Source organism: Eptesicus fuscus, chromosome 6, assembly GCF_027574615.1.
Source record: "Eptesicus fuscus isolate TK198812 chromosome 6, DD_ASM_mEF_20220401, whole genome shotgun sequence".
Lineage (NCBI taxonomy): Eukaryota > Metazoa > Chordata > Mammalia > Chiroptera > Vespertilionidae > Eptesicus > Eptesicus fuscus.
In genome coordinates this window covers 76,643,722-76,787,900 of record NC_072478.1, presented here as the reverse complement: position 1 = coordinate 76,787,900, position 144,179 = coordinate 76,643,722, and positions in this window count along the sequence as shown.

The window sequence follows — 144,179 nt, the reverse complement described above, 5'->3', positions numbered from 1 at the left end:
ACACACCTCCAGCCTGTCACCTTCTGTCTCCCTCACACCACCAGCCTCGCCTCCATTTCTCTAGCTTGCCGTGTCCCTGTCCACACTGGGGCCTTGGTGTCTGCTATTAGTACAAGGAATTCTACCCTTGCCTGGCCAAACTGCCCCAGTCCTCAGAGTCCGCTTGACCAGCACTTGCTGGAAGGTGCTCCCTCAGGCCCTTTGTGCAGACGTTCCAGGTCAAGTCCATGTCCTGTCGGCCACGACCCCTCTACATTCCCATCTTAGCACTTACCACAATCAAAATTGTAAGAATATTTGTGTAATTGTTTGTAAACCATCTTTCCTACTGGGTCGTAACCTTTGTTAGTGCAGAGACTTCCATATCTATTTTTACTACAGTGTCGGGTTCATAGCCTAACAGCAGCTGACACTGACTAGGTCCTTCCGTCTCCTTCACGCATTAACTTACTTCATACTCACACTCACGGATGAGATAAACACCACCGCTACACACGCTTTGCAAACAGGAGTTTGGGGAATAGTGAGGAGATTCGGTAACTTGCCCAAGATAACCCAGCCGGTAAGTATCTGAGTAAGAATTTAAAACCAGACAGTAAAGCTCCGAAGTCTGATGTCTTAGCGACCACGCTGCAGTGGCTGGAGAAAGACCTGCGCATGAGGAATGCGGTTCTAAAGGATGTTCATGAGACGCACTGGGCAGGAGCGGCGCATGTGAGAGAGTGTCTTCTCTGCAGGTTACACGTGCTAACATTTGTCCTGTATTTAGCACAAACACGTTCCCATGTTTTGCTGATAAAGATGCTGAGGCTTAGAGAGTTTAGTAACAGGGCTCACAGCTAACAAGTAGCAGAATTTGGGCTCCAAACCCTTTAAAACACTGTATTTTATATACATAAAATTCGGAGTAACATATGCCAGGATAAAATGGAGAAGGACTCACACTTGTGGATTTTAGTCACGTGCACCCAGGACACAGACAAAGTCCTCTCAAGTGAAACAGCTGAGTGGATGGGACTTAGATCCCTTTCTCCCCTTCCTTTATGATTTCAACCCGGGTTGATGTACAGAGAAGGGCCATCGATGAGCACTGGGGTCTTGTCTTTGAAACTCAGTGTGTGTGTGTGTGTGCGCGCGTGTGTGTAAGAAGAGCTCTGAATTAGGAATAGTTTCTAATTAATGACAGAATGTAAATTTAACTCAATACCTGGAAGAGACTTTTAAACTAAAAGTGACTGAAATGCTATAGGATGAACTGAATATAGCGATTAGGCTAAATTTAATTTTCTCTTTGCCAAACAGAGGGCTGAGGGCTTGTCTGAGCCAGTCCTTCTTCTCCTATAAGCCAGAATGTGCCCAAACCAGGGACCAGCCCATCCCTCTCACCAGCCTGGTCTGTGCCACTGTGTGCCCAGTATTGGCCACGTGTGGGCACCACCACTGTAGCAACAAGGGCCAACACTTGGAGTCGTAAAGTCAGCTCAGTCTCTGCCCATGTCACAGGCAGAGACTATGGAAGAAGGAGGCAAACTAAACTCTCAGAAGCAGTTTCCAAGCCTACAAATCCAAAGATGCAGCTTGTGACAGGAATTGTCAACGCTTTCCTGCCATGGCTTCTCCAAAGTGAAATGAGAGCTCTCCGCTTCTTCAGGGAAGCTCATTTTCTGAGTTTCCTGAGGAGACGGATGGAATAAAATTACCCCCTCAGGGTGGGGCAGCGTGCAGTGCCCTCCCAGCAGGTAGAGCACAGCCTGGGAATGATTTACACAAGACCTTTGCTTAGGGATTGCGAAGTTCTCCTGCAACTAAACTTTGTCATAAAAATGACTACAGGCTCCCTGAGCCAATAAAATGCGGAGATGAAAACAAGCCTTCCATGTCCCCTTGTTTCCATGGGTATCAGGGCTGCAAGGAGCAGCTGGACGGGGCGGGGGAGGTGCAGAGAGAAAGGAGAGGTGGGGGAGATGGAATGGAGAGAGGGGAAAGAGGAGAATTGAAGGCAGACATGAGTAGAATGGAGAAAAAGTAATGTAGAATACGAGACTTAATTATAGATTCTGGGTTTCCCATTCAAACTATGATATAACTGGAGGCCCAGTTTGATGCCCATAATGGAATAATACTCATGACAATATTTGTGCTAGAGAAACAAAACCACAAACAGCCTGACTTTTCATCAATAGGAGGTTGGTCTGGGCAATTATGGTAGCAAACATTATGTCTGGTTGTAGAATTAACAGGCTATTTAAGATAACATGTGGCTCTTCAGAAGAACACGTGTATCTAACACTGACTTAGAGGGACATTTGTGGGGGGGAAAAAGAGTAAGTGTGAGGATAGTATGAGCCCATTTTTGTAAAACAAGGAAAACAACACACACATGCACTTAGAGAAAAAGAGTGTTGCATATGTGCTGGCCGGAGTAGAGAGAGGTGTGAGGGATGCCCACAAAGTTTAGCAGTGGATGGTTCTGGGAGGACGGATGAGGTGCTGGAAGGGAAGGAGGGAAAAGCGACCAAGGTTTTCTGTGCACACCTCTGTGCTGTTTGACTTGTCATAATGAGCATATGTTGCTGGGATCTGACATGAAAAGAATAATGAAAAAAGGTTAGCAATATTAAACTACTTAGCATCTAGGATAACAAACTATACTCAATGAAAACAGAAAGCATTGCCTTTGCAGCTTATTATGCGTCTTGCCCACCACTAAGTGTTTCACATACCCTCGCCAAATCTCGCAGTGACCTTTATGCACCCTTGTCCAGGTTTAGAAATGCTTAATAAGTTGCCTATTGGTAAGGGACATGTCCGACTTCTGAATCCAGGTCAGGCCTCTTGCAGAGGCCCAGGGGGAAGGGTGTGTGGCTAGAGGGCTGCCAAGTACCAAGAGGTCAAGCTGGAGGCTACTGAGTAGGGGTATCAGGTGATGGTGAGCAACTCCCTCCAGTGCCCAGTGTGGCAAGGCAGGGACCATAACAGCTGTGAGCTGGACCCAGGGTTAGAATTGCTTCCCTAGCGCATCAAACTTTAATGCCTCAATTGTCATGACTGGGCTCGGCTGAGCAAGCTGCTATAACCCATCAGCTTCCATACAGCATTTCCAAGGGAGCAGGATGTTTGGGACATCCTATGTCTGGAGGCATTTTATCACTCAGGAGGCTTAACCAAGACCATTAAAATGGCCTAACCCAATTTCCTATCCCCATGGGCAGGGCAATTAAGGGCATTCAGGTCCAGCAGGCCTGTGGCGTTAGGCAGTCAGATCTTATTAACTTGGGGTTTTGTGACAATTTCATATAAGCCTGGCTGAAGTTTTGCCTCAGCAACATTTGCAGACAAAAGGTTTGCTAGGATTTTTGATGAAAAAGGAAAACAGACAAGTGAGAATGGGAAATGCTTAACCTACTTGAGCAATTTAAGTGATATTTTTGTTTTATTTGTAAAGAACTTAAGCAAGGTATCTGCCTAAAAATACCAGCTCCTAAGTAGTTGTTATTAATGGCAAAAGCAGACTCAGCAAGGTTTCCAGGTCTTAACTTTTTAGAAGCAGCCAAGTAACTATATCTGCTTTAGGGTAATATTCCAGTTCTCCAACAATATTTCCCAAAATATGTAGACATTGTCCAACCAGAAGGGATGATGTTGCAACCCAGTACCTCTGATGCGAAAAGCCTGAACATAGTCGGTGTCCCAAACTGCCTTGCAGATTACTCATTGCTGCCTTTTAGGAGGGAATTGGTTACTGGTCGCTGTGGGCTGGCCCACTTCCGGTTTCTCTGTGTCTAGAGGAAGTGTCTACAAGCTGCATGCCTCAACACGGAGGAACCGCTGCTCCTCCTTCCACAGGACAAATCTGCTGCTTCCTTCCCTCTTAGTCCCTCTGTGTTTTCAAAACAATGATTTCTCATGCCTTTCCAGTTTTTTTGGACTCCATTTCCTAGTCTCCTCTTAAAGTTTTCCTCCCATCTCATCCCTCTGGGAATTTGCGAATGGGAGAGTAGTCCACAGCTGCAAACTCCATTTCCTCAGACCTCCTCACTGCTTCTTTCTCTATGTCCTGTCCCCATGATCACAGGAACTGCTCTCCCAAAGGTCACCAGTGACATTCTATCAGCAAACGCAGTGACCTTTTTTCATCTTCATGCTGCTTGACCTTTCTGAGTGTCTCACAGAAAGCGCTATCTCCTCTCAGCCTTCCTGGAAAATCAATTGTTTGCTTCCACTCCTGGCTGGTGTGGCTCAGTTGGTTGAGTGTTGTCCCATGCACCAAAAGGTTGCAGGTTCAATTCCTGGTCAGGGCACATGCCCTGGTTGCAGGCTCAATCCCTGGTAGGGGGTATGCAGAAGGCAGCTGATCATTCTCACATGGGTGTTTCTCTTTCTCTCTCTCCCTTCCTCTCTCACATCAATTTTAAAAAATTAAAAAAAAATGTTTTAAATCAATGTTTTGCTTCCATCATCCTACAGTCTCCTTATTCATCCCCTACTTCTGGTTGTGGTTTCTGTTTTCTTTCTTTGCTTCTAACCTGGCTGGCATTGCTCAGTGGTTAAAGCATCAGCCTGCACACAGGAGGGTCACTGATTGGATTCCTGGTGAAGGGCACATACCTGGGTTGCAAGTTTGAACCCTGTCCCCAGTCAGGGTGTGTATGGAAGGCAACCAATCAATGTGTCTCTCTCACATTGATGTCTCTCTTTCTCTCTCTTCCTCCCTCCCTCCTCCCTTTCACTGTCTCTGGAAAAAAAAAAATCAGTGGAAAGAGAACAATAAGAAAAGCCCAGAGTAAGTAGAAGGAAGGAAATAATAAAGATTAGAGCAGAAATAAATGACATAGAGACTAAAAAACAACAACACAAAAGGTTCTTTTATTTTCAAAGAGCTAGTTCTTTGAAAAGAAAAAAAAAAAAGATTGATGAACCCCTAGTCAAACTCATTAAAAAAAAATACAGAGAGAGAGGATTCAAATAAATAAAATTAGAAATGAAAGAGGCGATATAACAACAGACATCATAGAAATACAAAGGATTGTAAGCAAATACTATGAACAACTATATGCCAACAAACTGGACAACCTGGTGAAATGGACAAATTCCTAGAAACATACAATCTTCCAAAACTCAATCAGGAAGAATCAGAAAACCTGAATCCTCATACCAGACCAGAAAAGACTCTATAACTCATCTGCTCCATGCTCCTTGCCCTCTGTCTTATGTTTGAAGAATATACATGGAATTCTTATAGTTTGTTGGCCTAGTGAAGTCTTCAAAATCCTGAAACTAGGCTCATAATCTCTTCTTCCCCTGAGACCTCAACTCCAGAGTAGACTAGAAGTAAAATGTACCATGAAGTCCAACAGGCACCAGGGTGATCCCCAGTACTAGCAGTAGCCACGGTCCCAGGACCAGTAAACTATTGATTCTTTCTCTTAGTTCCCTCATATTAAAAGATGAGTAATTATAGTCCCTATGCTATGAAATCCATTCTTAAGGTAAGACATATATACACTAAATCCAGTACCTTGTCCAGTAAAATGTTAACGGCTATTATTTTCTCCCTTCTACTCACTACTCCCCACCATTTTCCTCACCCACTTTGACTGAAAGCACAGTCTCTATTGATACTTACTTTCCACTTTGTTTTGCCATTTAAGGCCATGACTCAACACATCCACTAGACTGTAACTAAATGCACTATGGGCATGGCCACATCCAGTTCTCCTGGCACCTCCTCCCTGCCTCTTCACCTTGTGCACAATGTGGACTGGAATGATTAAATGAATGACTTAGTAATTACCAATGAATTTCTCTTTCTTCTACTTTTAAAAACTTTAATATTTTATTTAACTCAATAGATCCAAACTATTACCATATTAACATGTGATCAATATAACAATTGAGATAGTTATTTGAAATCTGGTGGGTATTTCACACTTAAAAAACATCTCAGTTCACATTAGCCACATTTCAGATGCTCAGTAGGCACGTGTGACCAGTGGCTGCTGTACTGAGCAGCACTGCAAGACCCTTTCTGCTCAAGGCACTGGCATCACTTGCGAGTTTGTTAGAAATGCAGACTCTCAGGCTTCTTCCCAGACCCACTGACTCAGAACCTACATTTTAACCTACATTTAGATCCCAGAGGATTTAAATGCCCATTAGTCTGAAGAAAATGGGGTCAGGTCTGCCTGAAACTCTTCTGTGACATCCTATTGCCCTCATGATAAATGTCCAGCTATTGACCTTGGAATTCATTCATTCATTCATTCATTCACTCATTCATCACTGTTACTGAGTGCCAGGCTCTGAGTTGGGTAATGCTTGGGACACAGAAGGGATGAAGATAGACCTGATTCCTGCCCTCATGGAACTCCCAGGCAATCTACACTAATAAAAGAGAAACATGCAAATTAACCATCACTCTGCTACACCCACCATCCAATCAGGAGCAAGTATGAAAATTAACCCAACAAAGATGGTGGCAGCCATGGAGCTGGAGCGAGCAGGAGGCTTGGGTTGCCCCCGGCGATGGAGGAAGCCAAGCTTCCCCCCCTTCCCCACCCTGGCCAGCCCTGGCCTCCACTCTAGGCTACAAAGTTTCAATTATAGAAGATAAATAAATCCCAGATACCTGCTTCCAGCTGGTTCTGGCCTCCACTCAAGGAGGCACTGAAAAAAAAAGAAAAGAAAAAAAGGAGGGCCTGGGAGCTTGGGTGGCCGGGGGGCATGGCCATCAACCCATCACCCAGGCTGGCCAGTCATCCCAGCAGGACACCCCCACCCCCGAAGGGGGTGTGGCCAGCCTGAAAACAGCCCTCAGCCCCTCACCCAGGCTGGCCACACCCCCATGGGGTGAGGTTCCCTGCTGGGGGGCTTGGCCAGCCTGCAAACAGCCATCAGCCCCTCACCCAGGCTGGCCAGGCACCCCAGTGGGAACCCCCTCCCTGAAGGGGGTGTGGCCAGCCTGAAAATGGCCCTCAGCCCCTCACCCAGGCTGGCCAGGTACCCCAGCGGGACCCCCACCCTGATCCGGGACACCCTTCAAGGCAAACCAACCGGCCCCCACCCATGCACCAGGCCTCTATCTATACTAATAAAAGGGTAATATGCCAATTAGACTGGGAGACCTTCCAGGAGACCTTCTGGATGTTCTTCTGGACAAAGCCATGGTGGCAGGGCTGAGGTAGAGGTGGTTAGAGGCCAAGAGGGGAGGGCAATTGTGGGTGATCAGGCCAGGATGGGACGGCAGTTGTGGGTGATCAGGCTGGTTGGGGGTGGGGCCATTGGGGTAAGCAGACCAGCAGGGGGGCCAGTTGGGGGTGAGCAGGCCATCAGTGGGGGTCAGTTGGAGGTGATCAGGATAGCAGGCGGGGGCAGTTTGAAGTGAGCAGGCCAGCAGGGGGGTAGTTAGGGGTGAGCAGGCCAGTGGGGAGGGAAAGTGGGGGTGAGCAGGCCAGCAGGGGGGGCATCTGGGGGCAAGCAGGCCGGCGGGGGGGCGGGCAATTGGGGGTGAGCACACTGGTACAGGGGGCAGTTGGGGGTGATCAGGCTGGTGGGGGGTGGCATTTGGGGGTTAGCAGGCCAGCAGCGGGAGGCAGTTGGGGACGAGCAGGCCAGCAGGCAGAGTGGTTAGGGGCAATCAGGCAGGCAGGCAGGCAGGTGAGCGGTTAGGAGCCAGCAGTCCCAGATTGCGAGAGGGATGTCCGACTGCCGGTTTAGGCCCGGTCCCTGTAAACTGGCAGTAGGACATCCTTTGAGGGGTCCCAGATTGGAGAGGGTGCAGGCCGGGCCACTAGTCTATATGTATAAAAGGCTAAGTGACCATCTGACCATCCAGTAGGTATGACCACCAGGGAGCAGAAGCTGCTGAGCTGCGGTGACTTGGCAGCGGCGGTTCATGGGTGACACCCCAGAACCAGAGAGGAAGAAGCCCAATCCCTGCAGGCCAGGCCGAGGGACCCCACCTGCCGGAGGGACCCCGCTCACTCCACAGATACCCATAGAGCCGCACCATTGCCCCAGGTGCGTGCAGGCCAGGGAGGGACTGCAGGAGGTTAGCTCCAGGGTGTGTCTGGCCCATCTCGCCCTGTCCCGCCCTGCCGGCCACCTTCTAATTAATTTCCTTTCAATGTGCACAAATCCGTGCACCCAGCCTCTAGTTAATAGATAAGTACCCAAACTCCTGTTTCATTCAATGATAAACATAATGTGCTTAAAGTGAAGTTACAGTGTGCAAGGAGTGTTACAGGAGGCCTGACCTGGTTTTGAGTAGAAGGGGCATCCCGAAAATAACCCAAATACAGGAAGAAAACATTATCAGGGCAAAAAGCCACAAGCAGATGAAATGTCCCATTACAGGAGAGGGGCTGCCAAGAGGCAGCAGCCTTTCCACTGTCACTAAGAAAGGTCACTTTCAGGCTTCAGATCAATGTGGATAAACACCTGGAGGGGAGGGTTCCAGAAACAGAGCCAGGGACAGAGCCAGGTGATAGGATCATACACACCACACACAGATCTATCTGCTTTTCAAAAGTGAGGGGAGAAGAAACAGAGAAGGTCAGGAAGGTAGCAGAGGCTTTCTTTTTAAAACTGGTGCCGGCTTGAATATATGTTTGGCTCTTGCTTTGTCAAAATTGGCCCTCGATTTGCCCACATCAGAGGTCTTTGTGTTCTGAGGACAAGGACTGTGAGAATAATTGGTTTTGCATCACAGAGTAAAAAAAGACCTAATTGATGACATTTCTGTAGCCATCAAATCTAGAAGTCAGGAAAAAAAAAAATTTTTAGCATCATCTTTATGTTTAAGGAAATGCTAAATCCTTCTCCTTAAGAGTTTTATTTTCTAATTTCCCCAAACTGCGTTTCTAGTTTCTACATGCTGTTTTCTCATGGTGACAGTTGCAGGCATTTCCCCAAATGTTAAAGATACAAAAGATAAATGATAATGTGGTAAATTGCTGTAGAGCCATGCTTTTGAAAAGATAAAAAGAGCACGAAATGGGACTTCTCTAGCTTCTGTTCAATTTCAATGGCACATTTCTTATTAGCTGCTTTTGGTTTGACTCTGTGGGTATTTAAATTTTAGCAAACTGAGTCCTTTCTCCTAGACAGCTTCCAATTGCAGCTGTGGCAAACAGCACTTCTCCCATATGAGTAGATTACAGTATAGCTCCGGAATCACTGGAAGAACTCTTGAATTGTTGCCTTGGTTCCCAAAATGGCTTTTACTTGCAGGGACCATGGAAAAATGGGCCACATTCTTAGTTTTGGATGACATTTCCGGCACTTTATGGGCCTCCTTCAATCACAGTCCCCGTTGCTAACGGAGTGTGTTTGCTAAAAGGCACATCTGCTCACATACTCCCCTCCTGACACTCTGTAACACCCTGTACTTTCACTATAGCAGCCTGATTTCTCCTCTACAGGCTCGGCTCCTATCTGTGCTTTCTTTCCAGCCACACTGAACTAATTACCATTACTGTTCTCAAAGTCTGCTTTCCTCTTCTTGGCCTTCAGAAACTATGTGCTCCCTCTGTCTAGAACTTGGAACAGACTCTCTACGCACCTTCCCAGCCCTCGCCCAGCTCACTTAGAATTCACTGAGCTCCTGTTCATCGTGCAGAATTTGATGTCACTCCTTCCGGGCAGTCTTCCAATACCTCCCCACTAGGCCGGTGGCACCTCTCTGTGATCATACGTTTCAACGTACCTCCCACATGATAACCACACCGTAACCCTGTATTGCCATTACCTTTTTGTCATTACCTAGTTGATAGCTCTCAGAAGACTGCTCAGGGGAAATGGATGATTTATTCACAACTGTGTTCTGCAGGATCTAGCTTAATGAATGGCTCATATATTTGTTGAGTGTGGCTGTGCTGGTGGTATAGTAGGGCGAAAAGTAAGACCTCAGAAATATTAGGGTCCTAGGCTCATTTAGGATCCAGGCATTTAGCTTATACCCATTTGTACTTGATTACGTCATGAGCTGTTTCCCCAATGAGACCATAAGGATCATTGAGTAGCCCCCTAAGGAGCCTTCTGCAGGGGTCTGTGTGCAATAGGTAATCAATATATTCAGTTAGCTATGTGAATCTTACTTCTTATAAATAATCACACTTTCTCAATGGTCTATCACTGATTAATAGAACTTGCACCCCTATTTCCTACTTATTTTTGCAACCAAGGATAAAACAAGATAAAAAAGTTTAAATTATAAAAAAAGATCTTAATCATGAGGATCAGAGGGAGAGTTTCTATAGTGAGATGATCAAATATTGCCTTAGGCTGTTGCATTTTATCCATGGGTCCTGTAGGCAAATGAAGTATCAATCTGCCCTTGGCCTGCAAGATGGATTATTACCCTGCAACAAGTAAAGGCCATCACTATGATCACAACTGGCCGCCTAAGTTAAAGTCGTGCTAATGTCTAGCATAACATTCCATATAAACTTAAGAAACCAATAGGTCCCAATGTATTCTTAATACTTATAGGATTGAACTTTGGTGCTCAAGATTTCTAAAGCAGCAGCTAGACCAGAAGAAGCTGTTATTTGACACTTATCTGAAAACACTAACTCTGTGCAAGGTCATTTAGATTAACTACCATTTATTTCTCAAAAATCTTCCTAAAACTAGCAATAACCATAAAGATAATAATTTATTACAAGCATAATCAATTCAAGAAAGCTAATTAGCATGAAATATTATAGTAAAAAATATTAGCTGTCCATAAAACATATGCCTAAATGTTTCTTGTTCCCTTTGGAAAAGATTTGTTACATGTGGTATATATGGCATACTTCTTCCAGATGTTGATACTTAAAAAAATTGAATGAGCATTATTAATCTTTTTGTGAAGAACAAAAGAATTAATTGAGAGCCTCATTATCATAGATGATTGAGGTTTCAGATGATAATGGCATCTTATTTCAAAAGTTCATCAAACAGAGGATTATAATTGTGAGGCTTAACTAATAATCATGACCATTTTGACTCTTAATAATTAAGTATCAAGATGGAAGTTTTTAATGAGTCTTCTTGAAATTAAGTGTACATTCTGCCTTGTGTATTTGATACAGAAAAAATGCTCCAAATTCTAATGCTTGAAAATGTAAAAAACCTACTTCTAAGCATACTTGTTTTAAAAACACATTCTAAGAATTTAGACTAGAAGCAGATGAGCTGAAAAACAGGATGGCTAGAGTGGTTTTCAGCTGTTAAAGGGAAACAGTCATATGACTAACATAAATGATTCGCTGACAAAATATATCCACAGATACATGTACAGGAATGACCTTCTAACTCTAAGCCAAGGGGTTAAGGTGCATGCCATCCACTGGTTAGAACGGCTAAGAAAACATTCTGCTGCAAGTTATTCTATTCCTCATGCAAAAAAAGTACGACTCATCCATAACAGATGACTTAGAAGAGCAAGTTCATTGTCATTTCAGAATATAAAACAGGTGGCATTAATGGCTCCATTGCTGATATCTAACATTTGTGATGGGAGCATGAAAATGTTCCTGTATGGAAGCTTCTTCTGGGCTTGTGCAACCTTCAGAGCTGATGCTACATGAGGAAGACACTGATTTCCCACTAATTTCCCACAAATTATCTCTTTTGACCCTCCCCCATCTTCAATTTGGTTCAGATATAAATACGATTAGTTGGGAAACTGATGTGCTATTAGAAAAGCTTTATTTTTAGGAGGCATTCCTAAAATAGAACTCAGGAAGTGAAGTACTCTTCTTTTGCACAAAGAAAGAGAAGCTCAAAGAGAGTAGAAAGAATTAGCGAGCTCTAGGCCCTCTCTAAACCTTTCCATAGGGTCCCACCAGCTCCCCCAGTGAAGGCAAACTTGGCTTTATTGCACTTTGCTCTACTACACTTCACAGACTTTGTGTGTGTTTTTTACAAATTGAAGGCAAAACACTCCACAAACAAAAAAGGTATGACTTGCTTTACTGCGGTGGCCCGGAAGTGAACTGACAATATGACCACAATCAGCATTTCAGTAGTGGAATTTAATCCCTGATCAACCACATTGCCAACCACATTGCCAGTCAAACATCAAAAGTTGAGAGCATGCTTAAGGGCCAACTGCATCCTGAGACATATTTCTGTAGAGCACTTTTATTTTCCCATGGAACTTTTTTTAAATCCTCACCTAAGGACATGTTTTTATTGATTTTCTTTAGAGAGAGAAGAAGGGAGAGAAAGAGAAATATCGATCAGGTGCCTCCTGTAAGCACACTGCCCTGACCAGTGACCAAACCTGCAATCTTTTGGTATATGGGATGACATTCCAACCACTGGAGCCACCAGCCAGGGCTCCCATGCAACTTTTATTGGGGCATCCCTAAACGGAAAGCTTTTCTGGAGCCTTGTTTTCCAGAACTAAAGAGAACAATTAGACATCTGCCACACCCTATTTCCTTTAAATAGCAGACATCCCTCTGAGGTAGGACAAAGAACCCAACATACAAAGATCCTAGGCAGGTGAAATAGGCTCTATTAGCTCACATTTGGAGCAAACCCACGTTGAGGGCTGAATCAGGAGAATAACTGATTTCACAAGAGGGAAGAAAATGCAAGGAGTTTCAAACACTCTTGCCTGAGCTATGTTTGCATGGAGTAGATCAAGGCTCTGTTTAACTTGTCCAGGGAAGATGCATTCTTCACTCCATCTGTTTTTAGCCAGAGCTGCCAGAGGGAGCAGAGGTACCAGGATTTGGGTGAAGATTGATAAGCACTTTTATTAGGCAAAGGGTATAAGCCCAAATTGAGTTGGACAATAAAGTAACACTGAGTGGAGACTTCCCTTAACCTAGATCCAATGCTTTTGTGCAAACTGGAAAAGGCACCCATCCAGTGCTGGGGAATCTGTCCTTGAAGAGCTAAGCAAGTGTGTGGGATAGCCTTGCTCAGAAAGTACAGGGTTTAGTAAATTTAGATGACTAGATGACATGGGCTCAGTGCTGAGACCATAATTAAAATCAAGGAAAACAGATACATACTTGCTTGTCTGTGCAGTTACCTATTCTCAGCAAAAGGATAGATGGGCAAAGCCAACAGTTCATATTTGACTCCAGAATGTAGCATTTTATGTTGATTCTTACAAGTCAGTGGTTTGTTTGGTTCCTATAAGTCACAGAGACTCACTCACACATGCAAGGACATTCCTTTCCCCGTGTTCACTCTTCCAATCCTAGCCCTCACCCACTCATATACAGACATTGGTCTTGGCCTGATAACTCTGGGATCCTGTGTCTCCCATTTCTGCTCAGTTCTGCACCTCTGGTAGTGGGACTATCTCTGGAACCTTTGGTTGACTCCCTATGGCCTCTTGGGTTTGTCTTCTGATCCCTTTCTCTCATTTGCCTTAAACTTTCTGCTCTGGCTCTGACCCCACAGAAGCCTTCCTTCCTAAGTATATTTTACTCAGACTGACCATGCTGAGTTGACATCCTCTTAATATCCAACTTTGACAAAGGAGATAGTCCTATCCCTGGCATGCATAAAGTGGACAAACAATAATTATTTGTTGAATTACTGGTAAATAAATTGGGTAACTGATTATTGCCAAATGTCATTTCTGAACTGCTGTTTTATCTCATAGACTTCTGGATATATATCATTTATTGAGCCTCAATTATGGCTTTGTTAATCAATCTATCTCAAAACCGTATTAGCTGCATGGTTAGGCCTATGATGAGGACAATTTATCCATTGTTGAATGAGAACTGATTGAATTAGCAAAAGATGGTTGGACTAATTTAGCTGAATAAAATAAGAGCCTTAGTCATTTAGAGTTAGTCATTTCCTGAACAATTCACTGAGTTTTCTAGGCTAAGACCTTATAGAGCCACCAATGTGATTGAGCACCAAAAGCTATTGTCATCGAACAGACGGTATGCTACACATGCCTGAATAGAGAAAGCTCACCGCTGAAAGATATGCCTTATTTTGCCCAATTTACAGATAAAAAATGGAGGCAAAAGACATGAAATGACTTGTCCAATATAACTAGGTTGGTAGATGCTGGAATCTGAATTCAAACTCAGGTCCAGATATTCCAAAGACCATGTTCTTTTCATATTTCCACTTAGCTTTCCTGTGTGGTCAGGCACAGGGCAGGAACCCGAATTTCAGTATCTAAAAAGTCAGAGCTCTAGGTCCCAAGGAATTCACAGCCATATTTGGAAGAGGCACATGGCCAGAAAGAGGCAGAAAGATAGTCCATAGTCATAAGGTATGAGGTGATCCACCGTGGGGCAGAAACTCAAGGAACGTCACGGCACCCACGCTGGGCTCCTGGTGTTCTTTCTGTTCCACCAGCTGAAGCCTTGGGGTTCTCTTCAAGGCAACTGCCTGAAGACACACCCTTCCCCACTGGTGATTTCCAGGAAGGCCAGGCAGGGCCTCTGGGTTTTAGGAGGAGAAAATGTGAGCCGAGGGAGGGGGGAGGCAGGGGCTGCAGTGAGGAACCAGACCAACCTGCAGCCCTGAATGGCCCTGCCACCCTTTTGCACAGAGGACAAGGGGACCCACATGCCTGCCTATCCAGGGTTGAAGCTGAGGCACAGAAATGATAAAGTGCTTACTATTACACCCAAAGGCAGAGCAAAGAGTAAAATCCTGCTCTAATTTCCATCCACGGGAACCCAGACCTAATCAAACGCCCACCACAGTTTTAAAGAGAAGTTAGTTACAACCCAGAGCTAATTAAAACTTGCCATAAAATGACTCGTTAAAATTTAAGTGGCCTTGAATGCTAACAGACCAGGCTTGTCTCTAACTGCAGAATTATTATTAACACATCAGCACAGCAATAGCAGCCATTGAATTTGCTCTGCAATTTTGAAATAATGATGTTTTCAGTATTTCCAGCTGAAATGATATGTCCCTTTCAATTCTGGCCCAGCAGGTCATCGACTTCCCTTCACCACTTCCCCAGCACTGATGTCCTCCCTCGAAGGCCCTCGCTTTCTCCCAGCTCTGCTTGCCTCTGTCCACGGCTCCTAGGTTTCTCTCTGCCATGATGGCCATCTGCTTAGTGTGGACTTTGCAAGTTTATCTTCCTTAACAGTGGAGACTCTGTCCATGTGGGCGGCAATGCAATTAGGAAAGTACGGAAGTGAGACATGGACATGTTCATCCCAGTTCTAGTGCTGTCACTCACGGCTCTGAGACTATAGAACAAATAATTATGATTATCATTACAACTAATAACAATTAACATTTGTTGAGCACTTACTATGTGCCAAGCACAATTTACATATATTATCTAAATTCCCCTAACAACCCTTATCTTTAACAGAAACTATAAAACACCCACTATAACTCACTATGTGCCAGACACTATTGTATTTTATGTACATTAAATCCTCATAACAACCTCGATGAGGTGGGTATTATTATCATCCCCATTTTACAAATGAGTAAAACTAGACTCAGACTCAGGTCACACAGCTGAAGGTAGAGCCTTACCAGGATTCAAACATATGGGCTCAGGCTCCATAACCCACACTCTTCACCTCCGGGTGCTTCAAGGTCACCCGGATGGCTTGTTAAAACACAAATTGCTGGGCCCAAACTCTGAGGTGGAGCCTGAGAACATGCATTTCTAAAAAGTTCCCAGATGATACCGATGTAAGTGGCCTCAGGCTGCTCTAAGCTGTCTGTCAATGTTCCTATTATCCTCCCCTTTTTACAGATGAGGAGACAAACTCTCAGGCTAATTTTTTCCTTTTCTTTTTTAAAATATATTCTATTTACTTTTTACAGAGAGGAAGAGATTGGGATAGAGAGTTAGAAACATCGATCAGCTGCTTCCTGCACACCTCCTACTGGGGATGTGCCCGCAACCAAGATACATGCCCTTGACCGGAATCGAACCTGGGACCCTTCATTCTGCAGTCTGACGCTCTATCCACTGAGCCAAACTGGTTAGGACTCATAGGCTAACTTAAATCATCCACGATTACACAACTAGTAATTTGTGGGGTTTTTTTTAATATTTTATTGATTTTTTACAGAGAGGAAGGGAGAAGGATAGAGAGTTAGAAACATCGATGAGAGAGAAACATCCATCAGCTGCCTCCTGCACACCCCCCACTGGGGATGTGTCCGCAACCAAGGTACGTGCCCTTGACCGGAATCGAACCTGGGACCCTTCAGTCCGCAGGCCGACGCTCTATCCACTAAGCCAAACCGGTTTCGGCACAACTAGTAATTTGAAAGCAGGTTGCTCTGACATACTAAAAACACCCTCACCTTCCCCATCTATCTAATGAAGGTATTGATATTACCTAACTAAAATAATGAACACTATGGTCTATGGCATAGAGTAGCTACTCTATGACAGAGTGTTTGTTCCTTGTATTCTGCAAAGAACTGTGAGTTGGATGGAGCTGAATCTATCCAATTGCTCCCAAACAGACTTTTATTGTTGTTGCTATCCAAATGCTCCTGACTTCTCCAGTTCTTAGGGATACCTCTCCCTGGAGTGCTCAAATGTCAATCATCTAACAGGCCTCTCCCTCTCCGGAACCCAGGTTTCCAGGGCTATCTCATGTCATTACTCCTGGGGGGACACTCTTCACATTCTATTTCAAATGAATGGCTCCTAATTTATATAGTTTTGCCTTTGAGCCTATGTTAATATTTTACGTGTTAAAACAAAACAATAAAAATAAATTGATAAAGTGGAAATAAAGATAAAATTAAATTTAAAACAGAAATGATCTTATTTTAATATATAGATATCAAAATAACACAAAAGAAAAGAGAATTTGTCAAGTAACTTTTAAATATGTAGATTACTCTAGATTATAAATCTCATTGAGATTTTTTACCTAAAGATGAAAAGCAAAGAAATCTTGAACTATGTTTAGGAGATTTGATGGTGGCAGCGGGGCTGATGTAGAAACTCAAACTACTAATATATGTATTGTATATTTGAGCAAATGAGTAACTATATCAGTGATTTTCAAACTTTTTCATTTCATGGCACACATAAACTAATTACTAAAATTCTGCGGTACACCAAAAAATATATTTTTTGCCAATCTGACAAAAAACAAGGTATAATTTTGATTCATTCACATCAGATGTCTACTGTGTTGGCTGTTGTCATTTTTTAATGTGACAATCTAAAGTAAAAGAGGTCAGTGCCCCTGACTAAATAGTCAGGTATTTTATGTTTTAAAAATTCTTGCAGCACAGCAGTTGAAAATCATTGAACTATATTGATGCTAGGAACCAGAGTTATAATGATGCCTATTCATACAATACTAGTTTTGTCTATGGGAGAAGAGAAATAAAAATATGGAATACAAAGAGAAGAGGAAGAATTCTGTGGTGTTGGAATGAATTAGAGGTATTAGTATAAACTCATAATTTTAAAATATGTTCTAGCTTTGTTCACAGAAAGGGGCTAGGAGCAATAATATCCCAATAGCAATGGGCACACTTAGTGCCTAGATCTTGATTTCCTAATCGCATTTTCCACTAAAAGGAACCTGGGCTTTTGAGAAATGGCTGATTATCAGTCTTCTATAGAGAAATAACAAAGCAAACTTGGGATATCTCATTGTAATGAAAAATAAGAATTTGTTCAAAGAGCACATCAAAAGAATACAAAGAGCCAGCTTTCAGGGATACTTACTGACAAATTTAGAGTATACTTGAGTATAAAAATGAAAAATAACAGGAATAGATTATGAGAGATTTAATTTAAAAGGGCCCATGAATCAAGGAGGATAATGTGCATAACTGTAGGTATCAGGGACTTTAAATTCTTACAATGCCCACTATGTATACACACATACATTCATAAATACATACATACTGGTAATAAAATTATATTTATAGGGGGATAATGAGGCTCTATTTTATAGAAAAATGCCAAATAATAAACATAGAAGAAATGACAGAAAAATCACCACCATTCTACAGCCGAAGAGTAATAATGGATTCCATGGATGTTTATCTATTGAGGTAAAGAATGTTGGGGGATGAATGATTCACAACATCTCAAAATGTTTCCTCACGAATTACTTATTAATTACAAATTTGAAATAATTCATTTATAATGGAAAACAAACTGATCTATACCACCTTAAACAGGTGCTCAAATTTAATGTCACCAATGAAGGGGAAAGCTGAAATCTTGTGTTCCCTGAAGTGATTCCTTAAAAGGATACCACACAGCCAATGTAGTATTCCTGCCTGAAATGTTTAACCTGAAAAGAATAATCAGAAAACAATAAGAAAAGCCCAAATTTAGGAACACTCTGAAAAGAAAAATGTTCTGAATTCTTAAAAAATGTTAATGTCATAAAAGCACCCTCCCTCAAAGAAAAAGACTATGCTAGATTGAAGAAAACTAAAAACAAATGCCAATTAAATGCAAGTCATTATCTTTGATTGACAAAATAAATCAAAACACAAACTGTGGTACATCTACTCAATGGAATACTATATTGCTGTAAAAAAGAAAGAACTCTTACCATTTGCAACAGCATGGATGGATCTGGAGAGCATTATGCTAAGTGAAATAAGCCAGTCAAGAAGGCTTATTTTTCACATGATCTCACTCATTTGTGGAATATAATGAACAATGTAAACTGATGAACAAAAATAGATCCAGAGACACAGAAACTTTGAACAAACCATCAAACCTCAGAGGGAAGGTAGGGTAGGGTGGGGGAGGAGTAAGAGATCAACCAAAGGACTTATATGCATGCATATAAGCATAACCAATGGACACAGACAATAGGAGGGTGAGGGCATATGCTGGGGGTGGGAGCGGTCAGGGAGAGGTCAATGAGGGAATAAAGGAGACATATGTAATGCTTTCAACAATAAAAAATTTAAATTAAAAAAATAAAACCCACAGCAATAAATGATCTTTAAGGACAGTTGTGAAGATTTGAAATATATAGGATACTTGATAATTGTAAAGAACCTCATTTACATTTTCTAAGTGTAATTACTGTATTGTAGTTATTCAGGAAAATTCCTGTTCCTAGAAGATACACACAAAACAAACGAGTTGAAGATAGCTGCAACTAACTTTCAAATGGGTCAGGGGAAAAAAGTGTCTATATATAGAGAAAGTAAAGCAAATGACCAAATACATAAATTTGTTTGCTTTAATAAAACAAACAAACAAACAAGAACAACTAGCAAGCGAGAACATTAGGTTTTCCAGCTTGGGCCATTTGGCAGAGTACCCATAATATGACACAGATATAATAAGCAAGTCACTCTCTCCATGGCACATCTAAGGAAAGCCTATAAAAATCTGTTTCTGTTTCTCTGATTTTTAGTTACCTCAAATTAAGTGAATTGATAGCTAACCACTTCTATGGCTGAACAGCAATATCTTATGCTATATGCTCACAGCCTTCTTTGTTTGATGAAAGAAAAGTAGGGCACAGCTGAAAATTCCTTCTGAGACTAAAAATCAAAATCATGGATCTGCATCCAACTTGTGATTTACTTCCTTGTCTCATTCTCTCAAGGTCTTCCAGTTTCATCTCCATCATGTAAAATGCTTATATGCCAACCCTGCCATCCTTTCCACAACAAGGAAAGCTGAACAAACTGAAAGTCAACAACTTTCCTTGGACTCGCAGAGAACTGAAGTTGCAGGACAATCACCACCCCAAAATCTGGACAGGTGAATACAGAGAATTGCAGCCGGTCTTCTGCTTCCCTAGAGCAGAAGCCCCTGGAGCCACAAACTGATGGAGGCTGAATGTGTACTAACATAAGAGTGAGAACCCCCTGAGGGCTGCACTCTTGGGTGGGTGTTAACTTCAGGTACCCACCAGGTTCTCACTGTGACGAGCCAAAAGAAAAGACTCACCTCATGGTTCTGGCCAGAGGAGGGAAAAGTAAACACTTTGAAATACACTGGGAAATACACTGGGAAAGATCTACTCTCCAGTAGGAAGACTTTATCAGAACCATAACTTACCTAGGGCCTAGGCAGAGGGTGGCAATTACCCAACTCTAGCCTTCTTCAGCTGTGTTCTCTCATCTATGGAGATGGGAGGTAAAGCTAAGAAACATATGGAAGGTCAAAGCCAGGGAGTCAGCCCACTAAAGAGACTGAGACCAAATCACAAGTGAATGGTTAAAGTCAGTGGTGTATGGGCAGGCTAAATAGCAATATAGATTGCAACATAGAACCTTACCTGAGATCCCAGCCTGCCTGTCTTGCCTGCACATTTCAGACTCAAGACTGCAACATCAACTCTTTCCTGAATTTCCAGCCTACAGATTTTGGAGTGGCCAGCCCCATAATTTATTTTCTTTTCTTTTCTTTTCTTTCTTTCTTTCTTTCTTTCTTTCTTTCTTTCTTTCTTTCTTTCTTTCTTTCTTTCTTTCTTTCTTTCTTTTCTTTCTTTTCTTTCTTTCTTTCTTTCTTTCTTCCTTTCTTCCTTTCTTCCTTTCTTTCTCTCTTTCTCTCTTTCTTCTTTCTTTCTTTCTTTCTTTCTTTCTTTCTTCCTTCCTTCCTTCCTTCCTTCCTTCCTTCCTTCCTTCCTTCCTTCCTTCCCTCTCTCTCTCTCTCTCTCTCTCTCTCTCTCTCTCTCTCTCTCTCTCTCTCTCCAATGCATTCTCTCAATTCCAAATAAAGATTAAAGTTTTAAAATTTAAAACACACTATCATATTTTATTAAAATAAAATTTATATAAATATAGGAAAATATGTATAGAATCTATATGCAGAAAACTATAAAACTCTGCTAAGAGAAATAAAAGAAGATCAAAATTTGGAAGAGACAGTCTATGTTTATGAATAGGAAGACTCAATATTTTTAAGATATCAATTCTTCCCAAGATCTGAAGATCCAATGCCATATTGATCAAAATCCAGGCAAGCTATTTTACAGATATCAACAAACTCATTCTAAAGTTTATATGGAAAGGCAAAAGACTCAGGATAACCAACATAATACTAAAGAAAAACAAAGTTGGAGGGCTCATACTACATGGCTTCAAGACTTTATATAAAACTACAGTAATCAACATAATATGGAATTGGTGGGGAAAAGACATAGATCAATGGAACAGAACAGAGAACCCTGAAATAGACCCATAAAATTATAGTCAACTAACCTATGGATCCAAAGCAATTCAATGGAGAAAAGACAGTCATTTCAACAAATGGTACTAGAACAATAGGATGTACAAATGGAAAATAAAAAGCCTCTAGACACAACCTTGCACCATTCACAAAAATTAACTCAAAATAGATTGTAGATCTAAATGTAAAATGCAAAACTATAAAACTTCAGAAAGAAAATACAGGACAAAAATCTAGGTGACCATGGGTTTGATGATGAGATTTTAGATGTAACACAAAAAGCACAATCCATGAAAGAAAATAGATTGATAAATTGGACTTTATTAAAATAAAAACCTCCTGCTCTGTTGAAAACACTGTTAAAAGAATGAAACGACAGTGACAGCTTGTGAGTAAGCATTTGTGAAACACTTGTCTGATAAAGGACAGGGATCTAAAATGCAAATACTCTCAAAGCTTAATCAACAATAGAAAAACAAACAACTCAATTTAAAAGTGGGCAAAATTTCTCAACATACACCCCCATCAAAGAAGTTAAACAGATGAAAAATAACCATATTCTAAGATTCTCAATATTGTTTATCATTAGGGAATTTCAAATTAAAACAACAATGAGATACCACCACACTTATTAAAATGGCTAAAATAAAAACAACAACCAAAAAAAACAAAAAACAAAAAAACAAACAAACAAAAAAACAACCAAACTCCAAAACCTGGTGACACCGAATGTTGGCAAGGAACAAAGCAATAAGAACTCTCATTCATTGCTGGTGGAAATGAAAAATAGTACTGTCACTTTGAAAAACCGTTTGGCAGGTTTTTATTTTTTTCTTATAAAACTAAACATATTCTTACCATACAATCGAGGAATCATGCTCCTGAGCCAACTTATTTGAAAACATATATCCACAGGCCTGCAAGTAAACATTTATGGCAACTTTATTAATAATTGACAAAAATGGAAAGCCACCAAGATGTCATTCAGTGGGTGAATGGATGAACAAACAGTGGCTTGTTCAGAGGGGAATATTCTTCACTGATAAAAGGAGATGAACTATCAAGCCATGAAAATACATAGATGAACCTTAAATGCATATTGCTAAATGAAAGAAGTCAGCTTATAAAGGCTACATACCATATGTTTCCAATTATATAATATCCTGAAAAAGGCAAAACTATGGAGACAGTAAATAGACTAGTGGTTGCCTGGGTTTCATTCAGGGGAGGGACAGAGGGTGAATCAGGGAAGCACGGGGACTCTTTAGAGCAGTGTACCTGTTCTGTACGACACTGTAATGGTGAATACATGACATTAGTTTCAAAACCCATAAAATGTGACAGCACAAAGAGAGCCTCTTAATGTAAACAAATTAAACATATATATTAATTAAGAGGTCAGGGGATCTCAGGAGAATCACACTGATCACAAATATGTGAAGCTACCTCACTGAAGGGGTGAAATGGAGAGGCGCTGAGCTGTGTAAGTTTGGAGTCTGCAAGTAGAGTCTGTCAAATCGAAGGCAAGAGGAACTGTACTAAGCACTGTACTCTAGCTGATAAAATTGTTTCTTATGGGTTCAGAGGAACAATTCAGATACTGGAATTAACAATTAAGTAATTGGATGGTGACCATGGGGAGCCAGGTTTCTCACTGTTGGAGTGGGAATTACAGATAAGCAAGGGGAGAGGCTGGAGTAATCCATGTGGTAACATATTAAAGTTGAAGACATCAGTATGTGCTCAGTATTAATACTCATGCAGATGGCTACATGTAGAAACATTTATGGATAGATGTATATAATGGTTTAGAATACATGCATATTTTCCTTGTTCTATCAGCTGAGGTGTCCTAGAAGGAGCAATGAACTCACCTAGCACCCAGATCTTGGTCTGTAATACCACTCTCCATTAAAAGGAACCAAGCAAGACTCCTTGGACAAATGGCTGATTCTAGTATTGGGACAGTAAATATACAAGATGAGCCTAGAGCATCTTAAAGTGCCAAAAAGAAAAGAAATGCTCAAAACCCAAACAAACAAAACCAACATTGATTATGTCAAAGCACACAGGAGTCAACTTAAAGGGCTCCCATTGGCCACATCAGAATAATTTGAGCAACAAAATATATAAAGTAGTATTGTATAATAACACAGTGTACAAAATAAATGTCAGTGAGTCCCTGCTGACATAAATACATGATTGATAAATAAATAATTTATGAAGAGGAGACAAATTTCCCTTGCAGAAGACTTTCAAATTGATTATGCAGATATTCCACTCCCAAGGGGGAGCGTATAAACCCCCATGCAAGTGTGGGCTTCACAGAATGACTTCCTCCCAAGTAGTACAGCAAGGGAGAGAGTAACTGCACAGTGGAAAACCTGATAAACACTACCCTGGTCAGGTGGTCAAGGTCAACATCAACAGTGATAACTATGTTGATCATGGGTGCCCTTGATGTGATGGGATGAAAATAGCACTTTATCTCTGTGGTTTTCCTCCTCCAAACTCCTACCCTTGTTATGATACAGATATAAGACAAATCCCATTTGAAGGGCATGCTAGGAAATATGTGACCCGAACTGCTCAAAACTGGAAAGGTCATCCAAAGCAAGGAAAACATGAGAAACTGTTTTACCTAACTTATTTGAAAACATATGTCCATAGACCTGCAAGTAAACACTTATGGCAACTTTAGTAATAATTGATGGGATCCTAAGGAGATGTGATGCACAAATACAATGTGGTATCCTGGATGGGATCCTGGAATGGTATCAGGTAAAACTAAGAAAATTTAAATAATGTATGGACTTTTATTTAGTAATACTGTATCAGTATTATCTCATTAATTATAGCAAATGTGGCATGGGAAAATGCTGGGAGAGTGGCATAGAGGACTGATGGTACAAAGCAAAAACCTACAGTAGATTCACAAAAGATAAATGTACTAAAATAAGCTATTAAAATAATAGGTGAAAATGAGTGTGGGGTTTACAGGAACTCTCTATGCTACCTTAATTCTATGGTACAAATAAAGCTGTTCTTAAAAATAAAATCTATTTTAAAAAATTGTTAAAGCTCTATTGGTTCTGATTCCTTTTATGTAGAACATTTGAATCAGGGAAAAGAACTCAGCTCCTCACTCTTTGACCTACTTACATTTTTTCTTTTTTGTCCCAGATGGTTCTTGCTGTATTGTGTCTCATCTTGTTCTGCTTCTGCCAGCCCTGATTCAATCACTGGGAAGTTCTAATAACTTGAAAATTCTATCATTGTGCTTACTTCTTTATGGCTTCTGCCATCCTAGAACAACAGAATGAATTTGCTTCCACAAAGTGGTTTTTCAGTCATTCAAAGCCACTTTCCCGAAGCCTTCCTCCCAGAATGAAAATTAGGCTAAATACTCTCCGCCATTCCTCACACAATGCAGTTTCTAAAATACTTCATCACCCTGGACACTTTCCCATGAATATTTATGTGTGCTAAGAAGAGAAACCATATATATATAAATGCATTTTTCCTATTGTATTCTGATCAGAATTGAGCAGAATATTTTTTCTTGGATTGTATTTGCTTTTATCTACTGCTTAAAAATATATTTATCATGTCACTCTGGTTTTGGATCTCCATTTCAAGAAAGTGAGATAAATAAAATTCAGGCTCCTTTGTACATCCTCCCACTCCTTATTAAAACCACTGCATTGATGAATTTCAAACAATCCATTTAAATTCCATACCTCATCCAGATGCTCTCACTGTTTGAAACCAACAACTGCTTTGACTGTTTTTCTAAATGAACTGACAGGTTATGTCAGTAACATGACTGAATAAGACATCCCTCATTGTGTCCCTCCCTCAATAACAATAATCTGGCATGCACCCACAGAAAAAAAGTGCCATTGTAAGATCTGTGGGATCAAGCACCATATGCCCAGGGGCCCAGGAGGAGTCTCGGCCACCTGTGCATTGGTTAATAGGCATACAGGCCTGAGTCAGCTCCATACTCTCTTAGGTATTGTCTAGAGACCCTAGAAAATGCTGCTTTAGGCAAGCACCCATGGACAGGAGAGACTTTGTGGAAGTCCAGGTGTCCAGTGAAGAAGTTCCAGCACACCACTGCAGCAAAAAACCACAAGTTTGGACACACTGGGGAGACTAAGAGAAACAGTTTGGCTTTTTCTGCATCATACCTCCCCAAAGGTAGCACATCTCAGGACCAAGAGAGATTTTCTCAGCCTGTGGTTTCCCCCTTGGGAATGTGAGATCAAGTAAGTGAGCATCCAGCCTCCCCAGCTGTGCAGGAGGCTGCCCCACCCAAAATACTGAACAGCCACCTGCATGATACAGGAATGGGAAAATGCTGGGAGAGTGGCAGGTTGGATGCATGGTATCCACAAGGCAAAACTTGCTGTAGATTCACAAAAGATAAAGAGAAGAGTATAACTACAGAAAAGCATACTGCTACCGAAATAATTAATTCACAAAGAACAGAAGAGAGGGGAAAGGGAGCAAGGGAACTACAAAAGAATCGTGAAGCAATAAGATGGCATAGGAAGTCCAACCAATGTAAATAAATTAAATTCTCCAATTAAAAGGCATAGAGTAGATGGAGGGATTTAAAAATAAATAAATAAAGCATCAAGACGCAATTATATGCTGCCTACAAGAGAGTCACTTCAGCTATGTGTTTAAAGGCACACAACAGACTCAAAGTTAAGGGATAGAAAAGATATTGCATACAAGTGGAAACCAAAAGAGACCAGAAGTAGCTATCCTATATAATAAAGAGCTAATATGCAAATGGTCATCATGCCCTCACACCCTCACACCCTCACGCCCTCAGGCCAGGGCCAGGGGACCTGAGGCCGCACCCCCCACCCAGTGGGTCTTGCTGGGGGACCTGAGGCTGTGTCCCCCACCCAGCGGGGTTTCACAGGGACCTGAGGCTGCGCCCCCCCACCCTGCAGGGCTTGATGGGGTGGGGCCGGCCAAGTCTGGGTAACGAGTGATTTTGAGGCACACGCGGGAGGGCAGGGACTTGACTCTGGGTCCTGCAGTGTGCCCCAGACTCTGACAGGAGGGATATTTTCATATACATTTTTACTAATTTTCTTTCATCTCTGACATTTCTATTATAAAGAAAGGGCAAATAGCAATATTAAAATATTTCCTCTAATTAATTCCCTTTTAATATGCATGAATTTCATGCACCGGGCCACTCGTACTTATATAAAACAAAATAGACTTTAAGCCAAAAACTATTAACAAAAGACAAAGGTCATTATATAATGACAAAGGGATCAATTCATCATATTTGGGTTGGGTGCATATATATATACTAAACATACACTAATCTAAATATACTGAACATACACTAACATTTCTGAAGGGTGAAATAGACAATAATATAATAACAGTATAGGGACTTCAATACCCCACTTTCAATGATAGACACATCAGCTAATCAGAAAATCAATAAGAAAACATTGGACTTATACTATGCTCTAGACAGAATGGACCTAAGTGATATATACAGAACATTCCATCCAACAGCAGCAGAATACTTTTAGAATATTTTTCTCGAGTGCACATTGAACACTTTCCAGGATAGATCATATGATAAATCACAAAACAAATCTTAGCAAATTTAAGAAGAATCAAATCATACTAAGTATCTTTCTACCACAATGGTAGAAAATGTATATATTCAATGGAATATTATTCAGCCATAAGAAAAAAATTAAATCCTGCCATTTGCATCAACATGGATGGATCTTGAAAGTATTATGTTAAGTGAAATAAGTCAGACATAGAAAGATAGAAACTATATGATTTCACTTGTATGTGGAATTTTGTAAAAGGCAAAATCATAAGAACAGAGAGTAGAATGCTGGTTGCCAAGGGCTAGGGTTTGGCATGGTGCTCAAAGGATACAAGCTTCCAGCTCTAAGACACCTAAGTTCTGGAGATCTACTGCACAGCATGAGCACTACAGTTGACACTACCAGACTATACACTTGAAAGTTTCTAAAACAGTAGATCTTAAAGGTTCTCTCCACACAAAGAAAGGTAATTATGTGGCGGTGATGGAGGTGTTAACTCTAACTTTACTGTGATAATTATAACATATAAGTGTATCAAATCAAGATGTTTTATACCTTAAACCTACATAATATTTTATGTCAATTATATTTCAATAAATATGGAAAAATACTAGTACATTGAAAGTTGATATTGTAATAAACAAATGAACAAACAGATAATTTCCTTGTTGTATAAAGAGCCTTTCACTCACCCAAAGAGGAATATATTTCAATAGTACTTTCCCAAAGGAGTTAGCTAAGGTAGAAAAAATATTAAATCAGCATCACAGCATTTGGTGGCTCAAAGTTAGGTTTTATGCCGTGCATAAAACTGAAATAGTAATAAAATAAAATGAAGGTGGAATAACTCCCAGGGGAATGTAGAAATTATAGTACTCAGATATGAGAATTGGAATTAGTTGCTATCTTTTTGTGTCCCAGAGTAAACCTTTCTGAACATTGCAGAAGAGTTACTTAGAAATACTGGTGTTTGGAAAGATTTCTTGCCTGTATGAATGATCATTCTTTCAAGACTTGCCCATTTGACCCCTCCCTGACTGTCTCCTGGGGATGATTGCTCTAGGTATAAGCAGTACAGTGTCAACTAAGATTCTCAGTGAACCTATCTATACATATATCTACTGGGTGACTTTCTCAACAGTTCAACTTTTTTTTTCCTTTTCACTCTCAGCATTCATCTTAAGTTTCCCACTTCTGAGCCTGAAGCTTTAGTTGACAATATTGTTATCCTGCATGCCATTGTACTGTATTATTATGTACTGTATAGTTAATATATACTGTATTGTCAACTATGTCTTGTTGGTTCTTTTCACTATCCATATCCTTCTGTTTGATGTTATTCACTATTTCTGTGTATTAGAATCTTCCATTAAAAATAATTATTGTTTAAAGTATTATATATGTCTCCCCTCTTCCCCCATTGACCCCTTCTAGCCTGCTCTCACCAATGCCCCAGGCTAGAATCTTCCATGTATTTGCCTCTACTGATGTCATATGAATAAAATGTTATTTAGTTATGTGGCAATGACTTTGAGGACTGGAGTGGTATCCATAATTTCCTTCTTATCCCTCTTACCCCCAAGACTTAAGGGAAACTCAATTAAAGGAGCACATATAGTCTTTCTGAGTCTACCAAATAGATACAACCTAAGTGCTGAACTAGGTCAAGTCCACATAACTCCAAAATAATAAAGATGATCCATTCAGATGCATAATCAATCTCATTTGATTACAGTCATGTATGTGAGGGTCCTAAAAACTGCTGTTTTAAAAGGACTGACCAAACACTGGATCTGGCTCAGTTAATGGCAAATCCAATGTCATCATTCACCTCTATGTGTGTGTTGGGGAGAGAAAAATGTGTCTGTTCTTTTATAAAAACAATTGAGGGGAAAATGAAGGTGACTGCTCATACTGCTGGGAATCTTGCTTGGTTCAGAGATGCAGGATTAATTTTGTGCTGTCTGACAACTTATCCATCTCTGTCTAAGCTTGTTGTGCTGAAGTGGCCCAGTTTTTAAGTTGTCTTTCTTAACAGCTTCCAGCCATCCTTCTTTGCAGACCCAGAGGCAGCTCAGATGGTTTAAAGGAACAAATAATTTCTTGAAGAAGTTCTGCTGTTCCTCCCTGAGCTGTTAGTGTTTGTGAGAAGCAAGCTCTCAGAGCCCATATCATTTCCCCTCTTCTGGTTGGAGCACCTGCTGTGTGACCTTTACTGCCTCCTGTGGCCAAGCTCCAAGGGGGTGTGATTGGCTGCCATCCTGGGAAGGTATTCCCAGCAATGAGGCTTGCAGCCAAAAGAATCCCACGCAAATACATGGGAGACTTCAGAAATGTTGATTGCTGCTGAAATTTGTTTTTAGGCCTTGCTCAAAGAAATTGGGGGTGTAAATTGATTTAATATTCTGTGTTAATTCGGATCTGTGTGGAGTCTCAAGCCATGTTTAAACTCGGGGTGGGGGTGGAGGGTGGGAAAGAGCTGTATTAGAGATGTCTGCAGGAGTAGGAGTGGCCCAGGAAGTCACTGTGTCTGAGTGCCACAGGGGTGCTATCATGTGGAAAGGCATCTTTGGGCCAGTGATTATGGAGCATTCTAACCATAATTCTGCCCCAAGTGCATGGAGGACCTCTGAGTGCCCACAGAATGTAATGTGCTACCATTAACCACGTTTCTTTGATAGGATTTACTATCATCTTTCCCTAATCTATACACACACACATATTTAATACCACAGGTATTTCGAGTAGATGTTCCACACTTGGCAAGTCCTACACTATCTGTAAATGTTCTAAACTGGTGCTTCTCAAACTCTGACACACATACCAATCACCAGGGAACAGATTCTGTTTCAGTAGGTGTCGGTTAGGCCTGAGTCCTGCCTTTCTAGCATCTTCCTCAAGGGAGCCCATGCTTCTGACCCAGGAACCACACTGCATAGCAAACTTCTCAACTCTCAGATGGCTTCGCATTTCTCTTTCGCCAAAGACAAAACCTGGCATGGCTGACAAGGTCCTGCATGCGCCGGATGCCATCTAACTCAACAGCCTCACCTTCTCTCCATGCCTTGCCTTGCTCTTTCCGAAGCACTGGCACTGGGCTCCATTCTGTACATTCTAGTCAAGCTGAGCCCATCGCAGGACCTGAGTGCATGCTGTCCATCCTGTCTGGAATGCTCTTCTCACCCTTATTTACCAGGATCCTTCAGATATCAGCTCAACCATCCCTTCTCCAGGACTATCTCCCTGAACTCCCTTAGCTACAGTAATTCTCTTTATTGCCCACTCTCATGGTAAAGAACATTATCACCTTCCATTTGGTGATAAATAATTAATGTCTGTCTCTCCTGGTAGATCAGAACCTCCATTAGGGTAAACATTTTCTCCGTTTCTATCCACCAGTATATTTCCAGCACTTAGCACATGGTTTCTTGTTTAATGCTTTGATTACCATTTTCTTGGAAATGGCAATCCTCATAGTAGGTTATTCAGGAAAATGAAGGCTCTTATCCTTCAAACGACCCTGTTTGGGCAGCAGGGTGATGGCAGGAGGTGAGAAGAGGTTTGGAGTAGCCACTAAAGGAGAGAAACGTGTTCCCTCGCTGTGAGGAAAGACATGGGTTTGTGTTGCTTTAGAATGGTAGTGATTTATCCATCAACCTTTCAACCTTCGAAGGACTGAGAACACGATTCTGTTCTGTCTTACATCAGTTTCTTGCAGGCCTGTGAGAATGCCCTCCACTCACCACCCTGCTGCTGGACTAGAAGTTCTTTCTGGACAGAAATGGGTCTTCCCTTGTGTCTGCTAATGTGAGTATAAATTTAATAACATGGGAGGCTGAATTAAATCTGGGAACATGTACAAAAAATATTTGGAGCTGTGGGATTGTACAGCCTGGCCCACTAGTAGCTTACCTAGGATTGCCAGGAGAAATTTGTGGTAAATTTCCCTGTGGCTATGTGTCACATAGAATGTCATGTTTCCCTTTTTGCATTGGATATTGAAAAGCTTAGCATCAAATTCTGTGCAAGTGTATCATGGTTTATGGCAAGAATTTGTTAAGCCATCTCAATTTCTCTTCAGATCAAGGCAGGATAAAGAAATAAATAACAAATACTTGGTGACATGAATGTTAGTGATTATGATGTCCTAAGTGCTCAACACATGTTAACACTAATTCATTTATTTAAAAAAGTAAATTGTATTATCCTCATTTTAAGATGAGAAAATAGAGCAATTAGATAACTTACCTAACATCATAGACCTAAACTCAGGTCCAGACTAAGAAACTGAAGCTCAAAGAGGATAACTAACTAATTCAAGTTTACTCAGCTGATGAGTGACTGTTCTAGTTTCCTAGGGCTGCTGTAACAAGTTACCACACCTTGGCGGCTAAAACAACAGAAGCTTATTCTCTCACATGTCTGGACACTGGAAGCCCCAAAACAAGGTGTTGGCAGGGCCATGCTCACTCTGAAGGCTCCAGGGATGAGTCCTTCCTTGCCTCTTCCAGCTTCTGGTAGTTCCTTCGTTTGTAGGAGCATCACTCCAATCTCTGCCTCTGTCTTCACATGGCCTTTTTCCTTCTGTATGTCTGTGTACCTCCCCTTTTCTTAGAATACCAGTCATTAGTATTATAATCTAATATGACCTCATCTTAATTTAACTAATTACATCTGCAAAACCCTAGGTCTGGGGAAACATACATTTGGGAGGCACACTGTTTGACCCACTGCAATGACTGAGCTAGTACTCAAAGTCAGATCTAATTTGAGGCAATATTCTTTATACTATACCTAACTAGCTATCTCTGAAATTCCTTTACCTGCCAAAACCGGTTTGGCTCAGTGGATAGAGCGTCGGTCTGCGGACTGAAAGGGCCCAGGTTCGATTCTGGTCAAGGGCATGTACCTTGGTTGCGGGCATATCCCCAGTAGGGGGTGTGCAGGAGGCAGCTGGTCGATGTTTCTCTCTCATCGATGTTTCTAGCTCTCTATCCCTCTCCCTTCCTCTCTGTAAAAAATCAATAAAATATATTTTTAAAAAAAGAAAGAAAGAAAGAAATTCCTTTACCTTAGTCATATTTTCCATAATGCCTCTCACAGACAGATCCTCTCTATGGGGAAGATGACTCTGGAAGACTCAGGTTAATTTGTCTCTTAAAAGTGGACAGGTGGTTGATTTGTATGGAAGAATTGCTGAACCGTCAAGTTGGAGAATGTGTAATTAGTGAATTTAGGTATAAAAAGAATTTCTTCTGGAAAAGCCAATATTCAGAGAATAGGGCTGACTAGATAAGGTTGGGTTTAGTCAACATGAAATTTCTAGATTCACAGCAACAGCCCCTTCTTCTGTAATCATTCACCTTCCATCCAGCATCCAAGCCCCACTGGCGAGAAGAGTGCTTACCTTGCAAATTACTTCCTCACTTGTAGGGCCAGAGCAATGCTGCCTCTAAATTGCTTGTTTGATGTTAACATTATTCTGAAAATTACATCTCGTCCAACATGATATTTTAATGAGCTTTTGTCTGTTCTAGTTAAGTCATTTGGAGCTGAGCTAACAAAACACAGGAATGGGGAGAGATGGTCCTCAGTGATCCTGGCTATTTTTGTAATTTCATGGTTGGAACAGAGGTTCCCTTCCCCTCTCCGTTCACCTAGACAGTGAGAAGTTGTAAATTATGAGATTACCTCCAGGAATGTTCTTTTCTAGCTGTGATTTCACCACCCACTTTCTTGTGATGAGGAAGGAGGTGGGCGGAAGGTAGGGTGTCTGTAAAGACTCCTTGCCCAGGGCCTGGATTAATCAGGGGGTCTAGAGGATGGGAGGAACCAGGCTGGGCAGGACGCACACCAGGAATCTGGGTCAGGTAAAGAAGAGAAGACAACCTGCCATTTCCTGGCTGGGCTATAAGAGGCAGCCTAGGGAGAAGGAAGAGTATTGCCAGCTGGTAGTTTAAAAGTCAACTAAGAAGGTTTATATACTCAATCTACTAACTATCTCCTCCCCCACAATTCATCCTTGGTAGAAAAGCCTCCTTTCTCTTGGCCTTGATGACACCCTCAGTTTGTCTTGGTGACCAATTCCTTTCCTTGGTGACCTAATCTTCATTTTGATCTGATTTCTATGGTGGTTCTTGGTCTCTGGGTGCTATTTTTTATGGACAATTCTTAGCCCTGCCTTTATGAGATTCACCAAACATTTTTTGCTTTACTGTGAATGTTAAAACTCTGAAAAAAAGTTCTGATGAGCAGAGTTGGAAATTACAAAAGGAAAGGATAGAGTGGACTTTGTCCCCAGATAGGAAACCTTATGGCACAGGGAAGCAAATATTGGTTTCAACAATATTGTTGGGTCAGAGAGAGCTTCTATTGAGCTATAGAGGAAATGAAAAAAGGAATGAGAAGAAGGAAGAGAGGAAGAGAAAGAGAAAAGGCAGGAGAAGAGAAGGAGGGAGGAAGCATAGCACTCCAGAACATCACAAATGCCCTTTAAGTTGATCAGAAAGCCTGGGACATCTGAATAACGTTGGCAGCATCTAAACATGGTAACCAAGAGGTAACTTGGTAACATGGCAAGTTCTTGTAGAGCACACACACTGCAAGAGATAATTAGCATAATGATTTAGACTCTGGGTTCTAGGGTCAGAGCGACCTTGGTTTACATCTAGACTTTTCTCCTCATCTGCAAGTATATAAATTGGGGATTTTTTTTTTGTTTTTAACTTTACAGAGCTTTGCCTCTTCAATTGGAAACTAGGGATAATCATAACCTTTCTAACAGGTTTTTGGGGAAGATTAAATGAATGCCCAGTGCATGGGAAGAGTGCCCAGGATAGCAGCAGGGGAAGTGCCGAGTCCAGGGTGTTTTTACTATTTGTACAAAGCGGTGGACAGCAGATATAGAGGGTGTGGGCTAACCCTTAGAAGGACCCAGCACAGGCTCAAAGCACAGGCCTAGAGGCTGGTACTGAGTTCCTTGCAGGTCCAATTAGCTCCCATTTCTGAAGCCTGCTTCCTTCACCCCAAGGGTTTACAAGTTCTGTTCAGCGCCTTCAGCTCCTTCCTCTTGGTCCTTTCAACCTCCACATGCCAGCAATCGCCTGTGCATGGGCAGGAAGCTGGCAGGGGAATGAGATTCCTGATGCTCTTGAACTTCTGGCCCAGCAGCTTCAGTGCTGCTTGCCATTGCAGAGTGTCTCTCCCCCTTGACTTGCTGGCTTCTTCTCGGCTTGTCATTCTAGTCTTTTGTAGTCTTGCCTTCTGTCTCCAAACAGAGTTACTCCTCAAATGCGAAACGCTGCAGTGGGGATTTGAGATGACAGGCCAAGTGAAGCTGAGGGGATCACGTCCATTTGAGCTAACACTGAGCTTGCAGGTCAGTTACTCAGAGGGTGCCTGAAGTATTGGTTTGAAAAGTAGCAGCCTTTCTCTTTTTCTAAAATGACTTGCATTTCTTAAGCCAGGTCTCAGAGGGCCTGGAAACATTCTTCTTTACAGACCCCATCAGCGATTCATGAGAGCATTTGTCCTAGATTTACTTGGCTCCACAGCTGAAAATGTAGAGGGCAGAAAGCTAACTTTGGAACAGCTAAAGGGTTTAACCCCTGACACCAGAATACATTATCTTTCCTAGCCTTGGGCCAATTATATGAAGGACCACATGGAAAAACTTTACTGGAAAAGAAGAAAGTATGTCCAAGTCAGATTCAGCCTGCCGAGAGGGGCCTGGTGCAGTGGGGGCTGACCTGAGCATGGCTAAAACGAGGAGAGGGCTTAAGGAAATGAAATGTCATAGGCTTGGCATTGCAGGACACCTGAGGCCCAGTCTGGTTCTGTCTCAAAACTTCTGACCCTGGGTAAGTAGGTCATTTGACCCCCTTGGGCCTCAGTTTCCTCATCTGTAAAAGAGAGGATTGTGCCTAACAGTCCAAGTCCCAATGGCGAAAATATGCTATAATACAAAGGCAACAATGCAACTGGCCACAGAAAGAAAGACTAGTAGCTAGACTTTTTAGGGCAGGAGATAGAGGTGGGAACGGGCACACATACCCACACACACGCAAACACCCCACACCAATAAGTATTCACAGAAATAAATATCTTTTACCAAGCAAAAATGTCTCAGAAGACATACAAATGGCAAAGAGACACATGAAAAATGCTCAATGTCACTAATCATCAGAGAGATGCAAATGACAATGAGGTATCACCTTATACCAGCCAGAATGGCTACCATCAATAAATCAACAAAGGACAAGTGCTGGCAAGGATGTGGAGAAAAAGGAACCCCAGTACACTGCTGGTAGGAATGCAGGTGCATAATGCCACTGTGGAAAATAGTGTGGAGTTTCCTCAAAAATTAAAAATGGAACTGCCATTTGACCCAGTGATCCTACTTCTAGGATTATATTCTAAGAATCCAGAAACACCCATCAAAAAGAATATATGCACCCTTATATTCATAACAGTACTATTTGCAATAGCTAAGGTCTGGAAACAGCCCAAGTGCCATCAGTAGATGAGTGGGTTAAAAAACTGTGTTATATTTACACAATGGAATACTATACAGCTGTAAAAAACGAAGGACATATTACCCTTTGAGACAGCAGGAATAGACCTGGAGAGTTTTTTGTAAGTGAAATAAGCCAGAGAAAGACAGGTATCACATGATGTCACTTACATGTGGGATCTAATGAACAAAATAAACTGACATAGATCCAGAGATATGGAAACATAGAACAGACTGATGAATCTCAGAGGGAAGCGGGAAGAGGGGTGGAAAGAGATTAACCAAAGAACTTATACGCATATATGCATAACCCATGGACACACACAATAAGTGGGGGGGAGGGTCAATGAGGGAGAAGCGGACATCTGTAGTACTTTCAACAATAAAGATAAAAATATATCTCAGAGATTACTCATAGCAACTTAGAGATATCCACCTAAATTAGGACCCTTCAAGGGCATTCATCATACAGAGGCAGTCTCCCGTCTCCCTGTCTGGTCACTGCATATAGCCATGAAGCCTGTGTGTTTGAATTGCTGGGTTTTTTCTCCTTGCCCCTCACTTCCCACAATCTCTCACCCAGCTCCTCTCTGACAGCCTGGCTGCCTCTGCTTGCCCTTTCAACAGGCTACGCAGGGATGAAGGGAATTGCCAGGGAATAGGGCTGTGGGTAGAACCAAAGAATCCAAGAAAGCATATTGAGAAAAACACAGAGTATACAACAGAAAAACTCAGAATCACTCTTTTGCTTCCCTACCTTCTGATCTCCCCATCCCCTCTCAGAAGGAAACTACTGATATGCAATGATCTTCGAAGAATCCAGTAATAATGAGCCTATCACTTTCTAGTGAGCCGCCAGGTCTTCAATCTTTTTTATCACATAGGGCAAAAATCACACAGCAAATCCCAAAGAACAATCTCAGAGATAAAAGAGATAGTCAAGCCCTAGCTGGTTTGGCTCAGTGGATAGAGCCTCGGCCTGCAGACTGATGGGTCCCTGGTTCAATTCCAGTCAAGGGCACATGCCCAGGTTGTGGGCTCGATCTCCAGCAGGAGGCAGCCAGTTAATGATTCTCTCTCATCATTGATGTTTCTCTCTCTCTCTCTCCTTCTCTCTTCCTCTCTGAAATCAATAAAAATATATTAAAAAAAAAGAGATAGTCAAACTTTTCCCTTTTCTTTTTTTCCATCTCCTAAAGCTATTAAATCACTTTCAAAGAGCCACTTCCTTCCTTCCATGTGAAAAAAAATCATCTAATATTATCAATTCAGTGAACTTTTTGATTGCCAACTATATCCCAGCAATGCCGGGCACTGGAGAACCAGGCAGTGTACACATTTCTAGGAACTGGTGAGGCAGGCAGGTGTGCAGTGTACACTTGCGCGGTGATTATGGCATATACTGGCATTGGTTTCTCCTCGTTCCTCTCACAGGACTTTCACGAAGCCCATGGATGCCCTGTCTGCTGAAATTACATTCAGACATGACCAGAGACAGGCTTGAAGATTAAGACAAAGACAAGAGCATTCATTTTACCCAGTTTTCCCCACATGGCATTCTTCCTCCCAACACCCGTATACAGCTTTTTCTCTGTCTGAAAACTTACCCATGGTGATAACTTATCTAGTACAGACTTATATGTTATAAAAAATATAGTTTCACTGGAATAGATTACCTCTCAGATCCACTCCGCCCTGAGATACCAGGTTTCTCTGGTCTTAATCCATTATCTGTGTTTACAGGAAAGCTGCATTTCTACCACCATTATTTATTTTTGAAACCTAAACTCTACATTATCTTTGTTTACCACTTTTTCTTTCTTTTTTAATACAAATTGAGGTGCCAGTATTCACCTAGATAAACTGTTAAAAAAAAAACCACCTGGCCATCTTTTCCCCCTTGAGGTTTTGCACATCAGAAGCACGGAAGAGCGCCAGGTGAAGCCTGTGCTTATGTCCATGACAGGAAGGCCATGACCTCTTCTCGGTGCGCCTTCGAGAAAACACAATGATGTGCATAATTCTTCTGAGGAGGATATTTGTGAAACAGCTCCCACACTTTGTCTCATGTGAATTTCTTATCTCCTCCAATTAGTCATTCATAAAGGGGTGTTCTTCATTTATTTATTAGCTATGTATTAATGTATTTCTTTTTTTTTAAATATATTTTATTGATTTTTTACAGAGAGGAAGGGAGAGGGATAGAGAGCTAGAAACATCGATGAGAGAGAAACATCGACCAGCTGCCTCCTGCACACCCGCCACCGGGGATGTGCCCGCAACCAATGTACATGCCCTTGACCGGAATCGAACCTGGGACCCTTCAGTCTGCAGACCGACGCTCTATCCACTGAGCCAAACCGGTTTTGGCTATTAATGTATTTCAATGTTGCCTTTTAAAATGAGTTATTTATTTATCCAACAAATATTTATTAGGTGTCTGCTATGTACCAAGTACAGTGTTAAGCCTTGGGGTTAGCATACAACTTATTCCATATGTATGTAGATAGCACACCAGCATATAATAATTTTCCCTCTTTTCTGGAAGCTAGTATAGAAAGAGAGTTTGAATGAACAATAATGACATAGATGAGGAAAGCAGAATACAAGGTTCTTTGAGAAAATAGTCATGACCTGATTATGTAAGTGTCTGTCTTGCTGTGTATGTTTTTGTGTAAAGGGGTTAGGGAGAGGTTGAAGGGAGGTGCTTCCTTGGTTTTGTTTACTTTGGACATAAGAATTTTTACCAAGTTATTCAGGGGGGTGTCTGCTTGGTCCAGGTATCTAAATATCACAATGCTCATTGGGTTTCATTAACCTGGGATTGTCTGAAAAATAGGGTCAACTCAGAAAGATGGAGAATAATAGAATTTCTTGAAGATGACCACACTCTTTGTATCAGTTAAATTTGATTTCAACTAAATTATGGTAAAAAGAAGAAAAAAGAAAGCAATACTAGTAACTTGAACAGATGGAAGTTTCCTTCTCCCATGAGAGAACACTGCAGGAGAGCAGTTCAGAGCTGGCACCGTGCTCCAAGGCATCAGAGACCCAGGCTACTTCTGTCTTATCTTGTTACCTGGGACACCCAGATTCCTGCTCCTGTTCCCAAAGGCTGGAGCCCCAGCCATCCTGACCACACTACAGGCATCGGGGAGGACAGATGACGGCTCATTCCTTCAGGAACACTTCACTTGACTCTTCTATGTTCAAGGTCACCCTGCTGGCTAAAATGTAGTGCCAGGGCCACATAAGCTGCAAAGGAAGCTGGGAAATGTAGGTCTTATCCTAGAAGATCATGAGTTCAGTTAAAAATTTGGGTTTTATCTCTAGAGAAGAAGAAGAGAAGAGGAATTGGAAGATAAACAGCACTCTTGGCCACATTCCCTATTGAAGTGCCTGAAGTGCCTGAAGGAGGTTTATTGCATGAAGTCCAACACACATTATAAAGAAACTTAGTTGTTTTTGATCTCTGCAACTGTCTCCCCTCAATAAGAGACTAACCATTATCCTTAACCTGAGTAGCTGAGAGATTAATTCTTGTAGACATTGGACTCCTTCCTATTTAATCAACACTGGTCTACAATGGAATATCTAGTTCACACTTTTTTGTGTGTGTGTTTTTCATTTTATTAACATGCTTTATTTATGCCAGCATATTCAAACAATTCAACATAAGACTGACATAAAAATGATGGAGACATTTTACATTAGTGTTTGCAAAATCCAGCATGTATTTTATACTTAGAGCACATCTCAGCTCACGTTTGCCACATTTTAAGTGTTCAATAGTTATACGTGGCAAGGGCCTGCCACACTGGAAGACACAGACACAGAGCCTCAAAGGGCTCCGAGCCTCTTCCTGAGCTACAAGGGAGCCCTACCCATGAATTTAAAGGGGAGAACCTGCAGCCTGTGTCAAACTCAGGGCAGTGAGAGAGCAGACGGGCCCCCTTCTATTTCCATCACCCCACCAAAGCTGCAGTGGCCACTTCTTTCTGCGGTGGGGGGTCCTTTTATCAGTCCTCTTTAGGCCTGGAAAGTGTCACAGGATGTTCCACAAGGATTCTTTTCTAGTTCGCACTTTAGAGCCTTGTTATTAAGCTCAGAAAAGTATTCATTAAAATATTCCATTAAAAAATTATAAGGCAATCTGAATTCATTATAGATATTTTGAAAAATATGAAGAAGTAAAGAACCGAATCACACTCTAACATCAAAGATAACTTCTATGAACATTTGGAAGCATATTTTTCATATTTTTTTACCTGTTTACTAAACATTATAAAAGTAATACATAGTATATATCCTTTAGGTAAAGGATTCAAGAGATGCATAAATATACAGAGAAAACATGCACAGGTCCTCCACTTTGACTCATTCATATATCCACTCATTCCTGTATTTTGAATACAAAACCCCAAGTTTTAACTATGGTGCTAAACCCTGGGGCTGTAGCAGTAATTAAGATAGACATGTACCTGTTCCTGTGGAGCTTACAGTTTATGGGTGGACACAGGCAATGCATGAGAAGAAACCACAGGTCAGACGGAGGGGCTACTTCAGGTTCAGGTGGGGTGATGCTTTTGGAAACAACAGAAAGCCCAGGCACTCCAACCAAAACACCGAGAGGCACAGATTCACCCAGTGGTTCCAGTGACATCACCATGGCACTGGATTCTCTCTCCACTTTCTGGCTTAGCTGCCTCAGCACTGGCTCCATTCACACAGACCCAATACATCTTCCAGCACCTCTTGGAACCTTAACTTCTCTTAATCCTAGCCATCATTTCTACCACACTGCAAAATATACCCAGGAATTAAATTTCATTGACCTGCTTGGGCCAACTTGTCCCATTCCCAAACTAATTGCTCTCGTCAGTCATGACTCACTCCAGGAACTGGTCACGGGATTCATCCTACCAAAACCATATACAGGGAGTAAAACTGAGGTCCAGTCAGGCAGAGGAGCAGGAAATTATTGGTAGGGTGAGGGTGGACTGGTGACTAATAACCATTGTGACTACAATTTGACACTTCATGGATGAGAAGGAGGCAGGCTTATGAAGTCAGAGGAAGAGCGTTTTAGAAAAGTAAAAAGGTCCCGGGTTGAGAGAGAGGTTGGCATGTTCAAAAAGATCAGGAGGCCAGAATTGCTGAGAGAGGCACATAGAGAGACAAAGAGAAAGAAGGCATTGTGATGGCCATCTGTCCGATTATATTTCCACGCAAAACACATTTTTGTTTCCCTTCACATAATGGGAATATTGTTCTACAAATTGTTTTCTGACTGGTCTTTCTCACTGACAAAGAAAAATACCTTGAAAAGACTTTTGTGTCAATGCATATGTGTCTGTATATATACCACATTCTTTCTAATGACCATAGTTTATGTATATCAATAGTTTATTTAAGTATTCCTCTAATGATGGGTATTTCCCCCAATATCTCTACATGAATCTTGAAGAAAATATGTCTTTCATTAGAATAAATTCTAAGATACAGAATTTCTAGAGTAAGGGGTGTGTACATTTAAATTGTTGATAATATTGCCATGTTGCCCTCCCAAACAAGAATGGATGAGAGTGTCTGTTTCTTTAACAACACAGAATATGATCAATATGTTCAATTATTTCCAATCTAACGGATAAGAAGTGTTGGATAATTGTTGATTTAATTTTCATTTCCCTGAATACCAGTCATGTTGAACAACTTTTCCTGTATTTATAGTCTGTTGGCATTTCTTCTTATCCTAACTGCCTATTTCTATTATTTGTCAATTTTTCATTTTTGGCATGTATAGGTGGTTTATATAGTCTGAATATTAGTCCTGCATATAATTTGTGCCATAATATTCTCTCTCAGTGTGTTGCTTTCCCCCCAACATTTTATTATGAAGATTTTCAAACATTCAGCTAGGTAAGAGTATTGCTTATTTTAACTTCCCTTATAATGCCTTTCATATATACAAACTTTAAACTTATCTCACACATCTATTAACCTTTTGCACTCGGATGTCGAGTGTGACTCGACATGGTTAGCATCGGTAGCAGGAATCGAGAAAAAAGCAAGCGAGTGCAAAGGGTTAATAATTTCTTAAAACTTCTGGCACTTTTTATTCTACCTATAAGACCTAACTTACTCTAAAGTTATCAAAATGGTACCATCCATTTCATCTTCTATCACGGTCTTGAATACAGATCTTCAGCACATCTCAATTACACTTTGGTGCTGGGGAATATCTGCCTTTATTACTAGTAAATCAGAGATGTTGGGACAACAACTCTCCATCCATAGAAAAATAATCCATTCTTTTTCTACCCATGTGAAATTCCATCTTTCCCATAAAGTAAATTCTTGCATAAGCATGAAACCATTTCTGCATCCTCTTTTTTATTCCAACAATCTATTCATTAAGCTGTTTTAATAACTGTACCTTTATTATATATTTTGATATATGTTTGGTCAACTACAGCTCTCCCTGTTCTCTTTCAATTATTTCTTCTTTCTTTTCTCTTAAACAAAACTGTTTTTCTTCCATCAGTTTGACAGCTTCTGTGAAATATCCTGCTGGGACTCTGATTTGGAATCCACTGAACTTGTAGACGAAGTCAGAGAGTGCTGCCAACTTAACAGTACCAGGTCTTCCCATCTAAGGACACTGCGCTCTTTATCCCTGAGCACGTCTGGCAGCTCTGGCTCTCTAAGGGGAGCATGCTGGGCCTGCGCCTCAGGTGACTGCTTTTCTCCTGGTCTGCCAGAAACCACCCCTTCCCCCCCCCCCCCCCCGGAGAAAGAGACAGCAAAGAGGTGCCCCATTACAGAACAGCCTCTGTGCACATCTCTGGAACTCATCCAAGGCAACGGGGCTGCTGGAGATGCCACACTTTATTTTCTTTTTTATCCTCATCTGATAATATGTTTTATTGATTTGAGAGAGAGAGGAAGGGAGAAATAGAAAGAGAAACATGTGAGAGAAAAACATCAATGGAACCTGCAGCCTAGGTATGTGCCCTGACTGGGTATTGAACCTTTTGGTGTACCCTTTTGGTGTACAGACAAGGTTCCAACCAGCTGAGCCACCTGGCCAGGGCAGAGACCTTGCACTTTAATCTTTCCATATCCAGTCACTTGTGATGGTGACCACTGCTTCATAGGGTCACAAAGGAGAGTGCTACCTTGTTAATGCTGAACTTAATTCATAGTAAAATTCTTGTACTCTCTTCCCTGTTTGCTAACTTGCTCTTGGCCAAGTTTCTGTGGTCATTCATCATTCATTCATTCATTCATTCATGAGGAAGGGGTATGTAGGAATTAGTAAGAACTTGCTCTTTCCCATAACCTGTTCTCCGGCCCCTTCTGAGGTGCTCAGATCATTTCTGTCATCATCCTACTCTCTTCTCAGATTTTATACACCCTTTAGCTTTGGGATATGTCTACGTCTACGTCTACGTCTACATCTACATCTACATCTATATATCTCACTTTACTTCTGCCCATATCAACCTAATGCTGTAACACAGTGGTCGGCAAACTCATTAGTCAACAGAGCCAAATATCAACAGTACAAAGATTGAAATTTCTTTTGAGAGCCAAATTTTTTAAACTTAAACTATTAGGTAGGTACATTGTTATTAACTTAATTAGGGTACTCCTAAGCTGGCCTTTGCTAAAAACTCAAGGGGCCAAAGAGCCGCATGTGGCTCACGAGCCGCAGTTTGCTGACCACTGCTAACAGAACAGAACACTGTGTGTGTGATGTACCTATTTTAAGGGTTTACATTTCAGAAGGGTGTGGAGAATAATATTACTAAAAGACAGTTTCACAATTTTTTTTTTAAGTAAAGCAGTGCCACCTAGTTGAACAACTTCAAAAACCCGAGGCATAACTTCTACCCCATGTGTGGAATAAAGAAGATAAAAACAAAACAAAAAACAAACAAACAAAAAACACAAACAAACAAAAAACAAAAAAAATACACACACAGCCAGAGGGAGAGGAATCCTGGTCTCCTGGCAATGTTCTTATCCAGATTCCTTGGGTGGCTGGACTGAGTTATGTAAGAGTCCATGCAAAGATTCCAGAAAAAGTTCCAGAAAAAGGTCAATGAAGTTTAAACAGTCCAACAGTGAGTTTGAATTGTCTCCAGACCATCCCAAGTGTACTTGCTGGAGTAACAAATCACACAAACCAGGCGAAGGAACCAGACCTCACAGAGGAAGACATGGCTTTAGACTGAAGCCCCCGAAATTGGGTGAGCATCAGGTTCTGCACAGCCTTACACTAAAGCAGGCTGTGGATCCACAAGGAGAAGTGGGACAAGTTCCAATGAGCAGGAACAAGGACCCCGGGACAAACGCCTGGGTTCTGATCCTGACTCTGCCCTTGACCAACTGAGAGACTTGGGGAAAGTCCCTTAAACTCCCAGGTCTCAGTTTCCTCATCTGCAAAATGGAATAACTGCACCTATCTTACAGAGGTTTTGTGACGCTTAAGTAACATTACACATGTTGAATGCTTAGAACAGCACCTTATTCACAGCAAGGACTCGAGTTATGTTAGTGGTTATTATCTCATACTTAATGTTAGTCATTCTTCCATTATTGTCACTTCTGGACAGGTCACGAGATGCGTGGGGCTCACAGAATGCAATGGTGCTGCTGCTGACACCCTATGCCTGCCAGGGCTATATTAGGGATCCAGGCTGCTGTTAGGATCCCATTAAATGTTCCTGCACAGTAAACACTGCAAACGGCCCACTCACACACAGCAGGTGGTGACTGGCTCAGGGCAGGAGAGCTGATTAAGTCTGGGAATGCGCCCTGCAAACATCACATCCACAGCAGCTCGCTCGGAGTGGCGGGGGGCCTGAGATGACAGGGAAAGGAGGCTGCCCAATTTTCTAAGGCAGTGGGAGCCTTTGGCTCAGTTGAATTAGGAAATGGCCTATTACTGTGTTGCCAGAATCTTCTACAGGCCGACCACCTCAGTCAGCATATCCTGCTCCCCAAATCCCCTTGACACGTTTTCCATTCTAATAGTGAACTGCCAATTCCTCAGCGCTCTCAGGCTGAAGTCCTGCATAACTTTCTCATTCTCTAATTGCTCTTCGCATCCGACCCTGTGACACGGTGGGGAGGTTGTCACTGTGCTACGGGCTTTGAACAGTGAGGCAGGATCCCCTGGTGTATAGTCCACCCCAGTTCATCTGGGGGAGGTGGCTGCAGACTCAGGTGAGTAGCAGCATTCCCTTGGCTGGAACCTGAGTGTCTGAGTTACCACGGTGCTGAGATGCTCTCCAACTCAAGGCCGCCTTGATTTCTGGTCACAGGGAAGCATGCAGAGGCTGCCGAGCAGCCACTCAGATCCCAGCCCCCTGTGCCTGTGTCTCTCCAAGTTTGCTTGTGCTTGTGGCTGCACTCGAGTGCCTTTAGCTCACTGCCTTTCTGTTTTCTCATGTCCTCACTCACCCTTTTCTTTCTTTCCCCAATGTCACCTGAGGAATAAACCTTGTTATCTTTTTTGAGGTCTTACTGTAAACACCACATGGACCTAAGTTCAGTGGTGCGGGGAAACATGATTTTTGTCTGCTTTTATCCACTGGTGTATCCTGGCGCCTAGAACAGGACCTGGCACACTGCAAGGGATCCAGACACACACATCTAAATTGTGAATGAACACATGAATGAGTGATGCTAAGTCTTTACATGGATTATCTATCTCACTGAATCCCGCAAGAACCCTAAAGATAGTTATCATCTGTGTTATATAAGGAAACCAATACATAGAAAAATTAACCTATCCATGGCCATACAGCTGGCAAGTGACCAATGGCCCTCAAACCAAGCTTTCCGATTCCAGAGCCTGAGCTCTACCAGGGGTCCTCAAACTTTTAAACAGGGGGCCAGTTCACTGTCCCTCCGACCGTTGCAGGGCTGGACTATAGTTTAAAAAAATACTATGAACAAATTCCTATGCACACTGCACATATCTTATTTTGAAGTAAAAAAACAAAACGGCAAAAACACCCGCATGTGGCCCGCGGGCCGTAATTTGAGCATGCCTGCTAAGCTCTCTAACCACGCAAACTACCATGTTCTTGACCACTGCCCCTCTGTCTGTATTCTACTTACATTTGTGCTGCCCTTTGTCGCACAAGATTTACCAGGCTGGATTTTAACTGATTGACTGCATGGGTAACTTGAATCACAGTGACGTGTTCCCCCGGCTTTTCCGGCAGGAAATGGTCCCTTCCACCTGTTCCCTGGCTGATGCCTGCAAGTCCTCCTGGGCCCCTCACAGGGTTCATGTCTGAACACACAGGGCCATCCATGCCTCTTACCCTGCCTCCGCCACCACTCAGCATCAGGGGACTGTCCATCCCAGTCTTGTCTACTTGCCCACGAGGAGGGACCAGCCCTTCCTCTTACTGCTGCAGGAGGGCACAGGCCAGGCTTCTCTTTGAAACTCTACCAAAGTCTCAAGAATGGTGAGAAAGAAGTTGAATGCAGAGGAAGAGCATTCAGCTGCTGGATAGGCAAGCCCCATCCTTGAGCTTTCTCATGCCACGGCACCTTCTGCATAACTGAGCAGCCTCCTTTTGGCAGAGTAACCTCCCTTCCATTTTACCCTCCCGGAATTCAGGACCCTTCCATGCCTCGGAGTTGGGGTCAGAAGGACCCTGGGAGGTGGACTTGAGCAGCCTCTTTTCTGACTCCAATCTGAAACCTTCCTTCTAAGTCACTCTGGCCTTGGATAATGGGCAGTGCATGTTTTCAGTCCCTGCGGGAGGGACTCCTTCAGTGGTCTGACCCTGAGGGCCTACACTGAAAAGCATACAAGTGACTAGCATGGACACATCCCAGAGTCTGGATTATTCCGTCTCAAGAAGAACCTCAGGAGAGACAAAAACAGTCCAGTTATGCAGGGCCCCAAACCCAGGTCAATGCCTTGCTGGACCCCACTGTTCAAATCTTCTCACTGTCACAGAAGTTTCTCAGAGCAGCTACAATCCCTGAGGACAGAGCTCCCATCTCCTGTGCACCCTGCCCAGCTCCTAGCACAGAGTCCTCTGCAGGTGCTGCCTGTGGAAACTGAATGGCCCTGTCTCTCCTGCCTCAGAGACACTCATCTCTGAGGCCTGGACAACATTCAGCAGCTGGAGCCGAGGAATCAATCTGAACACTTCAAGCCCTAAAAAGAAAAAGCCATTTTTCATGTTGCCCTGGGGGTAGGTGCCGGCATCCCTTGGGATTCTGGACACAAGGTATAGGACAAGATGGTGGCGGGGGGGGGGGGGCTGGGAGACAGAGTTGATGGAGCTCTGGTTTAATGTTCTTTTCCTGGTCTGTGTTGACAAGAGAAATAATGACTCTCAGACAGTATTACCCAAGGATGTGACAGAGACAGATTCAGGTAAACAGTCAGGCTCAGGATGAAACTAAATTGTCTGCTGGTTAGTTCATCTGGGGATACGCAGGGCCCTGCTCTGGTTTGTGCAAAAGGAAGGGGCCAGCATGGTCACCATCCCTGCACTGCCTGTGATTCTCTGATCCATGTAGCATCTATAGGTTCTAGCCCCCAAACACAAAGGAGAACAGGAAAGAGGTTTGCCCTTGGCAGGAAAACGCTTTTTAGAATATTACCTATGGACATGTCGTCAACCTGAGAATCTTCTAGATACATTTGTTCATATGAGCCTCCATTGAATCAAGAACCATTAGAGGGTATTATAGGTTGAAGGCCTAACTAACCCCTAGTACCTGAGGATGCAGAGTTATTTCAAGACAAGGTCTTTCCAGAGGTAACCAGGTTAAATGAGGTTGTTGGGGTGGACTGTAATCCAATATGACTGGTGTCCTCATAAAAAGGGGAAATTTGGGAACAGAGACACACATGGAAGGTGATGATGTGAAGAGACAAATGGACCTAGAAGGTATTATACTAAGTCAGGTAGAGATAGACAAAAGCTATATGATTTCATTCATGTGGAATCTGAAGAACAAACAAAATAAAAACAAACTCATAGATACAGAGAACAGCTGATGGTTGCCAGAGGATAGAGGTTTGGGGGGCTGGGTGAAAAAGGTGAAGGAATTAACCTTTTGCACTTGGATGTCAAGTGTGACTCGACACGGTTAGCATTAGAATAAAGGAATCGAGAAAAAAAGCAAGTGAGTGCAAAGGGTTAATAAATACAAACTGGTAGTTGCACAGAATAGTCATAGAAATATAAATTACAACATAGAGAATATAGTCAATAATATTGTAATAACTATACATGGGGCCAGGTGGGTACCTGAAATATCAGGGGACCATTCTGTAAAGTACATGATTGTCTAATCACTATGCTGTACATATGAAACTAATCCTATCTTATAAAGAGGGAATATGCTAGTTGATCATCACTCCGTCACAAAGATGGCCACACCCACAGCTGAGGCCAAGTTCCCATAAGGAGCCTTAACGAGCAATCAGCAGGGACCTGAGGCTATGCCCTCCACTGCCCCTGTTGGGCTTGACAGGGGACCGCAGGCCATGCCCCCCCACCCGGCAGGGCTTGACAGGGAACCTCAAGGTGCACTTCCCGTCCTGGTGCTGGGCTGGGGACCTCAGGCTGCTCCCCCCGCCCCAGAGCCAGGACAGGGGAACCTCAGACCACACCCCTGCCCAGTGGGGCTTGACAGGGGACCTCATGCTGTGCCCCCCACCCAGCAGGGCTTGACGGGGGTCCTCAAGGTGCACCCCCAGTGCTGGGTCAGGGGAACTCAGGCCGCACCCCTGCCCAGCGGGACTTGACGGGGGACCTGAGACTGCGCCCCTCTGCCGGTGGGGCTTGATGGGGGACCTGAGGCTGCGCCCACCCCCCCACCTGGCAGGGCTTGACAAGGGTGGGACTGGCCGGGTCTGGATCTAGCCCAATGGGGGGGGGGGGCAGCCAGGTCTGAGTCACATGATTTTGAGGTGCATGTGGGTGGGCGGGGACTTGACTCTGGGTCCTGCGGCGCACCCCAGACTCTTACAGGAGGAAGGTTTTCATATACATTTTACTAATTTTCTTTTATCTCTGACACTTCTATTATAGAGAAAGGGCAAATAGCAATAGTAAATTATTTCCTCTAATTAATCCCCTTTTAATGTGCATGAATTTCGTGCACCAGGTCCCTAGTACAGAATAATAGTAAATGTAAACTATAATTAAAAAATAAAAAACCATGGAATGAATAATTAAAATCAAATAAAATACATGGTGACAAAGGGACACTAAACTTTGGGTGATGAGCACATAATGCAATATACAGGTGATGTATTACAATATTGTATACTTGAAATTTGTATCATCTTATTAACCAATACCATCCCAGGAAATCAATGAAAAATCGGTATACAAATTAAAAGTGTAAATAAAAGAGAATTGCACCCACAAACAAACAGTGTAACTCATAGCAATTCTAGTCACAGGATCCTAGAAGATACGTTAGTACTTTTCCTTCTCGGTTGGACCCTAGAGGGATGGGGAGAAGCTTGAGAATGTTTCTCCAAGACTTCATGCTCCTTCCTCTCCCCTATGGCCAGGTAGGTCCTAAAACCTGACTCTCTGCCAATAACAAGTAAACCCAACAAAATACTAAACAACAAAGATCCAAAAGCACCGGATACTGAAGAGGACCCAAATCAGGCAGATTCTGGAGGGGAGTTGACACTCAGAATAAAGAAATGGCCCTGACCAGTTTGGCTCAGTGGATAGAGCGTTGGCCTGCGGACTCAAGGGTCCCAGGTTCAATTCTGGTCAAGGGTATGTACCTTGGTTGTGGGCACATCCCCAGTGGGGGGTATGCAGGAGGCAGCTGATTGATGTTTCTCTCTCATTGATGTTTCTAACTCTCTCTCCCTCTCCCTTCTTCTTTGTAAAAAAATCAATAAAATATATATTTTTTAAAAAAGAAATGGCATTATGTGAGGGCGAGGATTCTGTGGGGCTTTAGACTGAAATCTGCATTCTGTGGAGTGGCTAAAACTCTGACAGAAACCTCATCATCTTCTGGTCTGCAAAACCAGAGGGCTGAGTTTGGGGCTACGACAACTGCTAGGAAGTGAAGAGGACCCCAGAAAGAAGAGAGCCCCAATTTCTGGCATAAACTCTGCCCAAGAGTCTGGCTGAGCCCCGAACCACATGCACACAGAACAGACGTCAAGAACATGGTAAGCTGCTGCCCAAGACACAGAGCTTGCAGTTTGAGCCCAACCAAGTGTATTGTCTAACCGGCAAAAAAGCAAAAAGAAAAGCACTTTTTAAAAAATATAACATAATCCAGAGTCTCCTCAATGTGACATTCACAAAATCTAAGACACAACGAAACATACACAGAACCAGGAGTTTCTAACCTCAAATGCCTTACTTACCTTCTGCCCCAGGAGAGAAGGCTGAGCAGCAGTCCTCAAAGGGAGGGGTTCCAGGGCCATTTCAGCCCCCACAAGTTAAAGCTGTTTTTATAAGATGCTAGGATGTTACTTGCCTCTGTCTTTCTCATTCTTTGACAAGTGAACAGTGGAGTTTTCCAAAAGCTACCTGACTGTGATGTAAAGACAGATGGAAAGTAAAAGTAGGAGGACCCAACTGTCTTCTATGAAGCCAGGCATTAAAGAGGTTTGTGAACATGTCAAACAATGCCACTTTTCTTACTAATTTTTTCCCTAATTTTGAAAATATAGTTATTATTCATAAAATTATGAGCTCATTGCTGTTTCCTATATAATACAAGCCTAATATGCTAAGTGTCCGGTCGTCTGGTAGTCTGGTCAGCCAATCAAAGCATAATATGCTAATGATATGCTAAGGCTGCTCAACTGCTCACTATGACATGCACTGACCACCAGGGGGCCGATGCTCCGACTGGTAGGTTAGCTTACTGCTGGGGTCCAGCTGATCGGGACTGAGCGAGATGGGCCTGACACACCCTGGAGCCCTCCTGCAGTCCCTCCCTAGCTGGCCAACCTCCCATGTCCCTCCCTGACCCTGATCATGCACCAGTGGGGTCCCTCGGCTGGCTTGCGCCCTCTCACAACCTGGGATCCCTCAGGGATATCAGAGAGCCTGTTTTGGCCAGATCCCACACAATGCAGGATCTGCCTCTGCGCTAGGGATATCCGACTGATGGCTTAGGCCTGCTCCCCAGGCCGTCAGTCGGACATCCCCTGAGAGCTCCCAGACTGTAAGAGGGTGCAGGCCAGGCTGAGGGACCCCCCTGAGTGCATGAATTTCGTGCACCTGGGCCTCTAGTTTTAAATAAACTGATAAAGTATTTTTTAAATCTCTTAGTTTTAACTTTCCATGTGGGAAATATAGGTAGATATTACCCACTTAAACAAACGCTCTTTGGAGCCCAGGTATGGGCTCTGAGCCCAGCGTCTGAGAACTGCTGGTGCGAGGCTGTTGTTCTCAATCTCTGGCCACATCAGAACCACCTGGGGAGCTTGTTACACCACATTGCTAGGCCCCATCCCCTGAGTTTCTGATTCAGTAGGTTTATTGTGGGGCCTGAAAAAATGTTTATTCTGACAAGTCCTCAGCTGATCCTTTTTGGGTTCACTCTGATGCAGGGGATGCTGTGGTGGGCAGACCAGACCCTCCTGCAGGCGTTTATTTCCCATCCCAGCTGCCAGGAGTGCGGCCTGCTCCATGGCTCACAGCAGAGTCCCTCCTCAGGCGCTGCCCTAAGTAGAGGGAGCTGCCTGTCCACACTGCCCCTCCTCTCCCGGGAAAGCCCACGTCCCCTGACTGGCCCTTTGCCACCGTGCAGGACAACCACGCGGAGCCCTCCCAGTGTTGGGGCTCCTGTGGAATCCGCTGGGCTCTCACTGCATCTCCACCGCAGTTGTAGTTCCACTTCTTCTCGGCCCAGTCCTGCTGCCTTCCCTGCCTTACAGGGGTGGTTCCCAAAACCCCTCTCTAATAAGCACATCTGCATTTCAGAGTCGCTCTGACCCCCAGAAACCCAAACCATGATGAATGGAAGAAAGGTCCAACCTGCTTTGTGGCCTGGGGAGTCTCCAGCCTCTCTGATGGCAGCGTGGCAGCTCTTCCCACGTCCAGACTTCCTGCGCTTTTCTGTGTCGGCAAGTTGGAGGCCCAAGCCTCTAGTCCCAGGTGTGGATGCTCCGGACAAGCATTCCCACTGGTGTGGCAGGCTTGGAGGCGTGGCCAAGGCAATGATCAGGGTTAATCTTCCTCACAAGAGGGTGAAACCAGTCCATAGATGCTAATTATTATTTTGAGGAATTTTCCAAGCTTGTTGTGAAAGACATCTCTAGTAAAATTAAATTACATAAATTTATCATTAAGTAAATTACATTGAAAACATTACTTTCTAATTATTTTGCTACACTTGATTATTATCTATGCCCTTGAGGTGATTTACATCTATTGTGTCTGTATGGTGTGCCATTATGTATATATTTCTACCTACAGATACAATAGATGTCAATTACCTTAGGAGCTGAGATAATAATAACATGGAGTAAAATTATTAGAAACAAAAGTAAAGCAAGGTAGTCAGGAGATAAGAGAGTTGCTAAGCTCCAGGAGGTGTGTAAGGGGGGATACAGCCAATTAGAGGTTGAGTTGTTCAAGTTCATCTCAGCTCAGGTGCTGCCCATTTCCTCTCTCTCACCTGGGAGACCATCGGAGGCTCTTCCATTCCTCTTAACTCTTTGCTAATGGCCCGTGGTCGGCAAACTGCGGCTCGCGAGCCACATGTGGCTCTTTGGCCCCTTGAGTGTGGCTCTTCCACAAAATACCACGGCCTGGGCGAGTCTATTTTGAAGAAGTGGCATTAGAAGAAGTTTAAGTTTAAAAAATTTGGCTCTCAAAAGAAATTTCAATCGTTGTACTGTTAATATTTGGCTCTGTTGACTAATGAGTTTGCCGACCACTGCGTAATGGGAACTCTAAGCCTTCCCCATTAGTTTGTTTGGACCTAGTATTTCTTATTTATCCACCTGGTCCTACCTAGTCATATCTTATAATGCTAAGCCTGTGCTGGGCATTGGACTAGGAAAGAAGATATGTCCCTACCTTTGAGTAGTTCGAATCTAACAGAGACATGTGCACAAGTCATAAAATGTAGTGAGGTGCACACCTAAGTAAAAACAGAATCTCATAAATGCCTACTGAACAGAACTGGAAGCATCCAGTGACTGATGGCTTATAAAGAAAAGTTCACAGAAGAGAGGACACATGTTTTTCCAGAACAGCGGGGATCTGCCAGGTAGACAAAGGGTGCTAATTGGAAAGAACATTATGTGCAAAGGCACAGAGGCAATTCAGGAGAGAGCCTTTGATTTTTGGTCCTGGGGACAGTTCAGGCTGCCTGTGCTCATCCCTGGTGCCCGAAGACCACGTGTTTGATAAGCATTAGGCCTGCAGGCATCAGAGAGATGGGAGTCACAGCCCTGAGGAAGGCCAGCCTCACAGATGAAGGAAATTCCCCAGCCTAGCTTAACACTGCTTCTACATCCATGTGTTCCCACAGATTTGTGTGATGATTCAGGGTTTTATGATTAACCTTACCCTGGAAGGGCATCTGTGGAACTGAGTGCCCTAAAAATCTCCCGAAAGCCAGGACTTGTCTTCTTCCTTGTTGGTATGGTTTAGAATAGACCTGGTGGGGAGGTGGTGCTGAAAGGGCATCAGGTGACCTGCAACCTTTGCTGTCTGACTCTGGCATCAAGTCCAGAGTTGGTCCACTGAACCTCAGCTTAAAATAATCGGTTTGGATGCATTAAAATCCTGGCAAAAGTCCTAGAAGCTCCAGAAGCCTGTGCTAAAGTTGCCCAGTTTCCCGTACTGCTAAAGAGGACGTTGCTGTGGCACTGAACTCAGGACACAGCACAGGCCCCCCTCCCCCCATACCTCTATGCAGCCATAGCTTCCAGCTGTTTCTCTGGGATCAAGAGGCTTCAATGAGTAGCCGGGAGCAACGAGGAGAGACAACACTATAGCCAAGTGGGAACACACTGTTCAAACTGCCACATCAATGGGAAAGATTGACAGGCTCCAAGCTGGCAAGGCTCAAGACTTCAGATATATCACCTCATAGCAAAAGTGTGTGCGTTCCTAGCTCCCTGGTAAAACTGCCAGCTCCTTGAGGGCACAGATCGGGTCTGGTTTATCTCTGGGTCCCAAGTATTGGTTGGCTGGCTGGCTGGATAGATGATCAATCGTGTCCTACATGAAAATAAAATATTATTAACTTAAACATATTTATTATGTGGAATCTAATGGACAAAATAAACTAACAAAAGAGAAACAGACTCAGAGAACAGACTGACAGCTGTCAGAGGGGAGAGGGATTGCAGGGCTCGGGGAAAACGGTGAAGGGATTAAGCCAAAACCCCCAAAAACCTCATAGACACATACAACAGTGTGGTGATTACCAGAGAGAAAGGGGAGGTGGAAGAGGGTAAATGGGACATAAACGGTGATGGAAGGAGACTTGACTTGGGGTGATGAACACACAGTAAAATATAGAATTGTACACCTGAATCTTACATAATTTTATTAACCAATGTCACCCCAATAAATTCAATAAAAAGTAAAAAGTATATATATTTATTGAACATTTAACTATGTGCATGGCACATTTCTGTGTTTTTAATGGCTTAGTCTTCCGAGCACTCCTATGAGACATGAATTATTAGTATCCCTATTTTACAAATAAGGAAACTCTTCCTTAGGAAAGATCAGTCACATTCTCAAGGTCACACAGCCAATAAGAGGAAGAGCCAAGACTCGGATCCATTCTGTCTGACTGCAGAGTCTTAATTCTCAAGCACATCTGAGGGCAGTAAGTAACTTAGTGCCACAGATGTTGAGGGGAGGTAGGGAGTGAAGGAGGCTCAGGCAGTGAGAGACACTTGCTGGGGGACATGGTATCGCAACAGACATCTAAACGATGGTCACCATCTGGAGAACCACAAAGGGAATGGAAGAATGCTCCAGAAGGGAGTGCAGGGTGCCAGTCAGAGAGAAGGTCACTAAGGACAGGGTTGGAGGAATTGTTTGGAGCCAATACAACTCCAATCCAACCTCCCTTATTTGCTTTTCCCCAGGACAAAGATGTCAGTCCTTCACTTTACTTCCTCCATCCGTGAGTCAGGGCCTTGTGTGGCTTAGCCCAAGGGAGTGAGTAAAGTAGAAATGCCCACACTGATGCTAGGCAGGTACGGGAGTTATTTCCATATGAGGTAGATGACTGCTGACCGCTCCCCATGGTTTCACCAGCCTTGCTTGAGGTCTCCGTGGGGGCTACCACTGCATTGTGAAAGGCAAAGAAAATAGATTCAATTAGAGACAGATTTGCAAGTAAGCAGAAAGCCACTTAGAACTCTTGCCAAGAGGAACTGCAGTATTCTGTGTTCAATTAGAAAGCGTGATAGAAGAGGATACTGGGAGCAAGTTATAGGGCAAAGGAAAGCTATTCCATTATGCCTGAAAATGGGGCAAAGAGTGCTCCCCATTTCAGATTATGAGATCAGGGTGATGTGGATGACTCTGTGAAGGGTGGAGAGAATCAATAGATATAATTGGGGGAGGGGTCTACATGCCAGGCCATATGCCAGGCACTCCTTATGTGTCATTCAATTAAATTCTTAGAACACATCTATGAGAATATAGAGCTTCAGAGAAGTTAATTGATTTACCTAAAATCATCCAGCTCTTCAGATGTTGAGCCATATCTGAAAGCCACTCTGTAAGGCTCCAAGTATAGGGTGGGGTAAAAGCAGATGTATTTATTAATTATTGTATTATTTACCATACAAACAACTGTAAACCCACCCTGTACTTTGCACAAGTCCTCTGTGCAAAATTAATCCATGTATACTCCTCCTGCACGTAGAGTAGGATGTCATGAGGCCAGTGGTTGGTACACCTGGTTTTCACTGGAGTAGATCACACTCTTTACTTTTTTCCTTTGAACCACCAAGTTCTCAAATATTCCTCTCAATGGGATGAATTCTATGGAACAATTAAAGAGACTTTTTTTGTAGCAATGAGTGGTAAAAATAATACTTTTTCCCTGCATGTCTCTAATTTACAAAACATAGATATCATCAATTTCTAATGCAGTGGATAGTTACACTTAATTATTTTTTACATCATTTCCCACTAATGTGTTTAAGGGAAGTAATTATTGGAGATGTGATTGAAGCACTGGAACTGCCATTGGGAGACAGATGGTTCGTCTCAACCCAGGAGCTCCATTCATTAATAGGAAAATGGAGTCAGCTCAGGTGGGAGAGTGGATGTGTGCAGGCATTGGATACAGAGGCTGGAGGTTATGTGCATACAGGGCCAGGATAAAGAGTTTTAAGACTTGTTAAATCATGTACATTGTGAAGAAACATGCTCCATAGACCTCTGAGGGAATAATGCTCCCTTTAGTGACCTTCTACATTTCAAGATGTAATGATCATTCAGACTCATTACCATCCTAAAGAATATGGAAAGTTGATAGAAACTTGGCAATTGTCTTTCACCAATTTTAATCCCTACCATTGGGAGCAGAAACAGAAGTAGGAGGAGGAGGGATAAATGCCCCAGCTCAGGCCTCTCTCCTTCCTAACTCACTCCTGCTCTCTCATCTCCCCTTCCCTGCAGCGAGACAAACCTGCTCTCAGGGATCCTTGCTTCCCTCTCTAGTCTTCTGCTTTCTTCTATCCAATGCTCTGAGCAGGTTTCCCTTCTCTCCCATTAGAAACCTCCTCCATTCACTGAAATCCCATCTCTTTTATGAAACTTAGGCTGCTTTGGTCCAAATTCTAGCCTCAGATATCCTCTTCCCAGATAAGGGAATGTAGTATGCATAAACAAACATCATTATCTTAAGTGTGAATTACAAAATTATGAATAATGATAGCTTAGAACCTCCAGAAATTTTCTAGGATGTGTAGATGGCATGTTGCCAGATTGGTGAAGCTCATGGAAAGCCCCTTTATCCAAATGCAAATAATAATACCACTTTATTGATGTCTATTACACACCTGGCATAGCTTGCATTTAGAAATAAAAGGATCAATGAGATATATCCCTTTCCTTTAGGACCTCTCTCTACAGAGGTACTGATGGGGGAAAAGAGAGGAAGATAAATAGCATGATGTGGACCTAAAATCATCCACGGAATTACGATCAGAGGAGTGACTATATTCGGAGAGCTGGAGAAGACATCAAGGAGAGGAAACTCACTAGTTGGGTTTTGAAGAATGGGCAGAAATTTGGTAGATGGAATAAAATGGTGAGGAACTTCCCAGGCAGAGGAAGTAGTGGTACAAGCGATGGAGATGTTAAAAAGAAGCAGCTCCGCGTGGCTGGAGCACAGCAGGAGAGGGTGCAGAAAGAGCTGCATACCAGGAGGCTGGGGAAGTGGGTGGAGGCTGGATCTGGAAGGTAGTCTAAGGCATACAAAGGCTTTCATCTTACAAATGGTAGATTGTGGGGAACCACAGGAGACTTTTAGGAGAGGAGTGATGGGATCCCACTCTCTTACACAAAGTTCACTCTCGCTTCAGTGAGCAGACAGTGGCGGGCGGGCGGGGGGTGGGGGGGGCGGGGAGGGCGGTGGTGGTGGTTAATGAAGATGTGGCAGTGGGGAAAGGAAAACCAATCAGGAAACTCTGGCCAAGGTTCAGGGAAGAAAGGAGCTCAGATCTCAGCAGGGGAGGGATGTCCCTGCATCCTCAAAGAGCTCAGACACTCTGCTTTCAGCGGACATTCACAGTACATCCACGGTGTCCAAGGAACAAAATGTGAAAATGTCCAGAGGTTGTTTCCGATCTCTTCTGATACACCCAACAATACTGAACTCTAAAAGGAAATTCTGCATTTGGCCCTATTTCCCCATGTACATTTCATCGTTGTCTGCAACCATGAGAACTACACTAAGAAATACCTGTGATGGTTTTCACTTAAAACAGTTTAATGTCTTAATGTGACTCCCCTTTCATCTGGAAACAAGGCGGCTTGTTTCTGTGGGTAAATCACCTGAATAGAGAACCGCAGTGTCTCACTGAAAGACAGCACTGCACGCCAAACACCCGCTTAATATTCCTTCAGAGAAGGTCTCTCTCTCCCAAGGAAACCATCTCAAAAATTGTCAGCCTCCTTGGAGAGCTTTCTGTTTGTTTCTGAAGCAGATTACGGGCTAGCAGTGCCCTCTCCTGGCAGTTTGAAGTCACAGGTTGACATTCCATTTTTGAACCCTGAAGAGGTTTTTCCTATAGAAAGTAGCCATTGTTAATATCAGTTCCCTCTACATGGAAATCTAAATTAATAAATTACTTGGGGCCAAGAGCTGTGGGTGAAATAGGGATCAATGAGAAGGCTATTTTTCCACGGGCAATGTAAAGTAGACAAAGTATGAAATGAAACACACAAAAACAAAAAGCCTAAATGTTTGGTCTGAAGCTGGGTCCAAGGGTCGGCTTAGCCTCTTCCCTACCACGTGATCCTGGACAGGCCATTTCCTCTCCACTCACCTCACAGGCCCCTGGGAGCACTACAACCTATATAATAAAGAGCTAATATGCAAATGGTCGTCGCACCCTTGTGCCCTCATGCTCGGGCCGGGGGACCTGAGACCGCACCCCCTGCCCCGATGCCTGGCTGGGGGACCTGAGGCTGCACTGGGGGACCAGAGGCTGTGCCCCCCCCCCCCCGGCGGGGCTTGATGGGGGAACTGAGGCTGCGCCCCCTGCCTGGTGGGACTTGATGGGGGACCTGAGGCTGCACTCCCCGTACCCGGCACCGGGCCAGGGGACCTGAGGCTGCGCCCCCTGCCCAGCAGGGCTTGACGGGGGTAGGGCCAGCCGGGTCTGGGTCTCCTGCGATTTCGAGGCATGCACGGGTGGGCAGGGACTTGACTCTGGGTCCCGTGGCACACCCCAGACTCTGACAGGAGGGAGATTTTCATATACATTTCACTAATTTTCTTTCATCTCTGACACTTCTATTATAGAGAAAGGGCAAATAGCAATATTAAAATATTTCCTCTAATTAATTCCCTTTTAATGTGCATGAATTTTGTGCACCGGGCCACTCATGCCATATAATGCACTTGAAAGCATCAGCATGTAGTAAATGCTCAATATATGTCATATAAAAACCTGGCATTCCCCCAAAGAAGTGTAACTGATAGAACTTTCCTGGAAAAACAGAATCTGCTAGCAAATATTAAGAACCTTAAACAAAGTTTATGGACCTTTTGATCCAATAACCACACTTTTAAAATTTACACAAAGGAAAAAGAATTTAAATGTAGAAAAAGTTGAAGGTATAAAGATGTTCATTATGGTGCCATGTATAATACAAGTAAGAAATAATCTAAAAGACCAAAAACTAAGGAAATGGTCAGATGAATTTACTATATCCATACAATGTTTTTATGCTACCATTTACAAGTTTAAAATTAGATTAAAATGCTTATGATGATAAAAATCAACAACAACAGGTTATATCCCTAGCTGGTTTGGTTCAGTGGATAGAGCATCAGCCTGTGGACCAAACAGCCCCGGGTTCAATTCCAGTCAAGGACACATACCTTGGTTGCAGGCTCCTCCCCAGCTTGGGCCCTGGTCAGGGCTCATGCAGAAGGCAACCAATTGATATGTTTATACATTATGTCAACTATAATATCAAAGATGTAAATACAAAAATTCTTAAAACTTGGAAATAAAAATATTATAATATCAAATATTGGTAAGGATATGGGGGAAATGAGTACTCTCATATACTGCTGACAGAAACAAACATTTGGAAAGCCAATCTGGACAGCCTTTTATATACATTTGTTAAAACAAAAAGTTCACAAATGGTATTATTCTTGGATAATTACCCCAGAACAAAACTTGCATGCGAACACAGAAAATGCACTGAAGGATGTTTATCGATGCATTTTTATTAATAGTGAAAAAACCTGGAAACAGCTTCATGTCCACCCCTAGAGGAATGATTAAGTGAATTACCATGTGTGTCATTCTGGACAGATCAGGTGATGCTGTAGGAGCAAACAACACCCATATCCTGACGCCTCAGGAAAACAGAAAAGGCTTATTTCTCACTTACACTCATGCTGATCACTCTTTGGCTGTGGCCTGAGCTCTGTGTCATCCTGAGACCCAGGCAGGACTGTGCTGTCCCTATGGTAGCCCTGAGCCCATGTGGCCACTGAGCCTCTGCAATGTGGCTGGTCAGAAGTGACATGCACTATAAGTGTTAAATCCACTGGATTTCAAAGTCTTAGTATAAAAAAAGTAAAACATCTCAATAATTTTTAATCTTGATTGCATGTTGAAATGAAAATTTAGATATATTGGGTATATAACAGACAGTACCAAAATTAATTTTACCTGTTTTTTTTTTTTTATTTTAAAAAATGTGGCTTCTAGAAATGTTAATCTACAGAGCGGCTTATATTTTTATTGTGCTGATCTAAGCATCACATCCTGAGTTGGGTAGTGAGTTGGTGGAGCCACCTTTTTCCCAGAAGGGACTCACATGACTTCGATTTCTATGTCCTTGCCCGAAGGAAGTTACACTGGCACCTGAATCTGAAAGAGTGGGACCTACAATCCTGCCACGTCCCCAGAATAGAGCAAGAAGCAGGATGCTGGGAAAGCCTTCCTGTGGACCACACTGTGGAACGCCTTGCAGGTGTAATGTGTTAGGTCTCCATGAGCTGACACGGAAAGAGTCCAAGATATAGTGTTGAGAGAAAAAGCAAGTGGTTTAACAATACATGCTGTATTGCCCCATCTATAAAACAGGTACCCACAGAGGCAGAACAGAATTGTGCATTTATGAGGCCATATATTATGCAGGTAACCACCCAGAAAAATGTCTGGAAAGATCTGCACCAAACTTACACCCATGGTCATATTTGAAGGGGGGGGGAGTCTTCTTCATAATGTTTGAATATTAGGCTACAGGAACACACTTCTGTTTGGCTAATGTCTTCATTTTGCCCTCCAGTTCGACTCTTCATCTGTGCCCGCCTGTGCTTGCAGGGGGCTGGCTGGGCCAATGGGCCACCGTGCTCACTGGTTTCCGTGGGCCACTGACAGGGAAGGAGGAGAGAGAGGACAAGGTATGTATTCCCTTCGAGGATGTCCCATTACCCCTTTTCCTGTCAGGGGTCCCCACAAAGCCCTGTAGCTCCCCCTTTGTCTTGGGTCTGATCATTGTTTTCCCCTCTCCTTAGGCTGTGGGGGTACCAGCTCCTGTTGTTACTAGACTCCACCCCCTGCCCCTGGTGCTCTACCCTCTCCTGTGGTTTCCTTACACCCTGCGCACTCCCTCATAAATGCTAACTTTACTAAACTCTCTTCAAGTTACTCAACGTAAAGGTATCACCTGGTTTTTGCTGGGCCTATGAGTAATACAATGGGACACGCATAAAATTTAAAATAAACAAAAGTCACAGACTGAACTCTCTCCACAACTGCTGGGGAGGCAGACAGGCCAACAAAGAATGGCCACAGAATGTGACACTAGCGACTCTCTTGACCAGGGGTCAAAGATGCTGCGTTGGCACTTAGAAGGGAGAGGATCTCACAGGACTTGACTTTGGTTCCTGCTCTGACTTTGATGAACAGGCTTTTACCTCATTGACCCTGAGCGGCTAGTAACTTCTGCTATGGTAAGATCAGAAAGTAGAGAAGAAAGAGTGAACCAGCGCCTCAATTTCCTCACCTGTAAAATGGGACATACAATTTCTACCTTTACCATTCCAAATATGTTTTACTCTAACTCTATCAAGCTTGAGGGCCACCCCACAGATCTGAAGACAGAGGATTCAAAAGTGCTTGAAAAGAGGAATGCCGAAGGCACATTGATTTATTGGATTAGCATGTAATGATCACCTACTGTGTGTCAGGCACTGTGCCAGGAATGCAGGGGTATTGCCCCTGCCCTCAGGCCGCCCTGTGCAGCAGTTTTCATTTTAAATGGAAGACAGACAGCAGAGGTCATGGTGTGGCTTCAGCATCTTTCCCCAAAACTGCCTTGCAGAAAGATCATTAAATTCTAAAGAACCAACTACCCAGAGAAGTTGGGATGTTCTGTGAGAGAAATGAACTTTCCTTGCCCTTTCATGAAAATGGTTTTAATTCCACAGAAAACGTAATGACGATGTCATGGGTGACAATTAGGAGCATTAAGATCTGTCACTTGGAGAGTGAGAGTGCCCTGGAAGCATCAGCTATGAGAATTCAGAGAATTCACTTTGCAGAGAGAGCTTTGAGCAAGAGCAGGAAGTTGGGCTGGCAGGGCAGCCTGCTGCTGAAGGACAGGTGCCCGCACACTGGACCCAAGGGGACATGTGCTACAGGCCTGTCGGGCAGGGAATACCAAGTCCATCCTCTCCCTCTATAAAACCTCACTTTATTCGCAGTGCAATAGGCCACACTAAATTAACAAGATCATTGAACAGAGGAGATGAGCCAATGGAAAGAGAAAATGAGTTTGGTGGCAGGGAGATGTGCTTTCTGATCTGACCCTATAATTAGTAGGTGTCCTTAAGCAAGTAATGTTTTTGTGCCTATAAATGGGGCTATCAACTACCAATCTCGCAGGGTTATGAAAAGGATGTCCTGGTGCTTGGTCAAGGTACCAACCTTGTAATCAGTTTATAATATATAGATAATTATATATAGTTATACATGTTATTATATATAGTTTTATACATATGTAGTATATATAGAGACAGAGAAAGAGGCAGTGTGTGTGTAGTGTGTGTGTTTGTGTGTGTGTGTGTGTGTGTGTGTGTGTGTGTGTGTAAGGGATTGGCTCAGAGGATTGTGGAGACTTGGCAAGTCCAAAACCTGCAGGGCAGGTCAGCAGGCTGGAAATCCAGGGAAGAGCTGTAGTTGGGGTCCAAAAGCCATCTGCTGGCATCATTCCCTCTCGTCCTGGGAACGTCAGTCTTTTTCTATTAAGGCTTTCTACTGATTCTGTGATGCCCATCCACATTAGTTTATTCATACTTAATGTGACTGCTAACATATTTGGGTTTAAATTTACTATCAGTCTATGTTTTTTCTACAATCTTTCTTCCTCTTTTGTGCTATTCTTTATCATCCTAAATGTTAAAATGTAATAGTATTTTATAATATAAATTGGCTTTTTTTGTTTGTTTATGAATCCTCATCCAAGGATATTTTTCCATTGATTTTTAGAGAGAGTGGAAGGGAGGGGGAGAGACAGAGAGAGAGAAACACCAATGTGAAAGAGACACATCAATTCATTGCCTCCTGCACACAACCCCGACCAGGGCTGAGGATCGAGCCTGCAACTGAAGTACGTGCTCTTGACCAGAATCGAACCCGGGACCGTTTAGTCCACAGGCCGGTGCTGTCTACACTGAGAAACACTGGCCAGGGCTGGATTGCTAACAGTTTGTTTTCTGTGACTATAAAATCGATGATCAGCACTGAGAAGACATTTTTAGGTTCAACAAGCTCTGAACACTTTGAGACACTAGAGGGCAGAAACACCACACTCATAAAAACATGCACAGGTTGTTGAGGCTCATTACAGTGAGAAAAAGGCTCTTGCTAAAGTGCATGCTTTCTTCCTGCCTCGGTGATTCTGCCCTGGCTGCCAGGCACAGCTTTCCCTCATCACTTTTATCTCTGACATAGGTCAGTTTTACAACCATTTTCCTGCTCTTAATCCTCACTCTAGAGACTATATTGTTATTAAAGTACAGTTGACATACAATATTATATTAGTTCCCAGTGTACAATATAGTAATTCAAAATTTATACAGCTTACAAAGTGACTACCATGTCTAGTAACCATTTGTCACCATACAAAGTTATTAGGATGTTATTAACTGTACTAGAGGCCTGGTGCATGAAAATTCATGCACTTGGGGGGGGGGCAGGTCCCTCAGCCCGGCCTGCACCCTCTTGCAGTCCAGGAGCCCTTGGGGGATGTCCACCTGCCAGCTTAGGCCCACTTCCTGGGGGATCGGGCCTAAGCTGGCAGTCAGACATCCTTCTGGTAGCCAAGGAGCCCTCAGGGGATATCTGACTAATGGCTTAGAGCTGCCATGGAGGCAGGAGAGGTTCCCGCCACCACTGCTGCACTGGCCAGCCATGAGCCGACTTCTGGCTGGGTGGCACTCCCCCTGTGGAAGTGCACTGACCACCAGGGGGCAGCTCTTGCATTGAATGTCTTCCCCCTGGTTTGCACCAGGGGGAAGACATTCAATGCACCTCATAGCGACCGGTCGTTCCACTGTTAGGGTCAATTTGCATATTACCCTTTTATTATATAGGACTAGAAGCCTGGTGCAAAAAATTCATGCACAGGTAGGGGCCCTAGGCCTGGCCAGCAATCAGGGCCGGTCAGGGCCTTCTGGCTACTGGCTGGGGCTGGGCCTTCCTTTGTTCCATGCCACCCCATGGTGGTCAGCACACATCATAGTGTGCAGTTGAACTCCCGGTCAGTCAAACTCCCGAGGGGACAATTTGCATATTAGCCTTTCATTATGTAGGATTCCCTATGCCATACATTGTATCCTCATGGCTTATTTATTTTATAACTGGAAATTTGTATTTCGTAGTCCCCTTACCCTTTTTGTCCAACCACCTACCCCCACCCCTCTAGCAATCATCAGTTTGTTCTCTGTATCTATGAGTCTGTTTCTATTTTGTTTTGTTTTCTCTTTAGATTCCACGTAAAAGTAAAATTATTTAGTCTTTGTCTTTCTCCGACTTATTTCACTTAACATAATGCCCTCTAAGTCCACCCATGTTGTTGCAAATAGCAAGGTTTCATTTTTTAGGGCTGAGTAATACTCCATTGAACAGGGTGTGGCAAAAGTAGGTTTCAGTGGTGAGTATGTGAAATACAGAGTTTATTCTTGTATTATTATTTATTAATTATTGTATTACTTCCCATAGGAACAATTGTAAACCTACTTTTGTTCCAGAATACCCACACCTCCCCCCCCCACCCACACACACATACACATACACACACCACATCTTCTTTATCCATTCACCTATCAATGGACAGCTAGGTTACTTCCATATATTGGCTGCAAAAATAACGTTGCAGTGAACATAAAGGTGCATACATCTTTTGGAATTAGTGTTTTCATTTACTTTGGATAAATACTTAGAAATGAAATTGCTGGGTCGTGTGGTAGTTCTATTTTTTAAAATTTTTTGAGGAACCTCTATACTATTTTCCACAGTGGCTGTACCGATTTGTAATCCCACCAACAGTGCACCAAGATTCTTTCTTTTCTCCTCATCCTCACCAACACTTTTGTTATTTGTTGTCTTTTTTATAATAGCCATTCTACCAGGTGTAAGGTGATATAGTATTGTAATTTTTACTTGCATTTCCCTAATGACTAGTGATGTTGAATGTTTTTCATGTCTCTGTTGGCCACCTGTATGTCTTCTTTGCAGAAATGTCTATTCAAGTTCTCTGCCCATTTTTTAAAAATATTTTTAATTGACTTTTAGAGACAGAGGGAGAAGGAGAGAGAGAGAGAGAGATAAATGTGAGAGCAAAACATTGATTGGCTGACTCCTGTGTGCCCCTTTCCAGGGATCAACCCCACAACCTGGGCATCTGTCCTGACTAGGGAATCAAACCAGCATCCTCCCAGTATATGGGATGACACCCAAACAACTAAGCCACACCAGCCAGGGCTCTGCCCATTGTTAAATTGAATTATTTTTTATATTGAGTTGTATGAATTCTTTATATATATATTTATATATTTACCCCTTATCAGATACATCATTTGCAAGTATTTTCTCCCATTCAGTAGGTTTCTTTTTGTTATTAGAAATAAATTGAAGGATATACTGTTCTCATGATTAAAAGAATTAATATCATTAAAATGTCCCAAAGTAATCAATACATTTAATGCAATCGCTATCAAAACATCAATGGCATTTTTCACAGAACTAGTACAGATCATCCTAAACTTTGTATGGAACCACAAAAGACCCTGAGTAGCCAAAGCAATTTTGAGAAAGAAGAACAGACTTGGAGGGAATCACACTCCCTGATTTCACACTATATTACAAAGCTATAGTAATCAAAACAATATGGCACTGGCACAAAAACAGACACACAGACAAATGGAACAGAACAGAGAGCCCAGAAATAAACCCACACTTATATGGTCAACCTATATGACATAGGAGGCAAGAGTGTACAGTAGCAGTCTCTTCAATAAATGGTGCTGAGAAAACTGGATAGATATATGCAAGAAAATGAAACTGGACCACTTTCTTATATAGAAAAATAGTATATAGAAAAATAAATTCAGCATGGATAAAGACATGTAAGACCTGAAACCATAAAAGTCCTAGAAGAAAACATAGGCAGTATACTCTTAACATCAGCCTTAGCATTATCTTTTCTGACATGTCTCCTCAGACAAGAACAACAAAAGCAAAAATAAACCATTCAAACAAAAAACTAGAGCACAGCATGGGAAACTGCAGTGACTGTTTTCACAATTGAAGTTTAGAACTCCTAATTTGGAAATAGAATGTAACATCTGAAATTGGACTGTTCTGAGAAACCCCCGACATAGGGTTGTTAGAGCTAATAGTCTTCTGATCGCAGTCCCTTCTGGTTCAACTCATGTACTGAATCAGAGTGGAAATAAGTAAACTCATAGATTGAGCACCAAATGCTTGTTTGTCTAAGTGATGGCGAGAGGGCACAGAATTAAGGCATTTTAGGGATGCTGACCCCCGGCACCCTGGTGATCGCAGAGCTGAGGCCAGGAACCTCAGTGTGAATGTGCAGCAAGAAATCAGAAACCAGAGAAAGGAGGGTTGAGAGCTTGTAACAGTGAAGGGCTTCTCCTTGTCTGTTAAAAAACAGGGAGTGCAGCAGCAGACGTCAAATACAGCAGCAGTGATTTTGATTTAAAATCAAGAGAAAAGGTCCCTGACCCTGAGGTATAAGCTGTCCTGGACCAAAACGTATACTATTAATCAACAGGATGCAAGGTTGGGAAGGGCCCTTCAACTGTGCTGGCCCAACCTACTCAGTGTGGAGATGGGCAGATTGGAGCCCAGTGAGGGGTGATCCTGAATGAATGCTCACAGCAAGCCTATGACAAAGGCCATCCTTACTGCAAGTCTTGGTCTAAGATGCTAATTCCTTAAAGTCCAGATCTAGGTAATAAGTAATTTGTGGGAGACCAGCTGGTATCCAGTTGTTGTTGGCATGCTTCTCAGAACATGTTGAAATGGCCCACTCTACCTGGATGGCGCAAGTTCTAGCTGATCATAAATGGAAACCCTACAATCATCATGCTCCAGAATGTATTCCAGACAAGGTCTTTGCTCAGTAGGCCAGTCCCTTTCTTGTGCATTACAACCCTTCCATCATTCAAAAGGTTTGATGGCCATTGAGAGAGGCTGGTAGGCTTTTTTGTGATCAAATCTCCCTCCCACCCTTTGCTTTGAGAAGGGACTGACAGCTATCTTACTCAACCTGATATTCCCACCTTCTGCCTTATCAAAGAGTCTGCTTTTTGCCCTCTCCTATAAGTAGGAAGATGAGCTTTCCAATTAGTCCAGGTCACTTAAGAGGAAAATGGAAGGGAACTAATGTATATCTTACACTCATTATGAACCAGTTAATGGGGGATGGGGGGAATGGAGGACCTATGTAATACTTTCAACAACAAAGATTAAAATAATAATAAATTTTAAAAATGATACTTTGAGCATAGGCTTTATTCAATTTGTAAAAAAAAAAAAATCCCTTGTTAGAGAGAAACTATAATATCATCCTATTTTTCAGATGCAGAAACTGAGCTGCAAAGCCAAAATCCAAAGTCTGGTAGGTTTGATTTTAAAATTCATTTTTGTCCAAATAGAATGAGAACCTTGATTAGGAAGTTAGTACTGGAATATGGGAACCCAGAGAAGGGCAGAGAAAACCAGACAAGGAGGGGCTCTCAGATAGGAGGAGGATCTCTCCAGGCTGAGCCCTGTGATGTAGACTTAGATGGACAGGCTGTGGTTATGAAGTGGAGGCTGCCAATTTAACAATGCTGGATGCTAATACTTCATGACACTTCATGCTTCATGAAGCACTTTTATGTGTGTTATCTTATTTGTTTCTCACTGCAGTTCTGCAAAAACGGGAGGAAATGGTCTTGTTAATGTGTGGCTGTGTTTGAAGAGATCATTATACAGTTTGATAATTTTTCAGAAGGAAGGAAATAACAGGGCGGTGGTACAGTCTCCCCATGTTCAAGATACAAAAGCAGGGGTTTATAAGAATGAATTTCACTGTCGTGACAGCAGAAGGCAGTGTTGATATATGACAGCATCTTTGATTGTCAGCCTCAGAGAAGAAAAAATTCTTTGGGCAATGCCCAAATGAGCCTCTATTTTGCCTAGTGTTTGCAACGAATATGCTGCATGAAGGTTGTATCGCACACATGTCATTCTCATTTATTTATCCACACATTCACCCATCTTTAAATGGGCATTGAGCACCTGCTAATTGCCTGGCATTATGCTAATCTTTAAGTAAAATGGTGGGCAAAACAGGTCCTGTCCCTGCTTCATGAAGCTGGGACTTTATGTCTTGTGCCAATCTGATAGGTATGTCCTGATCTCTAATTGTGGTTGGAGTTTTCATTTCCCGGATTAGTAATGATCGAGTACCGTTTCCTGTGGGCAGCCATTAAAATGCCTCATGTGTGGGAGTGAAATGAACAGATTTGCTTCAGGACAGAGAATGAACTGAAGGAAACCTGTTAGGAAGCTGGTTCAGCAGGGCCAGCCAAGGGGGATGGCAGCTCAGTGTCAGGGCAGAGATGAGAGTAACGGGCTCTAAGAGAAATTTAGGAGATAACGTTGAAAGCAATGTTTCCAAATTCCCTGGAATTCCTGTGAATTCTCTAAAATTTGTGCAATCATAAGTTTTACTTAAAACACTCCCAACATTTTTTATATTCATTAATTGTTATTAGGGTTAAAAAATGTAAAGTCTAATGTCTTTACAAAGAACTGTAACTTATAGCAATATTCAAATACTAGAAAAACGCCAGCAAACATTACAAAATAGTGTTCCAATACTGTAGCATCCTAGCAAATTTAATGACACCACACAGAATCACATGTCAGAACTGCCAGTTTAAGGAATTAGTTTGCAAAACTTATTTCTTGAAACATTACTGATAGTATTTGTGCAAAGTCTACTATGTGTATAAGTTTAAAAATATACATTTTATTTGCAATAATGACTTAGCAGTAGACAGGGCCAGTGACACCCACTTACAAACATGGCAACATGTTTAAAAGGGTTTTGAGAAATGCCCTCCTCAACTTTGTACTCTCCTTTTCAGCTTCTCCTGCTCTTGCTTTGAACTTGAAGTCAGTGGATCCCTTTCCATCAGTAATGCCTCTAAATTACTCAAGTTTTCATTCTCAAAGGAGATTTTTAATACTTGTTTCCCATTTCTCTGACTTCTTCATTAATTCTTCTCAGAACTGGGGATTCAGAAAATTGAAAATTCCCCAAAAAGCACTGTTAAGAATTCCAGTATGGGCAGGACCTGTTGTAGACTGGCATGTTGGCACAGTCTGGCTGAGAGGTAGCTGATGAATTTCCTGCTGTTTTTATCAGCGTTCTCTCCAAATTGATTAGTCTTCCTAAGAGAGGTCATCAAGGAGCAGGTCAAAAACAAAAACAATCAGATAAGTAACCAATTCCATGCTACTGTCCTAAGTGAGAAATAAATCTTCAAACATTGCTCTTGCTCCTTTGAGTAAAGTAAACCACTTTTTGAAAGACCAGAGAACAGACTGAAATGCAAGATTTTCCGAAATCTGGGGCTTCCCCCAACACCCCTGCCACTGCCAGACCACAAACTCCAGATTGGAATGGAGACAAGACGGGCCAGCTAGAAATTTGACTCCTAGAGGGTGACATTTTTGTAGACTTATTACAAACTATTCTTTGATTTAAATCCTGAAACAAAATATTTCACTCAATCATGAGCTATTCCTGAAGATTAGGAGGTTGGCCACTTGTAAAGCACGTTTAAGTGTTTCATACTGAACTATAACTATGCATGATTTAAAATTATGATCAGGACAAAAGCAATGCAGAAATAAATTAATTGATTGAGGTAAAAAAGAAAAAATAGGATTTTTTTTGTTTCTCTTCCTGTGAGTTCATTATTGGTATATAAAAAAGTCATAGATTTCTGGGTGTTCATTTTGTATCCTGCTACATTGCTGAATTCATTTATTAAATCTAGTAGTTTTTTGATGGAGTCTTTAGGGTTTTCTATGTACAATATCATGTCATCTGCAAATAATGACAATTTTTCTTTTCCAATTTAGATGCTTTTTATTTTTCTTCTTGTCTGATTACTATGGCTAGCACTTCCAGTACTACATCAAATGGGAGTGGTGAAAGTGGGCATCCCTATCTTGTTCCTGTCCTTAGGGAAAATGGTTTTAGCTTTTGCCCATTGAGTATGATGTTGGCTGTAGGTTTGTCATATAAGGCTTTTATTATGTTAAGGTATAATCCCTCTATTCCCACTTTGCTGAGAGTTTTTTTTTTTTTTTTTATCAAGAAAGGGTATTGGATTTTGTCAAATGCTTTTCTGCATCAATTGATATGATTATGTGGTTTTTATCTCTCAATTTGTTTATGTGATGTATCACAGAAAGAGAAACAAACAAACAATAAAATAATCCCACTTACCATTGCACCAAAAAAAAAAAAAAAATTAAGATACCTAGGAATAAACTTAACTAAAGAGGTAAAAGACCTGTACTCAGAAAACTACAGGACACTGAAAAAAGAGATAGAGGAAGACATAAACAAATGGAAGAATATACCATGTTCATGGATTGGTAAAATCAACATCATTAAAATGTCCATGCTACCCAAAGCAATCTATAGATTCAATGCAATCCCCATTAAAATACCAACAGCATATTTCACAGAACTAGAACAAATGCTCCAAAAATTCATATGGAATAAGAAAAAGACCCCGAGCCCTAGCCGGTTTGGCTCACTGGCTAGAGCGTTGGCCTGGGGACTGAAGAGTTCCAGGTTCGATTCCGGTCAAGGGCATGTACCTTGGTTGTGGGCACATCCCCATTGGGGGGTATGCAGGAGGCAGCTGATCGATGCTTCTCTCTCATTGATGTTTCTAACAATCTATCCCTCTCCCTTCCTCTCTGTAAAAAATCAATAAAAATATTTTTAAAAGAAAAATGAAGCTATTTTAATAATAATAAAAAAGATCCCAAATAGCCATAGCAATCTTGAGAAAGAAGAACAAAGTTGGAGGGATCACAATACTAGATATCAAGCTATATTAAAAGCCACTGTTCTCAAAATCAATAAAAATATTTTTAAAAGAAAAATGAAGCTATTTTAATAATAATAAAAAAGATCCCAAATAGCCATAGCAATCTTGAGAAAGAAGAACAAAGTTGGAGGGATCACAATACTAGATATCAAGCTATATTACAAAGCCACTGTTCTCAAAACTGCCTGGTACTGGCACAGGAACAGACATATAGACCAATGGAACAGAACAGAGAACTCAGAAATCGACCCAAGCCATTATGCTCAATTAATATTTGACAAAGGAGGCAAGAGCATACAATGGAGTCAAGAGAGTCTCTTCAATAAATGGTGTTGGGAAAATTGGTCAGATACATGCAAAAAAAAAATGAAACTAGATCATCAACTTACACGATACACAAAAATAAACTCAAAATGGATAAAGGACTTAAACATAAGATGGGAAACCATAAAAATCTTAGAAGAATCCATAGGCAGCAAAATATCAGACATATATTGTAGCAATATCTTTACCGATACAGCTCCTAGGACAATGGAAACTAAGGAGAAAATAAACAAATGGAACTACATCAAAATAAAAAGCTTCTGCACAGCAAAAAAAAAAAACAAAACAAAACAAAAACAAGAAAACCCACTGAAGGGGAGGACATACTTGACAATGCTATATCGGATAAGGGCCTAATCTCCAAAATTTATAGGGAATTCATACATCTTAACAAAAGGAAGATAAACAATCTAATAAAATTAAAAAAAAGGGCAACGGACTTAAATAGACACTTTTTGAAAGTGGACGTACAGAAGGCCAAGAGACATATGAAAACATGCTCAAAGTCACTAATCATCTGAGAGACGCAAATCAAAACGACAATGAGATACCATCTCACACCTGTCAGAATGGCTATCATCAACGAATCAACAAACAACAAGTGCTGGTGAGGATGTGGAGAAAAAGGAACCCTCGTGCACTCCTGGTGGGAATGCAGACTGGTGCAGCCACTGTGGAAAACAGTATGGAGTTTCCTCAAAAAGTTAAAAATGGAACTCCCATTTGACCCAGTGATCCCACTTCTAGGACTATATCCCAAGAACCCAGAAACACCAATCAGAAAGGATATATGCACCCCTATGTTCATACCAGCACAATTTACAATAGCTAAGATTTGGAAACAGCCTAAGTGTCCATCAGCAGATGAGTGGATTAAAAAACTGTGGTACATCTACACAGTGGAATACTACGCTGCTGCAAAAAAGGAAGAACTCTTACCATTCTCAACAGCATGGATGGACATGGAGAGCATTATGCTAAGCGAAATAAGCCAGTCGGAGGAAGATAAATATCACATGATCTCACTCACTTGTGGAATATAATGAACAACACAAACTGATGAACAAAAATAGATCCAGAGACAGAGAAACATGGATCAGACCATCAAACTTCAGAGGAAAGGCGCGGGGGTGGGGGGAGGGAGGGGGGAGGATCAACCAAAGGACTTGTATGCATGCATATAAGCATAGCCAATGGACACAGACACTAGGGGGGATGAACGCATGTGCTGGGGGTGGGGGTGGCCGGAGAGAGGTCAATGTGGGGGAGGAGGAAGAGGAGACATGTAATACTATATGTAATACTTTAAACAATAAATAATTAAAAAAATAATAATCATTACTGATTATCTCAAGTGGTAATAAACAAAGTCCCTAACTTACCAAATAATCCCAATCATTTTCCTTTGATTCTGAATCCAAATATTTCCACCCCGGATGCATTCGAGATTCAAAACAGAGATGAAAGCAGAGATTTGGATATTCTACCTATTGGCTTATACTGGTGGACACTGGCAAAGTTTCTATAGCAGGGGTTTCTCTAGGTGCTTTTCCAGGATTGTGACATGCACACTTATCTAGGAATGTGTGGTGACTGGCAGTGCTGAATTCAGACTCTGCTATTTTTCCATTCATTCATTAGGTCCTTATTAAGTTCCCTCTGGGCACTTGGCACGGTCCCTATGTTTTGGTGCATTTGTCATAGCTTTCCCCATGGGGAAATATGTTCCAGACTGAGTGGGAATAAGGAAACTGGGAGGGAAATGAACGCTGCAGAGATCAGAGGAATACGGTGCTAGAAAAATCTTAAAGTCCCAACAGCTATTTATAGATCTTGAAATAAATGGCTTTCCTTTGATTAGAAGAGGCACTTCTAAAAGAATTTTTAAAAAATAGGACAAGAAAATGGTGATGAAGTGGGAAAAAAAAATATCTAAGACCTGTCTGTCTGGTACAAGTTTTTCTTAGGAAGAAAATCAGAATTACCACAATATCGCATGTACCAAAAAAGAGTCATGTGAAGAAGTGGCAGTTCTTCCAAAAGGTTTTTTTGGGAGGTGCAGGGGGAGGTGGGGGGGGGGGTGGGGGGAGGGACTAGAGATGAAATCAAGGAACTGATTGAAAATTGGAGAAGAAACCTTTGGCTTGCTGCTGGTTTTTTAGAATTGACGTTTATGTTGCAAAGGCATTGGTAGCTAAAGAAATTGGATAGCATGTCACTGTATTATTAGAAGACATTATATGCTGGGAAGACCGGAAAATACATGGACAATTTTATGCATTTTTTAAGTATAAATGAATCATTTGACTCCAGTTCATGCTCAATTTGAGAAAATCAGTGCAAGTAAATAAGGATGCAGAGTATCAGAGATGGTCAGTGAGAAGGATGTGGAGCAAGGTCTGAACTGACTGCGTGGATGAGAGTATAGAGCAGATTATGAAAAACTGCCAATAATTTAGGAAATTCAAAGTCAAAGGAGTATTTTAGAGCAGTGCCTGCCCATTAAATCACTAGAAGAGTTAATGATGTTTACTTTTAATCTCTGAAGTGTGGTTCTCATCAATTTAATTGGTCTGAGATGTGGCCTGAAATTAAGATTTATAAAAGCTTTCTAGATAATTCTGATATCCAGCCAAGAGAGAGAACCACTGCTTGAGAGCCTGATTAGGGCAGTGAATTAGCAGTATCTCTGTCCCTTCGCACTCTCAGGTTAACTGAGGACTTGTCCCCGGCCAGAGAGGACAGACTTGCAGCGGACTGTGATGCCTCCCACGGGCTGGCTCCTCTTCTGCTTCCTGTAGGTGTAACACTGTGTCTCTGCCCTGGTTCCTGAGTGGTTCCCCATCATCGGGCAATCAAACGCTTACATGATCTGAGCAGCTGGGGGTGCAACTCCACAGTTATATGCATCGTTTTTCTTCTTTTCCTTTTCTTTTCATGCTTTGTTTTGTTTTGCTTTGTATTTAACTTGATTCAAAATACTGTGAATCTCACACCAACATAAAACAAATGAAACTCTGACTTTTGCTTCCCAATCTATGCAGCTAGCTTTGTGTAAGGTCATGTTTCAAACACTAAAAGCTTTCTGGAAAAACCATTTATATCCTCCTGTCGGATGCTGCCCTGTGACCCGCCAATGCCCCCAACTGCTGTGCTTAGGCAGCCTGGAACTGTATCGTGGTGGCTGCAGCGCAATGAATTTTAAACAGAGCTCCTAATGAATTACCCACTTCCCTGATTTTGCATTGCTCAGTTAATGAGGATCCAATGTCCGGGGTCAGGAGAAAGTGTGTTTGCAAACTGGGCAACTCCTTGCACTTACCGTGTATCTGCACTTGGACTGTGTGCACATTAAGAGCAGAGGCTCAGCCTGACCCGAAGTGGACTCAGAGCAGCTGCCCCACGGGAAGGGTGGCTCCCATTCTTTCTCTATGAAGTTAAATCTCTTGCCACCACCTGCAATTAGAGGTTGGCCAGGCCTCAGCTGAGAAGGGAAGCGCCTCGGACAAGAAGGGGTGGGTTCTTCTGAGTGCCCACATTAGCCAACCCCTGGCAACTGCTTCTTCCTCCTCCCTTTTCTTCCTCCTGCCAGTTGTCACTGTGTCCAGTTGGGCTGTGTGTGGGGTAGAGGTAGGGAGGAGGCCACATGCCCTCAGAGGGGCAGGCAGAACAAATGTGTCTGCTTTTTGATCCTGAGACAGTGAAACCAGACGCCCACAGATGCACATTCAGATGTTTGTGGTTTGGACAAAATGAATAAGTCTGGGTGCCCTGGTCATGCTCTCGGTTGGCAGTGTCTCCTGGGCACTGGCCATTAGAGCTCTTATAGCCTGCCGCTCCGGGGCTGGGCTGGCCTGATGCACGAGACCAATGTCTCCCTGTCTGGGGTCCTTAAAGGCTCAGTGGTGCGGAGCCCACCTCTGCCCTCTCCACGGGAGCCAGGCCTCAGGCAGAGAATCAGGATCAAAGTGAGCGGCTGCTGCAGCGCAACAGGCACAGGCATCGTCAGCCCAGGCCACCCCCAAATGCAAGATGACACCTAGTGAAGGAAGCAAATCCCTTGTGACATGAACTTGGGCTGGTCTTGAGCAAATTACTAATTAGCTATCTAGAGCAGTGGTTCTCAAAGTTTCCAGGACACTAGGGAATTTATTAAAAATGCAAATTCCCAGACCCTACTCCAGACCTATTAAAGCAGAATCTCTGTGGATGGAGCCTTCCAGGTGGTTCTGAGAGCCACTGCTTTGGGTACTGTATCAAAGTGCGAACAGAGAAGAGGAAATCAGACTGACTGGCCTGGGATCCCTTGAGCAAACGACCTAAACTCACAGGACTCTGTGTCTGGACCACAAACAGCCCCCTGTGAGTGCTCTACAGTGAGCTGTTTCAGCCCAAACGTGCTCTCCCAACCTCAGCATTCAAAACCAAAGGCACAGCTCTGAAATTAGTTACTCCCACAATCCATTTCAGTAAAGGTTCTTCGGGAAGCTGATGCTACTGATCCAGGAAATGAGCCAGTGCCTTCACACCATGCCCCCTGGCTTCAGTGGTTTCTTGGTTTTGCCCTCTCCCTACAACGACTATTTTCTTGGTGTCCAGAGTTTTAGAGGTGCTTTCTGTTGACCCTGAATAATTTTTCCCTATCTAGGTAGCTCTGAGGCTAGTGGCCAAAGGTCACATGGACCTAAATCTGAACTTGGATTAGCATCAAGGCCCAACCCAGCACTTGATTTCACTTTTATTCTAGCTACTACAGATAACAATTACCAAAGGATTGTATTTTACCATGCTTCTTGTTCTTTTTCATTTCCTTATATATCCAGGTTCAACTAACTCCCCAGGAATCGGATCCATCTCTAAATTCCATTTTTAACTTTTACCTTTAGTAACTGAGTACAGCACAGCTGCTATTCCATACTACAGGTGACTAGTGGCCACCTAGGAACCAAAGGTTCTTCATTCCTTGCCCTTTCATCTTTTCTCTTCCCAAACCGCGTTTCTGTGAGACATGACTGTCTAGCAAATCCCACTTCTAACACCAACTGAAAGAGATCTGGGACTTAATTCCAATGGTGGGGGTGGGGTGTCCCTCCATACCACCAAGCAATTCTACAACACCAGCTTGGTAGTCTACAATTCAACTCAATTCTGACACTATCCACCTAAAGAAAGCATGGATGCCTGGAACAGACTGACAGATATCAGAGCGGGGTGGGGTGGGGATGGGGGGCAGGAACAGATTACCCAAAGAACTTGCATAGCCCATGGACATAGACAATAGTATGGTGAAGGACTGAGGTGGGATGGAGGCTGAGTGGAGAGGGCAAATGGGAAAATGGGGGACATCTGTAATACTGTCAACATTTAAAAAGTAAAGCATCAGACCACACAGGGTAAGGAGTCAGTCCTGCAAGACTGCCCACCCCACCCCCTTACAGTGAGACCCCAGTTGCAAGCCCAGGTTGTTGCCTGTGCTTCTAACTGGCTTGCTATAGATGGAAGGTTCCAATGACTCCTTCCTTGGGTTCCATTAATTTGCTAGAGTGGCTCAAGGACTCAGATAAAAAGTGTACTTACTAGATCACTGATTATTATAAAAGGATGTGACCCAGGAACAGCCAGATGGAAGACATGCCTGGGACAAGGATTGGGGAAAGGACCTGGAGCTCCATGCTCTCTCTGAGCACACACTCTCCCCGAGTCACCACGTGTTCACCAGCCCCAAAGCTCTCTAAACCAGTCCTTTTGGGTTTTTATGGAGGCTTCATTACATAGGCATGAATGATTGGCTATTGGTGGTTGATTTAACTCTAGTTCTTCCCCTCTCTCAGAGGTTCAGGGTGGTGGCAAAACAGAGTTTCAACACTCTAATCATATAGGTTCTCTTGGCAACCAGTCCCTAACCTTAGGGGCATTCCAAAAGTCACCTCATAAACCCCACACAAGACACCTTTATTTCTCTCATTACTTATGAAATTCCAAAAGGTTTAGGAGCTCTATACCAAGAATAGTGGAGTAGCAACAAATATATATGTCTTATTACACATCACAATATCACGCTTGACCTGCGATCACATGCTGTCTTATTTGGTTTCATTGCTCCTTTGTGGATATGCCTGTACCTGCTGGGAAGATTATACTATTTTTATGGAGGACACTGTATCCCTTACATCCCTAGTAAGAGGAGTAGGAATATGGTGTCTACAGTGTTTAAAGAAATTATGGAAAAGTAAATAAATAGCAAGCTCAGAAGTGCAGTGAGCCTACACAACCACTGGGGAGCGGTGGAGGACTAGACTGTGAGCTTGGCTGGGGCCTCTGGACAGAAACCCAGGTGCGTATTCAGGTACCAGTGGCCCCCTCACAGCACAGCCAGGGAGAGTGCACCCAGGGAAAGACTCTCCAACAAGGTTGGGAGGACTAAAAGCTAGGAGAGGAAATGACCCAGAGACAGGCCCTTCTAAGTCTTTCCACGCTTGTAGGTATGTCCCCTATCACTCCATGAGTGCCTGGAACTTCTGGGGAGCCCAGAAATGCGGGGGAAGGTTTTACCAAAGCAGCACGTCCCCTTTGTGCCACACACAGCACTGGTATAGTGGGGTCCTCTTCTTCAGGGCAGCCACTTCAATCCTGGCACGGACCCCAGCCAGCGTCATGGGGAAGAGACCATACTGCCTAAGGCCTCAGGAAGCCAAGAAAAATACCCCAGAACAGAGGAATCCATGGTCTCAACCAAGTTTTGCTCTGAAAGCTGCTGCTAAAAACAAAAGCCAGCACCAATAGTTCCCAGGAAATATGCCCGACGGGCGCTCTCTGGCTGGTGTTCCCAGCATGGCTGTCCTCCCCGCCGGCCCCTGCTCCCTCCTCTGAGCTGACAAACTGCCTCCTCCCACGGGTGAGGTGGGAAAGTGGCCCCATGGGGCCCACCCACACACAGCCTCAGACAACCTTCTGGGGGAAAGGGGAGGACAGGGCTCAGGGAGTGGGTGGAGGTTGAATGACAGAAAGTGTTTCAGTATTTCTCAGGAGCTCTATTTCCTTTAGGCCTTGACCTTGGCAAGGGAGCTCCTTTCTGAGTGTTCAGAGCAAGGGCTGAGAGGTCAGGACTCCTCTGTGGAAGAAGCACGGCTGCAGGTGCAGCCCAAGCAGGGCTGGTGGGACACCACACACATGGACTGGCCCTGCCAGCTGGACCCCGTGAGGCTTCTCTCAGGTGCCTGTCCTCTCAGGGCGCCTGGGAACTCCTCTGCATGACAGATGCAGTTAACTCTGATGTGCTGCTGCTGTCCGCCCTCCGCAGCCTGGAGAAGGAGCTTTGCCAGTGGCTCTTGGCAGATGATGCGGGTAGTCCCTGTCCTGGTGGGAATTCACTGCACATTCTCCCTCTCCCTCTGCTGGCCACATGGAAGGGAAGCCAGCCCAGCCTGCCTGCCTGCCTCTCTTCTCTCCCTGTGGGTTTTTGGTTTTTTTTTTGTTTGTTTTTTGTTTGTTTGTTTGTTTTAAGCTAAGAAGCCACTGGAAAGCTTTAAGCAGTGGAGGCAGCGGTGTGCCCTGTCTTTGAGTTCGCCATGGATGTGGTGAGGAGCATGATGGGAAGCAGACAGCCACTGGTGGGACAGCTCAGGAAAGATGCCAGTGGCTGGGACCAGGATGGTGTCAGAGGATCTGAAGTGAAGGCTGGGAGCAAAGTGACGGGCATACCAGCTGGGAAGAAGCTATGTCCAGGGCCACGAGGACTCTGTGGCCCCAGCCCTCTGTGATTTGCCCTTACCAGGCGGGGCACCAAGGACAGTCCCACTGCTGGCTCCTGGCAGAGGCAGGATGTCCTCTGAGTTCATCTTGTGCAGATGGGAGTTTGAGCTGAACTGCCCAACCCCCCCCCCCCCGCTCTCCCCCACCCCCACTCCTCTCCATGTGTCCAATGACAAGCATGGGCTATGCTGTTTCTTGCTCTTCCCACCCCACTCCTCACACATGCACCCCTAAATGTGTCCAACACTGTTGTGGGCTGGGATCTCTGAGAGCAGATGCTGACCCAGACTGTGAGTTACCGGATGTTTATTAGAGAAGAGCACGTGTGAAAGGAAATTGAGGAAGCAGCACTGGGCAGAGGGAGCAGCTGAACTATGATGTAGGCCTCACAAAGCCTCAGGCAACCTGGTGGGGAGCTCGGAGCCAGCATTGCCCGTCCTAGGTTGGGCGGGATGGTGGAGCCTTACCCCACTGAATAGACCTGCCCTGGAAGGGTGTGACCCGGTGAGGTGGGCTCTGCAGGTGAGGCAGATCCTGAAGGCGCTGACAGCAGGAGGCATCTGTTGCCAGCATTCCCTCAGCTGGGCAGCAAGTCCATCCTTGAAGGGACCTGAGTGGCATCTCTGTGTCTTCCATGGAGAGTATCCAATGGCTGTAGGTTGTTCAGGCAAGTCCTTCCCTCCCAGGAAGGGTTTCTGCAACAGGTTGGCTCTCTGTAGGCCTCCCAGCCAACTGGCCTGATTGGGCTCCTGAACAAGCCACTGGCCATGTATCAGAGCATCTCTTCAAACTCTAGGAAGTGCTTAAGGATGGAGCTAGACAATCTGAAATTCATGTGGAGGGCTATTTCACTGCATTTCAGCAGTGATGTGTTGTGGAAAGATACAGGCTTTGTGGTCAGACAATGTTCCAATCCTGTGTCTGCCACATATCAGCTCTATGAGCCCAGGCGAGTGAGCAAACCTTCTGGAAGTACTTTTTCTCTTTGTAAAATACCTGGAATGATGTTCAAAAGATAGGCAACTTGAGTTTAAGGGCTGTGTCTTAGTAGCCCTGTTTTCCCATTTGTCAGGTATTTAAGGTCTTGTCTTATGCAGGCCACAGCAGCTGTAAGCTCCGGGGGCAGGGGGGCGGGCAGGGGCTGTTATTCACACGTGCACAGGTGTGAATAGGAGCTGCCCCAACTCTAGTACTTCTCACATGGCCTGAGATTTATTCGTCTGACTGCCACTTCAGCCACCTTGGGCACTGCCAGGTTCACAGCCGAGAACTTAGGCCAGCCCTGAGGCTGGCCCACAGTTAGTGCCCGCCATGTTAGCTGCCATAATTGGAACCTGCCTTAACACACTGGGGTGTCAGCAGCACCCCAAGAATCAGCTCACCACATCCTCTGCGAATAAGGCCCAACCTTACCCTGGCCTCAGCCCATCTTTCTGGAACCTCATTGGTATGGTAGACAGCATGCTGCCCCGGCTGGATTATAGGGTTCTTGATGAGGGAAGCATTTGCCACTGCTGCTGGTTCACTGGTGATTTAACTTCAGCCTGGTGAGCCCTCCCAAGCTCCTTCCTGTCAGTTCTCTCCCACACGCAGACATCTGCTTTTTCTTTAGGTCGTTAGAACAAAGACTTTAGTGCCACAGAGGAATACACAGCCTTTGGTAAGACTACAAAGAATCTAGGTTTGTTCATTTCGGGAAATTTCCCTCTACTTTTTCCAAGCAGAGACCTTCCTTTTACTCCATAAAGTCTGGTGTGCTGGGATAAGCACCTGCTATGAATCTTGCAAGACCTGAGTTCAATTCCTGGGTGGTACTGAGCAAGTCTGCCCAACTTCTGAGAGCTTCCATCCCCTTATCTGTGATGCTGATCTTGGCGGTTGGTTGAGGGCTTAGGAAAATAATTGCTTGAGATACGGCACCTGCTCAGTAGCACAGCTATTATTTCCTTTGCCAAGGCGAGGGGACAAAGGGTGAGGAGTGCTGGTGTCTGTCTTACAGAATGCCATGCGACTTGCACTGGATGTGGGAGATGGAAAGTTCTGGCATCTGTGGCACATCATGACTGAGGAGGTGAGTAGGGGCCTGGAAGGGTGCATCTGTACCCTGGTCCTGAGAGGACTGTCACAGGCAGTAGGAGTCTCTGACTAGTGACAGAAGACAGAGTAGCACTATAATTCACATGTACACTATCCTCTCTCCAGCAGGACCAGGAATGTGGCCCAGAAATACCCTCTGTTTTCTACCTGCAAGGGAGGATGGCTGTATGCCCCAAACACTGAGAAACAAACTCTCAGATTTCTCCAAGTGGTGAGAAGGCAGGAAGTTGGGCCTCATAAACTTATAAGCTCAACTGGAAGCTCCTTAAGAGCAGGAACCATGACTGTCTGGTGACTGTTGAATTCTTAGCACCTAGCACAATGCCTGGCACATAAGACGTAGGACAATGCCTGGCACATAAGACGTAGGCAATAGCAGTTGAAGCTAGGCATTGTGTATAGATTTTTATCCATCCACCCATCCATCCATCCAGCCAGCCATCCAGCCAGCCAGCCAGCCAGCCAGCCAGCCAGCAACTGTCTGCTGAGTGCATCCTCTGTCTTCAGAGACAAATAAAGCCAGTCTCTGGCAGCTCACAGCCTAACCAAGGGGGACAGGCATTTTAACAGACAGTCCTATGTTGGGGTAGGGGACAGTGTTCTGCTAGAGGGAAACTGAGGGAGCTAAGGGAGAACAGGGGACATACTCCACCTGTGAGGTGGGGAGGGAGGGCAGGAAAGCTTTCCCAGAGGAGGAGACATTTCATTTTTTCATTTTATTTTTTAAGATCCTCAACCAAGGACATTTTTCCCCATTGATTTTTAGGGAGAGTAGAAGGGAGGGAGGGGAAGAGAGAGAGAGAGAGAGAAAGAGAGGGAGAGAGATGTGAGAGAGACACATTGATTGGTTGTCTCCCCCCCATGCCCTAATTGGGGCAGTGAATGAACCTGCAACCCAGGTAGGTGCCCTTGACCAGAAATCAAACCAGCAACCCTTAGGTGTGCAGGCCCACGCTCTACCCCTGAGCTGCACCAGCCAGGGTGCCATGAGATTTTTAATTCTGTGCATTAAGTTTCCAGGTTCTTGGTCTACACCTACCAGTGATACTCTGGAATAACAGGCTGGGAGATATGTGACTTCTAAAGGGCTCCTTGGGGTCTTCCATACCTCCTTGGTCAAAAGCAGCCATTGCTGGTGAGCCAGGCTTTGATACACTGCTATTTGAGACCTGTGTCTCCAGGCCCTATCTAGAGGACTCAGTCAAACAATAGGGTGGGGGGTTAATTTAACAAATGCCAGAAATGCCAGAGAAGGTTATTGTTGGCAGTTGCCTGTTTGGGACGATATCAAGAACATCCAGACAATCTTCCCTTTGGTTACCATGACACTTTCAGATTAAGATGTTGTCTCAAAGGACAACCTAGAATAAATGGATAAATGTCTAGAAATATACAGCCTTCCAAGACTGGATCATGAAGAAATAGAAAATCTGAACAGATTAGTTAGCAGTAAGAAGATTAAACCAGTAATAAAAAAAAACTCCCTACAAATAAAAGCTCAGTACCAGACAGATTCACTGGTGATTTTTACCAAACACTCAAAAAAAGAGTTAATATCAATCCTTCTCAAACTCTTCCAAAAAAATAGAAGAGGAGGAAATACCTCCAAACTCATATTATGAGGCCAGGGTTACCCTGATACCAAAACCATACAATGACACCACAAGCAAAAATAATTATAGGTCAATATCTCTGATGAACATATAAGTAAAAATCCTAAAGGAAATATTAGCAAACCAAATTCAACAATACATTACAAGAATCATACACCATGATCAAGTAGGATTTATTCCACAGATGCAAAGGTGGTTCAACATCCATAATTCAATCAATAAAATGCACCACATTAATAAAATAAAGGATAAAAATCATCAGCAAAATGAAAAGATAACCTACTGAAAATATTTGCAAATCATATATCTGATAAGGGTTAATACCCAAAATATATAAAGAACTCATAACCCAATAGCAAAGAAAAATTATCCTATAAAAATTGGGCAATGAATCTGAACATACTGAATGAAATTTTTCCAAAGAAGACATTGAGATGGCTAACAGGTACATGAAAAGATAGTGAACATCACTAATTATCAGGGAAATGTAAATCAAAACCACAATGAGATAATCACTTCACATCTGTTAGGATGGCTATTCTGAAAAAGACAAGAAATAAGTGTTGGTGAGGATATGGAGGAAAGGGAACCCTTGTGCGCTGTTGGTGGTAATGAAAATTGATATAATCACTATAGAAAATAGTATGGAGATCCCTCAAATATTAAAAAATAGAACTAGCATATGATCCAGCAATTCCATTTCAGAGTATCGATCCAAAGAAAACAAAAACACTAACTGGAAAAGATATACACCCCACCCCCATGTTTATTGAAGCAACATTTACAATAGCCAAGAAAAAAAATATGTAACTATGTATGGTGAAGTTAACTAGACTTATTGGTGATCATTATGTAATACAGTCGGCCCTTGCACAATACTGGTTTGAACGATGTGGTCCACTTATATGCAGATATTTTCATCTTGTAAACAGACAACTAAAAGTTACAGTATCAACAGGTACACACAGTACTGTGTCTTTTTTCTTCCTTGTGATTTTCTTAATAATATTTTCTTTATTCTAGCTTACTTTACTGTAAGAATATACTATATGCTGTATATAGCATATAAAATATATGTTGACTGTTTACTAGTATGTTATCAGTAAGGCTTCCATGTCAATAGTAGGCTATTAGTAGTTAAGTTTTGAAAGAGTAAAAAATTATATATAAATATTTGACTGCATGAGGGGTTGGTGTCCCTAACCCCTGCATTGTTTAAGAGTCAACTATATATGCAAGCATCAAATCATTATGTTGTACCCCTGAAAGTAATATAATGTTGTATCTGAATAATACCTCAATAAGATAAAAGTAAAAATAAAATAAGAGCTTCATTATTTAAAAATAATCAATTAATTAATTAATTAGACATTAATGGTAAATACCAAGAAAGATGTGGTAAAGAATTAAGAAAACAGAACTATATATCAGATCATACATATTTTAGGTTCCTCTTGGGAAGTATTTTAGTTAGATTGATACTTCCATGGAAAATTCACAAGAGAGGATCAATCAAAGGGAAAAAAAAAGAAAAATGATTGCTTTAAAGGCATGGTTTTAGAACTATAATCATTTGACCTACAGAAGGGAAAACTAACATATAAAGTTAGTTTAACTAGCCTATATAATAAAAGTCTAATATGTTAAATGTCCAACCGTTCATTCGACCATTTGACCAGTCGCTATGACATGCACTGACCACCAGGGAGCAGATGGTCTGACCGGTAGGTTAGCTTGCTGCTGGTGTCCAGCAGATTGGGCCTGGGTGAGAGGGGCCAGACACGCCCTGGAGCCCTCTGGAGGTTCCTCCCCGCCCCGATCGTGCACCGGTGAGGTCCTTCAGCCTGGCTTATGCCCTCTTGAAATCCAGGGCCCATCGGGGGATGTCAGAGAGCCAGTTTTGGCCTGATCCCCACAGGCCAGGCAGAGGGACCCCACCGGTGCATGAATCCATGCACCGGGCCTCTAGTAGTATAATAAATAGTTTGAATTATAACAACATAAAAACCCCAATGATTTTATTCTTTTATAAAATTTCTCTTAGTCCAAGTAATACATCTACTTAGTTTCAAAAGGCAAAAAAAAAAAAAATAATAATAATAATAATAAAACTGTTGTCTCAAGAAGCCCCTATTAAAACAGGAATATATACAATACCTAGTAGTAGAACACACTAATACCAGCTACTAACAGTTATGCAGGAAGTAGATCACATAGTCACAAGGAAGCTGCTTCAAGATTCTGTGGAGTGAAGGTTGGGAGGGAGGCAGCAAAGATGGCAAAGGTCTAGCAGATGGGGCTCTGCTTAGCAGGGCATTCCTGGGGGCAGAGAGGGAACAGTGAGATACTTTAGGCTAGAGCCCAGAAAGGAGGCCTCTGGAAAACTGTTCTTACTTATCAAGGTGTGGCCTTGACTCATCTGCAACATTGCTGTTAGCCCTCCTACCAGCTTACCTGGGACAACTGCAGAGGACAGCTGCTAGGTGGGGATTAGGTTGGAAAAAATTCTACTTCCTATTCTTTCCTAAGATAAACCCGAGTAATCTTTCTCAAAGGGATGATACCAACCTATTAGTTGAAACTGCAGTGTAGTGTTGCTAGAATCCTGTCTTTTATTCAAGCCAGGAGGTGCCTACAGCCAAAGGGAAATCTTTTTTGTGTCTTTTCAACTTTGTCTTGTGATTTCCGACAGTTCTATGGTCTCATGCAAGAGTGACCCTTCAGATGTCAGCAAAGCCCTCTCCTGGAGAGATGAGAGCAGGACAGTCAGGCTGGGCACGGCATTTGGAACTCCCTTTGCCAATACTACTAAGCTTTTTGAGTGCCTTTATTTTCAATAAAAACTTTCTCAGTCATCCTGGTGTGCAAAATTCCAACTATATTTTTCATCCATACTGGCTCTCAGAATCCAGTGTCGTCGCATTCAAGAGAGTCCCTTAGTTGTGCAGGTGAAATAACAGGTCTGGCTCATAGAGAATGAAATGAGGGGCTATTTCTAGAATCTGGAACCCAGAGTCTGGTCTCTGTGGCTATCGTGCTATATTACCTTTGAGTAACAATTTCTGGCTCACTTTCTCAAAGACAAAAAAATAATAATTCAGAGTGGTGCCATTTTGTTTTATTTCATTTTTCAATGCTTATGTTTATGTAGTGTTTTCAAGCTCCTCAGTGTTAAGGGAAATAAAAACATTAAAATGAAAATTGCAGATGCAATGATAATAAAACCTTATTCAATAACAGATGGAAACTAGGAGGGTGTAGACAATTGTTGTGAGGCTTCCTCATAGCTCATCTGGATGCAGCCCACACCAGTTCAGCATGTAATAAGACCAGACTTTAAAAATTCATTCTAAATCTCACAGACACTTGTCCATGTACAAATTCCATGCCAGTTCTGGGTAATTTCTGCAAAGTGACTGTGCCTTTCTCATAATTTATGTTCTCTTTCACTCCGTGGGGATGAACGCAGATGCCTGCAGGAGTATGCATTTGATTAAGTCACCACAGATTTTGGCCTGCGTGGGTGGCTCTGTGCTGCTCCCAACTGGGCTGGCACTTCCAGACCCCACCGGGCAGAGGGCTGAGGAGGAAAGCGCTCGGTCTGTGCACCAAAAAGAGTGTGAGAGCCCAGCTACCAACCCCAATAACCTCAAGGAAAAGAGTGATCCTACATCCCCTTAACCAGAGAAAGCTCTTATATGTTCCTCCAAGGGGCACCCTGGGCCTGAGCAAGCTGTTGGAAAATTCAAAGGATGATATAATGGGTCTACATAATGGGTCTGAAGACAGCTGGAGAATTTCCTGAGCCAGAAGCATGGGGGTGGGATAAAGGGTGGTGTGTGTGTGCACTGGGGAGGTAGGGATAGAAGAGTCTGCCACTGCTGAGAATCAATGTCCTTTTGGGAGTAGGTTGCTTGCATCTGGGATGTGATGAGGCACGTGTCCCAGAAGAGCTGAGTCCACAGCCCTCTCCCAGGGAGCACCAGGGCCAGTGGTTGGACTCCCAGACCTTTCAGGGGAAAGGTCTCTCCTGGCTGCAAAGGAGGTGAGGTCTAAGTGTACTAAGCTGACTTAGTCCAAGTGGACTAAGCTGCCAGTGCCAATTTGTTTAGCACCTGCTATTGCCAGGCATGGTAAAGACAACATTAATTATTACAAATAAGGTAATGGAGATTGTAGTCTATAAAATGAAATGATACTACATCATCTCACTAATTAAGAACTAAAAGTAGGTGAAAAGGTGAGTAGCAGGATCTTCCAATGTCAGCTGAGACACTATTAACAGATTCACGCAAAGATTTTTTATCTAGACTCATGAGTAATGTGCCCATGTTTGATTTTGCTATTTACTATAGGTAGAAGATCAGATTTGTGTGAAGTTAAATGCACCACATATAGGTATCTATCCAGTAGAAAAGATATAAGAGGTTATATTTTTTAATGGCCTATAGGATGTTAACAGATTGGATCTCTATCTCGGTGTATTAGTTTTTTATTGTTGCCATAACTAATTATTACAAACTTAATTGCTTAAGACCATGGAGATGTATTATTTTATAGATCTGAAGGTCAGACGTTCAGTACAGGTCTCACCAGACTAATGCAGACTGTAGGCAGACTGTGCTTCTTTCTGGACACAACAGGGGAGAGTCCTTTTCCTGCTCATTCCACTGCTGGAAGAATTCAGTCCCTCCGGGTGCAGGACAGAGGTCCCTGTGTTCTCGCTGACGGTAAGCTGAGGTCTACGCCCAGCTGGTGGAGGACACTGTGTTTCTGGGACCAGGGCCCCCTTCCGCCACTTCAAAGCCAGCAACAGCAGGTCCTTCTCACATGGCACCTTTCTAACCTCCTCTGCTGCCTCCCTCTTCCATTTTTAAAGTCTCATGTGATTAAAGTGAGCACACTCAGATAATTCAAGATCTCCCCATCTCAAGATCCTTAACCTAAATTGCATCTTCAAAATCCTTTCTTCCATGTAAGGCCACACTTCCCCAGGTTCTGGGGATTAGAGTGTTGACATCTTTGGAGAATCAGTTTTCAGTCTACCACATTGTAACAACTGCCATTGCTTAAGAATACCTTTGGGGGCAAAACTGTTCTGCCAAGTGCAACTTCGGCGTTACTACCTTACCGGTTCCCTTATTAATGTCAGTAAATCTTTGACACATGTTCATTCTATACTTTTGTATGTTTTAACTTTTTAAAAATTGTAAAAACTATAATTGCAAGTTTTGGAGGCTTCGCTGAGATTTCCAAGTGGACTAAGCTGTCAGTGCCAATTCAACTAAGCAGCACGGGATGGGCACCTCAAGAATGGTGCAGCCTAGCATGCTATTTTGGCTCTGGGATGGATCCCAAGTGCTAATAAAACTTTGTTTCTCCTCCCCTCCATCTCTCTCTCTCTCTCTCTCTCTCTCTCTCTCTCTCTCTCTCTCTCTCTCTCTGATTTAATTCTGTTTTTTTTTTATTTCTGGTCCTTAAAATAGTTTTAGCTGTGGTTCTGATTTGAGCATGCCAGCATGTCATTCCACACTGGTGGCTGCAATGACTGGGTCAGTGTTATGGTCTGGTTATTTGGTGGTTTCTAGTAGGATGATGGAATCTGTTCTCTGTTGGGTGGGAAACAGCAGAAAATCCAGTTTGTTAGTCTTTTCAGCCCTTGGTGAACTCAAATCCACCAAGGAAGTGTTTTGTGCTTCCTGGAATTAGGATTAGCCCTGTGAGGTCTGACTGGTGAACATTTGTGTTTCTGTGTCTGTTCTTGATCTGTGACTAAGTTTGCAGAACTGACACTGCAAGTTCTCTGTAGGTTTGTGTGTCTGTAATAAAGAAAGTTCTCATTACATGAAGTGTTTTCCTCCTCTTGAAGGATATTAATTAGATTATAATATCTGTCAAATTTAATTAGCTGGTTCAGAGAGATTTTAAGCACTTACATAAATAATATTTCAAGAATTCCCCCCCAAATAAACTGAATTTCTACTATTTTAAATAGACTTAATATTATAAATGATTTACAAAAGTTCTTTCTTATAATAAACTAGAGGCCCAGTGCACGAAATTCGTGCATGGGGGGGGGGTCCCTCAGCCCAGCCTGCACCCTCTCCAATCTGGGATCCCTCTCACAATCCAGGACTGCTGGCTCCCAACTGCTCGCCTGCCTGCCTTCCTGATTGCCCCTAACCGCTTCTGCCTGCAAGCCTGATCACCCCTAACAACTCCCCTGCCAGCCTGATTGATGCCTAACTGCTCTCCTGCCAGCCTGTTTGCTCCTAACTGCCCTCCCCTGCAGGCCTGGTCACTCCTAACTGCCTTCCCCTGCAGGCCTGGTCCTCCCCAACTGCTCTCCCCTGCAGTCCTGAGTCCCTCCCAACTGCCCTTCCCTACAGGCCTGGTCGCCCCCAACTTCCCTCCTCTGCCAGCTTGGTCACCCCTAACTGCCCTCCCCTGCAGGCTTGATCGCCCCTAACTGCCCTCCCTTGCAGGCCTGGTCCCTCCCAACTGCCCTCCCTGTTGGCCTGATCACCCACAACTCCCCTCCCTTGCAGGCCTGGTCCCTCCCAACTGCCCTCCCCTGCTGGCCATCTTTTGGCAGCCATCTTGTGTGTTGTAGTGATGGTCAATCTGCATATTACTCTTTTATTAGATAGGATGCTAGCTAAGAGGCATTTTTATAATCAACATTAAAGTAATCAAGTTGAATTCTTAGGCAAATTAGATTGATTTAATTAATTTTGGCATATATATATATCCATCCTCTGGTTTTATCAGAATGGGGTATAATGTAAGATTTTTAAAAAATAAGAATTTGGTATGCTTTTCATGAACAGATAGGTTAATCTGAACTTCCAAAACTTTTACACTAATTTACTAATGTTAATAGCTAATTTTATAACTACATAATATTTAGAATTTTGGAAAATATAAAATTACAATCAAATTGAATTCTATATCTAACAAACTATTTACATCAACAGCAATTAGGACTGTAGCATGGCAGTTTGAAGATAACTCCTAACACTTGAACTTGAAAATCACAGGCTAATGTAAAATTAAGTTAATTAGTGAATAATTTTGATACCTGGATAATTTTTAAGTAAACTAGAATACGTCAATCTTGGTTATAGAGTATATTCTTAACAGATAAGTATACATGATTTTGCTTTTTATTCTATTTTATTGAGACACTGCATCTTTGGGTCATGTTAATAGATGTGTTCCTTTTTGCCACTTTGAGAAGGTATAAAGGTATGTGGGTTATATTGTATGCTCTTGTGAGCTTTTTGGTCTGTTTAAATGCTTGTGTAAAACAGGTAATTCCCAATTATCTACCTGCCTCTCAGTTATGTCTTTAAATTTGGTTATTTTAGCTAAGTTTTAATGGGTAAGACTATATACTAGAAGTAATGGCAATGAAATCCAACTATTTGCAAGACAATGGGATGTTTCTCAAGGGAAGACTGGGCAGTTTTGACCTAAAGTGTCTGGCTGTTTCTAAATGTGAAAAGGAATAAGGAAAACTTGAATTGTATTTTAGAAGGTTGTAGAAGGTTTGTAGAAATGAAATTTTATTTGCCTTAGATTATAGTATTTGCAAATACTAAGTCTAAATAATTTCAAAGTATTGTGCTAAGATTTTGGAAAAGTTTGTTCAGTGTTGATGGGCTTATTCAGAAGATGTTTAATAAAACGGTTGGGAGTGTCTGGAAAAGCCTTATTGCCCAATCTGTCATTAATGTAAAACTGTAATTTTATTTCTCTGTTAAAATGATAAAGTGATCTTAGTGCATTTAATCTGCCTTTACAAGAGAGAACAAAAGATCATTCTTTACATTCTGTATTATCCATCTGGTCAGCAAGGATTAATTCTCACCAGAATAATTTTCTGTCCTTGTACTGACTTTATGCCCTTGATTCTAAAGCTAAGCTTCCATAAAACTGTGTCATCTTCTTCTATGTTTGGAAAATTATGTTGCCACTTTAATTAACAGCTAACCAAATTATTGTTTCTATCTTAATCGAGTGCCCAAGTTTCCTTTTATAACTTTTGCTTCCCTGAAATAGGCCTCTTTTGGTGCTATCACCAAATTAGACAATAGGTTAGAAAAAAAATGGAATTTCTTTTACACCTAAACATCGTTGCAGTGACCCAAAGCTCCCACAGGAACTCACCAAAAATTATTCTTTAATCTTATTTTAAAAAGGGGAAGGTTAGAAATAATTAGGTTTGTTTTACATATTTCTTAATTAGCTCCACCAGTTGTAAAAGCCGAATGACAAAAACTGTTTTGTCAAATCAAAAAATAGTTTTGTAATGGCAGGATGTCATTAATGTTAATGTTTCAGAAAGTGGCCATGTTACAGAAGGGTTGGGAGGTGCAGAGATTCTCCAGTGCTCTCATTGTCCTTCAGGCGTTCTTGCCCAAGGAGGGGACATTACTTGAATTCTCAGGGGAAAAGTTATGTATTATATCCCAACAAAGAAATGAACTCTCCTCCATTTTGATATTATTTACTATACAGATGAACCACAGACACAGTCTCATCTACAGGTGATTTCCACTCTCCTCTGGCATTTCCCAAAGGCCCCTGGGCTAGAATCCGGACCTTCAACCAAGAACAGACTCAGTCTGAGGAAGGACTGGACGGGGTGTCACTAACACTGATATCTCCAGGACTAGATGTTTGGGAACGAGCTCTGAAGTGTGACGCTGACATCATTTAGACAGCGGCCAGACTGTGTTGGGGGACTGGGCACAATGTCCAGGATGTTTTCCATTCATAAGAGACCAATTTCAAGGAAGCAACTCTGACTCCCACCCCAGAGTAATGAACTTAATAACCAAGGACTGAAAGTCATTTACTTTGGCATATTGTTTTTTTAATATTCTGTTTCTGATAGGTTCATGAGGAAATCCGTTTTTCTTTCTTTTTAATCTATCTCTAATTTAGCAGACTGTGCTTTGGCAAACTGAAATATGACACTTTCTGATTCTTACTGACACCTGATAAAACAGAAACTAATACCTCTACGGAGTTTCTTTACTCTGCACAGCAATATAATTGTTTGCTTAGGGTCAATGAAAATCTGGTCTCCGTTCACCAAGATATACTTTGACAAATCGACTGTGCAACCCAGGCCATATCTGAAGTATCATGTTAAAAATTAACCTCATTTAATAAAGTGTGACAAGCTCACCTTTAAAACAGTATATTTAACATACAATGTCAATACTTACAAAGCGCCCCAGGAAACCTGGCCCAATACCTGCCCTATGGTTTACAGGGTCTCTCTCTCTCTCTCTCTCTCTCTCTCTCTTGCTCTCGCTCTTGCTCTCTCTTCTCTCTCCCAGCCTCAGAGGAGGTATAGAAGGGCACTTCCTGGCATGCCAGTGATCTTAATAAAATTTGCAGGATCTTGAAGAGAATTCACCAATATCTATTGTTACTGCATGTGAAGTCTGGTAGTTTCTTGGGCCTAGTTTCTAGCCTCGAGTTACAAGAACAAATAGTCAAGCCTTTTAAAAAGCCCAGCCTGAGATTCCTTAATGAAATTTCCAGAAAGAAATTAATTATCTGGCCTTAGTACATTGTCAATACTATCTGCTCAAGGAGTTTTAAATGATTAACTGATACTTCTTGCTTCACATCTGTAAAAAGGCAGGTCCTTTTCTGTTATCAAGAATAATATTTGAATATTATTTATAATCAAAATAAGTGGGCTGTTAGGAAATATCTTTTAAAACTTGGAAAAGAGGGGGGCAGCGTGTGTCTTTAATTAATTAATAGACTATACCTGCATTTGGCTCTGCTCTGAAGGGATTAGACCCACTGAAGTTACATGTAAAATGTAGATTTCTCTCAGGTAAAATGATAACCCGATAGCTTATGTTCTATTGCCCTATAGGAAATTCCAGTTTTACTTCTAATGCGGCACAGGTATTTCAGAGGCCTTTTCTGGTAGACTATGTAACCCTGTTCTTCAAAAGGCTCTTTGAATCAGCTTACAGGCCCCCTCATTATTTCATTGATAATCTTTGACACATATTCATTCCATATTACAAGAGAGTCATGCTTTTGATTGTTTTAAAATTATAATTGTACACAGCTTGCCTATCCAGATAAAAGCATGGAGAGGAAACAGCCACTCGTTCCTTCCCAATGCTCTGACTTCTGCGTTAATGGCGCTTCCACATCTCTTCCCATCTCCCTCCTCCCTGCCCAGAGCTGGGCCCTTGTTAACGGCCACAGAGAGTCCCAAGCCCGCATTATGATTTATGCCTCACTTCTCTGGGAGTAAATCAGCTGCTGCCCTAAACTGCTCCAGACATAGCCAGGCAGGCACAGGTCCTCACCCACTCCTGACAGGGCTTTCATTTATTTATTCATCCAATGATGTATTTACTTATCCACTGTTTATCTCTGCAATGATTTACTCAGTATGTATTTACTAAGACCTCAGAAACTGGCATCAGAAACACAGTGGATGGTTGAATTAATTAGGTGAAACTTTAAAAGCTGCTAATTAAGTGTATGCAGTGAAGTAATCAATAAAGCAAATAGCTTTTCTTGGTATATAGCCAGACATTTTTACATGCAACTGGCTGCTGTGAGAAACCCCAAGTTTTCTGCAGCTGCGCTTGGAAGTTATTTCTTACTCTTCAGGGTCCAGTCTGCAGTGGGGGTGTTCATTCAGGAATCCAGGCCACAGATTCTCTGCCATGGTCACTGTGTGGCAACTTCCTAAGTTGCCCGGACACTGGCACTCGGTTGACAGATGGGTGATGAGAGAGACTTGAAGACTGGGTGAGAGGTTTGCATGAGCCGGGCTGGAAAAGGTATCTTCCACCCACATCCCACAGGACAGACCTCGGTGACAACGTCACACCCACCTGCAAGGGGGGCAGGGCACTTGTCCAGCTGTGTTCCTGGGTGGGGAGGGAAAAGGCCTGGCAAACACCACGGAGTCTCTGCCACAGCTTCTAGTTAATCTCCCGAATCCCAGGGTCCACTCAGCCCAGGGGTACTGACTCTGCAGGTTACCAGAAGGAAGCTGAGGTCATGTCCATTGAAAAGCTCATCTCCCTCTGTGGAGCACATGGTGAAAGTGACTTACTTCTCACCTGCAGATCCTGAAGGCAGAGATAGTACTCTCCTTTCCTTTTTCCTCAGAGACAGAGAGCTTCCACTGCTCTCTCAGAACTCTGTCAGTGGGCACTGGAACCTGACCGATCTGGGGAGGGGACTGACATGATCACAGCTGGCTTCTTAAAGGGAGCTCTGCTGATGGTGCTGGCTTCGCCTGCAGTGCCTGGGGGATGCTTCTGGGCACCTACAATTACAGGATTTCAGAGAGTCTCTATTTGGCACCTTGGTTTCCAGTTCAGCAGAGGTTGAGAGGCCTCCCTAAACCTTCAGCCCACTCTCTTATGCCAGGCAGCACCTCATTCAAGCAGTGAATGACTGATTTTTTATTTTAATGCAAAATATAATGAAATGTGGAGTCGCTAGAAATATTAGTGAATATAGTATTTTCTGAACTAAATTTTCTAGTTAACTCATTTTAACCAGAGAGGTCTTTTGTTTCAACCTTTGGGGTTGAAAATTGCCCTAAGACAGACCAGTTGGCTTTCCTGCCTTAATAAGCAATGTTCCAAATGAGCAAACAACATTGCCTTGATGTTTTCCTGTTGTCCATATGAACAATTATTATTTGGAAGTAGGGAGGGGATGGCCATTTTCAATAACCTAAAGCTCAACCATGGTGACCTGAATAAACTGTGAAAGTCTGTTTTCAGGTGTTTTCTCCCCTCAACAACCTTTAAATTTCAGAATTCAAATCAGAATGCCTGAACTACTAAATGTACTAGACGGAGCATTCTTGCTATTAGCAAAGGGAGCCTAGAAAATTAATACATCTTTACCACGGCCACTTCCTCACCCACAGTGGGGAAAAGGCCAATCCATCTAGGTCTCTGAATACATTTCAAAAATAACAGAGTTCACTTTGTGCTTTGTTTTTAAGTAATATTCATCAAATAAGAACTATGCTAATTATGGTTCCCATAATCATATTTCAGGGTGACTTTTAGGTCATAAATCCATTCAATGAGTGTCTGTATTGAATAATAAAACCTTTTCCTTATAGTTATCATTGCTTCTCATAATTTTAGATTTCTTTTTTCTTAAAAATATATTATTTTATTGTTACAAGAGTCTTTAGGCATGCTTCCTTAGAGCTATGGAGGAGTTGAGACCTGGAAATGTGAGGTCGCTTGCCCAGGATCACAAGATAGAACTTGTGACAACCCAGTGCTCCTGCTTCAAGTTCAATGTCTATCTCTCCATCCAGGATAAGAACTACACAAAATCACCCATTTTCAGCTAAAGCCTTGGAATGTGTCACCCCTTTTTCCCTGGTACTTGGATAATAATCATTTGTAAAGCAAAAATCCTATGGCCATATAACTGAGTACTGGGATACTGGGATGGAATTTCTCTTTCCAAGATGGGAACAATGCCAAGGCAGAGAGCAGAAGAGATGTTTGTCTTCTTTGGGTCAGGGAGCACCTCTTTTTATTTTCACAGTGTTACAGGAGAGATGTCATCATCTCCACTTTATAGATAACAATATGGTGGCGCTGAGTTACAAACTTGCCCCAAATCACAAAACTGGTCCATGGTAAACCAGACTGAAACTTGGCCTACCTGGCACATCCTGGATGGGACTCCTCCCTCCCCTTCAAGCCATCAGAGGGTCCTATTCATTCCCTAGTTCCCTGCTAGTCTTCTAGTCTTAGCTACATTGCAGAGAGGGTCTCCTGAATATGACTCTTCCCAACCTGGCCATGGGGCCCACAGAGAAGGAACTCCCAGAGGTCCCCAAATTCTCTTACTGCTTAAAAAATGACATGGATTAAAGTTCCCAAATAGTGGTAGGACCTTCACCCAAACCTGACATCAGATGTGTATTCTCAAGAGAAATCAACGTGCTGAGAAAAAACTTGTAATCTGGGTATGTGTGGGAGTCTTCAAACTCAAAGCCTTTTCTTCTATTCATTCTCTTTCAAAACTATCTTATTGTGAAATTACTTGGAACACACAGAAAAGTACTACCATCCAGTCTTTAACTTTTAGGTTGGTCTCCTGTCATGCTTACTTCAGATTTTTCTTTTTTAAAGGAAAACCCAAAACTGATGTCTATTCTTTCATCTATGTTTTCATATTCTTACCAAGATATGTATCCATACTGGGTCTTATTTTGTCTTTTTAAAATTCACAAATATAGTTTTATCTTTCTGCAGCTCTGCTTTTGCACTGGACATTATGTTTCTTAGACACACCCGTGTGGATCCACTTAGCCCTGGTCCCTGCTTGTTTGCTGCAGTTCAGTACCCCAGTGTATGAATGAACCACAGCTTCCTGAGCCGTTCTCCTTAGGAAGGACACTTAGGTTATTTCTCCTTTGTTGTTGTTGTTGTTGTTAGTACAAACTATGATGGTTAATTTTATGTATCAACTTGACTGGGCCACGGGGTGCCCAGTTATTAAAGCTAGCATTATTCTGTGTCTTTCTGTGAGGGTGTTTGGAATGAGACTAACATTTAAATCAGTAGGCTGAGTAAAGCAGATAGCCGCAATGCGAGGAGGGTGGATCATCTAATTAGTTGAAGGCCTGAATAGAATGAAAAGTCTCACCCTCCTGAGTAAGACCTTTCCTACCTGGCTGCCTTTGAACTGGAACATTTGCTTTTTCTAGGTGTGGGAGATTCCAGTAAGTGTTAAGGTAGCCCTGCCCTTGAGGAGCTACAAGTTCAGCAAGAGTGATGCACAGGTAAACAAACCTCATACACGAAGGTGGGGCTGCACACAGGGAGCCACACCAGGTGCGGAGAGCCCCTGAGAGGGAGTTAGGCCAGGCTCACTGTCAGGAAGGGGAGGGCTGTTAGAGCAGGATTTCTGAAAAAGAAATTCTGCAGCCAGGTTTGAGGGAGTGTGGGGATTTCTCAGCTGTACCCAGGAGAAGGAGAAGAATGGAAAAGACATTCTAGTAGATAGAAGAGTTAGTATAAAGCTTGGGGCTAAGAAGTAATTGAACACGATCAATTCAAATGAGCAGAATGAGGCCTGAGAAATAGGCCGGGAGGGATCTTGCAGGCCTGCTTCCCCAGAGGAGAGGCCTCTGAAAACGTTAAGCAGGACTATGTCCTCCAGCCCTGGGCCATAGTGGTTCACTGCTCACCTGGTCTGTCTAGCTTTCATTCATTGCTGACATTTGTGACAACTGTGGAATAAGCTGTGTTATGTGCATGCCCTCACGGGTGAGATTTATACATAGCAAACACTTCAGCTAGAAACAATATGAAGTGGTTCCTATTTGGATTTCCAGATTTTCCTCAAGATCACATTTCTGAGAGTGAGAATGGAGCCATGAATCTGGCCTGGTTTTGCCTCATTTGTTCCAGGGAGAGGCGGGGCTTGGTTGGGGGCCTGTGACCTGAGAGCTGTAAGAGCTTCCTTTTGACAGGGAGGGGCCTGAGCCTATCAGAGACACCAGCTCTTTTTCAGAAACACAACTGATTTACTGGACTCATTTCATCAGCATTTTCTTAAACTAAGGAGGAAAAGAAAATTCATTTTGAGAAGTGGCTGTTTTATTAGATTTTCCTGGCTCATTCTCCTAAAAAGGAGGTTCCCTTAATTTAAGGACAGAAAGTTGGGTGGGCCTGGTAGTGGGAACCTCACTGACTTCAGGATGCTCTGTCACTGCAATGAGATTAATTCACTGAAGGAGCTTATTTCTACCTGCTGTTAAAAATCACCTACATTATGGCACACAGGGTAACAAATGAATTTTGTGGGCTCATTTCCTTTTTCACCACACAGCCCCTCGTCTCCTTATTTCTCATTGTAGTAAAATGGGGAAAGTAAACAGAAGGTGCAGTGACACCTGGGGAAGCCACGCTTCTCTTCACATTTGTGTTCCTCTCTGTCCACTCCCTGCTGCTGGTGGCCTGTTTAGGTGAATTTGCCTGATCATTCTGATTGTAGAAAGACAAGGACCTTTCCTCTTTTTCCTTTTCTGTCTCTACCCAGAGCCCAAAGTGTAAGAGGGGATTTTTCAATATGCCACTCCTGACACTGCATGATATTCCAAAACATCCTTTCTGGAAGTTGAGTTATGCTAACAGTTGTTAGTTAAATAATGAGAATTCACTGAATTCTTACTGGAAACATTCTACTCATAATAGAGAAAAGAAAAACAGTTCTTGCTCTTTCCTTGTCTGCAAAAGACCAAACCAGGCTGAGTGAAATGAATCCAGAAGAATTGATACAAACCTAAAAGAACACAATGTGTCTTCCTGACATAGAATAATTAAGTGGACAATAATCACCCTCTTTTGAGGGCAGCCTGTGTTTTGAGATGCTTGTCTCCTAAGGTAAGCTCATGTTGGTGCTTCACCCTCAGTCTCTGGTGCACAGAGGAGCTCAGGAAGCTTGTGGAGAACACGGGAAGGAAAGAGCCTGTACAATGCAGTCCTGTTCTTTTGATTCTCACTGCTGCTGTGTGCACATTTATGGTTTTCAAATTCAGTTCTATGACGGGGCATTTTTTTAAAATCTCATTTTATCTTCTTAACTAAGTTACAGGTCCAGTGATAAGGGTCCAGTGTCTAAGCCACACCTCTGGCACATGTCTGCAGCAGGATTTGATTCTGAGTGAGCCTGTCACCAAAAATGGTGCTCTTCTCAATGTACCAGCTGCCTCCCAGCACAGAGTGGCTGCAGTGGGGGTGCAGGTGGCTGCTCTGAACAGAAGAGGACCCTGTGAGAGGACCAGGGAGGGAAGCAGGGCTGGGTTGCAACTGGGCTTCCCCTCACGGTGCTCTTTGCAGATCCTGATAGATATTTCTGTGTGGGGAAAATGCTTGCATTAAATGAAGAAAGACCTATTCCTCAACAAATACCCTCCTTGCTGCTTGACACAGTCCCTGCAGGGAAGAAATATCTGCACAGCATATGTTACAAGGGACCTGGTGTATATGGCATGCTGTTTTTAATTTGTTTGCTCCCCTTCTTAGCACTATGTGTTCTTACCAGGGCCACCTCCCAGGGAAAGGTTGTTTCCCCAGCTGGGAATGTTTCCCTAGAGTTAGGGATTAACAGGACTAGGGAAGGGAATGAATCAGTAAAACCCCCTAGTGTTACAGAAATACCGCTCCTTATCTAAAAATCTCATGCGAGCTATGCAAGCAGAAAGACTCAGACTAGGTGTCAGACAAATGGTTAACGACTATAACTAAGAATGATCACGCTTAAACTACATAACCTTTACTTAAGCCATAGAATAGGAAAACTTCCTGCAGTTATTTCCTTATAGATTAACAGTAGAGCAATAGAATAGTAACCTTAGAATAGAAATAACAAACTAGTCCTTATAATGGAACACAGAGACTAACCTTTAGAATAGAATATAGAAACATAGACGATAAGATTAAAATCAGCAGAGCTAAATAGAAATAAGATTTTTAGCAAAGGCCAGACAAGAAACTGTAAACATAAAACAAGAAACTGCAGTCCCAGCATCAGAGCAGGGAAATTTCTTATATGATCACCTGGCGGTTCCCAATTTAGGCTGCAAACACTGACTGTTAAGAGCATCCCTTCCACTGTCGTTCAAGGTCAGGTAAGGGCATTGCAAATCAAGGCCATTAAAATAAGGATGAATTAGATCATTCAGTGGGAAGCTAGATTGCCTACCTTTTTCCTGTTGAATCATGTATCATTTAAAATTGTAGGAAACATCTCCTCTAGGCAAAGATACTTCACAAAGAGAAAAAATGCGTAACCTAAACACTATGTTTATCTGGTGTTCCTGAGTCATGCAGATGGTTATCTTGCCTTTTTGCAGGCTGTTTTGACCCTTTTAAAAAAAAGTTCCTGTTATGCCTTTTGTTCTTAACCTACAATGTGAGTACAAAAAGGTCAGCCAGCCCTATGGGTCTTTAGAGAGCCAGGTGACAGGTCAGAGAATGCCAGTGTTTTGAGAAGTCTGTCTCAGTGTTTGCTCCATGGGGAAGGTCAGCCTGGCTTAGAGAGGTGCTCAGTCAACACTTACAGAGAACAAGAGGAAAGGAAGGGAAGGGACTGCAAGCACCACTTTCTTTTTATCCACACACTACCTGGATACTCGTCATGTTTATGGGTTTCAAATTTGGTTTTACGATACCTCAGGATAAATGGCTGTTTCAAAACTAATTACAGAAAATGTAAGTGTTTTTTAAATAAAAGGCACTTGCTAATGCATCCTCCCTCAACCCAAAGAGAGGCTGGGGTAACCAGTTTACCCATGCCCAACAAGGTAAGGAACACGCTGTTGACATTTTCTGATTGCATAATGGGTGCCGGCACCTCAACCTACCACAGATACCAGTTTTGGCTGTCTGTGCCTTTAAGACCAAAGGAGGTAGAAATTCTAAGAAGGGGGAAATTGAAGATGGCCTTGGCCTCTCTGGCCTTCAATCCCCTAGAGTGACTTTTTTTCCCTGCTGGCCAAGGATCTGTCCTGAAATCGGGTCTTGTCTCCCTTAACAAGCTCTGCTTGCCCTTGAATCTGACTCTAAATTCTAATTTACACACACTGCTCAGATTAGACATCTCCTGTGGAGCTGCTCTGGCCTCAGACTCCAGACCCCTCCATCCTCCCTGCCTTAGCTCAGCCTCCTGTCACACTCCCAAGTCTGACATTCGGTCCCACCCCTCCCCCCCACACCTGCCCTTGGCTCCTGGCTTTGTGTTTCTCCTAACTCAGTCCTGACAGCTGGTGTCACTGACTCCAATTCAACTGCTAAGGAACAGCATCTCCTTCCCACCTGCGTACAACTGAGAGTCCTGGAGGGGAGATGGGGCAGCCTATGCCCTCCAAGCTGTGCTTCTGGCCTCACCCAGATAGAACAGACCAGCCTGCCCAGCTCGGGCCCACAGCCCCATGATTCTGTCCAAAAGCAGATCCAGAATTCTCTGCTTGGGAGGAGACCACATATGCCCATATTAAACGATTCATAATATGGGATCCTACAAGGATTAACCTATTTTGCAAAACGCTTAGATTTTTTATTTTCTTTAAATTGTTTTCTAGTTCTTTTTTTCTTTCTTTCTTTTTTTTTTTTTTTTTGCTCATCATCAACCCCACCCCCAAAGGGGCTGAGGTATATGTGGTTCTGTATCAGAACCAGAATTCTCTAAAAAGTTATGGCTCATGGGCATGCAGGGCCACTCTGTCCCAGGATTCTGAATGTGTCTCCCCTCTCCAAGAGCAAGATATGATCAGATTCATGTTTCATAAAATCCCACGGCTTCAGTGTGAGGGTGGATCAGAGGAAGACAAGGCTGGAGAATTGAGAGACTTGCAAAGAGTCATATTAAGAGTCCTGAGAAGGGACATTGAGGACATCTATTGTCCTTGAACATTAGTGATTATTTAGTTCAGCATAAGTAATTAGACAAAAGAGGCCATCAGAATAGTCTGTCTATTCCTCACCTTCCACTCCCCCAGCAGCCAAGTCTTGAAACTTATTGTTATTATGTAGGAAAGACATCCACCAGCTATAGTGGGAGAGACTCTACCTGTCCACTAGAGCCTGTTTATGCCCTTATGTTTGTAACTTACTGGAAAACGAGTCCCTGAAATCAGACCAATCAGATTACTACCTTCCTCAGAGTAAAATCAATGGAATTAGAGGGAAACTTTTATTTGATCTCCATTTTTTAAAGGAAGCGGAAATTATTAGTCAATTCCTAGGAGTCTTTGGGCTTAAGGGTAATTGAGGCCACTTATGCCATTCATTGGCACCTTTCTCTGACTTCCTACTGAAGTATGGTAGCAACCATACTTAGGTAAAAACTGCTGTTTGAATTTTAACCCTGCTATTCTGGCTTCTGCATGCACTTGCTTGCTTGAACAATAGGGTGGTTACCTCAGCTTCCAGACTGAGACCTGGAGACTCACAGAGGTAATTTCCCTGTGCCTGTGGACCAGGACTACAGGAGATTGATTCCCACTGACTCAGTAGCTCCAGGAGTAGAAACTGTAGATAACCTTTAGAGATTACTGACTCCGCTTGGTTCTGTTCTGTAAAAACCTGCTTTCCCAAGATAGGGCCACATTCCAATAATGTCCAGCAGGGGCTGGGAACCCCCCCTGCAGGCTGTTCCCAGACTTTAGAATTTAGAATTTAGAACAAAGGAAAATGTTTGTGGTTTGGACCTTTAAAAGGACTGCCTACACCTGGGACAGTGCGGTCGTGAGGGTGGCCACCTGTTTGTGGTGCCCTCGCGGCCGTCCTGGCCAGCTCAATAAATCCTTGCCTGCTTTTTTAATCAATTAGCAGCCTCCGGTGGTCTTATTTTTGACTCCAGGGTTCGACCCCACAACACTACCAAGGCAATAAAGAGAGATTTAGGCCAAACCTGGAAAGCCAAGGAGAGAAAGGAAGTGTTCTCACAGAGGCAGGAAGGTTTGAGACTTCATTGGGAGGAAAATTATTTAACAAGAGCCTCAGAGACAGCATGACAGAGCGGGGCATAAAATATTCCCGGGACAGTGGGTGACAGCATTATTAGTTATAAATTAAGAGACACTGGAGTCAGAGGTACAAATATGTTTATCACATAAGACTCTGTGTTATTAACAATAAAATAGGAGGACTAAATTACTCTTTGTTTAAACTTCCCAAAATTTGATTTACATGAAAACCATTAAAGAATATGAGCTGGTGGGGGAAGAACAAACAAATGACAACCCAAACAGAGAGAGGGAAGACACAGGTGAGGAAGACAAGAGAACAACGCTCTCTCATCACTGGTGCGTAGGAGTTAAGCTGAAGGAAGGAGAGAAGATACGTGGCAGAGCATTAGGGACTCAGATTGTTAAGTGACATCTTAACAGGGTGAAATCTGTGGATATGCAGTCAAGCTTAGAACATCAGGAGAACCCAGTGGGAAGCCGTAAGATGAGGACAGTACAAAGCAAGGTTCATTCATCTCTGGTCCAAAAATGGCAACAAGTCAAAATCTTTGTACTAATTTTATGATTAGGAGTGGCTTCTTAAAACTGCGCATTGAAAATCTGAGGCGATGTCTGGATCAACAGTAGAGTATTGCAGTTGATTAGTGAAGTTTCCCAAGGGCCCAGGGTTGGAGAATGGGTGCAACTAATGTGGGAGAAAGAAATTCTACTTGTATCCCTGTCTCCTTTACTGGCATTCTCCAAATTGGGGTTTAGGGTCCAAAGCCCAGCTAACACTAAAATTAATCTGGCTTTATCTTTGTTCTATACATTATTTCTCATGAGGATTCCTATGGTGGGTAGGTAGTGTTCCTGGATCCCATGGCATTGTAAAACCTACTCTTGATCCCCCAAATTTAATACGCTGATATGTTTGGATCTTGGGACCTAAACTTTTCCCTTGTAGGGTCAGATAGCACTTCCAGAGGTCTTGGTGGTAACTTGGGTAGTAGAATGGGGATGGGAACTCTGGGTGAGCTTCAGTGAGCAAGAACTGTTCCTAGGCTCCTACCCTCTCTCTCATCTGAGAAAAGTGATGCTCAAGTTTCTTGTCCTACAATGCAGGACATTATGAATCCTGATATCCCAGGCCAGGGGAACCTAGAGGGATTTAAGGACTTGAGTTGAAATGATTCACCTTCATTTAACACACAAATGTCCTATGGGGGAGGTTGACATTATCTATCTGAATCTTTCCATTGCCTTCCCCCTTGACAGACAGAGATAGATGTTCATGCATCCATGTGAAAAGCTTCTTGGAATAAAAATAGATTGAGTATTGATTCTCATTTATGGACTCAGGATTCCCCCTCCAGGAAACAGGACAAGGAGTCTACATGGAAGACCCAACAGCACTGACCTTTCTCAGAATGACAAGGCCTAAATGTGAACACAAATAAAACCGCCTTTGGGTCAGAGCTCATTTTATTCCTTCATAAGAATATATAAATCAAAAACCTTGGTCAAGTGCAAAGTACCAGGTCAATAAAACTGGTTTTGTTGTAATGTTTTCTCTTTGTCATCAGGAAAATAAAACAAACAAGACAAAATAAAACCACCATTTTTTAAAATAAAAATACAAAATTGAAAGACCACAAAATTATTTGTGTCTGTAATGTTAAGTTCCTTTCCTACATAACATGTTTTGAGGACAGCATTGTATAACTCATTTCTGTATTCCCCAAAATGTCTTGAGCTTGAAAGAATTGTTAAGCTGAAAAGAGGAGTTGCATTGTTGAGTGGTGGAGGGAGCCCTTTACTTGCATTTGAATTTGTTTCCTGCTGTATTCCCAGCCCCCTGAATGATGTCTGGTAGAATCTCTTATAGCAACATGAGCTATACGGTATGGGCAAGCTTGTAACCTGTCTGAGCCTCAGCTTTCTTAAATGTAAAATGGGGTTATGTAGGTCTATACTACTTCATGCCTTTGCTCAACATAGCTTCCTCTTCCAAGAATGCCCTTGACTCTCTCATTTCAAAACCTTGCTTGGGGGAACTTTTTCATTGAAGCTTTCCTTGACACCCTCTACTTCCCAGGAATAAGTGTCATCTCCCTCCTTTGGGCTCTGCTAAATCCCATAATCATTCTGTCAAAGCACCCACAGCCCTTTGTGACATTTACCCACTTACAAGTCTATCTGCCTCTGCCAAACGTGACTTTCTAAAGGGTAGGAACTATATCTTCTTATTCGTTCCTGAATGCCAGGAACAATGGAAACTTGATATAATTTCTGAGCGAATAAAAGAACGAATAATGAAGTTCTATAACCAGCTGAGTGATGTGATCCATTTGGGGTTTTAGAAAAATCCTCCTGGCATGGCAAAACAAATGGGCTAGAGTTCAGAGGGGTTAGATAAAAAGCATCAACACTCCTTGGAGTTCAGACACTATCTCCAGGATGCTTCTGTTAATTTCATAAGCAACCCAGGATCATGGAAGCCAATATCTGAGTTTGCAGAGTGGAAGACACAGAACACATGGCATGAGGGGTCCAAGAAATAATTGCTGGAGCACAAAGCCCCTTGGGAATGGATCAACCTTGGTGGGTGTCCTGGGTGGGTGTGGTCAGAGACAGCACTGGTTGAGCAAGTGGGCACCTGAGACCCTTCATTCACTACACAGCTCTCCCAGGGTCCCTTGAAAACATCTTCTGCTCATGGTAGTTGGTAAAATAGACCTGTTTCTCAAAAGCAGGGACACATCAGTCTTTTATTTGGGTCATGAGAGTCCCCAAACCAAGTGGGATATAGGGGTCACCAATGCCCAACACTGCCTGGAGAAAAGGAGGGCACAGAGGCAGCATCTAGTTTTGTCCTCTAGGCAGAGTCATAGAGGGGCAGATGTTATCCCAGTATTCTATTTTTTAAAACAACTTTATGGGGGTATGGTTTATCTAAAATAAACTGCACTCGGCTAAAGCATACAAATTGATGAGTTTTGACAGATTTATACACCCATTAATATGAACTGAACCCTGTCCAACTGAAATTCATATGTTGAAGACCTTGCCCCCAGTGTGTTTGCATTTGGAAATGGGGTCTATAAGGAGATGACTAAGGTTAAATGAGGTCCGAGGTGAGGCCCTGCTATGATGGGACTAGTGTTCTTATAAGAGGAAAAGACACCAGAGCTCACCTGCCTTCCCTCCTTATTACCCCCTCCCTTTCTCTCTCTCCCTGCCAGATGAACACACAAGGCAGCTGTCTAACAGGCAGGAAGAGAGCTCCCACCAGAACTTGATCATACTGGCACGCAGATCTCAGACTTCCAGCCTTCAGAACTGTGAGAAAATAAACTTCTGTTGCTTAAGCCATACAGCACATGACATTGTGTTATAGCAGGCTGAGCTGACTAATACACCCATGAAACCACCACTCAAGATATAGAGCCATTCCACTGTACTCCTGACTTCTTATTCCTGTTCACAATAGACTGAAAACTCTAACCTTAACACCAGGAGAGAGATGTCTGCTGTAGGAAAGAGCGCTAACCTTTCCAAAATGCCCATGAAAATAATTTGTTGCCTATGATATCATTATGCTTAAGGCAACAAATTCATGGTAACTCAACCCTGAGCATCCAATTAAACTGGTCATAGTTATAGCTCTGAACTGGTTCTGATAACCTGCAAAAATCTTTCAGGTGAAGCTTTTCATCAGAAGCAATAGGTTCCCTAAGAATAGAGAATTTCAGAATGTTTTGGAAAAGGAAAAGCCTTTGATTTTTTTGGCCTCTTCCTCCCTCACTTCTCAGGAGCCAAAATTCCCTTCTCCTCCTTCTATAAATGTTATCTTAACCCTTGTCATTCCTCTGAGGTCTCTGCCCCAGGCAGAGTCATGCAGCCTCCACACCCTGGCAGAAAGCCTCCTCCTGTGCTCCCTGCTGTGCCCCTAGGCCTGACACAGTGTCCACCAAGAGCTGCTGCATGGGAAATATTTGAGGAGGGAATTCCTGATTAAATGAACTGAAAAGGAGTTGACCAAAGGAATGGCAGCCCGAGGACCTAGAGCTGGATGTTTTTTTTATTTTTTATTTTTATATATATATATATATATATATATATATATATATATATATTTGATCTTTTACAGAGAGGAAGGGAGAGAAAGAGGGACAGAGAGCTAGAAACATCGATGAGAGAGAAACATCGACCAGCTGCCTCCTGCACACCCCCAACCGGGGATGTGCCCGCAACCAATGTACATGCCCTTGACCGGAATCGAACCTGGGACCCTTCAGTCCGCAGACCGACGCTCTATCCACTGAGCCAAACCAGTTTCGGCTAGAGCTGGATGTTTAATGCACGTTAATGCAGCCTGGAATGTCATCTGGTTAGTTGCCTTTTTTTTTTTTAATATATATTTTATTGATTTTTTACAGAGAGGAAGGGAGAGGGATAGAGAGCTAGAAACATCGACCAGCTGCCTCCTGCACACCCCCCACCGGGGATGTGCCTGCAACCAATGTACATGCCCTTGACCGGAATCGAACCTGGGACCCTTTAGTCCGCAGACCGATGCTCTATCCACTGAGCCAAACTGGTTTCGGCACGTTAGTTGCCTTTTGATATTTATCAGGTCTCTGGGCCAGCAGAGCTGGCAGAATAGAGAAATAATTCTCTTTCCTAGAGGAAATGTCCTGACCACGGTATCAAGGCATGCAAGGCCCCTTTGCTTGGTCTCATCCACACTTCTCGCACCATCTCCCACCTCCCTGCAGGTACCCAGTAGTGCAGATACCACAACCGCTTATTAAAACTTAAATGTATTCTTAAACTCTATTCTTAGGGAACCTATTGCTTCTGATGAAAAGCTTCATGTTCTGTCTCTGTTCTGCCCAAGTCCAAGCTCTAAGTATCCTTTCCTTTGGAGCCTTCTCTGAAACCAATCTCACAGCACACTGTTCGCATGACCACTGCAGGTTCTTATGTGGTTTCCAATATCTGCCTCTGGTTTGACTTTCATACTAGATACTGAGCCCCTGAGGAATGCTGCTGAGTCTTAATAGTGTTATAAGCCCACCACCTAATTCAGCACTATGTCCTTAAAGGCTCTCAATAAACACTTGTAGAATTTAATTGCCCAATAAACTCTCTCACTTTCTCTTTCCCACGTTCACCTGGAAAACCCCTTTAGATAATCTCAAAGTCAACCTTAATTAGACCTGTGTACAGTCCTTTTGCCATATAACATAATCTAATTATGAGTGCTGCCCCATCAGATTCATAGTTTCTGCCCACACTCAAGGGGTCACTGGGAGTCACCTTAGAATCCTGCCTACCCCACCTACTCAAGCTGTTTCCCCCATTTGATGTCAGTTTCCTTAGCTGGAACACAGTAATAAATAAATCTACCTCCTACACTTATAGTGAAGATTAAATAAAAAAATATGAGGGCCAGTTGGTGACCGCAGGTCTCTTCTCTTCCTATTTTGTCTGGGCTTCCATCTCATGACTATTCCCAGGTTACCCAGAGAGTACACACCAGCTTGACTATGTGCTATCAAGTGTCTCTATGAGACCCTTAGTGGCACATGCAGATTTAAAAAAGAAAAGACTAATTGATAATAACCAGTGATCTGATTTTCGGAGAACAGAATAACTGAAATCTCCCAGGATTAGCCTATGACTCAAGTGATGATGATTTTATAAAGACTGAAATCCAAGCTTCGCAAGTACATTACTGCTACAAAGTCTCAAACCATCATTTGTCTTCATAAAACAAAAACACTTGCCCATGCCACCTGAGCTTTAATGAATTGGATGCCATGGGAAAGAAAACCCACAACACTTGGTTTTGATAGGCTAGATGCTTTGAGCCCAGCCATAAAGATGCTACTGGCTTTTAGGATGAGGACCAGTTCAGTGAGGATATAGTGGATACAGGATAAGGCTAAGTTGGTCCTCTTCAGCTCTCCTTCTCAGACAGGCCTTGCTGCAAGTTTCTACTGCTTATGCTGACTGCCTGCCCAGCTTCCTGGGGACCTTCACAGTAGTGTCCCATCTTGTTCTCCCCTGGACATTATTGATTCCTCTCCACAAAACTTATCACTCCTGTGTTGTATCCCTTCAATGCCCCACTGGGCCCCTGACTAATTAGGTACAGGATGAATAAAGATGTCAGCCAATGAAAATGGCTGAATATGACAGTCTCTTCCTGGTTACATCTGCACTCCCCAGAGACCTTCTGTGTTATTCAACTAGAGTGTACGTATTCCCTTTCAGGTTCAGCTTCCCCAAACACTCAGAACCACAGATCCCACCAGCTGCAATAGAAATCTACTGCTTACAGAGCTCAGGGGTGGTCTGGGAGAAACACGCCTACAGAGATTCCGGTTCCATCACTCCACCACCTCACCCTAGATGGGAACTTATCATTTGCATTTTCCAAAGGGTCCTTGTCCTTCATCTCACATCTGTAAGACAAGATGGCACCTCTGGGTCAGAGAAATGCAAATAAATAACAGTAAAATGCAATTTTTTAGTAGAAATTGGAACCTAAATCATTTTGTACCAGTGGATTTTTAGGTGAAAGAAACCTTGACTATATCCTCTAAAGTCTATACTTTACAAACATCTGTTTTATTTAGATAACCAGGAGGAATAAAACACCAGCATTCTTCCTTTTCTGGCTTTTTATAATGAATTTAGAGACACAAAAATCCAATTAACCCTCATCAAATGTGTGCATGCTTCAGTCAGGGACTTGTACGCTCTAAGGCTGAGCTGGGCAGTGGCAGGCTATGCCCAGTGGAAGCACTGAGATGCTGTATCACCTAAGACAGCTTGGCTGTCCCAGGAATCAGTAGCCCTGGTTGGGTGGCTGGAGAAGGCTAAGGCTTGACAATTGGAGCTGTGGAGCTTCATGGTCGGCTCTGGGGGCTCTTTGGGTACAGTCTGGAAGCAGTAAGTGGCACCTCTTAGAACTCTGTAGCTATGTTGGGGTTGGGAAAAGAAAGAATGACCATAAGGACATGAGATTGACATAAGCTTTGAGGCAAACTCATTAGTCAACAGAGCCAATTATCAATAGTACAACGATTGAAATTTCTTTTGAGAGCCAAATTTTTTAAACTTAAACTTCTTCTAATGCCACTTCTTCAAAATAGACTCACCCAGGCCGTGGTATTTTGTGGAAGAGCCACACTCAAGGGGCCAAATAGCTGCATGTGGCTCGCGAGCCACAGTTTGCCGACCACAGGGCTAGGGAACATGGAGGAGTGATAAGGCCATCTGAGCTCTTGGAACATCCTGAAGGAAGAGTGGCCACAGACACGCTACATCAGCACCTCAGTGTACATCAAGGGCAGGCAGCCATCCTGGCCAACAGCATCTACCATACACTTATTGCGAGATCCTAGACCTGTCCTTCCACCAAGAAAAGTCTCAGCTTCCTGTTGAAGAATGAGTGGTTTAACTGGATTTTCTGGCTTCTCCTGTCTATGAGGTAAGAGCAATGATACCTGACCCACCAGAGCCCGAGCATCCTCTCTGCCCAAAGCTTAGCTCTCTGCTTTTGACTTAGTCTGAGGGGGCTCGTGATTGAGTTAATAAATGAGCATCTCTGACCCGAGGTTTCACCAATTAAGATGGCAGTGTGTTGCAGCCCCTAAAATGACAAATGAAAGCTGACTGGAAATGATCAGGAGATGTTTTCTAGGTCAGATCTGTCAGTTTCTCCATTAATCTGTTCCATCAGCAGCAGTAATATAAGGTTCTCAGAAGAAGAGTCCATGCCGGTTTCACAATGCCACACTGGACTCACTGAACTGGTCCTCATCTGGCACAAACATAGGGCAGTTTGTGGGCTAAATGTGGGTTCTGTATTTTACAAACCTCTGTTTTAACCTCCTTCCCTAGTTCCACACAAACCAGGGAAGAAAGGTAAGTGGCCCATCCTTTGTTCTCATATCCCTTGGTTGAGGGGTGAGGAGGCTGCAACAAAGCAAGGGGTTCATTTCACTTAACTAAAAATGCCCAATAAAAGAGAGTGACAAATAAACCATGCTCTCAGATTATATAATTTCCTTTGGACAGTGTTACATAAAATAGGGGAAAATGCTTGTATAAGATAATTTAACTGAAAGAGTAAGATGCAGATTTGTATTTGTAATGTGGTCATAATCATGCAAACAAACAAAAGCAAATTTCTCAGAAACCTATATATAAGGACAATGGTAGAATAATCATCATTGAAAATTATTTTTTCTCTACTTTTCTGGTATTTCTGAAAAATTACTATATTCATTTATAAGGAAATATTTTAAAAATGAGAAAGGAACTTTAAGGGTCATTTCATCCAGTGGCAGCCAAACATGGTTTTGCTGAGTACCCAGCTGGCTGCCTTTGTAGCCCAGGAAAGCTTATTAAATATGCCAGTGTCCAAGCCATATAGCCCTAGAGATCCCAACTTAGCAAGCCTGACACTGGGTCCAGAGATCTGAATTTTTGAAGTTAAAACTAAAAAAGCTTTCCAGGTACTTCAAAGTGGAACCAGGTTGGAGGTGGTGATTCTAATGCAGAATGAGGAACCGGAGGCCCCAGAGAGTGCGGTCCCCTGGCAGGTGACAGAAACAAGACCACAGCTCAGTACCCATCCTGGCGCAGCACAGTGGGCGCTGGGTAAGCAGATCAAGAATTGTGTGCTGTGCGGACTCTATGACCCTTCTGTGCTTCTTTTTGTTGTGTGGTGTGCCTTTCCAAGGGCAGGCCCTTCTGGAGTAGCCTGACCCTCAAGACTGCTCATGAATGCTTTTCTGAGTCAATGTACTCTTCTTGTAACCTTTCATGACAAAGGCATTTGGCTGTCGGGATCTGAAATGTTAATATGGAGGAACTGCATAAAGGGGCTCTGATTCTGCCCCTCTCCCTAAGGGCTGGCATTAAAATGCCTGTTTATTTTGGCCTTCAGGGCAGAAAGTGTAATTGCTCATAAAATGGGATGTGAGTAAATGGGATGCTGAAAGGGCAGGCTGGCCCCAGCTTCTGGCCAGACCTCCGCTCAGTGAGGGGCTAACCTTTGGCCTGGGAGGGGCAGCAGCAGTCAAAGGTGCTTAGTCATTGAAATATAAGAGATGAGGAGTGCCAGCTTGCATCTTCCTGCCTGCTGTCAAAACAGCTGCATCTGGATGGTGCTTCCTTCTCTTCTCTGAGGCAGCAGTCGCCCCGCCCACAGTGCGAAGATGAGAGGGTTTGGGGATGAGCCCATGTGCTGGCCAGAGGCTCCCTCAAGTTACTTCAAAGGCAGAATGGCTTTATTGTTGGGATACTCAGGGTCTGGAGCAGGGACAGAAAAGCAGTCAAGAAGCATACAGTTGTAGGTGCCAGGAATAACAATGATGGTGACAACAATAATAATAGCTAATGGGGCACCTTATGTTTCCTTTCATCCTCCCGTCGTCTTTCCTTGCACTCCTCCCCCTGGTGAAGAGGGTGTCTGTGATGAGACAGAGACAGAGGCTTTCCTGAGCGTTTCACAGGGCTCAAGGGACATCTACACTGCAGTATCTAACGGCCCGCTATGGACAGTCAGGAGGAGGTTCAAAGTGACCACAGAGCAGGCATGCCTCTTGGATGAAGATGGGGCAGGAGGAGAGGATGGAAACTTGGCTTGACAGGATAAAGAGACAGAAAGAGTTAAGGGCAGGGTGAGTGGAGAACACAGGGAGGAAAGGGTCTCCTACACAGCCCTCCAAGACAGCAGACTATTTATACTGCAAGCAAGTCAGGGGAAGAGTTAAATATTCGCATTATTTTTCTAGTCTCTACAGAAATTTGAATTATGAAATCATTGTCTTATGAAGAAGGAGGAAAGAGAATACAAACAAAAATGTAGGAAAAGAGATGATTCAGGTAGTTAATAAACATGTTAATTATACAACAGAATGTTATTTTTCTATTTTTTTAATGTTTGGGATATACCAGTATGTCAGTCTTTTAAATTTTATCATTTTTTGTGATTTGTCTTCTCATTCTAAGTAAATTTTCCCTCTCTGTGCCTAACTTAGTATTTATAATTTAGTATTATCTTTCTTAAATACAGTCTCCCAAATTGTGTAGCTTCATGCCCAAATTCCTCCTGGTTGATGTCACCAGCCCATTCAGATCTGAAGAAGATCTTAGAGCTGGACGCAAGCGTGTCAGCTGAACAAGGCCCAGAAGTATAAGTTGCCCACGATTGTGTCAGGATTGTTGAAGTGTATGCAGGAGAAGATGGATGTGAGTACATGCTGGGGAACCAAAAAGATGATTGAGTGAACACTACTGTGTGTCCACTCAGCAGCCATGTCCTCTCTTCCTTCCTTCATGTCAGGCAGTGGGTAAGTAACCCTTCTCTCTAGACGCAGTGATGGAAGGCCCGGACAACATTACTTTCTTTCTCCTTCCTCATTTATATCCCATATGGTCACAGAGTTTTCCTCTACATGTACTTTTATACTGTTGTGTTTTTTTTTATGCTTAATATTTTCGTAAATATTTGCCCTGTGATATTAGGTACTTTATATTTAAAACCATTTTTCAAAGGTGCATCAGCATCCATCCTGAGCATGTATCATTATTATTTAACATCTCCCCAATCTCCAGCCATTATAATGTTGCCATGTACATGTATGTGCACCAATCTTTCCCTAGATTTCTGTTTTCCTAACACAGACTCCAGACAGTGCGGTTTCTGTTTCATAGGAAGCAGAAGCTCAACAGCATGTTGTCTACAACTACGGGTTCTGGACTCACAATAGGGACCGGGACCTCAGCTTAGCCATTTTTGATAAATGACTTTGCTCTAAGCCTCAGTTTCCTTGTCTGGAAACAGATGAATGCAGTGTGCAGGTCACAGGATTTTGGTTAAGCTTAAAGGAAATGATGCATGTGTCAGCAGAGCTTCCAACACTCCAGCAGCATTCAGTAAATGATGTAGAATCATTACAGAACAAGAAAAGAGTAACAATATATATCTTGAGAATTTGAAGAATGCCCGAGAAGAAAGAAGAAGTCACCCATATTACATTAACTTTTCATATGTTAACATTTGCTTCAAATTTTCGTTTCTGCAATTACTCAAATGAAATATGAATACCCTCTCCCTTAAAAATTACATTACAGATAAATATCAAGCCAAAGTATCACTTTCCCAATCTTAGCAAAATTACAAGTTCAGTTATATTTGTTTTTATTAATCCATCTTTGTGCCAGCTGTTTGCCAGACTTTGGAGTCACTTCTGCTGTCACCTACACCTGAAGTTACTCATCCTAGGCTTCAAATAGTCCATTACATGGAAATGCACGTAAAGTCTATTGCTGCCCTTCACTTTGGCTCACACTCTTGAACCGTTCCTTACCATTCCAGCACTGGAGCACGCCCTTCTCTTCGCTTCTCTCAGAGTAAATGATAGCTGTACTCTCTGCTGCAGCTGAATCAACAGGGAGCCATTGGTCGAGGTACAAAGTGCTGTCAGGAGGCTCCCTAGGGAACACCCGGTGTGTGCAGCTAACCACAGTGCTCAGGCTGAGGGCTGGCATCAGCCTTTCAGGTTCAGGCACCTCATTTTGTCTCTTGGGACAGACTCATATCATTTCATCTCTCAGAGCTTGAAGTAGACTCATTGGGCCAATTTTTAAACTTATGGTGAAAAATATCACTTTCCTGGTGCCATGCCATTCCCAGTGCTGTCTCTCCCTAAAAGAGATAAACATACTAATCCAAATTTAAGGCAGAAGTTGCTCGTGTTTATAAAATTAGGATTAAAATCTCTTAGAACATATTGCCAAGTCTTTCCAGGAAGGTGGTGCCAACTTAGGATCACCATGATTGTAGATCAGTGCCCATTTAACACACCCTTGCCAATGCCAGTTATGACTGAAACAGTTTTGGTTAATTTGCAGGCCAACACCATTCTCGTGTCAACTGGCATCAAGTAAGCTCTTCGCGTCTTTGGGGTATACTGTGTCCTGACAGTACCATGTCAATCAAGGTTATGCGCAGCTCTATTGAAGAGGCTGTTTGGTTTTTTGGAAGATTCCACAGTATTGGAGAGATTTTTTTTTTTTTGCCAGGAAAAAATATGAAAACATTTCTGATTCTGATGCTAGAGCCCTAGGTTGTAATCCTTCCCAAACCTCATGCACATCCTGTGCTTAAACTTCCTAAGCACACCATCGCTTGAGTTAGCTTTTATAACATATAACTTCTAGTTCTAGTGTCATAAAAAGAATAAACTAGGGCTGAAAAATAGAAAAGAGTGAAATAGAATGGAGATGTTTATGATGAAGACTAGGGAGGAGGAAGAAAGGCTGACAGGGGTGGACCAGGGCTCACAGTGATCCCTGACCCCGCTGGGAAGAGAGCCAAGTCGAGCGCACAAATCTCTGAGAGGAAGGACGCTGACAGGCTCTGTGCTTAGGGCTCCGCCACTGGGACTACAGTGAGCCAGGCAGATGGCAGTGAAGAAGTCTGAGTCATCTAATAAAAAAGAAATTAAACATTTGGAATGAAAATCAAGGAGGAAAAAGTAATGTGATATTTATGACAAAGTAAAATGAATTTCCAGGCATTCTTCTGAAGCTTCAAGGAAGAATGATACAGAAATTAAATACAATACCAGTTACTATTAATTTAAAATATACCAAACACAGTCAGTAGTCTTTTAACTGGATCAGGCTGTATTTATTTTGTGTTGATGAATGTAAAAGTTTTATAAGGGCATTCTTAGGTTTTTCTGTGATGTTGGTGCTGGCAACTCTTTTAATTATGGTTTTAAGATCCTTAGCCATGTGTTTTTCTTCAACTGTGGAAATTTTTAGAGAAGAGTCTATATATAGTGAGTGGTGCTGGGACACCGTGCTTTCTTCCTCCTGCTGTGGTTCCATTTCCACAAGCATCACCTGCTAGAACCCAGTCAGCACAACACAAGGGTGTTTCCATTTCCATGGAGGAGCCATCAGAAGCCCTTGGGTCCAGAGCTGCTCTCAGGAAAGCCCTGTTGGGTGAATCGTTAGGGGCTTCACCTCACCTTCTAATCATCTGACTTGCTCAGTTTCCTCAATTCATTACTTTTCTGGTTTCGTGTCAGTGTCCTAACACCCCTATGTCCCCCTCTGCCCACATTCAGGCACACACCCTCTTGTCTGTAGTCATTTCACACAGACCCATTCCAACAGAGACTTCCTGGCACCATTAACTTTTCTCTCTTCCTTCTCTGGCCTCATTGGAGAAAGTCCCGCAACAATGAGATAGGTCAAACTGACAGGTCAAATTCATAAGCTTGAACATTAAACTGATACGGCTTCGATTTTAAAAATGAGTATTAATTATGTGACCTTAGGCAAGTCAACCTGTCAGAACTTCAGTTTCCTGAATTTCATCTATGTCAGATATAGTAATAGCACCTACTTAGAATGTTAAGCTAAATGCTGGGCATACAGCTGGTGATCAATAAGCATTAAATGTTATTACTAAGCCATGATGCTGGTGATGAACTAGGTGGCGTGCTAGGAACTGTATCTCATCTAATCTTCACAGCAATTTTTTTAGATGATGATGCCTCCACATTATAGATGAGAAGGATGAGGTTCCCAGGGTAAATTAAGAGGTTACTTTATTAAGTAGTGTCTCTGAATCACAATTATAGGACTCCAATACCCATTTTCTTTCTCCCATATCACACTAGCCCCTCAGTGTGCATTTTAAAATAAATAGAAAGTTATTTTTTAAAGTAGAATTTACTGAGCTAAATACCAGGAATTGCGTTGCCTGCTTTCCTTCCATCATCTCATTAAACCCTCACAACATCTCTCTAACTATTAGTACAATTGTTAATTACAGGCAGTCCTTGGGTTACATCGGACTCGATGTACATCATTTCGTGGTTACGTCGCCATCTCCTATATATCTATATAAAAGCCTAAGCGACCATCGCAACTGAACAGACAACCGAACAGGCTGCGTAGGGTGACCTGGCCAGCGGGGGGGTTAGTGAGGGATGAACAAACGACTGAGCTGCAGGCTGTGTGGCGTAACCAGGCCGGCGGGGGGGTCAGTTGGAGGCAACCAGGACTATGGGGTGGGGGGCGGTTGGGGACAATCAAGCTGGCAGGCAGAGGCAGTTAGGGGTGATCAGGCTGGCAGGGGGGCAGTTAGGAGGGACCAGGTTGGCATGGGGGGCAGTGAGGGGCAATCAGGCCAGCAGGCAAAGGTGGTTAGGGGTGATCAGGCAGGCAGGCAGGTGAGCAGTTAGGAGCCAGCGGTCCACGATTGTGAGAGGGATGTCCAACTACTGGTTTAGGTCCGATTCCCGGGATCGGGCCTAAACCAGCAGTCGGACATCCCCTGAGGGGTCCTGGATTGGAGAGGATGCAGGTTGGGTTGAGGGGACCCTCCCCCCCTCCCCCATGCACAAATTTTGTGCACCGGGCCTCTAATTTATTTATTTAAAAAAGTTCTATCATTTTTACGTATGTACACATGTGTTTTATTATTTGCCACAAGTAAAGGTCAGGAATTGTTATCTTTCTTTTAAACTTTTTTTACTGTTTCACTTCATTACTGCTGTGTATGTGCTCCATGTGAGTGACATAGGTGCTTATGTAGGTGGGTTCCGACTTACAGCGAAAATCACATTACATTGCGCTGTAGGAACGGATCTTCGAAGTAACCTGAGGACCTACTGTATACATAATTTTGGAAAACCCATTCACAAGTCCAGTTAGCAGTGCAGGCATGAAGGTCAATAATTTTCCTCTTCCACCAGGGGGAGCTCCAGGGTCTGCCTATGCCACATGACCCCTGCAGGCCAAACAGGTTGCTGAAAGCCCAAGGCTGCAGCTCTTCTGTTTTCCCCTGGCCTCTCTGCCAGCTTATTTTGTGCTGTTTTTCCATCCCCCTCGAGTTGGAACACTTTGAATTACTGCCACAACAGATGCCAACGTTTCAGTGGTAAGACAGTGCAACTAGAATAAAATTAAAAGTGTGTCAACAGTGATGCATAATGGAAGCATTACTGTTGTTTTCTGGTTAGATATTGTATTTTGTTTCGTTGTAGGATTTAAATTAACTCATAAATATTGGCCGGTATGTGATAAATATCCCATCTAAGTGAAGAACAGAGATTCCTCAGGAGTGTGACCTTGAACTCGCTCAGAAGGACCCACACAGGAGCTTGTTGGGTGCATGGCTCACTCCAGCAAGTGCTCAGCATGGCAGGTAGGCTGTGCTCCTGAGCACAATGGTTCCGCTACCACTCAGATTGGTTCCTAGTGAACACTGAGCTGGGGTACTGAAAGGCAGGAGACCAAAGTCCACTTGCTTGAAGGACTGAGCACCCTCATGGGGAAGTGCTCCTCCCAAGGATAAGAGGAACCTGGCCTTTCAGTATTACCCAGTTACAAAGCTTTGCTATCAGAGTGGAGAGCTGCTGTGGGCATGGCATAGTAGCTGCCCTGCCACTGGATGTCCCTAGCTCAGCCTCACCCCCCTGCACTCATGCCTGGGTTTTAAGGAGAGAGGACACTGTCAGCAAATACTGAAAGTGCCACACTTCTAAAATAAAACAAAAAACAAAACCCAATATGGGTAGCCCTGATAGAATGATGTACCACCATAAAGTGGTGGAGTCATGCTCCCCCAGGTCAACCCAGACATTGTACGGCGCCTGGATGGTGCTGGCAGTCCCTATAGAGGTGGGGGAAGCATCAGCAGTGGATTATGGGAAGTGGTAGTGTTTGATGGAAAAGTAGAGGTGTGCCTGGCAGAAGTGTCAGTGGTTTAGAGGTGGTTTAGGTCTGCACAAGGCAGTGGATTTCACTGGACTTGATGGTACCCAGTTGAAGGGGATGATGGTATGTAGCAATCAACTATAGTGGCTGACTGAACTTGCCCATGAGCATAGGGGAGGCCCTCTAGTGCTCCCAGGAACAGTGTCAGGGACTTTATAGGGGGTTGTAACAAAGGGAAGAAAGAGCCTGGAAAATTTAGTTCATTACTATAACCATGACTCCATGCGTGGGTGACCAGGGGAGGCCGGGCTGCCTCAGACATCAAGAAACTATGTCATATAACAGTACTAATTATAAAAGTGTGTGCCACAAATGAATCATAGACATAAATGTTAAGACCTGAAACTATAAAACTCTTAGAAGAAACCATAGGGGGAAAGCTTCATGACATTGGATTAGGCAATGACTTTGGGGAGATGAAACTAAAGGCATAGGCAACAAAAATGAAAACAGACAATTGGACTGCATTAAAAACTGCACATCAAAGGACACAATTAATGGAGTGAAAACACAACTATGAAATGGGAGAAAATGTTTGCAAATCATATAGCTAATAAGTGGTTAATATCCAGAATATATAAAGAACCCATACAACTCAACAAGAAAAAAAAACAAGTAACTCAATTAAAAGAATGGACAAAAGAAGTGAACAGAAATTTCTCCAAAGATATACAGGTCAACCAGCATATGCAAAGATGCTCAACACCACTAATCATTGGAGAAATAGTATATTTCCTCCCAAATACTTCAGCATGAAAATCATCAAGTTTAATATTTGTGCATAGTTTTTATTTTTAATGAAAATTAACATACAATAAAATGCACAAGTTTAAGCGCATATTCTGAGTTCTGACAAATGTATACACCTGAGTAACCCAAACCCCTATCAAGATGAAGAACATCACCATCAGCCCTCTGTCACTCCTGCTCTCAACAACCTGAGGCAACCACTGCTCTGATTTCTTCTATCAAGTTAGTTTTGCCTGCGCTGGAAGGTAATATAAATGGAATCATACCCTTTCACTCAGAATGTTCCAGGATGATCTATGCCATGGTGTGTATCAATTGTGTGTTCCCTCTTACTGCTATGTGAGTGAACACTGCATGAGTGCTCAGTTTGAGTAAACATTCTTGTATTGATGGATGCTTAGGCTTCTAGGTATATTTGAGTATAAGTCTTTCTGTAGACATGTTTTCATTTCTCTTGGGTAAAGGCCTAGGAGTGATTCATATCATACACATATATTTGTCACAGGAAACTGAAAGCCTTCTTTCAAAATGGTGGTTGTACAATTTTGCCCTCCTACCAACAATGCAGGAGAATTGTCTTTGCTTCAAGTCCTCACCCATGTTTAGTGTTGTCAGTTTTTTTATAACTTATTTTTGAGTTGAGTTGGAAGTTGGAAAGTGCCTGTGGAGGAAGGAAGTCATGGGAAGGGTATACAACATCAGTAGAACACTGCCTGGGCCTGCTAAGTTGTTGTGAGACATTTCCTAATTAACGCAGGAAGGCACTTATCACTTTCTTTGACATTTAAGAGCTGTGATATCCCTGGAACCTGGTAAAGGTATGTGAGAAATTAGCTGCTGGAAGCTACACTATCAATTTGTGGCCAGAACAGGTGAAAATGGGACAGATTCTTCTCTGCCTCTCATCACTGAGGAAGGGACTTCAGAACTGAGCAATAGACAGTGTAGAGGCAAAATTGCAACTGCTTTTACCCTGGCTGAGAAAAACGTCTAGCTCTCTATTCCTTTAAAACACTAGCTTGCACAATCGGTGCTACAGAGACAAAGCAGGATGAGGAGGAAAGTAGGCATCCAGCTGTAAAGAACACAGTGACTCATTGCTAAACTGATAGTGCTTCCTGAGGGTGGCAAAACCAGAAAAGAATTTCAGGTTCATGTGCCCAAGTGTGCTCAGTGTTGCCGAGCCCAGGACTAAGATGAGCAGCGACGTGAGGAACATGCCACAGTGTCTACCCTCATGGACCATGCAGTTGGATGGCAAATGTGATGACCGAGGCTAGGAGTGAACAGCATAAGGAATGTGCTCTTGTCCCTCATAGGAGGGATTACACAATTCTGACAGGCAGGGCCAATTTCAAAGGCAAGCTAGGAAACCAAAGGCCATGGTGCCAGAAGGATGATCCTGTTGATGTTCGATAATCCAGGGAGCAGGACATGAAAAGGAAGAAATACTTAAGAAACTTCAGTGCAAATGAAAAAACTTCAGTTTAATTCATTCTGCAAAGATGAGCCAAGGAGAAGTCAGCCGAGTGGTGTCCTGAAAACTATGATCTGGAAAAATGAGTCAGAGTTCAAGGTAGGCATGATTAGCAGAAGATATTGGAGCTTCTAAAACCAGCTGCAGGAAAGTTAGAGATCCACTGCAGCAAGCCAGGGAAAAGGAGGTCAGGGCCGAATGGAGACATCAGCACAGAGGCTGGAACAAAGGCGATAGGCAAGACAGATACTGAGGGTAAAATAACCCAGGGGCTTGCGCATCACCAAAGGGCAGAGACAGGCAGTCTCTTCCCAAGGGCAAGAATCCTGCAGGCCAGCGGGGAAACAAAGGCCTGCAACTCTGCTGGACCCCAGGCCAGTGTCACACCAACCTCCACCCTCCCAGCTGCCTCATCCCTCAGACACAGAAAACAGAGCTGATGTGCAGCAGACACCCTTGCTGCTCCCTCTCCCTCAGGATACAGGCAGGAGGAAGGTGAAGTTGGTCAGGTGGCTGAGAATGCTGAGAGCCATCCCCTCTCACCTTCACTCTGATATCCTCCATCCATTTCTGCTTCTTCAATCCTTTATCCTCCAAGAAGGCAAAGGTTGATCATGTAACCCCTAGACCCACCAGGCCCCACTCAAACCACTGCCCAGGTTTCCCATGGGACTCAGGATAAAATCCAAAGTCTTCCCCTTCCAAGGCCCTCAGTCTTCTGACCTTGACCTCCCTCTCCCACCTCTCCTAATACCCTTAATAGCCTTCTTGGCCTTGCTCATTGGCTCTGATCATGCTAATTCCTTGAGGAACGTGTTAAGCATCACACCACAGAGTCCCCTTCCTGGAATACCTTTCCCAACCACATCTGCCTTATCCCTTAAACCCAAGTGGTTGCCCTGATCCTCTCCCACAATCCAATATCAAGGAGATTCCTTCTACTATTTCCTCTCATAGTACCCTCTCCCCACCCCACCCCCATCACCATTTGTAGTTATACATTTATTTGACTTTCATCATGTCACATCGATCCTCATTGGCCTGTGAGCTCCATAAGGCAGGGGCTGGTCCCAGGGCCTGGCAGAGGCTGGGCAGGAGCTCATGGTATGCAAATGTTAGTGGAATGGATGGAGAGTGAGTCCTGAGCTCCGGTTTTCCATGGCCACCTCACCTCCCTCAAAAGCTCATCTGACAGCTCACTGGGACCAGTCTGCATTTCAGACTCTTTTCTGAGAAGGGGCTGGCCTTCCATAGAGAGGAGCCAGTCATTTTCCTGGGAGTGGTTGAGTCTTCTCACAAGACATTAAGCAGCTCATTCACTGTGATTTTACCTGGAATGTAAATTAAACTTTTCCTGGCCCTTCTAGGTGGGAAAGGCTTCCCAGAAGCATGGCAGGTGTCAGACAGAGATAAGTAAGTGGGCTTTATCTTTGCTGTCGTTGCACAGGAGCTGGGTGTATTCCAGTTCCAGTTAGCACAGACTTCAGAATGTTAAAAACACTATATTTTTAGAAGAGCCCTTCATATTACAATGGCATTTATGAAGTGCAGCCTCAACAGCTGTAGGGATTAGTATAAACAGTCTGAGACACAGCGCCAAGTCACTACACCTCACACACGCCCTTTGAGGAAGCACAAGAATAGGGATATGGAGCTACAGGCACGTGAGCAATGCTGTTTTACAGAACTGTCATATATGTGCGATACACTTGCCAATCACACCACAAAGGAGGTGGGAGCAAAGCTGTATTGGTCCAAGAAAATCACTAGAGATAGAGCAATAATTATAACAATGTATTCTTGGATTTATAACATGAATAGATGTAATATGCATAATGGTAATATCACAAACAAAGGGGAAAGAGGAGAGAGCTCTAGAGGAGTAGCATTTATATACAGCACTGGTAGTAAGCTAATATAAACTTGAAATGGATTATTCTAAATTAAGACATACTAGGTGTACTGGTTAATAATGCGGATTTTTTTCAATAGATGGAATTACACATATGTTGATACATATGCGATTTGATATGTATGCTATTTTGTTTTATTGACAACAAGCTTCAAAACTTCATATGTCAAATTTGCTGAAGGTGTTAACATCATAGATATTTTTACACTTAAAAACGTCGTATTTCGTGCCAAAAAAAAAAGAGCATTTGTGGACTTCTCGGCGGCTGGTGCGGACGCGGAGACCACACCATCTTGAGAAACAGAGCTGCCTGAGACTCGGATCCTGGCTTCTGACACAAACCAGGACCCTGCAGCCACTGGGGACAGAGAACTGCTATCACAGCTTCAGACCAACGAACAACAAGAAACCAGACTTCCCGGCAGAATTCCGTGAGTCAAAGAGCCTATCCCCCTCCCCGCAGGTGCTCAGACAGCACCATAGTAACTGATAGTCCCGCCTCTCGCCCAAGGCGCAGAGCTTTGCTCAGGGACTCACTCCCCCTTAGGGAATTTGGTGCGCACGGGACAGAATCAGCTCCCTGTTGGGGAAATCTGTCAGTGCGCACAGAGGGCTCCCCTTCGGAGAATTTGGGGGAATTAGGCTTGCGGGTCACAGCTCCCCCTTCGGGGAATCTTAGAGCTTGCACAGAGGGGCTTCCCCTTTGGGGAATTTGGCGTGCAGGACGGACTCCGCCCCCCTTCCGGGACTCCAGTAGAGTGCACAGAGCCAGCTCACCTTCAGGAAATTAAGAGTGTGCGCCCTAGCGGGTTTGGCTCAGTAGAGAGAGCACACACAGGACGCAGCTCCACTTCAGGGAATTTGGCACGCCGGACACAGCTGCCTGGGAGCCCTGACTCACAGCGCATTCACACTAAGAGCCAGCGACCCCAATTGTTGGTGCATGCACACACAGGGACCCTGAGTCTCAACGAGAAACCGCACAAGGCAACAGAGACTCTGACACTCGAATCGTGGTGCAGACACAGGGAAATTCTGACTCCTGGCACATGCTAAGGATCTCATTTTCGGCACATACCAACAGTGTGGTGCAGACAGGGCCCCTGAATCTAAGTGTGCACACGAGACCACACGGAACACTGGGGACACTGACCCTGGGCAAGTCTGGTTCCCACCAACCAAAGGCAGCCACACGTCCTAGTGTCAGAGCACTTCAGTGAAACTCGGGTGGAGTGAAGTCCCCACAGCACACGGCCCAGGTCCACGCAAACGGAAGCTTGAGCTTTCTGGTGATAGCCAGAATGGGGAAACGAAATAACTCACAGAGGAAAGAAAATGTGGAGTCGCCAAGAAAGGAAATCAGTGAAACTGAAGCTTGCAACATGACCGAAAAGGAGTTCAGAGTAATGGTCGTGGAATTTATACATCGAATGGATGAGAAAATCAACAACTTATGCAAGAATCAGGAAGAAATGAAAAGTGATATAGCTACAATCAAAAACACCATGGAAAGTTTCAACAGTAGACTAGAAGAAGCAGAGGACCGAATTAGTGAGTTAGAAGATCAGGTACAGAAACAAGCTCAATCTGAACAGCAAATGGAGAAAAAAATTAAAAAGCAGGAGGAAAGCCTAAGGGAGCTATGGGACAATATGAAACGAATTAACATGCGTATAATAGGGCTGCCAGAAGGACAAGAAGAGCAGCAGGGATTAGAAAATCTATTTGAAGAAATAATGACAGAAAACTTCCCGGATATGGGAAAGATAAAAGTTACACAAGTACAGAGAGTCCCAAGCAGGATCAACCCCAAAAGACCCACACCAAGACATGTCATAATTTCAATGGCAAATATAAATGATAAAGAGAGAATCTTAAAGGCAGCAAGAGAGAGACAGAGAGTTACCTACAAAGGAATACCCATCAGATTGTCAAATGATTACTCAACAGAAACACAACAAGCTAGAAGTGAATGGAAGGAGGTATACAAAGTGTTGCAAAGCAAAGGACTGAATCCAAGAATACTATATCCAGCAAGACTATCAATCAAAATTGAAGGGGAAATCAGGAGCTTTGCAGACAAAAAAAGGCTCAAGGAGTTTATCACCACCAAACCAGCAATGCAAGAATTGCTAAAGGGAATACTGTAAAAAGAAGACATAAACAGGTAAGAAGGAATATAGACACAAAAATAGATATGACTACAAACAAATACCTTTCAGTAATATCTTTAAATGTAAATGGACTAAATGCTTCAATCAAAAGATATCAAGTAGCTGAATGGATAAAAAAACACGACCCATATATATGCTGTCTACAAGAGACCCACCTCAGAACAAGAGACTCACACAGATTGAAAGTGAAGGGATGGAAAAATATCTTTCAGGCAAATGGAAATGAAAAAAAAGCTGGGGTAGCAATACTTATATCTGACAAAATAGACCTCAAAGTAAATGCCATAACAAGAGATAAAGAAGGCCACTTCATAATACTAAAGGGAGAAATCCAACAAGAAGAAATAATTCTGGTAAACATATACGCTCCCAATATAGGAGCACCCAAATACATAAAAAAACTCCTGGAGGATTTCAAGGGAGAGATTAATAGCAATACAATCATAGTAGGAGACTTTAATACCCCACTATCACCACTGGACAAATCCTCTAAACAAAAAATCAGCAAAGAAACAGCAATCCTAAATGAATCACTAGACCAGATGGAATTAATTGACATCTTCAGAACATTTCACCCCAAAGCCACAGAATATACATTCTTCTCAAGTGCACATGGGTCATTTTCAAAGATAGACCATATGCTGGGTCACAGGCAAAATCTCTTCAAATTCAAGAAGATAGAAATTATATCAAGGGTCTTCTCAGATCACAGTGGCATAAAACTAGAAATCAACTACAATAAATACAATCCAAAGAAATCAAACACTTGGAGACTAAACAGCATGCTATTAAAACATGACTGGGTCACCAGAGAGATCAAGGAAGAAATAAAAAACATCATGGCAACAAATGACAATGAAAACACAACAATCCAAAATCTATGGGACACAGCGAAAGCAGTCTTGAGAGGGAAGTTCATAGCTCTACAAGCCTATTGCAAAAAACAAGAAACAATGGTAATAAATTACTTAACCCTACAACTCAAAGAGCTAGAAAAAGAGCAGCAAGAAAAGCCCAGTGTAACCAGAAGGAAGGAAATAAGAAAGATCAGAGCGGAGATAAATGACATAGAGACCAAAGAAACAATACAAAAGATCAACAAAACCAAGAGCTGGTTCTTTGAAAGGATAAACAAGATTGATGGACCTCTAGCCAGGCTCAACAAGAAGCAAAGAGAGAGTACCCAAATAAACAAAATCAGAAATGAAAGAGGTGAAATAACAACAGACCCCGCTGAGATACAAAGGATTGTTACAAAATACTACGAACAACTCTATTCCAACAAACTGGACAACCTGGAGGAAATGGACATATTCCTAGAAAAATATAACCTTCCAAAAATCAATCAAGAAGAATCTAAAGAGCTCAATAGGCCAATAAGTATGGACGAAATTGAAGCAGTCATCAAAAAGCTTCCGGCAAACAAAAGCCCGGGGCCTGACGGCTTCACAGGAGAGTTTTACCAAACATTCAAGGAAGAACTAAAACCTATCCTCCTCAGACTATTCCAAAAAATTCAAGAAGAAGGAACACTTCCAAGCTCCTTCTATGAAGCCAGCATCACCCTAATACCAAAACCAGATAAAGACAACACAATGAAAGAGAATTACAGACCAATATCCCTCATGAACATAGATGCCAAAATCCTCAACAAAATTCTAGCAAATCGGCTCCAGCAGTACATCAGAAAGATCATACACCATGACCTAGTAGGATTTATCCCAGGAATGCAAGGATGGTACAATATCCGCAAATCAATAAACGTGATACATCACATAAACAAATTGAGAGATAAAAATCACATAGTCATATCAATTGATGCAGAAAAAGCATTTGACAAAATCCAACACCCTTTCTTGATAAAAACTCTCAACAAGGTGGGAATAGAAGGCTCATACCTCAACATAATAAAAGCTATATATGATAAACCCACAGCAAACATCATACTCAATGGACAAAAACTAAAAACATTTCCCCTAAGATCAGGAACAAGACAGGGATGCCCACTCTCACCACTCCTGTTTGACATAGTACTGGAAGTATTAGCCATTGCAATTAGACAAGAAGAAGAAATAAAAGGCATCCAAATTGGAAAAGAACAAGTAAAGCTGTCTTTATTTGCAGATGACATGATATTGTACATAAAAAATCCGAAAGACTCCGTCAAAAAACTAATAGACTTAATAAATGAATTCGGCAATGTAGCAGGATACAAAATTAACGCCAAGAAATCTATGGCCTTTCTATACACCAATAGTGAACTTACTGACAGAGAGACTAAAAAGGCAATCCCATTTACCATCGCACCAAAAAAATTAAGATACCTAGGAATAAACTTAACTAAGGAGGTAAAAGACCTATACACGGAAAACTACAGGACACTGAAAAAAGAGATAGAGGAAGACGTAAACAGATGGAAGAACATACCATGTTCATGGATTGGTAGAATCAACATCATTAAAATGTCCATACTACCCAAAGCAATCTATAGATTCAATGCACTCCCCATTAAAATACCAATGGCATATTTCACAGACCTTGAAAGAACTCTCCAAAAATTCATCTGGAATAAAAAAAGATCCCGAATAGCCACAGCAATCCTGAGAAAGAAGAATAAAGTAGGAGGGATCTCAATACCAGATTTCAAGCTGTATTACAAAGCCACTGTTCTCAAAACAGCCTGGTACTGGCACAAGAACAGACATATAGATCAATGGAACAGAATAGAGAATCCAGATATTGACCCAAACCACTATGCTCAATTAATATTTGACAAAGGAGGCATGAACATACAATGGAGTCAAGACAGTCTCTTCAATAAATGGTGTTGGGAAAATTGGACAGATACATGCAAAAAAATTAAGCTTGATCACCAACTTATGCCATACACAAAAATAAACTCAAAATGGATACAGGACTTAAACATAAGACGGGAAACCATAAAAATACTAGAGCAATCCACAGGCAGCAAAATCTCAGACATATGCCAAAAGAAATTCTTCATTGACACTGCCCCTAGAGCAATGGAAGCTAAAGAGAAAATTAACAAATGGGACTACATCAAAATAAAAAGCTTTTTCACAGCAAAAGAAACCATCAACAAAACAACAAGAAGGCCTACTGCATGGGAGAACATATTTGCAAATGGCATCACTGATAAAGGTTTGATCTCCAACATCTACAGGCAGCTTATACAACTTAATAAAAGGAAGATAAATGATCCAATAAAAAAATGGGCAACAGACCTAAATAGAATCTTTTCAAAAGACAGAAGGAAGGCCAAGAGACACATGAAAAGATGCTCAACGTCACTAATTATCCGAGAGATGCAAATCAAAACAACAATGCGGTACCATCTCACACCTGTCAGAATGGCTATCATCAACAAATCAACAAACGACAAGTGTTGGCGAGGATGCGGAGAAAAAGGAACCCTCGTGCACTGCTGGTGGGAATGCAGACTGGTGCAGCCACTGTGGAGAACAGTATGGAGTTTCCTCAAAAAACTGAAAATGGAACTCCCATTTGACCCAGTAATCCCACTCCTGGGAGTATATCCGAAGAAACTAGAAACACCAATCAGAAAGGATATATGCACCCCTATGTTCATAGCAGCATAATTCACCATAGCTAAGATTTGGAAACAGCCTAGGTGCCCGTCAGCAGATGACTGGATCAGAAAACTGTGGTACATCTACACAATGGAATACTATGCTGCCATAGAAAAGAAGGAATTCTCATCATTTGCAGCAACCTGGATGGAATTGGAGAACATTATGTTAAGTGAAATAAGCCAGTCAATGAAAGAAAAATACCACATGATCTCACTCATTTATGGATAATAAAGAACATTATAAACTTGAACAAAAAGATAGATACAGAGACAGTAAAGCATCAAACAGACTGTCAAATTACAGGGGGAAAGTTAGGGAGAGGTGGGGGAGATAAGAGATCAATCAAAGGACTTGTATGCATGCATATAAGCATAACCAACGGATGCAAAACTCTGGGGGGTGAGGGCATATATGGGAGTGGGGTGGGGGGTGGCAATGGTAAGATATGTACACATATAATACCTTAATAAAAAAATTGGAAAAAAAAAGAGCATTTGTGGGAAGTTATAATTCATTACTTTATTTTGAAGAAAAATGCTGCTGAATACTTTGGGAAGCTTATGGTGAACATGCTCCATCTCAAGATACTTGTGAATGCTGGTTTAAATGCTTTAAAAGTGATGATTTCAATGTGAAAAACAAAAAACGTCAGGTCAACTGAAAAAGTTTGAAGACCAACAATTACAAGCATTATTGGATGAAGATGCGTGTCAAACTCAAAAACAACTTGCAGAAAGATTAAACATTGCTCAGCAAACAATTTCTGATCATTTGCAAGCAATTGGAAAGATTTTAAAGGAAAATGGGTGCCACATAACTGAACAAAAGACAAATGAAAAACCTAAAAGTCATCAGTAAAATGTTGCTTCAACAGCATGAAAGAAAGTTTTTTTGCATTGAACTGTGACTTCTGATGAAAAGTAGAATTATTTTGAGACTCCCAAATGCAAAAAATCATGGGTTGATCCAGGTCAACCATCAACATAGACTGCAAGGCCAAATCGCTTCAGAAAGAAGACAATGCTCTGTGTTTGGTGGGATCAGGAAGGTGTGGTATATTATGAGCTTCTAAAACCAGGTGAAACCATTAATACTGATCACTACTGAAAACGAATAATCAATTTGAACCACGCTTTGAACATAAAACAACCAGAATGGGCCAGAAGACACAGCAATGTAATTTTGCTTCATGATAATGCGCCATCACACACTTCAAAACCAGTTAAAGACACTTAAAAGATCTTGCCTGGGAAGTATTAACCCACCCACTGTAATCAATCACCAGACCTTGCTCCTTCAGATTACCACTTGTTCCAATCGATGGCACATGCACTTTCTGAGCAGCACTTCAAAACATACGAAGAAGTGGAAAATTGGGTCTCTGAATGGTTTGCCTCAAAACCAAAAATTCTATTGGCTCGGTATCCACAAATTACCTGAACTATGGGTGAAATGTGTAGCTAGCGATGGACATTACTTTGAATAAAGCACTTTTGATGTTTCTCTTGAAATTATCATGTTTTCTTTGATTACAAAATCTGCTATTATTAACCAATACACCTAGTACAGTGGTCGGCAAACTGCGGCTCACGAGCCACATGTGGCTCTTTGGCCCCTTGAGTTTTTAGCAAAGGCCAGCTTAGGAGTACCCTAAGTAAGTTAATAACAATGGACCTACCTATATAGTTTAAGTATAAAAAATTTGGCTCTCAAAAAAAATTTCAATCGTTCAAAATACTTACTAAGCATAAAGCAAGGAAGAAATCAGAAAAAATATTTATATGTTAAATACAGAAATTTTTCAACATGTTGAAAAGTTTGGATATAGAAAACATATTTGTAGCACTTACAACAGAGGTTTAATATTTTAAATATAAGATATTTTTATAAATCAGTATAAAGGCAATATCCCTATAGGAAAATGGCAACAGACATAAAAGGCAATTCTCAAAAGAAGCAACATAAGTGGCCAAGTTGAAAACAAATTCAAGCTTGCTGTAATCAAGAAAAGGAAAATTAAAACCATTACATATAATTTGTGCTTATTAACCAGGTGGGATTTTTTCATTGCAATTTACAGAAAACCTGACTACATGTAGCTCAGAAAATCAGAACATTATTATCTCACACAAAAGAGTCTGGTCTGGAGCTGGTCCCGGTGGTTAATTTGGTGGCTCACGGTACTGTCAAGGACCCATTTTTTCCATCTTTCCCTCTTCATCCTCTGCACACTCTCTTGTCCTCCATGGCCCCTATGGCTGCAACAGCTCTAGTTTCTAGACATCCCCTTCCACTTCAGGAACTAGGAAAATGGACAGTGTGCCTTCCTTCTGCATCTCTTTTCATTGAAGAGGAACCCATTTCCTAACAGCCTGCAAGGAGATGTCCCTTTCAGTCTAGCAGCCAGAATCATGTCATGTGCCCATGACTAGTCACTGAAAAGGGATATGGATTTACCACCATTGGCTTAGACTACCTAAGATGTATTTCAAGATTAATTAAATCTTAGAGGCTAGTGGTGAAATAGAAATTGATTACAAATCTCCCAGATAGAATATATATCAAAACAAGATATATAAGAACAAGGTGGAATACTATGGAACCACAAAATTGTGTTTTATATACAACTATTTATGTGAACATATGTTCTATTAAGTGGAGAAATAATGCTAAAATACCCCATCTTTTAAAAATACATGTAAAATTCTGGAAATATACCAATATCTTACTAGTGACCTATGAGTGGTGTGATTACAGTAAATTTAATTATTCTACTGTATTTTGGGGTGTTTTCCAATATTTTGTGTAAATATGTTATTTTATAATTAAAACTAGAGGTCTGGTGCATGGGATTCGTGCACTGGTGGGGGGCATGGCCTGCGGGGATCGGCCCGCTGTGGGCACTCTGCTCATCCCAGTCAGCCAAATGGCTGTGGACCCGCCCTCTGAGCGGCTGCTCCCTGGTCCGGCATCTTTCGTAGAGCTGGAACACTTGCCTCTCCAGGGGACCCGGTCGGGGCTGGGTCCAGGGACAATAGTACTGAGAGGCGACAGAGTAGGCCTCAGTTCCACAGCGGCCATGAACCTGCATCCCAGCCTCCAGGGTTAGACCTGCAAGCCTGGCGGTGGCACTGCATGGTCTGTGGGCATCCTGAGGAGGCAGCAGGGAGCGAGGAGGGGGAGCCTGGGGCGAGGAAGCAACTAATCACAGCCCAGGTTCCTCAGCAGGAGCAACCACTCATCCCAGTCAGCCAAGCAGCGCTCCCACTGTGTTTGCACACTGACTACCACGGGGCAGCTCCTGTGTTGAGCGTCTGCCCCCTGGTGGTCAGTGCACGTCATAGTGACTGGTCGACCGGTAGTGTTGCTGGGCTTTTATTATATAAGACTAGAGGTCTGGTGCACGAATTCGTGCATGGGTGGGGTCTGGCCGGAGGCCCCCATCGGCCGGGGGAGGGACTGCAGGCAGTTGGCCACCGGCTGGCCCCCAATCAGGGTGATGAACTCATTTAGCTTTTTCTTGTCTGTGAAGCTCTTTATTTGGCTTTCAATTCCAAATGAGCTTTGTTAGGTAAGAAGGGGGTGGCAAGAAACATTCAAAGTGATGAAGAGCAAGGACCTGCAGCCAGGGTGACCTTCCTTTTGAAAGGACATGTCTGCGCTGGGCCGAGGGTTCAATCTCCGTGAAACCCGGGTCAGTCTTTGCATGGGGCAAGTGGAATCTCTGAGGCCTATTTGAGAGTCGCCAAGGCTGGGAGCGTGATCTCAGAAGAGTTAAAAACATGTTCGTGAAGGGATGTTATGGGTTCTCATAAAAAAGCCCACACGTGTCTGTGCTACACCAACAGGGCTGCTTTAACACGGAAGCCTCCTGGAGCTGGGAGGAGGTTGAAAGTGGCTGTGGGTAGATGAGGCCAGTGCCAGGCGACCTGGCAGGTGTCGGCAGCTGGGCCTTCTCAGCCCCAGGCATGGGGAGACAGGCTCTTACGTCACCACCGCGTGGAGGATTTGACAGCAGCAGCAGAGGCTTCAGAGCTTGTTGCTATTTTGTTTTATTTTTATCTCCTTTTCCCTTTAAACCTCTCCAGGTTGCGTTCCTTCGAGAGAGGAGCAACCTTTGCAGCCTCCTCGCTGGAGAGCAGGCCTCTGATCTGGTTCACACGCAGCCGGACAGAGTCCTGTTTAGAAACATGTGTAGGTCTTACATTATTTGCTCTATTACCGATAAAGAGGGTTTTAGATTCTGGCACGTAAATATGTTTCCTGCTTGTCCACCAGAGCAGGAAGCTGAGCAGCCACAGGCACAGCCGCAGCTCTTTACTCCTTCACAGGCCTCCGTCCAAGGGCAGTGATGCAGGCGCTTCACACACGGAGGGGGATGGAGAGCAGGGTCGGGCAGTCCTGCTTTTCCCAGACCTTCTGTCTCAGTCTCGATCTTCCCGCTCCGGGTCTGTAGCATCTTCCTTTAAGGTGGATTCAGGCGTCTGGGGGACATGATGTTTATCACACGCTGTTTTCCATGTGGATGGTCAGCATGGGGCTGTTACTGAATCAGGCTTCCTTCGGCACTGTGGTGGTGGTGGGGACAGCATGAAGGTGCAAACACAACCCGTGGGAACTACTCGCTGAGCGCCTTCTGAATACCTTCTGTGTACCTGGTGGGCGTCTCCCCTCAGAAGGGGTGCTCCCTGTGTCTATGACCAGCAGGTGTGTGTGGGGGGGGGCGGGGGGCAGATCAGGCTGGTTGGCTGCCGCAGTGCCCTCATAGCTGCAGAGTCAGCAGATGAGGCAGAGTACCTGGGACCCTGGATTCCCTCGGGGGTTTGCAGAACCGCCCCCTCCCTTTGTTCTCCCATTCTCCGCGGAGGCACTGTTGGCAGATGGCAGGATGGATGGATCTGCAATCAGACCTTCGGCCCGACCTCCAGAGGTTTCCTGACCCCTCTGTATCCCCCGCTCACCTGAAGCCCCTAAAATAGTCGGGGTGCCCAGTGCTTGGAGGCTCCCGTGAGCTCGTGGAGGCGGGCCCTTGGTCATCAGTTTTTATTTTTTTTACTACATTTCTCCCGTGTGCAGTGATCACACTTCATCTGGAGCAGGGCGGGCTCGAGTGACCTTGTGGAGCGTCTAGGGAGGGAAAGTGGCTGCAGTGCCTGAGGCCAAGTTCCAGGAGGCCGGCAGCGCTGGATCATGCCAGCAGCGCTGGTCCGTTGTTGCCTGGCCTGTCCTCTTGAGATTGAACCTACTAAGGGAGCCAGTCTGCCCCACCTCCGCCACTGATTGATAGGAGTCTGAGGGCCCGGAGGAGGGACCAAGAGGTCTGCCTTTCAGCCACTGCTGCCACTGACTGATCAGCTCCCTAGCCTGGCGTTCAGTCGAGCCTTTAGTTGTTTTGGACATTACGGACCCTGGGTTTTTATATATTAGGATGATGATAACATTAAAAAGGAAAGATACTCCATTTTGTTATGTCCTTTCTTTCCTTTTACAGCTGAGATGAAGGAATTGGCCACAATACTATGATAGTCTGGGATGTTTGCCTCAATGAAGCAGAGACTGGTTCAGCTCTGTGCGGCTTATTCCTGGCACCAGGAGCAGGGAGGGCTCAGGCTCACTCTGAGCCTGGGCCATATCATCGTTGTCACAGGAGATTGTCTCTCCCTCATTCAGTTCTTAAAGTGAAATAGAAAGGTGGCTTTGCATTATTTTTCAGGAAATTTAAATAGATATACATGCTTATTCTCAGAACCAGCTATTAACAAGAGAAAAGAGCTGAGAGAAAGAAATCTATAGAGTGTCTAGTAATTTTGTCTTATCATTAAACAGCACAAATCTCCATCCTTAGATCTCCTTTCTGAGTGAAGTTTGGTATCAGACTTCTAAGTCACTGCCAAATCTACTTGGAAGGGTTTCAGTAACAACCACAGTGAGACATTACAGCTGCTGTACTTACTCTGTCTGCCTTGTTAAATTCTTTGCACATTTATTGCATTTAATCCATGTAGGAAAGTGATGCTGTTTTCACGCTCTTTTCCACGAAAAGGAAGCTGGTGACTTTTTATGTCACTGTGCTAGGAAGTGGCAGAGGCCAGTGTGTCTTTATCTGTCAGGCTCTGACGCATACGCTGTCCACCTCTTTACTGTGTTGGTGCTTAAACTCGGGGAGAAGTTTAGGGTCATGGCATGCAGCTGAAGAGCAGGGTCAGAGAAGGTACGGTATCTGTGTCCCAAACACCTCCAGGAAAGGGTGCATTAGAGAGCTAGCTGTCAAACTGGAGGCCTTACGTTGGGGAGGGGGAGGTATTCCTGTGTATGTGTGTGTGCTTGTGTTTGTAGCACACTGGGTCTGTTTCCCTTTGGTGAAACATACAGCATGTCACTTGGCCTTGGAGCTTAGAATCAAATCAACTGCAGCTACATTTCTCAAAGGCTATGGACAGTCTTATCAGTTTTAGTATCGAGGTTTATAACCCTTGACCCTTGGTTCATAAAGTTGTAAGACTGTCACCCTATTACCAACGATTTTCTCATATGCTCCTGCTTAGGGACACATATTCTCACACATAACTCACTCACACATCAGGACTTGTCAGTTTAAATTTTGGGGGTCCAGGAGGGCTGAACATGTAAGCCTTAAGGAGGTCTGGACATGGGGTTGTCTGATCTCCTGGACACATTACCTTACGGTAGAGGTTTCCTTCTGTGTTTTTTACTTTGAATGCTAAGCCTAGGGACACCTTAAACACAAAAGTCGCCATGGCCACAATTCATGCAATGGCATTTGTACAACGCTCCAAAACAGAAGTGATGTAACAATGACCTTACTAGTATATGTCCTCTCTCTCTCTCTCTCTCTCTCTCTCTCTCTCTCTCTCTCTCTCTCTCTCTCTCTATATATATATATATATATATATATATATACACTTGTGAATATGTGTAAGTTTATTCTTGTATTATCATTATATTATTTTCCATATGAACAATTGTAAACCTATTTTGTCCCACTCTGTATGACCTTTATACATATTATATATCTCTGAACTTCTGAATTTCTTTGTATTACTATTACTTTAGTGTTCTGTACACATGACTTCTAGAAATGTCTTTCCAGATTCCTTGAAAATTTTAGGAAATTGGTTCAGGTAGCAATCTTCGGTGAGCTGTGATAAATCTTCATATTTTAGGATGGAAAGATTATCATCCACTGTCTCATGATAACAATTTAGGGCCTAAATCTTCAATTATCATCATGTTTATATTGGAATTCCCTGTTCTCACCACCATCAGATGTCCACAGTGCTCTGGGCATCTCTAAGGCTGGCTGTGTTCTACTGTGGATAGTTTCTACTATGAAGAAGCAATTGTCTATCATTGTTGTTATATTTAGTTTATTTTTAGTCCTGAAAGCCAATGAAATGTGTTAAGAGTAAACGTATTCACATCTTTGTACCACACCATCAATTTTTATTTTTTAAAAGTTTATAAAAGGCAGTTCAATAAAGAGGAAAAGCCAATAAATGTGTGGACATGTTAAAAATATGTAAATCAAAAGAAAATTAAAATAACCATTTTTATCTTTCAAATTGGCACGTTTTGTAAAATGATTATATCACAGTTAGCAATGGTGAGGGGAAACCAGAATTCACCTGACAAGAGTATAAATTGGTCTAGAATTTCTGGTGAAAAATTTGACAAGATGCAGCAAAAGCCCTAAAAAAATGTGCATATCCTATGACCCAAAATTTCTTCATCTAAAAGTTTTTATAAGAACAACTATAGCAATATGTACACATATGTTTTGTGATCCACCCAGCAAAAATAAAGGGCTACAAATATTCTGCACATTATCATTTGATTTTATGTAATACTGTGTGTGTGTGTGTGTGTGTGTGTGTGTGTGTTTGTGTGTGTGTGTAAATAGAGGGATAGAGGGTGGGATGGACAGAGAAACAGAATGGAAGAACATATGTAAGATTATTACGCTCTCCATCTAGGCGTATTAGAAGTAATTTAAAGATTGGCCAAGAAAAGCTTTAAGGCCAAAAGTGTTATTTCGTGGCACAATTTTCTGTGTTAAAATAACCAGTTGTGCTGTGACTCCCCTGACCCAGTCAACACCTTGTGGAAGCTGATATTTAATTTCCTGCGACTGCAAATCCAACTATAGGCTCAGACAAGTCCCAGTGTCAGGGTCTCAGTAAATAATCGTCTATAAGAATGGACAGCACCCTCACTGAAGTCCTTTTTATTAATAAAAAGCATCTTGTGATGAATACTTAATATATCCTGAGCTCAGTACACTGTTTGGTATATAAATTCATACTATCCTTTCACTAACCCTGAAACCCAGATAAAATCAGTTTCCTTATTACTGAAAACCCCAAGCTTGAGAGAGATTAAGAGGCCTGCCCAGGCCACACAGTCAGGCATTACCAGAGAAGGCACTGAAATCCACACCTTTGGACATAGCCCTGCTGCAAGGCAGGCTTCCCATCTACAGGTCCACAATCAGAGTTCAAGGTACCTTCAGGGCAATCATCTCATTCGCTCTTCAACTCCATCACTCCCCCCAAACACACCGGTTTCTCTGTTCTTCTGGCCAACTGAAAGTCAACTGGACACTTTACTAAAGATAATCTGGTAAATATCTAGTGAACAAAGAAGAAAAGAGACACACTTACCAAAAATTCTTTAGATATGTGTTTATAAGAACATGTTTGGAAATAGGAAAGAGGCCCAATGAAGCTAATGTGTTTTGCATAAATATCATTATTCTCATACCTTGGAGCAAAGCAAATATTAGTTTATATGTTGCTTAAAGAGTGTAGGGGAGATATTAGTATGAAAACCATTTGCTTCTTAAATACAAAACTTAGCTCACAAAATCTGGCTGAAATAAAGATGGCACAGTGAAATAAATGTGATAGTAAGGATCTCTGAGATGACTCGGGAGGACAGAGGGAACCTAGAAGAGCTGGTCAAATTGTCCAGTTATCTGGTGGTGGTCCCCTGAGGCCTGATGCTTTGCTCCTCACTTTATTGACTTGTCTGGCAGGGAGGTGTTATTAACCTAGGCAGTGGAAAACAGTGATCTGATGGGCTGCCTCCAGAGCCAATGTATGTCACAGGAGGAAGAGGAAAGCGCACACAACCTAGAAACAGCTTGCCAAGGGCCAGGGGGGAAAACTGGAATGCTGGTTTTTCGTGGTGCTGGGTCCTGCGGCATTCACAAAACTTGACCTGTCCCAGGACATGATTTTATTATTATTGTGTAATCCTCACCAAAGAATATGTCTTGTTGAATTTAGAGAGAGAAGAATGGAGAGATGGAGAAGGAAGGAGAGAGAGAGAGAGAGAGAGAGAGAGAGAGAGAGAGAGAGAGAGAGAGAGAGAGAGAGAGAGAGAGAGAGAAAAGAGAAACATTGATGTGAGAGACAAACATTGGTTCCCTCCTTACACACCCTGACTGGGCATGGAACCCACAACCTAGGTATGTGCTCTAGCCGGGAATTGAGCCCACAAGGTTTTGGTATACAAGACAATGCTCCAACCAACTGGAGCCACTAGTCCAGGGCCCAGGTCCTGGTTTGAGATGATATAAGAGCCTTGCTGTCACCCGGCATGTGCCCCTGGCCGATCTATAATTGCTCACTTTCCTGAGGTGCAGTTGTGCTGTAGAGCTGTAGACCAATCAGTTCAAAAGAAAGATGTCCTTGGGACCTAGTTCTTCTCTGAATAGCCCACAGGTCCTGTTCAGGTAAGAAAGTAAAGGCACGAATTGGGTTGGGGGTCATATTCATATTTCTGGCCAAATTCACTGGGGAGCCCCAGCCTTGAAAACCCCCTATGGCCTTGCTTTGCTACTCAATGTACCCTTTCTCTTTGCTTTGTCTTTTTACACCAGCACCTCATACTACTAGGGACTGGCTAGCAGCTCTGTGCTGGCTTGTCATCATGTCTGACTACACTATTGTCCCTATCCTGTTCAGCCAAAGAGCAAGGCACGTAAGACGGGATGACAGAATTTTCCTGCTCTAATCCATCATCTGCTAGGGAGCAACTATAGCGGATTGATCAAAGGGTTGGCAAAGAGATGCAGACTAAGAACTGATGCTCTGTATCTATCACTAACAACCTGGGAATAATATTCAAATAGCAACATTTATAAAAGAAGTAGCAAACGACCCTTTCCTGACATAGCCTGCAGCCTGTCACAATCATCGACATGTATCATTCCAAAAATCACTCATTTCATATGTTTTGTTTACTTCCTTAATGAAGATATCTTTGTGTGTATATTTCTGTGTATAGGATGATGCTTCAACAGTATGTTTACTGTTATAAATAATGCTGTGTTAATATTTCTGGCTTTAAAAACGTCTTACTCCACTTTGCTATTGATTAACATGCCCAAGGAAGAAATTTATATTATACTGAGAAAAACAAGAATGGAATTTATCAAACTTCAATTCATTTTTTATGGGTTGTGAAGGTGATATAAAGTGGGTATTCTACAAGACTTTTATAGAAAGAATTGATTCCATTAGTCTGAACAATAGAAGAAAATAGCTCTGGCCGGGTGGTTCAGTTGGTTGAAGCATCATCCTGTACACCAAAAGGTTACAGTTCCATTACCAGTCAGGACACATAGCTAGGTTGGAGGTTTAATCCCCAGTCAGGGTGAGTATGGGAGGCAGCCAATTGCAGGTGGACTGATGTATCTTGTGACTACTTATTGCACATCTAGACTCAGAGAAGTGTTTTGTGATCTGGGGAAAGTCCAGGTGTTCCCATCAAACCCACACTTCTCTATCTGAAAAGGTGCCTATCTCTCAGGTAATACATGAATTGATAATGGGAAGTCAGATAAGTATCTGAGTTGGGTCCTTTAACTACCATCTGTCCATATCGCAGGATGAAGTCTTGAATGTCTCATTTGGGTAAATGAGAGAAGAGCTTACTGGGTAAAAACGGAGAGAAGAGCTTACTCTGGAAGATAATATTTATAAACAGGCACCCAAATCCCATGAAACTGCCTGTTGCTGTGTTGTGATTGAAGTTATTTCCCCTTCAGGAAAAACCTTGCTGCTCTCACATGTGGATTCTCAGCAACATTCATTCGTCTACCATTTTATTGAGTTTTTTTCTCTGAGTGAGGTAGAGAGCTAATCATTAGACCTATGGGCTTATGGTGATCAAGGAATAGTGCCAAGAATTCACTGGGGGAGGAAGGAATACTTCATTACACTACTCCCTCAAGGGGATTATTTCAAAACCACTGGTCCACTTATGCCTATAATCACATGCAGCTCCTTGTGAATGGTCTGGCCTGGATCCTGCATCCCTCTGTCTTATGAGGTAAATGAGAGTTAAGTGTTCTTATAAAGCAGGCTTTTTAACTTCTCAGGTGGAATGTACAGGTGGGTATGGTACCCACTTTTTAGGGATTGGCAGTTTTTTGCAGGCCAAGCTTTGAAGGCCTGTTGGTTCATACCATGTAACTAACAGCAGTGGTGGGATAGAGGATTTGCATAGAGCTTCCTACCTTCAGATATGTGGTGAGACCATGAGCTTCTTGAGAGATGGGAACAGGGGGCTGATGCAAAAAGGACACAGCTTGGCATGGCCATTAAACTCACCACAACTAATTGATAATGATGGCAACAGCAGCTTCATCATCCTCATTAAACATTTGTGGACATTCTTGAGAAATGATGACAAAGCTTATCCTTTTGCAAGGCTAAATTTTTGCATAAAAATATTTATCATACAGCTTGTAGAGCTGGAACTGGAGAGTGATTGTTAAAAGGGGAAAAGGATTTTTAAAGATGTGAAGTGAAATTTGAAACTTACGTTCACTTTAACTGTCAGAAACACCAAATCCCTGTTTGGCAAGATCATAGCTGGTGAGCCATTTTACATGGGCGCTGCTCACACCCTGAGCTGCAGCAGGTGAAGGATGAGAGTCACTAGGATGTGGCTCCTGAAATAATACTTTACAGCAAAGAGACTAGAACACTAAGGAGGATAATTAAACTGGCAGTTCCATTAAGACCAAAGTTCTATTGCTTGACAGAGTCACCTTGCTGGTGTTTTTAGTCATAAATTACGTTTTACAAAACCAGCCCTTTTCTATGCTAAAAGAACGGCCACCATAACTCAGAAATAGCCTGACATAAGAGTGAATCTGGGTGATCCAGGTAATGCCATAGAGCCCTTACCATGAGGCAAGTACATAACAAGCATATAATATATTGCAGGGAGTGGTGGTCTTAATATTATCATTCACTTTTGGTTATCATTTCCATTTCACACGTGTGTAAGTCATGAAAACCGAGCCTTTACAGGTATTATGAGATTAAAGGATTGGATAGAAAAGTGAAAACATAGAAGTGGCACTGGTGACTCAGAGAAAGAGTCACTTGCCACACCTATCTGACATACTGGTGATGAAGGACAAGTCAGAGCTTGTAGGAAAATATAAGAAGCCATGTGTACCTGGACACTACAAAGGTGGAAGTCTTGGAGAGGCCTGGGAAACTCCCGTCTCTGTGGCATTAGTTGCCCCTTTGGAATCCACCTCAGCCTTTGGCCAAGCACCTGGCAGTGGACGTTAGATTGCTGTTGGGTGGCAGAGACAGATGACTTACATGAGCACAGGGAGACACAGGAGCTGGCTGAGGCTTACCAGCAGCTCTGTGCTGGCTTGTCGTCGGGTCTGCTCCACCTTTGAGTGGATGGCCTATGCCTCACTTCCAATTCCCAGATCTCACGTAAGTTCCTCCCATGCCTAACTCAGCACCATAAGAGGAAGAAGTCCTGAGAGATATTCCCTGCCTTAGACAAGAGAAGCAGTGCCATGTTAATATTGTCTGTCTCAGAGTCGTGATGTCATGCATGAGCTCCGGAAGCAGACTGCACCTTCCACGCACGCCTCAACCACTTACTGGCGTTATAGCCGTGGCAGGTTTCTTCCCTTCATGAAGCTTCAGTTCTTCACATGGAAAATGGAGATGATAATAGAATCGATCTCATGTGGCTGTTGAAAGATTAAATTGAAAAAGACACATCAAAGGCTTTGCTCAGGCACAAAATAATCAGCAGCAGCAGCATTATAGCTTGCCTTGTAATGGCCAGGGTATTAAGTCCAATATGGCCTTCTACAGTCAGTACTCCAGAAATTGGCCAGGGCTGTACTGATTAATAGCTAGGGCAGTGCAGTCTGTTCCATATTGAGTCTCTGACAAGATGCCATGGTCTAATGAGAATATATTTTATCCTATTCTTCTAAGCATGAGTCCTAGCCAGTAAATTACAGGAAGAAATGTGCTTGAATCCCAAGAAAGCCCTTGGGTCAGCTGTGTGCTCAGTGACATATGGATGAAATGGAGATGACACTCAATATGCTGTTTGGCTTGAAAGATGCCACAGACTGACTGTCAAACTAGACACAAGGAAATAGTTTTAAACATTGTGAGTTGCTTCGTATGGTATCTAGCCAATTCAATTCTACTCAATCCAACAGCCATATATGAACACTTACTCTGTGTGTGTGTGTGTGTGTGTGTGTGTGTGTGTGTGTGTGTGTGTTCAGTAAGCTAAGAACTTCCATTTACTGAGCAACTACTAAGTGTCAGGAACCAAGTTAGGCATTCTCACTTCATTAAATGTCACATTAAAATTAAAATTTAGCTTGGCCAGTTTGGCCCATGAGCATGGTTGAGCATCTACCCATGAACCAAATGAACCAAGAGGTCACGGGTTTGATTCCAGATCAGAGCACATGCCCATGTTTTGGGTTTGATCCCTAGTAGGGGGCATGTAGGAGGCAACCCATGGATGTTTTTCTTTCATCATTGATGTTTCTATCTCTCCCCTTCCTTTCTTCTCTCTCTAAAAATCAATAAAGAAACATATTTTTAAATACAATTTAAATGTATTTCAATGTAAGGGGTTAAATAAGATAGTTCTTGTCCTCAAAAAGCTCATAATCTAACAGACTAAGGCAAAAGAAATACCACAAGGATCATAAGAAGTATTCTGCAAGTGGTGCAAATACACTCTTTCCCAGATGAATGAAAGAGCGCACATTCAAGTATTCTAGTGTTGGTCCACATTACCCTCTCAAAAAGGTCTTAGCCTAAAGTATTCTATCTGCCTTTGTCACAATACTCTTTATTTTTTCCCATAGCCATTATGACAGTTGATTTTTAAAAAAAACAAAAAACTTTTTCTTTACTATTCTCACCTTCAATTGGAAGACAAACTCCACAAGATGAGAGAATTTAGCTATTTTGTTTGCTGATAATTCTTCCAAGGACTAAGACTGTTACTGAAAAGGTACTCAACAACTATGTTCAATTAACACTTAGTTGATAGAGCAGAGGAGGCTTCATAAAACAAGTGACATCGTTTCACATATCGTTAGAGAGGAAGGATTTCAAAAAAGTAGGGTTTGGAGTTAGAGTAGAGGGGTCATTATGACAGAAAGAAAGAGTGGGGACAAAGGTCCAGAGGTGAGTCTCTCAGTTCTCAAGGAAACCAGATCGTCAGCAGAGGTACATGCCTTGGGGTATGAATGTATGAATGCATGTGTTAAAGATGCCTTGAATATTTCATGTGCAAATATAACTGTGCAGGCCAACGTGGGCTGTGCTTCCCGTGATAGCGGAGTTTGATGTCAGAAACTTACTGGCCCTGTGAACAGATTCATTCTTCTTGGGAACTCACACAGAAGCCCAGAGGCACCAAGCTGCCACAGGAGGTACAGGAGCTCTCTGATGGGAACAAACTCTTCCAGCTAGAATGTAACAATTAACTTACTGCCTGGGGCAGAGGCTGCTACTCCTCACTAAATATTCTGTAAGCAGCTTAGTGTAGGGGTCACCTGACTAATTATTTAACCTAAAAGATTTGGTGCCCCTAGTCATAGGCAACTAAGAATGGGCACACTTTCTTTTTAGTTCCTCTCTCGCTCCTATCAGAAGAAAAGACTACAAGATAGTGAACTAGCAGGATAGAAGAGGCCTCAGCCCCTGAGTCACTGCCTGGAGGAGACTCACTCAGCAAAGTCCCTGACCCACATCAGACTGATATAAGCAAGGGATACACCTTTGTTGCTATAAGCCTAAGAATTGGGGGTGTTTATTTTACTGCAGCATAAACTAGACTAGCCAACCTGACTAATACTAGTAAACTCTTTAAAAAAAAAACATAAAAAACTACTTTTATACATTCTTCTTTTTATTTTGTGGGGGGAGCTCAGCTCTGACTAAATTTTCATATATGCTATAATCATAATTGATAGTCATTAAACCATTTAGCCAATCAGACTAATGACCCTGTTTTAAACCTACTATTCCTAATTCAAACTTGGCACATTGCAATATAACATTAGTAATATATATATATTGATTTGATCACTATTTTCCATAATTCTAGTCAGTAGACATCTATTTTTTTTAAAATATATTTTATTGATTTTTTTACAGAGAGGAAGAGAGAGGGATAGAGAGCTAGAAACATCGATGAGAGAGAAACATCGATCAGCTGCCTCCTGCACACCCCCCACTGGGGATGTGCCCGCAACCAAGGTACATGCCCTTGACCGGAATCGAACCCGGGACCCTTGAGTCTGCAGACCGACGCTCTATCCACTGAGCCAAACCGGTCTCGGCTAGACATCTATTTAGGAAGTGAAATTTGAACACTATTTTAAGGATTACAGACTCTGATGTGGGTAAGGTCTTCAAATTTCCCTACATTTTTTTGACCACTTCTACTTCCTCCTTTGATGTCTATATTGACCACTATTTCATGGTTAATATAAACAATTCTTCCTAACTGAATCATGGAAGTATGATGGGAGGAGAGGGGTGAGGAGTCAAGTACAGCAGGAATTTGTGTGACAATCAGAGCTCCCTCTCCTCCAAGGGCACTGCCCACCAGAATGCTGTGTGAACAATGCTGTCTGGAAAACAGTCCCTGGGGTGCCTGGCAGAGAGTGCTCTGGGTGGGCTGGGGCACAGCATGGCTGTGCAGTTTGGTGGCAATGTGAGAAATGTAGCAAAATCCAAAACCCATAATGAGTTATACACGCCAACCCCCTCAAACACAAATGGATGAAATTAGAACAAGGTCTCTGAGTAAAATAAGCTTGTCTTTAGAGAAAGACAGAGACTGATTAATGCACATACTGAAATCTCATCTTCTGAAAATGGAGTAACATCTGACTTCAGAGCCTCTGGCTCATTTCATTTGTGTGCCTTTGCATTCACAACATGATTTCCAAATAATTGGTGCAATTATTCTAGATATTGGTTCAATAACTATATAAGCTTTGAAGTTTGAATTTAGAGAGAAAATTAAATAAATATGAAAATTCATATTCACTTAAGTCTCAATTATTCTCCTCAGAGTTTAAGTAATCAAAGCTCTAATTCCCACAGTCTAAAGTTCCTTCTAATATGAATTTTTCAATGAATATGTATGTGTGATTCATGTTCACTAATGA